We start from the raw sequence: 114448 nt of genomic DNA, 5'->3' as shown, positions 1-114448 counted from the left end.
TTCTCCCCCTCCCATCCCCTATCTTCATGCACTTTAGAACACCTGGGGGGGGTCAACCTTAATAAGTTTTTGCAGCAAGTTGTCAACGTGACATCCTTCCCCACTTCCATTTTTTTTTTTTAATGTGACGGACTCAGCAGAGGCTGTGGAGAGGAGGTCTGTATGCCCTCTCTGGCATCTACAGCTGGCTCTTTGTCTCTCTCGCAAGGCACTTTGGAATTTGAGGGACAAGAGGGAGCTCCTCATGCAAACCCAGTAAGTGGGAGAGCTTGACTGTCTTATTTTAGCTATCTGCACTCAAAACTTTAAATCCGGATTTTGTGGAGAAGGCTGGGCATGTTGGTGAACAAAATTAGTTTTGGAAAACACCCCAGTCAAACAGAACCAACATGGTTTGGCATGCCTAAGGAGGGATAATTCATGGATCATCTTACAGTCTTGCAGGGCATTTGGATTTCCCCCCTCTTTTTGAGCCTGAGTTATGCCCGTTTCCCCACAACTATACAGACCTATATGAGACTACCGTTTGTGGTGGGCTGTGCTTTAGAAATCAAGCCCTTAGTATGGCAACCACGTGCACTGGGGGAGAGATATTGTTTTACACTGGGGGAGAGGTAAAACCATGCACTTTATTAGTAAGGAACTTCTTCCTTCATGAAACATTGCACAAGGTGGGAAGGTCGCTGCCTGGTGTTGATTCATCGCATGCACTGTTCAGGGGAGGAAGAAACGGTATGCCAAAATGCACGTTCCATTTTATTGTGAAGTTTGAACCAGTTCTCCCCTCCCCTGACAAGAGAGAGAGGGGCCATGATCCGGCACCTTCCCTTCAGTGTTTCTGCAGTGCCTTACTTAGGCAATTGCCTAGGTCAGCTCTGCATTGGGGACTTTATATTTAGCTGCCACCCACCTTCAAGCTTTCTTTCTTTCTCCCCATCCCAAAACAGATATATTTTTTAAGAAACTGATGCTATCCAATGGTTTACCTCTGTGTTATGGGAGAGAAGAGTTTGGAATTGGATAGAGTTAATTAGCCTGGAGAATCCAAGAGGACAGTTCTACTGGTTAACAGTTCCATATTAGATATAATGGGCCCATGGACTCTTCGCTGGTGTTTATTTACAACTCTGGCTCAAGAGTTTCCCATGGCGCCTCGAAATACAAATGTGAGAAGGCTATAGCCTCATTTTGATGTATAAAGAGGATTTGTTAACGCAATTACAGGCTTCAGAAAACAAAGGCACATTTCTGAAGCCTTGCACTTTTAAATGCATTTTGTACATAGATATAAATATATATAAGCTAACGGCTGGTTGATCTGGCCAGGTTTGGTTTGACAGATACAGATTCTTCTAACGTATGTTGTCTATATCGTGGCATATTAACTATGTAAAAAAAAAAAAAACCACATGAAAAGAAAGGACAGAAATGAAAAGATTTTTAAAAAGCAGCAAAAGCCTTAGAATTGAATATTTAGTTTATTTTATATGATGTCAAAGTTAGATACATTTATAAATGTTCCTATTCATAAAAGTATTTTGTAAAATGGGCAGGGAGGGGGTGAGGAAGTGTCTTATGGGGGCATTTAAGAATTCTAGCCTGGAATACTCACGCTGTTGTGAAGGTCCATTGGCCAAGAATCAACATGTCTCCCATGTGCTTTAACAGATTTGTACATAGTATTTTGAAAGAAAAATAAAAATGTACTTTTATGAACTCTTACTGGGTGTCTACTCTTTTGTACTTGGTGAAATGCACAGAGTTTCCCCCATTCACGAGAACAGAGCAAGCCGGCTGACCGCTGAACAGAAGTCATCAAAAAAGACCAATTCAGGATTTCTAGCATATTACTATAGACAGATTATTTCTACCCCATTCTGCTTACATTCTCGTCAGTTTTCAGAGTTTGTTACTTGCGCTTAGCTCAGTGATGGTTGACCTGATTATCTTTTTGAGAGAGAGAGAGAGAGAAAGAGAGAGTTAAAAGCAGGTTTATTGGGGGACGGACGTGGTCGAGGCTGCCATGTCCAGGCAGCACCTCTGCGGAGAAGAAGAGATGAGTTAGGATTTGATATCCTGCTTTATCACTACCCGAAGGGGCCTCAAAGTGGCTAACATTCTCCTTTCCCTTCCTCCCCCACAACAAACACTCTGTGAGGTGAGTGGGGCTGAGAGACTTCAGAGAAGTGGGACTAGCCCAAGGTCACCCAGCAGCTGCATGTGGAGGAGCGGAGACGCGAACCCAGTTTAGCAGATTACAAGTCCACCGCTCTTAACCACTACACCATGCTGGCACCGACTGCTTCTCTGGCCTAGCGGTACTTGGAGGTCAGCACAACGCGTTGACGCCCGGACCATTGACGTCCATTGCCGCCAGGAGGTATTGGTTCGGCAGCCTGAGATTGACGGGGTCTGCAAGCAGGTTCTGGGCGGGCAGGGCGCTCAGAATGGCGCTGGCGATGTTGCTGGTGGGGCTGGCCGCAAACAGCCTGGGCACAGCCTGGACGCCAATGTCAGCAGAATGGGACAGGATCTCAGCCCAAACGGGCTGCAAGTGGCTCTGGTTGACTCAGCACCATCCTTGCAGTTCAACCTCTTCGGTGCTGTTGGAGTGCGGGCAGCCATTTTATCACCGTCCACCCTGGCCTCCCCATCCCCCCAAGTGGCCTCTCAGTGGCGTCTCTCTCGGGCTCTTCCTTCCATTAGCACTGCTGCCTCTCCCGTGTCCCAACCTCCCACGGCCTTGGCTGGGATCCGGGACCCCTGATTACCTTAACAGGGAGTAGTAAAGGGGGGGACACAACCTTGCCTCTGCTTCTTGACCTCTCTGTGGCTTCCAGTACCATTGACCATATCCTTTTTCCAGGACCAGATCTGTGGAATGGGAACTGGAGGCGCTGTGCTGCAAGTCCAGAGCAGCATTTTGAGTGTTGTTTCTGGACTCCAAATCCCATCAGCCCCAGATAACATGGCCAGTAGTCAGGGATTATGGGAGTTGTGGCCCAGGAACCTCTGTAGGGCACTAGGTTTTTTAAAAAATTAAAAGGCTTGTGGAAGGGAAGGGGGTGGGCCATCTTCCTTTTCTCTAACAACATCTGCCCCCTAACCACCACCCAGTCACCCAGTTCTCTCGCAGTCCCAGCACCTACTCCTTTACAATGCCTCCCTCCCCAAGAAAACACTATTGAAAATCCTACCATCAACATTTTAACCATGGACAGTCAGAGGCATATTGTGAGCCAGGTTTCCACCTGCCCTACTTCCATGAAATGATCGTTTATTCATCTCCTCTCATTAAAGATACAGTGAATTTGCTGTGTACAGAACATGGTCATCAAAATACAAAACGCCAGCACATAAACATATTTTATTTCCTTGGTAGCAAAAAGGATAAAATAATCCAGTTCCTCTGGAAAACATACCATATTCATCTTATTTAGAAATTTATTCTTAAAGACAATTACACGCGTATTTTTTTGTAAGCTTATTTCAATATCTCTCTCCATAAGTTGTTTGTTAGACAGACATTAAGATGAGGAACTTGGAAGAAGGCAGATAAATACATCTTTTTTGTTGTTGTTGTTCTCCCTAAGAAATTACAGCTGCATCTTTGGCAAACTGTATTATAAAAGTTGAAACTTGTGAGGCAACAGCATGGCTACACGCTACAGCAATGAACAATCATTGCAGTTGTTAGTGAAAATTTATCTCTGATCAGGTGACCTACAGTGAAGTCACCTGATACTACCCCCACCCTTTAGTGGAATCCCTGTGCAATCAGATCTTACTAAAAAGGCTCTCAGCCCACCAGATTTTTCTACCTGCGCAACAGGTAGAATCCCCCCACCCCAGAAAACTGCTGGAGTTTGCAATAGTGTGAGAAGTCTTTGCTTTGACAGGTACTTGCTCAGTAACCTGCTCTGAACAGTTAATGGCAGCTGATAATCTAACCCTCTATGCATCCCATCATCCCTAGTGTTATGTGCCAAATGACCTCATTATTTTGCAACTTAGCCACCATGGATCTAAAGCTTCATTGCTCTGTTCTACTGTTCCTCAGCTACAAATGTTCTATATTCAGCTGCATAGAATGCCTAGAGCACCTGTGTGTGATCGAGAAAGAGAGAGTGCATGCATGCATGCTCTGGTAACTGCAGAGGCGACTCTCAGGAAGATATTCAGATATTTGGATTGCAGCAAGTACCACCGGAAAAAACAACAACAGCATGGCACAAACATGAAACCGAGACCCAGTGGCCTTCCACCATCTAAGCACACTAAGAAATGGATAGTAGACTTTGATCAAAACTAGTGCCAAGGAATTCAATCCCTAGAGTAGGTTTAATAGAAAAGAAAAATGCTTTTCATGGAAGGTGTTGATCCCAATTTGCCCATTCAGAGCCCTAGGGATTGCTTTAAAGTTCTGTCTTAATAAACTTCTTTTTATGTTGTGAAGGAGAGACTACAGCAATCCCATCCAACACAAAGCCAAAATACTTGTTTTTTTACCAGAGTAAAGGGACTGGAGTCCCTATGTTAGAAACATCCTCTCCAATGCTAGGTGCATGAAACAGACTGTGGCAGTAGACTAGACTTCCTCACCCTGGCAACAGGGTGATATCATTTCTGCAAGTTCTCCCACTTTCTGTTTTTAGGAAAAAAGGAAAACCTGCAAGTAGAAAACTAATGCATCAGAGTGAAGCTTTTAAAAAATTTTTCCTGCTAAGCTTCACATTAATAAGGAGTCTTTCAAAAATGTCACTTCCTAGCTTGCATGCATAAAGCTGAAATAGATATGCATAGGTATAATGCTGCCTGCTAAACAACAGCTGTGAGGTCCTGTTTAATTCCCAGGTCAGGACTTCTGTTGCTTCCTGGAAAACATCGACTGAATGTTTCATTTCAGGCAGCCAAGTGGAAAACAACTGGATTTGGGTAAATAAGAGTTTCCTGTAGGAACTTAAAAATGGAGTATTTTGAAAGGGGTGTGGGGAGGAATCAGGCTGCATGGTTTGCCCATATTGAACTGAGCAACTCTTTGGAAAAATAAATCCAGAATAATATTAAGAAAACGGATCTTTCTGTTTTGTTCTCATCCCTGTGGATGAGAACTCAAGATTCCATCCTTAAAGAATGGGAAAGAGGTAAGGGGAAAAGACACGTAAGCGTGGAAAACAAGTTTGTAAAGAATCATCTGCTCCCAATATCCAAGCTGCATTCATTGGCAAGGTGTGTGGGTTGTGATCTAAAGACCCACCTCCCTGGGCAACAGAGACAAACAGAAATCAGTCGCTTTTAAAAGGCAACATACGCCTTCCACAGTGCTGGTGTATTTGCATAGAATTTAGACCGGCGGAAAACTTTGGACTTGTTTCAAAATATTCATAATTAAGATTAAGCCTTGTCAGGGATGCAGATGGAAAGGTCCAAAGAGGCTAAGACTAAGTGGACTGATTTCTCCTCCTCTGCCTTGCCAGTTGTTAAAGCTTTTTCCTTCAGAGCTGGAAAGCTCATTCTTCCTTGTCTTGAGCAAATATGCCCATTGCTAGCAAATATCTACTTTGCACATATCACCAGAGGCTGTTTGGTTAGATAAGAAGTCTGCACATTTCAAATGCTTTTTTAAAAAAAAAAGACCTGAGGGGAGACAGAAACACACAGAGAGAAAGAACTCCTAAACACAGTACCTCTGTCACTGGTAATCAAAATCTGATTAGTACCTATAATATGTATGCTGGTCATTCTGCATATAAAAGATTGTACCTACAAGGTTCTGGAAGATAATTTGCTTACAATTTGTAAACAGATCTATTGGATGACATGCTTTGAAAATAAAAAGAAATTGGTCCACCTGAGCCATGGAGAGTAATGGATTCGCGAGGCTTTCTCATCACTCAAACTGCACTAGGAACATAGTTCTGAATTGGAACTGCCCTTTCTTCTTCTAGCATCAGCTAGCTCCATTTGGCTGAGAAAAACCCTGCAGGGACACTGGAGATTATTTGGGAGGAAGGGGCTTGTTGAAATTTTAGTGCTTCCTATAACCATTATGACATCAGCAATGCCAACAAAAGAGAGACGAGTGAAGAAAGAGACCATAAGCCCCATGTGTGCGCACGCGCATGTGTGTTTCAATTTAACAGGTACTAGAAACTGGCTTAGTCCTAAAAGCCTACAGAGATATACAAGACACCAGCAGGGAACAGTTCTCCACAACAGTGTTCACCTTCACTTCACAATAATCCTTCAAGTATCATACAATCTGTATTACAAAGCTGCTTTGTGCTGGCCTTATTTCTACCTCAAAAAGGAAGCAGATGATTTTAAGGAAGGCTGCAGCCCCAGGGACCTGATGCAACCTCTGTCCCAAGCAATGCAACCCCCACTCCCCACGCCAAGACCACACCAGTTTGGGCAGTGGCAGCAAAAAGAAATACACACTGCAGACATGTTAGCCAGGGTGGGCAGAGACGTTTAAGCCCCTCCATACGGTCCAGCGCCCTGATGTGGACGCAAATCACCCAATTCTTGGTCATGAGATGCATCATTTGTTGAGTGGACAGTAACCCCCACCCCACCCTCCCACCCTCAACTGATCAACATGAAGGAGAGGCTGTGTGTGTGAACATTTTAGAGTGTGGGGTGCCTACACTTTGGGCTATGCAGAGGGATTTGGCCCCTGGAGCATTGTCCAAGGGTGAATGTAGCCCTGAGTAAAAAGATAAACTAAAATGTTAAACGCCCCCGATCTAAAGCCAAATCCACAGACTAGCGCTGCATCACAGGAGCACGTCTCCTTCATTCTTCCTGGGGGCACCTGAGTGGAGACACCAGGCTGCAGTTCATGTCTATTCTAGCGCCACCTTCACTAGATGATGTTGACATGGAAAGAAGCCATGTCATCTTCCCTTTACCAGAGTGGATTTGGGAAGGAAGCCGCCATCGCGATGTGGCCTCCATGCACTGTGAACTGGGCTAATCTAGGGTAAGCATGGTCAGGGAACCACAGGACCTCCCACAAGTAAAAGGGTCTAGGGCCAGAAATTAAAACAGTGGGGAGGTGAACTGGGTTTGGAAGCTCCCCAAGATTGTATCAACTTGCCACTTTTTTAAAAAACAACAACAACAGTAATGATCAAAAGCAGCACTTGGTCCCATTCACAGAAACAACACAGCTCCCCCCCCCCTTTTAAACAGCCATGCTCAACTGACCATCAAAAAATATCTCTCCCAAAGCAGGAAACAAATTCTACATTCAGAGCTTAAGAAGCAATTCTTTGGAAATCCAACCAACAGTTACAACAGAATAGGTAAAGGCCAACACCACTCTGCAGCAAAAGTGGCAGACATTACATTCAGCGTGAGAACTATTAACACGAAACGGTGGTTTGGGAAAACAACAACCACAAACCACCCCCAACTTTGCCCCTGACAGACCAGCTTGCTATTCCCTTCCAAGTTGGCTTGTGTTGGCTGTTGTGGTTTAAGTCTCCCAGGTGTACTAAAAATGCAAAATTTAGGTGCAAATTGTCCTTCAAGCTACGCTTATTTTAACTTTGCAAAAACACAAACAACCCTGCCTATGGCATAGAAGGGGATCAAGCTGAATCTTCAAACCCCCCAACTCCTGACTAAGTCAAGATGCTGAGCTCACAAATGGCCCTCCATCTTTCCAAGTGCCTCTGTGCGGAGTGTCAGGCAGGTGCTATACTCTGGCCTTCGCTTTCAACTGAGAAACTTTAGCATTTTCCAACTTGGCTGCGACATCTACTGGCTTCTCGAAAAATCTCACCAAAGCAGGTTCATTTAGTAAAGACGCCAGGAGCTGCTCAAAGGCAAACGACCATTCATCAGGTCTGCGTGGGCTCTGAGGTCCACCTCTTTCAATCTGTGGGGTAGGCTGAGCCTCTGGGGGCGTCCGGGCATCTTCTGCACCCAAGTTGGAGGTGGAAGGGGCCATGCTCTTGGCTGGCAAAGTGGGGCTCTGGAGTCTTCGGCCAACCTCCTCCATCTTCAGCAAGAGGCTGGTGACAGTGGCAATGGCGCGATAGAGCAGCTCCTCTTCTGGGTCTCCGTGAAACAAGTTATACAAAGTCTTTGAAAACTGGATAAACTGGGACTGGGGTGGGTGGAGAAGGGAGAAATAAGAAGGTATATTTTACAACCTCCTGTTTCTTTTTCTAAAAGCCTCTTAACATATTTACAAAGAGTGCTTCTAAGTGGGACATGCTAGCACGATCTGACAGGTTGGCAGGTACCAGAAGTGTAGCCAGCTAAGTTTGGCTGCCAAACAAGGCCTTAAGGACCACATGCAGCCCTCAAGCCAAGTGTTGGACCACGCTGGTCTAGATGTTTCAACCAGCTTTAAATTGCCGCTGGTTTTATATTTCACAGTTACTTTTTTCTTTTACCAGCTACTGATGCTTTTACTTGATTCGGAAGATTATGCTAATGCAGTTTTAGTTAACTGCGCGTCTCTGTGGGCGTTCGAGTGTCTCTATGTTTGTACATATTGCACAAACACTTAAACCATTTTTCATGTTTTTATTTTGCAAACTGCCTTGCAAAGATTTTTTTTGCCACAGCATAAAAAATACTTTTAAAATGGTGCTGTAAAATAAATAGAGTGCCAATAACTGAATGGCTTTCACAATGAGAAGGTGTTTTCTCTCCTGATCTAGAGCTAAAGTTGTAGGATGGTAGATTTCTGCAGAACATGAGGAGAGGCTTCCTGACAGTAGGGCAGTTTGACAATGAACTGATTACTTTAAAAGAGACAGTCATGCCTTGGTTGTCGAATGCATTGCGACTCGAGCGTTTTGGCTCCCAAACGCCACTAACCGGTAAGTGAGTGTTTCAGTTTGCAAACATTTTTTGGAAGTCGAACGCCCGACCATAGCTGTCAACTTTCCCCTTTTTTTTAAGGGAAATCCTATTCGGAATAAGGGAATTTCCCTTTTAAAAAAGAGAAACATTGACAGCTATGCGCCCGACGCAGCTTCCGCTTGAGTGCAAGAAGCTCCTGCAGCCATGCCGTGCCTTGGTTTTCGAACGTTTTCAGAAGTCGAAGGGACTTCCTGAACGGATTCCGTTTGAGAACCAAGGTACAACTGTACAATAGGATGGATTAAAAGAAGCAATACAAGTACAATTAAAGTACAATTAAAAATTGATATGGATATTTAAGGTGGACATGCTGTGGACTACATGAACAAAGCTCACAGACTACTGGTGGTCCATTTACCAGAGTCTTGGAACGCCTTGAGCTTGTTTGGAGGTTCTAGCAGGGGAGCGCAGCTATCGTATACCCTTGACCGAAGAACGGTACACTCCTTCTATCTGGGATGGTCGTCCTCTTCCACCGAGCGCGCAGCTTCGGGAGGGACGCACATGGAGCGGTGAGGGAGGAAGGGGACACCCGCCTAGCCAGCCAGATCAGCCGAATCAACCCTGGTGATCAATGGGGTGACAGATGTCGCAGCCAGATTGCCCTCACATCTTGGAATGCCTTGACTAGGACTAATTTGGGCAATAGTACAATATATGAAGATAAGGGTGTTTTCCCCTATTAGGAGGAAATACAGTGGTACCTCGGGTTACATACGCTTCAGGTTACATATGCTTCAGGTTACAGACTCTGCTAACCCAGAAATAGTACCTCGGGTTAAGAACTTTGCTTCAGGATGAGAACAGAAATGTGCTCTGGTGGCATGGCAGCAGCAGGAGGCCCCATTAGCTAAAGTGGTGCTTCAGGTTAAGAACAGTTTCAGGTTAAGAACGGACCTCTGGAACGAATTAAGTACTTAACCTGAGGTACCACTGTACAGATATATGAAAACAGGGAAATGGCCAAGCAGCACAATCCATGTTTATCCAGAAATATGCCCCAATGAATTCCACTACCCAGGTAAGTGAGTAGAGAATTGCGCCCAATCATATTCCAAGGATTCATGCCCAAGCCCCACCTACACACGTATGTACAAGCACATGCACAGATGGGCGTAGCCGGGAGGGGGAGAAGTACAACTGTACTGGGCTTTCCTGGACACCTTCGAGCAGTGGCTGGCCACAGCCGTCTGCCAGGGATGCCTGAACTCTGAATTTCCTGCATTAAGAAAGGAATTAGACTAGATGCCCCCACCTTCCTACTCTATAATTCCTTCTTTATTTTAATGACCTGTTACCCTGTTAGCATGTGTCAGGCTCAGGGGTCATTGTTTGCTCCTACCAACGAACCAAACCCCAGATAACACCCCCCTTGCAAGTTCTCCCATAGGTGAGTTTTACCTGGTCCATGCGGGGCAAATCCTTAATGCTTTCTTCTTTTTTTAGCAATTCATCCTGCCACTGCTTCAAATAGGCCTGGATGTCAACCTTTCCTTTACCTAATTGGAAGGCAACAAGACACAAATGAATAGTGAAATCCTCACTCTATCTACAGCAGTCTCTATGTTGCTCTTGCGGGATCACACTGGGGCTTTGCAGCAGGGATGAGGACTCCCAAAACCCTCATCAGGGATGGCGGGAGCTGCAGTTCAAAGATATCTGGAGGACATCATGTTGGCATGAACATAGTTCTCTGGGTGCCATCGTTTACATAGCCAAGGCAGCACCACTCAGAGGTTATCCAACAGCTTCGAGGGAGACCCAAGGTTTACAGAAGTGCAAAAATAAAATGTTTAGGTTTAAAATTCTGGGGTGGGAAAGAGACAAAAGCGTCCCAATGAAGACTGAGTATGGTCAGTGGCTATGAAATGCTGTTTTGCAACAGGCAAAAAGGTGAATAGGGGAATGGAACACAATGGAACTCAATGGAACATAGGAACCTGCCTTATCAAAGTCAGGTTATTGGTCCACCAAGCACAATACTGTCCACACCGACTGGTAGCCAGTCTCCAGGATTCAGGCAGGGGTGCTCCCAGCCCCACCTGGCGATAACAGGGATTGAACCTGGGACCCTCTGCATGCAGGTAAAATACCCTTCACTCCATGGAGTGCCTAGAATCCTCAGCATCTGGGTCCCCAGATGTTGCTGAACTACAACTCCCATCACCCCTAGCTAGCAAGGCCAAAGCTCAGGGATGATGGGAGTTGTAGTCCAACAACATATGGGGACCCACAGGTTGAGAACCACTGCCTGATTGCTGCTACTGTACAGACTTTGGTCTTCCAAAGTGAGATTTCTGTCTTTTTCCCCCCTGGGAGGAGCAGAACTTCCCCACCCTCACCGCCTTTGCCACCTGGAGAACTTGACCTTTGGTGGGCAGCATATGGACTGCCCCCATCCTACATGCTACCCTGAGATCTCCAGAAGACAGGCAGGACTCAGAGGAAGAAGGCTAGTTAGATCAATAAAACAACCCAATTTCTCTGCTCTCACACGCTTTCTATATTGTCAGCTGCAACATCTGGAAGAGGAATTTGGTGGTTCAGGAGGGCATTCAAATTTCACAACAGCATGCTGGTTGGAGGGCAATGGAAGCTGAGTTTCCAAAAACTGGAGTGCAGCATGTTAGCTGCTCCCAGGATCAAGGGTCTGGAAACCAAGTCTTATGAGGAACGGTTGAGAGAAGATTCTAACTCAATAGGAGGAAGAACGTTCTGTCAGTAAGGTAAAGGGACCCCTGACCATTAGGTCCAGTCGCGGACAACTCTGGGGTTGCAGCGCTCATCTCGCTTTATTGGCCGACGGAGCCGGCGTACAGCTTCCGGGTCATGTGGCCAGCAGGACTAAGCCGCTTCTGGCGAACCAGAGCAGCGCATGCAAACGCCATTTACCTTCCTGCCAGAGCGGTACCTATTTATCTACTTGGACTTTGATGTGCTTTCGAACTGCTAGGTTGGCAGGAGCAGGGACCGAGCAATGGGAGCTCACCCCGTCGCGGGGATTCGAACTGCCAACCTTCTGATCAGCAAGTCCTAGGCTCTGTGGTTTAACCCACAGTGCCGCCCGCGTCAGTAAGAGCTGACAAAACTCCCTTGGAAGGTGGCTGTGGACTCTCCTTCCTTGGAGGTTTAAAGCAGAGGTTGGATGGCCATTTCTAATGTGTGCACTAGGTGAGATTCCTGCATTGCAGAGGGGTTAGACTAGAGGATCCTTGGGACCCTTCCAACTTGAATATATATATTATCCTAACTTAAATATTACAGCATCTTCCCTGCATGATATGTATAGATTGACGCAAGTTCTCTGGATATTAATCAAGTTCACCAACCTTTTTCTGGGCTCCTGTTTAAAGCATCAGCACCTTCACGGTCCTCAGGAGAAGAAACTAGGATAGAAGAGGAAGATAAAAATGGACATTGGAAGCTGCCTCAAACCAGAGAGTTTATGGGTTGGTTTGGACAGAATGCTAAATCATACAAGAAAGAGCTGTAATGAACACTGGGCTCATAACTTTTCCACCCCTCCCTGCAACCTGGCCACTTTTGCTTCCATCTTTTAATTACAGTATTTTTTCATAAATATTTTATTTTTTGTTATTCAATTTTTTTCCTAACCTGATAATAAATCTGTTCTTAATTTTGACAATGGTTTGCTGAAACAGGCCAATATCAAACCATAGTTTAAGAAGCTGGCTTGTTTCAACAAACCACTTGGTTAAGACAGAGGTTTTCAACATTTTTGGGTCCACATCCCCCTTGACCAACTACATTCTTTCTTCGGCCCCCCTGTGGGGCTCAGGAGCCCAGTTATGTCACCCCTTGCCTGCAGAGCTTGCAGCCTCTCCCCCTCCCTTGTGGAGGGTTCTCCTCTCCCCCCTCCTTGGGAGTCCTCTGGGCAGCTGCTGCTGCCGCCCCTGGTCTCTGAGTTGCCCCCTCTACCCCAAACAGAGGTGCCTCTTCACACGGCCCCACAGGGGCCTAGGAAGCACCCCCTGGCCAGCCCCAGAGGCACCATTCACCTGGTGAGCTTGTAGCCAGGGCTGCTGCAACAAACGGTTGTGCAAGCCTTTCGGAGGCAGAGATGCGAGAGGCCATGGGAGGAAGGGAGGGAAGGAAAGAAGGAAGGCCAGTGTTGCCCATGGCACCCTGACCATCCCTCAAGGCACCCTCAAGGCTAAAGCACACTGGTTGAAAACCACTGGCTTAAGATGAACTACAGTTTAGAGTTCAGATGTTACACTTAACTTAAATTGAAGTGGAAGCTTCCAAGCTCCTTCTCAAGCCATGGTTTAGTGTTAAGTGTGAATAAGTTCTATTCATCCACCTAGCTCAGCACTGCCTGTGTTGACAGGGTTCTTCAAAGCCTCAGCCAGAGATATTTCACAGCAGGTGCTACTTAAATCTTTTTTAACAAGAGATGCCAGCATTTGAACCAGGGACCTACTGTGTGGAAAGCATACAGTCTGCCCAATGAACTTTGGCTGTAATGTCTGAATTTTTTACAATCTGAAATTTTTATAGAAAAGAGAAGCACAGGAAAACTACAGGGTCCCTCCCCCAGCTTTGATGCATCAAATGCCTTTAAGTTCTGAAAGGCAGCTAAAGAAAAAGGGTCTCAGTTACAGCCCACTCTATTTTTCTGGTGTCTGTTTCACAGCCTCAGCTGTCTATTGCTTAGAAAGATATGAGATGCACACTTTAAAAATTCTCATTTCCTCCCTCAATGGACAGGCAAATGGCTGCAAATAGTTTAGCTATTGCCAAATATGATTTGCTGCATTTTTAAAAAAACGTAAAGTTTATTAGTGGTTCTGAGCCACTTTTGCAAAAATGGAGCACCCTTGCCACTTTAAATTACCCCTTTCTCCCAATTCTGCTTAAAAGAACAGAGGGAGCGAGGAGAGAGAGAGAGAGAAGGATATAACAAGTCCGGTTAAAACAGAATAAATGGTATTGAAGCAGGATCGTATAAACCCACCCTGATATTGTCATGAACACAAATCATAATGAATGCATGATTTTAAAAAAGGACACCTGGAAGGTCCCAAAGTCTAAACACTATGTGAGCTTTGCACAAGTAAGGTAAAGGTAAAGGGACCCCTGACCATTAAGTCCAGTCGCGGACGACTCTGGGGTTGCGGCGCTCATCTGGCTTTACTGACTGAGGAAGCCAGCATTTGTCTGCAGACAGCTGGTCATGTGGCCAACATGACTAAGCCGCTTCTGGCGAACCAGAGCAGCGCAAGGAAATGCTGTTTACCTTCCCGCTGGAGCGGTACCTATTTATCTACTTGCACTGCGTGCTTTTGAACTGCTAGGTAGGCAGGAGCAGGCACCAAACAACAGGAGCTTACCCCGTTGAAGGGATTTGAACCGCCGACCTTCTGATCGGCAAGCCCAAGAGGCTCTGTGGTTTAGACCACAAGTAGAAGTAGATCATGACAAATGCTCATCAGGCAGTCTGGTGCAGCTCTAACAGTCTCACTTCAGTCAATTCTGGTTTCGGTATCTTTAAATGGCAGGGTGCAGTGTGGAGGGCTGCTTCTGTATGAAACTACAGACCTGAAAATCCTGCTTCTTTTGCCTCTCAGAAGTTGGAACCTAAAATTCATTTCTTGGCACTTCAAGTTGGAGTTCTACTGCCAGTCCTCTTCCCAGCGGAATGCGGGGGGGATTAATCTCCGCCTGGTTCTATAAACAGAGCATGCTTGAGGCTTACCATTTAATTGGCTAAAGTGGATCAACTCTTCTTTAGATAGCTGAGTCCCTTTGGAAGGGCTTAGGGATTCCACTTCAGTGAAAGCTGCAAAAAAGGAAGCAGAATTTTGAGGATAGCAGAGAACCACTCTTGCATTTGCAAAGGACGTTCCACACAAAAAACTTTTGTTTAGTTTATCCTTGCACCACATTATTCCCATTATACAGATGGAGAACTGAGCCTGAAAAAGATCATTCCTGCCTCAGGCCACCCCACCATATAGTAAGCAGCAAAATTGTTATCCTGTTCTTCCTCGGAAGATCTCAGGGATATATCTCCCCCCCCCCCGCCACTCTCATTTTCACAACAGCTCTGAGAGGTAATTTCTTAATGAAAGCAACCTACTTTTCTACACAAAACAGTCAAAGCAGCTAATAAGGTATAAACATAAAACAATAAAATAACTGAAATATTAAAACAGCATGATAGCCAGCAGTGATAGGCTAGGACCTAGATTCAGCCATGAAGCTGATCTTGGGCCTGTCACTGTCTCTCAGCCTACCTTGCAGGGTTGCTGAGTGGATAAAATGAGAGAGAAGGGGAACCCCGTATGCCACTCTGAGCTCCTTGAAGGAAAGCAATGACGCTAATAAAATTGCATTTAATAAACACAGAAAATGCAAGCGAGATCTTTCACAATCCCAGGCAGGCAATGGAACAACTAATACATGATGTCCCAAAAGTGACTCACCTGGGGGTATGTGCAATTTGAAAAGCAGCTTCAGCTTTTGGGTAAAGCTCCCATGGTACATGACATCTAACAAACAGAGAAGGATGATGGGGCGGGGGAAAGAGAAAGATTATTCATATTTAGAAGTCTCAGGTGTACAGGGGAGCGTCATCCCCAACTCTTGCTGCCTGGGTGCAATGAAACTGATGGTAAGCATCTGCTTTGCATGTAGAAGGTTCAATCCCCGCATCTCCAGGTAGCCCTGGGAACTGGCCACTGCCCAACACCCCGAAGAGCTGCTGCCAGTCAGTGCAGACAGTACTGAGGTACATGGGCTTATGAGTCTGGCTCAGGATAAGGCAGTTTCCCAGGTACTTAAGTGGACAATAATGGGAATTATGGACAAATAGTATAATCTGCCAAGATTATTAGCGTATATAGAAACAGCTCTCTAAAAACAAACAGTGAGTCACAAATATTTGGTTCCAAATCGAATAGAAATAAATTCAAATCATGTTACAAAAAATTATATACAAAGGAAAAAGGTGACCGATTCTGGGGTTGCAGCGCTCATCTCGCTTTATTGGCCGAGGGAGCCGGCGTACAGCTTCCGGGTCATGTGGCCAGCGTGACTAAGCCACTTCTGGTGAACCAGAGCAGCGTATGGAAACGCCATTTACCTTCCCGCCAGAGCAGTACCTATTTATCTACTTGCACTTTGACGTGCTTTCGAACTGCTAGGTTGGCAGGAGCAGGCACCGAGCAACGGGAGCTCACCCCGTCACGGGGATTCGAACCACTGACCTTCCAATCGGCAAGCCCAAGGCTCTGTGGTTTAACCCACACAGAAGAACAAAAACTGTCCTTAGTAGCACCAATAAAGCTGAAAGATATAACTAAAGCAATAAAGAAATTTAAGCTATGTAAAGGGCCAGGCATGGATGGTATACCTAGATATTTCTATAAAAAATGATCTGAGACGTTATTGCCCCATATGCAAAGATTGTTTAACAGCGTATTGGCTGGCAAGATAGTGCCTAAGTCATGTAAAGAGTCTACAACTGTTGTGATACTAAAACCAGGTAAAAATCCAGAATCATACAGGCCTAGCTCATTAAAATGCAAAAAAATTAAATCACTGGCATTTTAGTGGATTGAATGGCAAAAATGCTACCAAACATAACCTGTTGAGGCTGCTTCCACTGCCATTCTTGCCACCCCAAATGGACAGCGAGTCCATTGGCAAATATAACCAACCCAGCCCAAGACTGAGGAGCACATGACCCTATGGCATGCATTCAGCAGTGTACCCAGAGCAGAGGCAAATTCTTTGAAGTTTATAAGCCCATCTAGGTTCTCATCCAGCAACCGGAATGTCCACAGAGCAAGGGAGTCCCTGTTTGCACAATGCGCCCAAGGGCTCAGGAGATGGTAGAGGACACGGAACTGCTGGCAGTCGATGCGATACTGGTCCAGGTAGGGGAGGCTGGGGTCATGGTGCTTCAGGGCCGGGCTGTCCATGCTCCAGTAGCAGGAGAGAAAATGCTCCTTCTGCAAAATATGCACAAAAGCCCATGTGTTAAATAAGAGCAAAACCTGTGGGGGAGAAAGAACAAGGATAAGAACACATTGCTTCCGTGTTGTCGCTCAGAGGTAACATTTCCCATACTTACACCTTTTTGTTGATGTCTTTGCTGCATACAAAAACATGTAGCCATTCATATCCCCCCCCCCCAAGCAGAGAGATGGAAAGAAGACGCAGTCCCTACCAGAGAAGAATGGCAGATTGTACTGATTCTCGGTAGTGGCACCCGCCTTGTGGAACACCCTCACACCAGATGCCAAAGAGAAAAACAACTACCAGATTTTTAGAAGACATCTGAAGGCAGCCCTCTTTAGGGAAGCTTTTAATGTTTAATAGACTTTTGTATTTTAATATTCTGTTGGAAGCCACTCAGAGTGGCTGGGGAAACCCAGCCAGATGGGTGGGGTATAAATAAATTGCTATTATTATTATTATTATTATTATTAGGACTATGAAGAAATGGCAAAAAACGACCGGAAGAATTAGGAATCAGGAAGACCAAAATTTTAATAAGGAATGGGGGAAATATGTAATTTATGTTGAAAATCGTTGTAAGGAATTAAAATTATTAGTAGGACTTGAATGTTGGACTATGGTTGCAATGGAGATTTAAAAGAACTGGATCAACAGAGAAGATGCAGGAGGAAAAAAAAGTTAACATAAGGACCCACAAAGGGGAGGAAGGAAGTTCATGGGAATTTATGGAATTCATTTTTTATTGTTTTTTGGTTGCTTGATGATTGTTTGTAAATTTGAAAATTAAATATATCTTTTTTAAAAAAAATAAAGCAAAGAAAAAGAAAGAAAAGGAACACTGGAATGACTTTTTAAATTTATTTTTACAACTGAAAACCAGCATACAAAATTACAATCTTACTTCACTGAGTATCTGGTGGTATTTATTAACCATAACGAAGAATGAGAAGCTTGGGGAATATGGGGGTATCCTGCCCTGTTAATATAGTCAAAGGAGAAAAACAAAGATGCCCTGAAATTGTCAGACTGAGTCTCTCTCCAGCATCCATCTGTGTTCAGTTCAAGCACCCTGGCAAACTGATGTTCCAGACATTTGTGAACCATGTTAAACATAGTAAAGCATCAGAGATAACACTGAAAATGTCTGATGGTCAGTAGAAACACTAGCTGTGCATTCAACTAGTAGTGTTCTGCCTGAAATCACAGGTCGTAGTTTGTGGGGAGTGCATCTTTAAAATGATATTGCGCACACACACACACACACACACACACACACACACACACACTATCATTATAAAGATGCACTCCCCACAAACTCTGACCTGTGATTTCAGGTGGAATGCTACCAGCTGAATGCCTAGTGCCTAAACTGGGGGGGGGGGGGGGGAGGAGAGAGAGTACACCGCCTAGAAATTATAAAAATATGAAGTGACTTGATAAATGCTTTAAAATAAGTAGCACTGCCTATTGCTCAGGGACTGCAGAAGCAAAACGGGAGAAAGAACAAAAAGTTGTTGGTTGCTATCCAAGCAAACTGGAAATAAATGTGCATATTTACAGCTCCTCACTTTATTCCATCCTTGAAGCACTAATTGCACTTCTCTACTTCTTGTGTCCCTTGTCTTTTCAGTTTCCAAGCCCTTGGCAGGCCTGTATCATCTGCTCGCAGTGTCTTTACACAGTGGTACCTTGGTTCTTGAATTTAATCCGTTCCGGGAGTCTGTTTGATGGTTCGAAAACCAAGGCGCAGCTTCTGATTGGCTGTAGGAGCTTCCTGCACTCAATCAGAAGCCGCGGAAGCCGTGTCGGACGTTCAGCTTCCGAAAAATGTTCGCAAACCGGAACACTCACTTCCAGGTTTGCGGCGTCCGGGAGCCGATTTGTTTGGGAGCCAATCCGTTCAACTACCAAGGTACCACTGTATTGATATCAGCCCCTTTGGGAAACTATGGTTTGTGGTTTGTATCCAACATAGCACTACACCACCAAGCAGTCGATAGAAGGACTTGCACAACTGGACTTCTGTTGCCTCTCCTCCCTTCTGCACACACCCCAAACTTGTTCTAGGGTTTCCCAAACTGCCCAGAGATTTGGGGAGAACATGGAGTGCATGAGGGACCAGAAGAGTGTTTGTGTGTGTGGGGGGGGTGTCCTTCTGTACAAGCACAATTCTTTTCACTGAAAGATTGGTTACTTAGAACTGTATTGGATATAAACTAATAACTGCTTCGGGGGAAACACAGTACAAATAAATAAATGATATTTTTTATTATTATTATTTTAAAAAGAAGATCAATAAGAGCTAGCCAGTTTCTAGGAGTTAATCAATTCTCCTCTGTTCTGTCGGAGGTGTGTCACAGTAGGATACTCAAGGGGGAAACAAAGAAATTTTGGGAAACAAGCACATTAGGCAAAAACAGCTTCTCACCTTGAATAATTCATACAGCTCTTCCAGGTTGCTAGGACTTATTTTCACATCCTGGGAGATAACACGAAGCTACAGAGGACAGAATGAGAGCAACCAAGTTAGGAGGATGTAAATCTCATTTCCCCCTCAGTTCTTTGTGCTTTGACATTAGCTGATTTTCAGCTCGTAAAAGAAGAGGCTGATTTCATCCGGCACAGAAGCAAAAAGCTGAGAGCCTCTTGTGCACTTGGGTCGAAACACTTTTAACTTAACTCTTCCATGTCTCCTTCAACCGCTGAATGCAACCGCCTCAAATTTCTGAGCAAAGCCATTTTAGGGTGAAGACAAGGTGCATCTGTGTTCATTAGGAACCCCAAGTACCCATGCCTCTCTGTCTGGCCCTGTATATCACTACACCTGTCTTCAGGCGATGTCCCTCGCAGACCCTGCTTCACACTCTCTGTAGAAAAGGAAAATTCTCCTTTGTGGCCTGTAGCCCTTGGGAATGTGCCCCTCAATATGAAAAAGGTTCCCTGCTTCCTTAAGAACAGAAACAAACCAATAAAGCCACTTCCGAGCTCAAGAGGAGGTGGAGTTGCGGACCCACCCCCTCCCACACATGTGGGGGCTGGTTTTAGCCCCCGAGAGAATGAGGGAATCCCCGGGCGTGTCTGTGACCTGGCCCGCCAATCGGCAGGCTGGGGAGGCGTGGCCTACACCATTTAAGGCCGGCGCGCCCGGGGACCGCCCTCTTTGCCTCCATTCAAGCTGACAGGTTTTCCCGTCCCATCCTCCCTTTAGGTTTAGCTAGCTTTCACCTTGCTATGGACTTTGGTTGGTCTCCACAAGGGGCCTGGTAGGAATTTTTCCACTTGGCGCACTTCCAGCCATTTGGTTTTTTTGCCTACCTCGTAGCAAACATCACAACTTCCTCGGTATGGGCAGTTAGGCATTGGCAGGGGTAATTGTAATGCAAATGAAGGGTGAAGGAAGCGCCATCACCTTCCCCCAAGGAAAAGGGTAGTCCGGTAGAGGACTCCGGGGGGGCGTTGCTCTGTCTGAAACCTAGGGAGGTGAGGGCCTCCGGCACGCCCCCGAGCGGTGACACCCATGGGATCCTAGTTGGCGTACTTCAACAGGACTCCCACGGCTGGTGGATAACCCTTCCCAGTCCCCATGCTGGGTAGTCGATAGGAGCCAATGCCTAAGGCCAATACCTTCCAATTCCTGTAATCAATAAAGTTGTGGCCTTATATGCCCATTAACCTTAAATAATGTATCCAGTGTCTTCATTTCACCTGGGGGGAGGCGACTTGCCACACAACCTTCCACCACACACAGTTTAAAAGGCAATAGCTTAATCAGCCAAAGGCCTGGGAGAAGAGGAACGTTTTTGCCAGGTGCCTAAAGGTGTATAATGAAGGCGCCAGGCGAATCTCCCTGGGGAGAGCATTCCACAGACAGGGAGCCGCTGCAGAGAAGGCCCCGTTCTTGTGTTGCCACTTTGTGGACCTCATGTGGAAGAGGCACACAAAGAAGGGCCTCAGATGATGGTCTCAGAGTCTCAGGGTCTGGTTCGGTTCATATGAAGAGAGGCGGTCCTTGAGGTATTGCAGTCCTGAGTCATTTAAAGCAGTGTCAAGCCACTTTAAATAGCCACCCCAAAGAATAGGCTCCCCCAAAGAATCCTAGGGTGTTAAAGGTGCTGAGAGTTGTTAGGAGACCCCTGTTCCTCTCACAGAGCTGCAATTCCCAGAGTGGTTTCACAGTCAACCCCTCTTCCCAGGGAACTGTGGCTCTGTGAGGGAAACAGGGAGGTGTCCTAACAATTCTCTGCACCTTAACAAGCTACAGTTCCCAGCCTTCTTGTGTCCCAGGCCATGACTGTTTAAACTGGTACGATACTGCTTTAAATGTATAGTGCGGATGAGATTTAAGTCTAAGCATGTGCAGCTGAAATAACCACATAGTTGCCCTCTGCTTCCCTTATTGGATTTCCGACTGTAAGCGCCTTGAGGCAGAGATCCATCCGCTTGTACTCTTAAAATAAAAAAGCAAATTATTATAGCAATAATGCACAGCCAGCAAATAAAATGACGACAACTACGACGAACACATTGTGAAGTTACCATACAATGAACAGGATGGCTAATGTTCTTGTTTCCACACAGCTCAAGGTATCTGAGCATGTAGTTCACTCACCACATTTTGCTTCGTAGTGACCTCCAGGGTCTGAATGACATACAGCCTGTTACGGCGCCGCATGCTTTCTACTTCCTCAAATCGGATGTCACCATATTTCTAGGAGAAGAGCAGGAATCCATCAGGCTGCTTCCAGGGGCAGAGCTTACTGGATTGGGATGCTGTAAGATTCTGGCTACCTGAACAGCAGGATGCAAGACCCGCAATAGGACTGGTAAGCCTCTCCTACCAGGGAAGCATTGGAAGTGCAATAGCAGGGATCATTCTATTAGGAACTAAAGGGTTAATTCTGATATCTGTAAGAAGGCTAACCGGGGGCGCGCAGGGGGGTGTTGCTTAGCAACCAGACAAAGTGCCTTGACGTTTACTGAGGTAGGTGCCCTGAATGGCTGTGCAGTTCTGCAGGAGCTTTTCCTCTGTATGTTTAGTTAAATGTCTCCCAGCTTTGTACACTGCCTAATGTCAGAAAGACAAAACCACTCTGTTCCTTTCCCCTCAAATTATGTACAGGTTTTGTTCAGTTTTCCTCAGTAAAATGCTCTCAGAATTTCTTTTCTCTCTGGATTATGTCTGCGTTATTTACGCAACTGTACTATCAGGAAGCAGTTTCTAAGATGGGAGGGAACCCCCAGCTCTCATAAAGCCTGGTTTACTTTTGGGGCTAGGGTGTCCAACTAGGACTTGAGGGTAAAGGTAAAGGGACCCCTGACTATTAGGTCCAGTCGTGGCCGACTCTGGGGTTGCAGCACTCATCTCGCTTTATTGGCCGAGGGAGCCAGCGTACAGTTTCCGGGTCATGTGGCCAGCATGACTAAGCCGCTTCTGATGAACCAGAGCAGCGCACAGAAACACTGTTTACCTTCCCGCTGGAAGGTATTTATCTACTTGCACTTTGACGTGCTTTCGAACTGCTAGGTTGGCAGGAGCAGGGACCAAGCAACGGGAGCTCAACCCGTCACGGGGATTTGAACTGTCGACCTTCTGATCGGCAAGTTCTAGGCTCTGTGGTTTAACCCACAGCGCCACCCACGTCCCTAGGACTTGAGAGACCAGGGTTCAAATCCCTACTCAACTATGAAGCTCACTGGAACAGTCACCGCCTCTCAGCCTATCCTACCTCACAGGGTTGTTTTTTAATTGATTTATCATAAAACATATGTACAAACTGACACATAGCCATACAAACAATAACAGAGCCATATACATAGCATATTCAGCATAAAAAGCAAATTATTGAGATGCAGTTAAATATATTGCCAAGTTTTAAAGATGTGTCTATATAGCCCAACCACAATGAGAAGTCATGGGATGAGTACTTATTTGACTCTCCCTATTTATATAATCCAAAAATGGAGACCCTTTTGGCTTCACCCCAGACTACCCATCTACATCTGAACCAGCAGTTCTCAACTTGTGGGTCCCCAGATGTTGTTGGACTACAACTTCCATCATCCCTGAGCTCTGGCCTTGCTAGCTAGGGGTGATGGGAGTTGTAGTCCAACAACATCTGGGGACCCACAGGTTGAGAAAGGCTGATCTGAACAGATGTTCAGATAAAGCAAATGTTCCATACAGGTTTCTTGTGGGGATTAAATAAGGGGCAGGACCATGTGTTCCACCCTGAGCTTCTTGGAGAAAAAGTTGGGATATAAATGCAGTAAAATAAAATAGTCCTGAGGTTCTGCCCCAGGAGGTAGAAGGATCTTTCACTGGAGGTATTTAAGCAGAATCTGGAAGGCTATCCCATTAGGAATGCATCCTAGAGCCTGCGCTGAGCAGTGGAGCTAGATTACTTCTAAGGCCCCTGTTATGTACTGAGTTGAATAGGATCCAAAATGCAGCAGTCTGATTGGTCCTAGAACAATAGGATCCAAAATGCAGCAGTCTGATTTGTCCTAGAAAAAATAGGATCCAAAATGCCACAGTCTGATTGGTCCTAGAACAATAGGATCCAAAATGCAGCAGTCTCATTGGTCCTAGAACAATGCAGCAGTATGATTGGTCTGCAGGAGCCACCCAATCCAGCTCCAGATGGAAGTGAATCCACAACCTGATTGGCCTACAGGAGAATTCCGGAATTAGCCAATCACATGCAGCCCATTGTGTAAATAATGTATATAAAGCAGATACTTTGGGGGAGCTTTCATTCCTCGTCCCACTATGAGCTGAATAAAGAGCATGAAATCCACTCTTGACTCCGAGTATATTTCAGCCCCTTTCATTCTATTATTAGATACCTTGAAGGAGAAAACAATTTTACCCACAAGAGGTGGCTTGTTGAACAGGCAGTGGCAATGCAGGAAAGAGCAAAAAACACCACCCACTCCTCTGAAGCCAAATGACTTTACGAACCTCGTTTGACTCTAGAATCAAGTCCGTGATGTCCACTTTGGGGTGAGGGCTCTTGCCTTCATTCATACCCGAGGCCTGCTGCACTGCTGGAGGCAGAGGACTGTCCTTGTTGGTAACACTGTCAAAAAACCTTCATTTGAAATAAAAAGGAGTGGGGGGGGCATGTACAAAACATAGAGAATTAAAAGTGAGTAGAAATGAGTAATTAAAAAAAAAAAAAAGACCGCAAAGAAAAACCTTGTTGTGCATGAATAATAATAATAATAATAATATAAATGTGCCAACCTGCTATTTCATTTATTAGTGTTGAGTAGTGCAGCTGTGGATATTTTATAGTTTTTGTTGAGGAGGGGTTATCAGCACAGCGCCGGGGGTGGGCAAGCCAATATTGCCTATAGAGCCCATGAAATTCCTCAGTAAGCACCTCCTCAAAAATGGATAGTGCCTGAAAGACGGTTTGCTCTTCCTTCCCACAGTTCCTGTTTGCTAACTTTTCACTGGATGCCACGAGGGGAAACTCGCCCACGCTTTTGTTCAGAACAGAGGAGTAAAGAGTTTTTGCCCATAAGCGAGTGATTTTTGTCTCTTTATTCTGCATTTTTATGTTGTGAACCACCCTGTGATCTTTGGATGAAGGGTGGTACACAAATTTTAACAATGATAATTCTGATTGTAGGTGCCCTTCCCCCCAAGCCCCACCATAAAGCACATTTTGTAGTCCAATCTTTTAGATATGGCAGCCATTTTGTGTTACACCACACACACAAACACTGCAAGCACAACACATAATGTGTCTTGTGTCAGCCATTTTGTGATTGGTGCCCACAGCATTTTCTCAAAACTCCACTGCCTTGCTGCTGCTGGAGCTACATTTTTTTCACAATTTATTTCACCCAGTTTTTATTGTGTTTTGCTGCTTTCGACTGGAAGCTGCATTGTGCTGCTCTTCAATTAAAACAGAAAGCAAAAGGTTATTAGAAATTCTGGCGGGGTGTGGTTGGGGATCCTAGACAGAGGCCTAATCTGTAAAGGAGAAAAATATTCACATTACTCCAGTTGTATTCAAGTTACAATCCTATATCACTGGATTCCACTGCGGTGTCGTTTCTAAGGTGGCAGTGAATCACCCTGTGATCTTCAGATGAAGGGTGGCTTACAAATTTCAATAATAATAATAATAATAATAATAATAATAATAATAATAATAATAATACCAATTGTTGTTGTTTTGGGGATAAGAATGTTGGACTAGGACCTGGAAGTTAAGGGTTTGAATCCTCACTCAGCCACAAAGCTCACTGGATGACCTTGGGCCAGTCACCATCTCTCAGCCTAACTTAACCTCACAAAGATAAAATGGTGAGCAGGGAACCTCTATGCTACCCTGAACTCTTTGGAGGGAAGGTGGACTATGAATGTAATTGTAAATAAATTCAGCCCAGACACTGAGGTCCAGTTCCAAGGGTCTTCTGACAGTTACATCACTGAGAGAAGTGAGGCTACAGGGAACCAGGCAGAGGGCCTTCTCGGTAGTGGCGCCCACCCTGTGGAACACCCTCCCACCTGATGTCAAGGAAATAAACAACTATCTGACTTTTAGAAGACATCTGAAGGCAGGCCTGTACAGTGGTACCTTGGTTCCCGAATGGCTTAGTTGCCAAACAAATCGGCTCCCGAATGCCGCAAACCTTGAAGTACGTGTTCCAGTTTGCAAACATTTTTTAGAAGCTGAACATCTGATGAGGCTTCTGTGGCTTCCACTGGAGTGCAGGAAGCTCCTGCAGCCAATTGGAAGCCACGCCTTGGTTTTCAAACAGTTTCGGGATTCGAAAGGACTCCTGGAATGGATTAAGTTCGAGAACCAATGTACCACTGTATTGGGAAGTTTTTAATGTTTGATGTATTGTGTTTAATTTGTTGGAAGCAGAGTGGCTTGGGTAACCCAGTCAGATGGGCGGCATATAAATAAATTATTATTGGTAGTAGTAGTAGCAGCAACAAGTTGAACCAAACAGCACTTATTTCTGAGTCAATATGCACTGACAGGTCAAGCATCTTAGGTTTTTTTTTAAAAAAGGCTCCGTTACCTGTTGAGGACAGTCACAGCTTCTGCATCATCCTTACAAGTCAGCAGCCTGTCCATGTTGTAATCTAGCACAGCCAGGCCCAGCTGCAGAACGGCCTTGATCCCGTCGTAGAAGAAGCAGTCGACCACATTGACTGCGCTTTCGATGGGCAGCACGCTGATGAACAGAGTGAGGAACCAGGACAGGGAGACGGAGGAGAAGAACGTCATGTCTGTCATGTGCTCCGTCAGCTGTGGCAAATAGTTCCTGATCAGCTCCTCAAACACCGCTTGGTCTACCAAGGCACCTGCAAGATATGATAAAAAGGTAAATGGACCCCTGACCATAAGGTCCAGTCGCGGACAACTCTGGGGTTGAGGCGCTCATCTCGCTTTATTGGCCGAGGGAGCCGGCGTACAGCTTCCGGGTCATGTGGCCAGCATGACTAAGCTGCTTCTGGCGAACCAGAGCAGTGCACAGAAACGCCGTTTACCTTCCCGCCGGAGTGGCACCTATTTATCTACTTGCACTTTGATGTACTTTCAAACTGCTAGGTTGGCAGGAGCAGGGACTGAGCAACGGGAGCTCACCCCGTCGCGGGGATTCGAACTGCCAGCCTTCTGATCGGCAAACCCTAGGCTCTGTGGTTTAGCTAGCTAGCTATAAATCGGATGGTTGTGGGCAGAGTTTTGGAGAAGCTTGTGCACGGACTGATGGCCATGGGGCCGTGCAAACTGAGGCTACCTGAGGGATTCACTTTGCCGCTTCTTGAGGGCTTCCAAGTGGCAGATTGAAGTGCTTGCTTGGTACATATATAATGCTTGCTGTATAGAATAAAATCTTTAATCTTCTCACGCACTTGTGTTTTGTATGACTTCTGAATCTCATTTTAAAAGAACCACCTTGTACTGGGCAAGACACCTGCACAGGGCGCTGAGACAAGAGGGTGCCTTCCTGCCTCCTTCCCAAAGCCTAGTAAGTGCTTAGTTCAGAAAAGAGGTCCTAGAATCCTCCTGCCTCTTTGCCAAAGCCTAGTTAGCACTTGTCCAGCTTTAGGAAGGAGGTAGGACCCTGCCAGAGCCTCACACCTTCTTCCCAAAGCCTGGTGCCTCACTTAGCTGGCTTTGGGAAAGTGGTGTGAGGGCTGGATGGGTGGGGCATCGAATTTTGGTCTTGCACAGGGCACCATATTACGAAATTCCTCCCCTTCAATGGATTCAAATTAGAAGGAATGAGATTCCGACTAAACATCAGGAAGAACTTTCTGACAGCGAAAGCTGCTCAACAGCAAGTTCCTCAGAAGGTGGTCGACTCTCCTTCCTTGGAGGTTTTTGAGCAGAGGTTGGATGGACATCTGTCATGGATGTTTTAGCTGAGATTCCTGCATTGCAGGGGGTTGGACTAGATGACTCTCGGGGTCCCATCCAATTCTATGATTCTAAGAGAAGGGGAATGACTGGGTTGTGTTCGGGAAAGTGTATTTAAGCTGATTGAAATATCAACTTAATTTTTTTTTTGCAAATGCCCTACAATAAAATGATAGCCCTGCAAGAGAGGAAAGCAGAATCGACATCAGGGCCTGCTTCAGCTGATCTTTTCCCCTCACGCACACGGCCAACCTGCACAATCTTCCCTGTAAGAAGGAAGAAGCATGGGAGGCAGGCAGGTAAACTCAACAACAGAACCAGCTCCGGTTTGAATGTCCTCTTCCCCATCAAAACACAGGACCAACTGTACATTTTATTTATTTGTGAACTGCATGGGGTGCCTTTGAATTAAGGCATCACTATAAATGGAAGGAAAGAAGGGAGGGAGAAAGGAAGAAAGGGAGGGTAGGAAGGACTGGGACTGTCCAAATGCCCAGAGAGTCACTGCTACTCTATGGAAGCAGCACTTATCTGGATGGGGCCAGTGGCCTCAGCTCAAACATGAAGTTCTGGCTCCAGATGTTGAGAGGCCCCTTGGACAAGGAGCGCTCCATGGGTCCCCTTCCCTAAGCAGGCACCCCTGCTATATCTGCAACCTCTTCCATATGAACTGCCTGCAGCACCGCCCGTTCCAAGAGGAAGGCTCTATTGCCATTGGGACTTATGCACTGGGAATAAAATGCTGGCATCTATTCTTACTGCACAGCAGGTTCTCCTGCCTATTTCTTTCATGTGCGAAAGCGATCATTAAAGTGAAGCAGTACCAATGATTCGGCGGTTGAAATAATCGGGCAGCATCCTTTCGCACACAGCAACCAGGAGCCAGAAAGCTTCTTCCTCCTTGGCGTAAAGGAGCAGCACTGATGTCAGAATGTTCATTGCCTATCGAGCACAGTAAGCAGCGTTAGGAGGGAGAGAGATGTACGTCATTTCGTAAAAAGGACATCAAGGACTCGTTCTACTCCTTGCAAAGCCTGCTTAGCCCTGAGTGTGGCACTTCCCAAATGCACAACAACCACCTGATTCTTGAGCGTTTGGGAAGCACTGTAAAGGTAGGTAAAGAGACCCCTGGACAGTTAAGTCCAGTCAAAGGCGACTCTGGGGTTGTGGCGCTCATCTTGCTTTCAGGCCGAGGGAGCCGGCGTTTGTCCACAGACAGCTTTCCAGGTCATCTGGCCAGCATGACTAAGCAGCTTCTGGCACGATGGGACACCGTGACGAGTGCCAGAGTGCATGGGAATGCCGTTTACCTTCCCACCGCAGCGGTACCTATTTATCTACTTGTGTTGGTATGCTTTTGAACTGCTAGGTAGGCAGGAGCTGGAACAGAGCAACAGGAACTCACCCCGTCGCAGGGATTCAAACTGCTGACCTTACGATCTGCAAGCCCAAGAGGCTCAGTGGTTTAGACTACAGCGCCAACTGCCTCCCACTGTGCGCAGGGCTGAGCAGGTTATCTCCCAACAACCTACCACTGGCCAACTTTGACAGGTGTCTACATTCCGACATCACTGCGATGTCAGGTGATTGACAGGTGGGTGTGTCAAAAATCATTCTCCTTACGTGGCCAAAAGCAGTGAGAACCTAAGCACAATCCCTAACAGGATTAAGGGAACTCTAAGGTTTGCAAAAAATAAAAATAAAAAAGTGCTTTGTACCCCAAACAGCTTGGTGGGGACTGAGCATGCTTTTTTGGCACAGAATGCTAAGTAACTGGTTAAGAGAGGAGAACAGAAAACAAGGGGGAAGGAGGATGAAATGGAAAGGGGCATAGCATCCCTGGACAGGTGCAACCAGTGTGGAACTGGGACCATTACAAGCTCCACAAAATACTCCTCCTGCACTTGCAAGAGATTGACCTTTCCTTTGTGCGGTGGTGCCCACACTCTTTGATATCAGGCAGGTGTGCATTCTCTGTAGTCTTTTCTGCACCTACTTGAAACATTTTTGTTTAGGCAAGTCTACCCAGACATATAGAAGTTACATGTGTTTTATTTTTTAAGCTGATTTTAATAATCTTTAGAATGCTTCAAATACACCTTTCTACTGTTTCTGCCCTCCCCATCCCGGAATTTTAATCCTCTGTTTTATATTTTTGCAACCCCCTTAGAAGGTTTTTAAAAAACCCCACAATCAAATAGTATATACTTTTTTTGTTAAACAAAACAAAACCTCTGCTGCCAGCCTTTTTTCTCCAGGTCCCACTTGTACATATACTATGAACAAACAAAACAATTTAAAAAGAAGAAGAAGAAAAAGAAAAGTTAGCAGTTTGCAGACTATACAAGGATGGCCGGGGCCACAGGCAAGTCTCACCTGGCAATATCCAATCTTGGGGTTCCTGTAGGCGTACGCCGTGAGAACCCTCCTCAGGGCGGAAATGCCTGTGTCACTCTGGAAAGCTGGGTGCTCGGGCAAGGAGCGGCGCAGATCACGTTCGATTTCATCCGTTGCCAAAGTGCAGGTGCCAAAGGACCTCTCCACCATGTCGGTGTAATAGCCAGGGTTGGTAGCCATGTCATTTACAGCGCCTGCCAAGGTGTTTAGGTCACACTGTTACAGAACAACCAGGAAGAGGACATTTGCATTTCCCCTGCAACAAGCTGCGAGTGTGCTTATTCCAGCCACCATGTCGGAATAAGGGCTCAAGGCTGATTTGCACCCACAGATTTGCTCCCCACCTTTTGATGCAGCCTTTGCCTACCTGGTGCCTTCCAGGAGTTCCAAACTATAACTCCCATCAGCTCCAGCCAGCACTAGGTTGGCAAAAGCTCACCAGCAGGGATCATTTTAAACAGCCTTCTAGGAATAAACTCCCTAGGCAAGTGCTACTCAAACTGGGATCCTGACATGCAGTGCTCCTGCGTGGGTCACACAATTTTTCTTTCCCCATCGTTCCAACCCTCCACTTTAACTGGGCTAGCACCAAACTATTAACTGCTCTGCAGCCCCTTGAGTCACAGGCAGCGCCAGGGGGCTGGTGTACTTGGGGGGAGAAGCATCCCTCCAAAACAAGGGGCTCATCCTCTATTTGCACCCCCCCCCAATTCCTGGATTCCTATCATCAGCATATGCTGATATTTTTATTTCTCGCTCACCTAAAAATATACTTCGCCCGTTCTGTGCCCCCACCTTGATCCCCTCCACTGCCTTTAGAAGACAGCATCGTTCTCTCCCATGCAAAGCTTAAATTCTGTCTAAATACGTATTGCCTATATATATATATATATATATATATATATATATATATATATACACACACACACATACACCTTAATGTTTAGTATGTTACATGGTTTTTATCGGACAGTTTTACAGACAATTGTTGCAAACTGCAACTGGACAATTTTTAATTTTTTAAATTTATTTTGACTGTGTCAGACCAAAACAGGTACCTACCTGAATCTCACTGCATTGTGGGTTTTATTTTAAATGAATACTGTATGTAGATAAATAAACATAACTGAAAACCTTCCGAAAAGCAAGAAAAATCCATTACAGTAGTACCTTGGAAGTCGAACAGAATCTGTTCTGGAAGTCCGTTCGACTTCCAAAACGTTCAGAAACCAAAGCATGGCTTCCAATTGGCTGCAGGAAGCTCCTGCAGCCAATCAGAAGCCTTGGAAGCCCCGTCGGACGTTTGGGTGCCAAAGAACATTCGCAAACCGGAACACTCACTTTCAGGTTTGCGGCATTCGGGAGCCAAAACGTTCAAGTACCAAGGGATCCAGGATATTAAGAACACTTGATTCCTTAACTTTGGAGACAACCTTGTATGTTGTATTTTCAATACTATTTTGTATGTAAGCTGCCCAGGAAATATTTATTGATATCAATGTAGGTTCCCCATTTGTGGGATGCCCTCCCTGGCAAGCCGAGCCTGTATCACTCACTACTGGCTTTTGGGGAAAACTTAAAGGCAACCCCATAAACCCCCGGTTTTTGATGGGCCCATAGATGGCAACCTTGAAATTATGGTACAGGGTTGCTTTTAAAAGGTTTTAATTGCCTTGTTTTATTTTTAATTGCCTTGTTTTAACATTTTGATGTCTGCAGCCCTGGGCTCCTTTGGGAGGAAGGGTGGAATACGACCTGAATAAATAAAATAACACTGCAATATAGTAACAACAACAATGCATTGCCATGAGAACACAACCAATAGTACCTGAGAAAAGAAGCCAAAGGTCTCCTCGTAACACCTCGGGTATCCCTTTGACAATCAGGTCCCTCGTCCTCCTCGTCCGAAACATACTCACACCACGCCCACATTCTACGAAAAGGATGTTCCAGGACTGCTCCTTCATTTTTTCTTTCAACTAGAAAAGCAAAGTATCATGTACTAGCAGTACATGTGAAAAAGGTCTAGGGGTCTTACTGAACCACAAGGTTAACGTTGAGTCAACAGTGTGATGCAGCAGCAAAGAAATCTAATGCTATTGTAGGCTGCATCAACAGAAGTATAGCGTCCAGATCAAGGGAAGTAATAGTCCCACTTTATTCTGCCTTAGTCAGACCACACTTGGAATGCTGTGTCCAATTCTGGGCAACACAATTTAAGAAGGATGTTGACAAGCTGGAATGTGTGCAGAGGAAGGCAACCAAGATGATCAAGGGTCTGGAAGCAAAGCCTTATGAGGAACGCTTGAAGGAGCTGGGTATGTTTGGCCTGGAAAAGAGGAGACTGAGAGGCGATATGAGAGCAATCTTCAAATATCTTAAAGGCTGTCACATGGAGGAGGGAGAATGCTTGTTTTCTCCTGCTCTGAACCAATGGCTTCAAGTTGCAAGAAAGGAGATTCTGACTAAACATTCAGAAAAACTTTCCGATAGTCAGAGCTGTTTGGCAGTGGAACAGACTCCCAAGAGAGGTGATGGACTCTCCTTCCTTGGAGGTTTTTAAACAGAGGTTTGATGGCCATCGGTCCCGGAGCACGTTCTGTCATGAGCACATTCAGGGGGAACAGAACAGCTTGGGTGGGGAAAGGGATGGGAAACTGGGTGGGATGGAATGGAGTGTCCTAGAAGATGTTTCCTGGCTGCCTCCCTGAACAGGAACACACCACAACTGCAACATTTTGTTGCAGATCCCATTTTGGGGGAGGGGGTGGAACGTGCACAAGAACGATGAACTCTGGGTGCATAAAACAAAACCCAATGCGAAGCAAGCAAAGACAACAAGTTGGGGTGCAGGGGGATGGAACAGATGTATTTCCATCAACGGGAGCTGCTTTTCCTTCTTACCATTTTAGCGTCCAGATTCTCCGCATCCTGAGGGTGGAAGACGGTCATGAGGGCTTCGGTACTAACCATCTTGCTGTTGTCTTTGTGGCTTGCCATCGGCTGCCCCTCAAAATAGTCTGTGAGAGGCTCAGCATTCGAGCCAGCAGCAACCTGCAAAAAGCGCATTTACGACAGGAGCTGTGTTTTAAGAGAAGAAGAAAAAGCAGGCGCACCTTCGAGTGACCTCCTAAACCTTCTGAAAAGTCCCCCTGTTCTGGCGTTAGGTGGTATATGAACTAACAACAAGCTCCTTCAGTTTGCAAACATGTGCCTGGTCCCCAAAAGTTTGCTAAAGGTAAAGGGACCCCTGACCATTAGGTCCAGTCGTGGCCGACTCTGGGGTTGTGGCGCTCATCTCGCTTTATTGGCCGAGGGAGCCGGCGTACAGCTTCCGGGTCATGTGGCCAGCATGACTAAGCCGCTTCTGGCAAACCAGAGCAGCGCACGGAAACGCCGTTTACCTTCCCGCCGGAGCGGTACCTATTTATCTACTTGCACTTTGACGTGCTTATGAACTGCTAGGTTGGCAGGAGCAGGGACCGAGCAACGGGAGCTCACCCCGTCATGGGGATTCGAACCACCGACCTTCTGATCTCCCGACTCAAAGGAACTGCTGGATCAGTTGAATGGCCCAACTAGCCCAGAGTCTTCTTCTCACAGTGGCCAACCCAGGTGCCCATTTTTGGGAGGCCCACAAGCAGGGCCTGAGAAACTCTCCTCCCCTTCATTTTCCAGCAACTGTAGTTCAAAAGCATAGTGCCTCTAATGAACACAGCCATCATAAAAGACCGCCCTCCCCACCCCCAGAGTCCTGCAATGAATTAGACAAACAGAGCCTTTACCTCTGTGCTCATGCTATGCTGTTGGCTTGCTGTGGTATCACATTTCTTCTTCAGTGTCGCCACCAGTTGTTCAAAATCCCGCACTTCGGAGAAACGGAAGGCTCTCTTCCCTCTGGTAGCGATGCTAACAGCTTTGCTACCAGGATCAGACACCTCGACTGATACAACCTGCAAGTGTTTGCATGCACAAAGATGGCAGTAAGATTCCGCTCTTACAAGGCTCGTCCTCACTAAATTTGGTCAAGCGGTTAAGGCTTCAAAAGCCTCATTCACTCCGAGGACAGCTAGGGCCTACACTACAGCTGAGTCCAGGAGGTTCGCCCTCTTTTAATTTTGCTTTCAAAGCAGAATCATACCGCTTTAAACAACCATGGCTTCCCCCAATGAATCCTGGGAGATGTAGTTTGTTAAGTTGCTGTAGCTCTCTCTCTGTGGGGTGAACTACACTTCCCAGGAGTCTTTGCCAGGGGCGAGATATGCTTTAAATGTATAGAGTCTAAACCCACAACTCACGAGCACATTTGACTTGTGCACATTCAGCTTTACGTGCTTGGCAAAAATATTAAAATAAAATAAATAGGGAGCAGAAAGGAGACGGGGAAAAAGACTTTGGCAATCCCACCCGCCATTGAATCCAATGTTTTGATAATACGTGGATTTGGCTTTAGACACGATCCCCGGAACGTAAACCTCATGTAAGTTGCTGGCTTGCTGCTTGAACATAGCTCAGTCAGTAGAGCATGAGACTCTTAAACCCAAGGTTGTGGGTTCAAGCCCCACGTTGGGCAAAAGAGTCCTGCACTGTAAGGGGTTAGACTAGATGGCTCTTGTAGTCCCTTACAATTCTACTATTCTTTTGTCTTTTGGAGGGGCAGCAGGACGGGGCCATCTGGCACCCAGAGCCAGAAAGTACCAGTCTGATTTACTGAGTGCGTCTCCACCCTGCCCTGTCAACGATTTCAAGAGGACTGCAAAAGTGTTGTTCAGATCCTAGCATTAAAATAATAATACTATCACAACTTCTGGCAAAACAATAAGATGAAAAAAAGCAGTTAAACCCAGTAACAAGCCCCTCAGCTTGGATGTTCGCTAGACTGCAGTTGCTTTGATTCTAGAAGGGGAGGCAGACTTAACGACAGAGTGGCAGGTGGCGGCGGCTTAGCCTTGGCTCCCACCTGACTCACCTCTCTCAGAGGGATGATTACGCAGCACAGGCAACCATCCTGGCTGGCAAAGCAGACGTAGTTCTCCGAGATGCACATTTTCCCCAGAGTATTGTAGTGGCTGAAAGGAACCCATAAGAAACACTCGTGCACTTCCCGCAGACACTCCTCCTTCGGCAGCCTGAAGAAGGAATTAAACTGCTCACTGTGGGCTCTGCTTTCAAGCCCTCTGGAGAGGAGAAAAAACAAGGGGGGGTAAAGAAAGAAGTGTGGTGGGTTAATTATGTTTGTCTTGCAAAACAGAGGGAGGAAGAAACCACAGTTCTTTCCAAGTTACCTGTGTTTATTTTGCTTTTGTTTAGCGAGATTTATGCACCGTTCAATCAAAAATATAAACAAACTTATGAGCGGTTTGCATTTTAAAATGCTGTAAAATATTCATTTAAAAAAAGAAACACCAAAAACAGGCTATACAAAAACAATAGGCCTAATAAAATGATCAAAAAACAAGGGCAGGGGGCCAGGTTTTTAACAACTAACGTCCCTACATAATAAAATTACACATCTGGACAGAATTAAGTTAGGTGGGGAGGCTGAGCAGCCTAAACAAAGCCCCACTGAGCCTCTGGACTCTTCGGGCCTTCATTCGCCCTCAATGAAGTCCTCTTCTGAGCTCCAGGGAGGGTCTCCTTGTGAGCCACAAGGGCTCTCTAGCTCTCCTGCCATACCCTGGTATGATTCCATTTATTACCCCGTTACACATATATGTGGTTGCACTCGAATAGAACTCACGTCAGAGTGTGTGTGTGTGTGTGTGTGTGTGTGTGTGTGTGTGGAATGCCTGTAAATCTCTAGGTAGTGTACAAAAATAATATAAAATCACCATCATAGGAAGATCACAGGAAGCTGTTTTATAGAGTGTCAGACAGCTCAGTATTTCCCAAACTTGGGTCTGTTTTTTGGACTTCAATTCCCAACATCCTTGACCACTGGTGCTGTTAGATAGGGATGATGGGAGTTGTAGTCCAAAAACAGCTGGAGACCCAAGTTTGGGAAGCACTGATCTAGCGGATATGGTCTACACAGGCTGGCAGTGTAGGGTTTCAGGCAGGGCGTCTATCCCAGACCTACCTGGAGATGCTGAGGATTGAACCCAACACCTTCTGCTCACGAAGCAGATGCTCTACCAATGAGTGGCAACCCCTTACTAGAATATCATCCCCAGCTCAGCTTTAGAAGTGAGCAGAGGCAGAAGGTCTTTTTCATTATTATAATACACACACATTACCTCTTAGTGATTTGCAGGGGATCATGGAGGACGGGGTCATTATTGAACGTCTCCTTGTCAAAGAGTCTTCGAACGGCATATAGGGCCAGTTGCTCCATCAGAAGGAATGTTTCACTGATGTGCAGGAACATGGAAAAATAGTGATCCTCCCCCCGGGAGCAGACGTGGATGCTCTCTGTCAGGATGACGTTGGACGACTTTTCGAGCACTGAGATTTCATCCCAGGATATAACAAGTTTTACTGCAGGTGGGAACAAAAGAAATATGTTCATGCCTTCCAGCTTCACGGTGGACAGCTATTTTCCTTCAGCCCTAAAGGGAGCATCCCATGAAATATTTTGCGTTTCCACGGAAAGATACCACTGCTTCACATTAGTCTTAAAACATAACAGCATTAAATTTCCTTTTTTAAGCGCTACACGTCCAGCTTTAACAACCTGGTGTTTCTGGCCACATTCAGATCATACATTTGAAGGATGATGATGCCCCTTCGAACGGTCATAGTTTCTCCCAAAGAATTCTGGGAGCTGTAGTTTCTCAAGGGAGACTCTCCATTCCCTTCCCAGAGCTACAATTCACAGATCAATCCCTCTTCCTCAACAATGTTCATTCGGCATTCCAGTCTCACTGAAAATGCCCAATCCTCATTGGGCTGTTTTTAGGAGTTTGGGGGTGGACATACTGATTTCTCCAATCCAATTTTGATTTCTCCATTGTTTTCTATGGGCAGCATACACTCTCATCGTTGATGAGATTTTAAAATAGCTTCTAAGGTAAGTCCTTCAATGGCTGCGCTCGTTTCTCTCTGGCCGGGGACAGAGGGTGGCGCTTGGGGGGGAATTGTCATCGCGCCACTCCTTGGTGTGTGGAGTACCTCAGGGTGCGATACTCTCCCCGATGCTTTTCAACATCTTTATGCGCCCCCTCACCCAGCTTGTCCAGAGTTTGGGGCAGGGTTGCCATCAGTATGCTGATGACACCCAACTCTATCTGTTGATGGATGGCCATCTTGACTCGGCCCCAGACACACTGACCAGATGTTTGGAAGCTGTGGCTGGATGGTTACGTGGGAGCCGGTTGAAGCTAAATCCTTCGAAGACAGAGGTCCTGTGGCTGGGACGGGACGATATGGGATTGAGGCAACTCCCATCTCTTGCGGGGGCGCAATTAGTGCCAGCACCGTCCGGTAAGGGTTTGGGTGTAATCTTCGACACCTCCCTTTCCATGGAGGCGCAGATTGCAGCTATAACAAAGGCGGCATTTTTCCATCTCTGCCAAGCTAAGCAGTTGGCTCCTTACCTCTCTCGCCCTGACCTAGCCACTGTGATCCACGCGACGGTCACCTCCAGACTGGATTATTGTAACTCGCTCTATGTGGGGCTGCCCTTGAAACTGACCCAGAAACTCCAGCGGGTGCAGAATGCTGCAGCGAGACTCCTTACGGGGTCTTCGCTGCGAGATCACATTCACCCGGTGCTATACCAGCTGCACTGGCTCCCGGTGGAGTACAGGATCAGGTTTAAGGTGCTGGTTTTAACCTTTAAAGCCCTATATGGCCTAGGACCCTCGTACCTACGGGACCGCCTCTCCTGGTATGCCCCACAGAGAAACTTACGGTCTTCAAATAAAAACATCTTGAAGGTCCCAGGCCACAGAGAGGTTAGGCTGGCCTCAACTAGAGCCAGGGCTTTTTCGGCTGTGGCTCCGATCTGGTGGAACACTCTGTCACAAGAGACTAGGGCCCTGCGGGACTTGACATCTTTCCGCAGGGCCTGCAAGACAGAGCTGTTCCACCAGGCCTTTGGCCAGGGCACAGCCTGACTCCCTCCCTCGGCAATCTTCGCAGAGCTCTGGCCCAATGGCTGCCAGTGGCTTGATTTGAATTAATTTTATAATGAATGGTTTTAGAGTGTTGTTTGCGCTGTACTTTTGTACTGTTTTATTGTTGTTAGCCTCCCTGAGCCCAGCTTTGGCTGGGGAGGGCGGGATATAAATAAAATTTATTATTATTATTATTAAAGGTAAAGGGACCCCTGGCCATTAGGTCCAGTCGTGGCCGACTCTGGGGTTGCAGCGCTCATCTCGCTTTATTGGCCGAGGGAACCGGCGTACAGCTTCCGGGTCATGTGGCCAGCAGGACTAAGCCACTTCTGGCAAACCAGAGCAGCACACGGAAACGCAGTTTACCTTCCCGCCGGAGTGGTACCTATTTATCTATTTGCACTTTGATGGGCTTTCAAACTGCTAGGTTGGCAGGAGCAAGGACCGAGCAACAGGAGCTCACCCCGTTACGGGGATTCAAACTACTGACCTTCTGATCGGCAAGTCCTAGGCTCTGTGATTTAACCCACAGCGCCACCCGCGTCCCAAAAATAGCTTCTAGAAAACAGATTTAAGGACAGCACAAATATCCAGGACATGGATTCAGCAGCTGGAGAAGGTTGTCAGGACAAATATGTCTCTATATGTTTCCAGAAACTACAAGGAGTGGGGTACCTGTTGTATCTCAACAGGGAGGCTGTCCCACAAGACGGGGCAACCACAATGAAAAGCTCTGCTCCAAATGCAGAGACCTAATGGGCATATGGAAACAGCTTTGACTGGCTGGCTAACCCAGATGAGGGTATCCAATGGTCTCAAACCCTCGGCGAGTTACAATAGCAGGTCCAATGTCAAGAAGGCGGTTTCTGCATTCTTAAGAAAGCAGTTACAGTGGTAACTCGGTTTTCAAACAGCTTAGTTCCTGAACAACTCAGAACCCGAACACTGCAAATCCAGGTGTTCCAGTTTTCGAACTTTGTCCCGGAAGCCAAACGTGCTCCTGAGCTTCCGTTTTTACTGTTGCACAGCAAATTTGAGTCCCCCGCATAGAAATTAAGGCTTTTTTATTCCCATTTTACCCTTAAGCAGCAAATTTGAATGCCTCCCCCCTCATCGTAATTAAAGCATCCCATTTCTGATTGCAGTGTTCTGAGGTGATATTTGGTGCTTTTCTTTTTGCTATTTTTTGTGTTTTTGTTTGTGTGGCTTTTTCATTTTTGTGTCTGTTGGTTGTTCTTCATTTTATGATTGATTGATTGATTGTGTGACTGTGGAAATGGATAAAAGCCCCCCATCCAAACAATGACTATAATCAGAGCAGGTAAGAAAAAAATTAATTTTAATTTTTATCATCTACAATGCTGTCTTATTTATTTTATAGTACAGAACATTGATTATTGCTTTCATTTTATGGATCAGTGGTCTTGTTAGATAGTAAAATTCACGTTAAATTGCTGTTTTAGGGGTTGTTTTTAAAAGCCTGGAACAGATTAATCCGTTTTGCATTACTTTCCATGGGAAAGTGTGCCTTGGTTTTGGAACGCTTTGGTTTTGGAATGGACTTACGAAACGGATTAAGTTTGAGAACCAAGGTACCACTGTACTTCCCTTTATCTTTATGTTATGTTTTTTGATAGACAGTTGTCTTTTAAAGATAAATATTAATTAATCCACTGGTAGCTTCAGACATAAAGCTCATTTCGAAAGGGAATCACGGCGAACGGCAGGACTCCACTTACTTTCAGCTCCCAGTAGGAAGGAGTAAAAGCTCAGAAAGTTGGTGCTCAGATACAGCCATCCTTGGCAGGGCACCCGGCCTCTCCAGTAACTGCATGAGTAGTACGTCACCAGCTTCTCTTGTTCAGGTAGCCCAAAACACTTCCCGAACTTCAGGTGAGCCTCACGGAACTTCTCGGGATCTTCCTCTCTTATTAAGGACCCTTTTCCTTCTTCGGCAATCAAACCCTAGGAGAAAAAGGTGAATGAGGTGCTGAACGCCAGGTAATCTACCCAGGTCACCCCCGTGAAGCCAAGAGCCTCAGGCCACTGCTTTGGGGTGGGACCAGAGGCAACAGCAGGCAGAGCAACAAGTATGGGCAGTAGGCTTATTTCAGAACCCCCCTTGTATAGCTGCTCTATCCTCTACCCAGAAGTGTTGTCAGAGCAGAAAAGCTCAGGTCCTAGGGGTGCAGCCTAGGGAGGGTTTTGAGGGCCAGGTAGCAAGGCCTAGAGGTCCACATTCAGTCCCAGAGCCTTTCAACACCCTCCCCTCTGCAACTTTTCTGCATTCCACCATGGCCCCTGGATGCTGGGTAGACATCTGGTTTTCAACATCTTGATATATCACCAACAAAACATCGTGATCCACCAATATATTACAATGTCTAGAATAAGGAGGGAGCTATGTAGAGGCACTGTTTGGCTTCACTGTCCCCCGCTCCCATATTGTGATTTTTTCTGGTGCCACTGCCCCCTCCATGAGGCAGGGGAGAGCTAAGTCAGCAGAGTTAACAGGTGTTGCAGGAATCAAGAGAAGCATTGGCTGGCTTCATGGTTTTCCCCACACTGTGATTTTTGCATAGCACACATGCACACACATCATGATTTGAAATATATTGCCCGGTCAAAAATTATGAAACTGTTATCACGGTGCGGATTTTAAAGTCGTTTTGGACGATATATCACCCAGCCCTAATACTGGGTGCAAGAGTCCCAAAGTTGCTTCGAACCAGCTTCTAACGTACTCTGATCTTCCCATGCACAAAGCTGGTGATGTCCTCACTGGAATCGAACACAGAGAGAGTCGTCATCACATTCTGCTCTAGCCAGTCCCAGTGCGCTGTTATTTCTTCTCTGCTGGCTCCTGATAGGAAACATTAACTAGTATTAAATAAACTTCACTGGGTACACTAGAAACTCTTCCACCAGCTGGGTAAACAAGAGTTCACCCTTTTTTATCCCAGCGACCATCTCCTATCTTGTTGCAAAGTCAGAAAAAAGAGCACTGAGTATTCTGCTGATATTATTCTCTGTTAGCCCTTCTGTCTTTTTTAGTGCAGTTGCCCCAAGAAAAGGGACTTGGGGGAGAATCAGAAGTAATTGAAATTGAGTTGAAAATAAGCTTATGGTCACAGGGGGGCTGCCTTACAGCAAATCAAATATTTTGTTTGTCTTGCTGAGTATCATCGAGGGCCCCATCTGTACTATGCATTTAAAGCAGTATCATATAACTTTCAGCAGTCATGGCTTCCCTAAATTAATTCTGGGAGCTATAGTTTCCTAAGGGTGCTGAGAGTTTTTAGGAGACCACCTATACCCCTCACAGAGCGACAATTCCCAAAGTGGTTTCACAGTCATTCCCTCTTCCCAAGGAACTCTGGGGATTGGAACTCTGAGAAAAGAATTTTTTTGGGGGGGGTGTCTCTTAACACCTCTCAGCACTACAGTTCCCATAATTCTTTAGCAGAAGCCATGACTGCTCAAACTGGTATGATGCTGCTTTAAATGTATAGTGCAAGCGGGCCCTACATCAGGGATGGAGAACCTATTAAGAGGACTTGAGGATGAGCTTCAGAAAACAATTTCTCATTGGCTTTAGGGTGACACGTCCTTTGGTAAACAGCTCCCAGGTACTGCAGGAAGACAAACATGATTCTCGCTGTGCTTCTGAACAAAAAAACAATAAAATGGATTTCTCTCTCTCTCTCTCCTTTGTGTGTGCTTTCTTGGAGTCACTGAACAATTATCTGCATGAGGTTCCAGAGCACACAAGATTCAAGTGTCAGCAAGGCAAGCATTGCAGTTAATATAATAGCACCTGGTTTTCTCATGGAGGGGATACATTGGGGGGGGCATGGATGGCTTGGAGGACCCTATCCATAGCTTCACACTGAATCCAAGAGAAGCACATGCAAACAGTTGTAAAGGGAACATAGGAAGCTGCCTTTAGCCCTCATTTGCGCTACAGATTTAAAGCGCCATGCTACCGCTTCAAACGGTCATGCGTTCCACAAACAATCCATGCAGATGTAGTTTGTCCAGGGTGCTAAGAGTTGTGAGGAGATCCCCTATTCCTCTCACAGCATAGCTGTCAACTTTTCCCCTTTTTTAAAGGGAAATTCCCTTCTTCTGAATAGGATTCCTCGCAAGAAAAGGGAAACGTTGACAGCTATGCCTCACAGAGCTACAATTCCCAGAGCGGTTTAACAGCCAAGCCTTCTTCCCTGGGAACTGTAGCTCTGTGAGGTGAATCAGCCTACCTTAGCAAATTACAGTTCCCAGAATTCTTTGGGGGGATACTACGACTGTTTAAAAAGTGGTATTGTGGTGCTTTAAACATAATAGCACAAATAGAGCCTTAGATTATTTGGTCCATCTAGCTCCATACTGCCTGTTCTGGCTGGCAGTAGCTCTCCACAGTCTCAGGAAGAGGCCTTTCCACATCATTTGCCTCCTGACCCTATGAACTGGTGAGGCCAGGGACTGATCCTGGGTCCTTCTGCATGCAAAGCGTGTTCTCTACCACTGAACAACCCTCCTTCCCAAAGAACCGGGGGGAAGTGATGGGAACCCTGATCTGACCCAAAGGTTTGATGTCCCCCTACCTCCCCCCACCCCCCACACTAAACTAAGTGAAGTCTTTGTTCTGTATCAGGCAGCATTTCTTCCCCACGATGACAAGGCTCCCCAAGTTATCATTACCATCGTCCTGAGCTTGGCTCAGTTCTGAATTGTATGTACTCACCACATGCAATAGACCAGTAGACTTGAGAATCTGGTGTCTGGTGCAGGATGCGAAAAGGGGCAACTTTTGACGTAGAGTCCAAAACTGCATCCAGGGTCCCCACCAGGATGCCTGTGGGATATAGGACAAAGCTTGAGAACACAATATATACAGTCATACCTCATGTTATGTTTGCTTCATGTTATGTTTTTTCAGATTGTGTCCCGCAACGACCCAGAAGTACCAGAAAGGGTTACTTCCGGGTTTTGCCGCTCACGCATGCACACAAGCGCCAAATCGCACTGCGCACCTGCGCAGATACAGCGCTTCAAGTTGCGGGCTTTTCATGTTGCGAACGGGCCTCCGGAACAGATCCCGTTCGCAACCAGAGGTACCACTGTACAAGGTATAGTTTGCAGCGTCTGTTAGAGGCCGGGTTTTGCCTTCCATATGGTCCAGAGAATGATGTATACTCTGGAGCAAGGAAGATGGCAGCTGAGTGGGACATAGGGCCAGCTTTGGGACTGGGCTAGGGAACAATGGTACTGGAAGAAGGTTAAACAGCAAGGTAGGTATTATCTATAGATACATATACAGCTATAGCTAGGGAGGGTGGGAATCACAGGTGTCCTGACTGTATTTGCATTCCCTGGCTTTCAAGGACTGGAGTATAGAGTAGAACAGGGTTTCCACAACTTGGATCTCCAGCTGTTTGGGGACTACAATCCCCATCATCCTTGACCACTGGGTCCTGCTAGCTAGGGATGATGGGAGTTGTAGTCCCAAAACAGCTGGAGACCCAAGTTTCGGAAACACTGGACTAGACCGTTCTCCCCAATTTGAAGAAGGTAAAAACTTTTTTTTTACCAGAGGGGAAGGGAGAATAAGTTGCAAGTGGGCATTTCTAATGAAAAAAAAGTGTGCTGAATCCCAAAACATTGGGCTGCATTTTTTGTTCTTATTATCTTGGTGGCCAAGTTGGAACATGGCCACCAATTTTGGTTACTGCGTGCAATCACACTTATCTGCCATAGGTTGTCATATCACATTTTGTAGCCACCTTCACTAAGATTACTGAAGAGTTTACATTTTAAAAATTGGTCCATAAACAAAAAAGTTAATGGCATTCTGCCCCCCATGTTGCCATTTTTCCAACTTGTGAAATTCACGAAAACCCACTTGCAACCAACTCTCCCAAAATTCATTCAAGCTTTTTAAGAGGCCTTTTCAGGATTCTGAACCAGTATAATGGGCAGCATTGCATTGCATGATTCCATGTGTGTATTACCAATGGTGCTTTGTACACCTTCTGACAACTATTCCAGCCAAACACCTTGCTCTGCTTTCCTTTGGACCACATCAGTGTCAGGATGTCCATACACATTGCCCAGGCTTGCATCCCAGAGGCGTCATTTCGGTGCTGCAAATGCAGCAATTTGAATTCACCCCTCAGAGGCGCACTCCATTGTCTCTCTGGATACCAAGAGCAGTGTTGAATTACCACTGGCAGCTGGGGCCCATTAGGGCTTCTAGAGTGGAAAGCAGGGAGACCAACCATAGGTATAGCCAGGGCTAATGATGGGCAGACCCACCCCCTTACTGGTTGGATGTAAGAAGGCAGGCAAGTAAGTCTGGCTGAGAGCAGGCTGAGATTGGTGGGGCAGTACCCTATTAATGGACCAGCTTCCATGGTGTGTTACACAAGAGGAAATCCTAAAACCCCAAGTGTTCAACTTGACGACACCATGAGTCTGCTGAAATGCAAATCAGGAACTGACTGTTGCTTAACCAGCCAGCATGGATTGTTCCCTACATTTCGTTGCCACATAGTTGGCCTTCAAATTATAGATCACAGGAACAAGAAAAAACCGTCCTCCTGCGCTGGATCAAAGGTCTATTCAGTCCATGGTTCCTGTCCAACAGCTCCCAACCAGGTGCCTCTAGGAAGGCTATAAGCAACCAGCTTCTTGTACTCAGTCCTAGCCATCTGGTAAACAGAAGTTCACTGTCCGTCTCTGAAAAGGGAGGTTGCATGTAGTCAACATGACTAACAGATCTGGAGTGACCTGCTCTTGTGGCATTGAATTCTGCAGAATTCTGTGAAAGGAGCACTAACATTTTGCCTACCCTGAACTAACCAATGACCAGGTACACTGGATGAGCCCGAACTCGTAGTGCGAGGGGGTTATGGGTGAGAGCATCTTTTCTCAACCGATTCTCCCCAACCACTTCCTGCTGCTCATGCCAAGATGCACGCAGCACACAATGAAGCCCAAAACTGGCTTGCTAAGACGAGGGAGATGCAAAATGAACTCCCCACCCCCTCACCCCACAATGATGCACAGGAACCACAGATCAATTCCTTAACATTTTAGAATAGCCATTAGTTGCTAAAACAAATCTGCAGCTCTCTTAAACGTTTGATAAGGGATGAAACACCCACACAGAGGGATCAATAAGTTGAGTCAAGCAGACAGACCTCATCCGGGACGGCGTCAGAACTTCGTATCGTTGGACGGGGTTGCCAGGGCTCCAGCCAGCTGATCTCCAAATGACCTGACATAGCATCACCTCAGCACTGCTCAGAATGCTAGGTATTCATCAGCAGTCGGTGGTGGAGGAGCCATTGGAGGTTGCCCAGCAAAGCCAGGTGCCAACTCTGGCTCTAATGAAATCTACTAGCTTGGCTTGTTGCATTGCTCAAATCTGTCAGTGCCAGATAAACCTGAGGGGGCCCAGCAGCAGGTGAAGGGGCCCAGCATCAGAGGAACGCGCTCCTCAAACACAGAACCAGATTTGAATTTCATTTCAGGGAGGGAGAGAAATAACGCTTGCAGTCCGAAAACTAGAACTATTGCTTTTCCTGCATGTGTAATCTAATCTTCCCCTCCACTTCAGAGCCCTTAACCGCGACATTACGGATTACATCTAGATTCATTGGAAGAACGCTTCCTTGCTGAATTATTCATCTCGCCAGGCGCGTTTTGCAGCTGCCTCCATCTTCGCAGAGACTTCTTTTATCAGAACACCTTCTAATCTATTCCCGTTGCCCAGTTCCCATAATGATCATACTATAGGGCAATGGTACTAGTCCATGTTTCCCAGAATGCAGAACTCCCAAAGGCAGCTTCTTACGGCAACGTCTCTGGAAAAGGAAGTGTTCTTGAAACATCAAAACATGCTCCATATTAAATCAAGCGGGGCGACATTTCGTCAGCATGAAAAGGCGGCTTGCAAATTACCTCGCAAACTTACACACTGCCTCTTTCCCTCACACATGCCTGCTTCAGCAAGGGGAGGGAAAAAAATTAAAGTTGACAGAAACTTTCCTGTTTGCCTGGGCAACGAATGATTGAAAATGGCATGGTGGTGGGTTTGCCAGGCAAGCTGTTCATTGAGCAATCTATCCTGATTTGCTGGCGCAGAGGTCAGACTTGTCCACATCAATCAATAGTTTATGCTGTACTCTTTAGTTTATCCCAGAGGCTCCCAAACTTATTTGGTCTACCGCCCCTTTTTCAGAAAGAAAGAAAGAAATTACTCAGTGCCCTCCTGGAAATCTACCTTCCTTAAGTAAACAAAAAGAAAGATGCAGCGTTCTTTTTATGTACCGATATTTCTACCTATGTCCTAGTAGAGAAAGATGTTGTAAATACGACACCTTGAAACTTGAAATTATACATTTTTTAAAAAATTAAAATCTAATCATAGTAACATTTGCATTGCACACAGAAAATTAAGGTAACGAAGGATAATATTAAAATAAAAATCCCCGCGACGGGGTGAGCTCCCGTTGCTCGGTCCCTGGCTCCTGCCAACCTAGCAGTTCGAAAGCACATCAAAGTGCAAGTAGATAAATAGGTACCACTCTGGCGGGAAGGTAAATGGCATTTCCGTGCGCTGCTCTGGTTCGCCAGAAGCGGCTTAGTCATGCTGGCCACATGACCCAGAAGCTGTACGTCGGCTCCCTCGGCCAGTAAAGCGAGATGAGCGCCGCAACCCCAGAATTGGCCACGACTGGACCTAACGGTCAGGGGTCGCTTTACCTTTTAAAATTTCTGGAATCTGACTGGATCCCTCTCAGAAAATTATTCATGGAGGAGAATGGTTACCAGTCACAATGTCTCTGTTCTGCCTCCACTGTCAGAGGTATAGATGTTTCTGAACACCAACTGCTTGGAAATGGCAGGAGGGGAAAGTGCTCTTGCGCTCATGTCCTGCTTGCTGGCCTCCCACAGTGGTAGTCCATGTTTGCTTTTAACCTATGGTTTGTAAAAGTAATCATCAGGTTGTCCTCTAAGATGTTGTTGGGACTACAACTCCCATCATTCCTGACCAATTGCCATCAGAAGACAGTACATTCTGCTAGCTCATCGCTTTGTGTGTGTGGGCAAGTCAACTAATCATAAGACTTTCGCTCAACCAACCAATAGTTTGATTAAAACTGCATGTGCGGGGGAAAAGGGGTGGGGGTGGGGAAAGCATATTTTGCACACATGCGAATGCAGAAGACATAATTTTGGAAAAAGGTAATTCTATTTCCCCTCACATCTTCCTTTAAATTTTTTTTAATAGATTAGATCTGATTTGGGGAACCTTTTAAAAATCAATTGCAGAATGTTTTCAATAGATCAATCCATTGAGTAAGTAGAGGATATAACCCTAAGTCAGTGTTTCTCAAATTTGGGTCGCTAGCGCTTGTTGGGACTACAGTGCCCATCACCCCGATGACCTGCCCTCCTTCACTGCCCTAAGTGAAATTGAAATAACTTCTGTGGGTGCCAAATGAAGACTACTCAACTTTTGCCTGAATCAGAGGTGGGGGAAAATGTGAGCCTCCAGATTTTGGATCCCAACTCCCATCAGCCCCCAGACAGCAAGCTCAGGAATAATGGGATTCCAACGGTATCCCCCACAACCTCAGGCCTATACACTGACTCTGTCTCACACAACATACTTATCAATGAAAAAATTGTGCAGAGGAAATAATTAAAAGATGTGATGTTATTTTCTTTAAGTCCCAGAACTGAAGATCCTATATTAATATAGAGGGTATGAATTTTGGCAGAAAGCATTTGCACTGATTACCGGATTACCGCCTTTCACCAGATAAAAACACAGTTTCTAACTGCAATATTAGTCATAAAGCAAGGGGGGGGGGAATCTCCGTGACTCAAAGCTAGCTACAGTGCTTCCAGCTAAATTATTCTTTCTACATCCCCTTTGGCACTGTTCAATATAAAACAAACTGCAAACTCCAAGATCCTGGCCTCACACCAACAGGCAAGCTCATTAAAGTTTCAAAAGCGCGGAGTAAAATATCATAGCTAGGTATCCCCCAAAGCCAAAAAGCGACGCTAGCGAGTGTGTCTGTACGTGTGCATATGTAAGTGTATAATGCATTTGTGATCATTATGTTACCTGAGATAAACGGTTACTTTATTAAGGTTCATGTTCTGGGTGAGTCTCATCAGCCTTGAAGATGCCCACTTGCCTGGCAGCCTATGGTGGGTACCAATCACTTCCAGGCATAGAAGAGAGTTTGTCCATTAGAAAAGGACAGGTTCCTACCCCTCGCCAACCCACGCCCTATTACAGGCCATCAATCTGCTACAAATGACTAACGCAAGCGTAGGTGGCTGTGCCGATGGGCTGGTGACGCCTTTGGATGGATCCGCATAGCAGGCATAACCCTATGCACGTGGCGATTGCAAGGACAAAAACGGGGCAACACTCTCCACTGCTTATAGGAAGCACAGCACACAAGCAAGATGCATGTGGCCCAGTTCAACAGCCTCCTGGGGGTTGCATCAGCAGCAGAAGAAAGCCATTTTTTTTCTGACAAAGCACGCTGCTGCTGCTGCCTCACTCAAACAACCACCTGCTTTGAGAGCAGGTGTTGTGCAGTAGATTAAGGTTGAAAGCCAGGAAGAACTGGGCCATTAGTTGCAAACTCTGTGACAGCTTCAGGGCGCACCCCCCCCCTCCAACAAACAGAGAAGGCAATATTGGCTTACTGGAAACTGCCTCAGACCAGGTAAGGCTCTTTGTGCAGGTAGCTCAGGTTGTACCCCGAGATTGGCAGTAGCTCTCCAGGACTGCAGGCAGAGGGTGGTTTTCCACATCACATGCAACCTGATCTTTTCTTTTAAAACAAGTTGATTTTTTTTTTTAGATGTACAGATAAAGGTAAAGGTAAAGAGACCCCTGACCATTAGGTCCACTCGTAGCTGACTCTGGGGTTGCGGCACTCATCTCGCTTTACTGGCTGAGGGAGCCGGCGTACAGCTTCTGGGTCATGTGGCCAGCATGACTAAGCCACTTCTGGTGAACCAGAGCAGCGCGCGGAAACACAGTTTCTCTTCCCGCCAGAGCGGTACCTATTTATCTACTTGCAGTTTGACGTGCTGCTTTCGAACTGCTAGGTTGGCAGGAGCAGGGACCGAGCAACGGGAGCTCAACCCGTCGCGGGGATTCAAACCACTGACCTTCTGAACGGCAAGCCCAAGGCTCAGTGGTTTAGACTACAGCGCCACCCGCGTCCAATGTACAGATAGTTAGCCCTAACATAGAGCAGCTTTCTCTTTAACCTATGACTAATGGTTCTTTGGGTTTGAACCAGAAGCTGTAGCTGGAGAAGAACAATGGCGACTGGAAAAATTGGTCATAAGCATGTTGCTTAAAACATTGCACAGGCTGCCAATTTGCTAACATGCCAAGTTCCAATAATGTTGAAGGTAAACGAATTCCCGTAACAACCTTGGACCACATTGTCTGGGGGAATCCCTTCCCCAGTATAGATGTTTGGTTCACTACAATTGTTAGATCAGGGCTTCTAACTGTCCTGCAGCCTGTGCAGATCCATCTGGAGACAACTAGGAGAAAGGTCCCCCCCCCCATGTTGGCACCCACCTTTTGGAATAAAGTCCCAAGGCGACCTTGCTTGGGCTTTGACTCAGGATGGGGAACATGTGCCTCTCCAGACTCCAAGTCCCATCATTCCCAACTACTGGCCAGGCAGGCTGGGACTGATGGGAGTTGGAGTTCAACAGCATCCAGAGTACTGCAGGTTCCCCATCTGTGGTTTAGATGCTCATTCAATACTTATTTACTCAAGTATTTGATGCCACTGTTCATCTACTGCGGATAATTTGCATTTTCTGGTTTTACTGTACTGGCCTTAAGGAGATAAGTTTGCACACTTGCCTGGGATGTAAGGCAGTGGTATAAAAATGAATTATGAATAAATAAATAAATGAATAAACCTTTGCAATGTACTGAATGGGGCTGGCATTTCTTCTGAACAAGCATGTTTAGCAAGTGTGTGCTGGGGTGCACGCGATGTAACTTACTTTTAGCACCACAGTCAGGCCTTCCTGAGTCTATATGCTGCTTTTGCTTCTCAACATGCTGTTTCTGTTGCAGATGCAATCCCTAGGAGGCAACTGAACCGGGGTATTTAGGTAGTTATCTCACCTGCAAGCTTTTCAGTGGGGAGGGCTATACCCCAAACATAGGTAACATACTGCCTTATGCTGAGTAAAGACCATTGGGCCAACCTAGCTGAGCATCACCTACACTGACCGGCAGCTGATCACCAGGGTTTCAGGAGGGAGTCTCTCTCAGCCTTACCTGCAAACTGAACCTGGGATCCTCTGCATGCTGCGTTTGAGCCCTGCCCGGGGGTGTGGGGCCTACAGCTCAGCACAGAAGCAGAGGCATTTCCGCAGAGGAAGCTCCAAGTTCATTCTCCTCCATGCGTGATGAGCCGCTGCAGCTGCTGACCCTACTGGTCCATGCAACAAAACTAATGGGTGGTAGGCAAGCAGCCAAGCAGATTGACAAAAGAAACACATTTCCCCCACACACAATGCATAATCAGCTCATGGAATTTCACCAGCACCAACTTAGATGGCCAGTAACTCTTTTGTGTGTGCAGGGCTGTGCTTTTTTTAGGCGTTTATCAAACTGAAGGGGGCGCGGGGATTCAATTATTAAAGGCTCTTTGCTTTGTTAGCTTAATTGAACCTTTGCATTCAGTGGCCATGTATCTCTGAACTCACCAGGTGCTGGGGAAGAACATGGACAGTCATCAAGATCATGTCCAGAACACGGGAACAGAACACTGAATTAGATGCGGGCGGGGTTTTTTTAATCAGGGCAGGGAATGTGAAGCCTGGGGGCTGGTGGAGCCTCTCCATCCTTCTCCATTTGTATCCTTAGATCAATCTCAAGACCCTGACTGGTCCGGCTTCACACCACAAGTGCTTTTTTGCCTGGCTGGAATCACAGAATCGAAGAGACCATGAGAGTCATCGAATCTAACCCTGTGCAATGCAGAAAGAACTTTTGCCCAACGTGGGGCTAAGATTAAGAGTCTCAGCTATTTGCTTCCCGGGATGGATGATGGAGTGCGTGAAAAAACTAGCCTACCATGCAAAGTTAAAATGCACTCAACTTCTCCACACCTGCATGTGGCCCTTGAAGGATGTTTCAGAAGGGTATGTTTCCTGCAGGCTGGACAAGGATTCTCTGCCCTTGGTTTTTGTTATTCTTCAGTCCCTGTTCCACGCTGTAACTAATCCTCAGTACACACAACTGAAAAAAAGATGCAACTGGAAAATTGCTTTCCCTGCCTCCATTTGACTCTCCTTTCTCTGTGGTTTGTCCTACAGCAAACGTTCAGATTGTAAATGCCTTGGGGCAGGGGCCTGCCCTCTTGTGCTTTGTGAAACTGCCATGCAGATTGAAGACACACTTATGAGTGGTTATAACAGGAGTTTTAAATGTTGCCTTGAGCTCATTTGGAAAAGCGAGGGAAGCGTAATGACAGGAACAGCAACAATCAAACAGAACGAACAACAATTAAGAAGAATTTCGCCTGACCAAGAGAAGCAATTTATTCTACACAGCTATTATGAAAAATTGTCTCACCCCTTATATACTCAATCAACCACCATGTTCTGTAGATGAGGGCCTCCTGCAGACACCAGGTCTTATCAGGGGATACATTCCACAAAATGTAGGAGCAGGGTCTTTAGTGTAGTGGCTCCTACTTGGTCGGTAGAGAAGACGACTTAATTTCATGGCCATGGGTTCGAGCCCCATGTTGGGTGAAAGATTCCTGAATTGCAGGGGGCTGAACTAGATGACCCTTATGGTCCCTTTCAACTCAACAATTCTATGAATTTTCTTCGCTTGACTATTCAGCGGACACTGTCTTTTTGGCACCTGCTGAAGACCTTCCAACAAGCCTTTTAATAGCAGAGTTCCCTCCCCAGACTGCATCTGTATTGGAACGGCTTTTAGATGTTTCTACTGTTTTATCGCTTGTTTGTTTACCACCCTGGGCTCCTTGGGGAGAAAGAGTGGGGTATATATTTAATAAATGAATGAATAAAAGCATAGGAACCCTTGTCCTCACTTAGAATCAGGGGTTACCAGGTTTTCTTTTATTTTGTTCATTTGTTTGCTTTGCTTCCTAGGTGTTTTAAGAGCTGCCATGCTATGGAAAACGCCAGCAACAGAATCTATTCTTGACCCGGAGATGCAGAAATGGGGGAAACTTCGGCTGCCCACTGCGACCTTTCACACATCTCTGCAAGAAACCAGTTGCCTGCCCATTATTATTATTATTGCTATTATTAAGAAGGTGGTGACACCCCGTGGTCATCTTAGCAAGCTAGAACTTTTAAGCACACCAGAACACAGCCAGTTAAAAATGACGGCAGCAGCAACACCATACCAAGCTGAGAACTAGAAAGTGTTTTCTTTTGCAAAGGTTTGCTAATCTGCTCCCTCCTGTGTTCTTAAATGCACCTGCTTCTCCAGACATTAGCAGGTAAGCAAGCTTTTATCCCACAGTCCAAAAGCTTCATCTGCTGGTCTCTTCACTTCAAGGGCAAAAAGGTGGTACCAGGCTCAGAGTGGACAAGAGGCAGAATAAAACACTGCTTCACACCAAGCTAGTTAAAACCTATGGAACTGACTGCCACAAAACACTGCAAATAGCCAATAAATTATACTGTTCCCCCCCACGTTGTTTTTTTTTAAGAAAGTAGATTAATTCAGAGGTGGTCTCCACCTTCGCCAGCAGTACAGTGGTACCTCAGGTTACATACGCTTCAGGTTACATACGCTTCAGGTTACAGACTCCGCTAACCCAGAAATAGTGCTTCAGGTTAAGAACTTTGCTTCAGGGTGAGAACAGAAATCGTGCTCCAGCGGCCCGGCAGCAGCGGGAGGCCCCATTAGCTAAAGTGGTGCTTCAGGTTAAGTACGGACCTCCGGAATGAATTAAGTACTTAACCTGAGGTACCACTGTATACCTCTTGAACAGCAAGTGCTTGAGACATACTATATAGAAAACCATTAGGCACAACAGTTGCATAGAGCTTCCCCGTTCAGGAGCAGTCAGTAACCCCTCGCAACTACCAGATGATGGCTTTGAACCCTGTTTCTGGGCTTTTCCTAAAAATATCTGATTGGCTACTGCTGGAAACAATATGCAGGCCATGTGTAGGGGAACCTTTGGTCTTCCAGATGTTGATGAACTACAGCTGCCACCATTCCTGGCTGCTGCCCTTATTTGCTGGGGCTGGTGTAAGTTGAAGTTCAGCAACATCTGGAAGATGAAAGAACCCCCCCACCCCCACCCCGCATATGCCCTAGACTGGTCCCATAGGTGGGACTGTTTTTGCCTTTCTGGACAGCTGACCACCTCACCTGCACTCAGAACCCCACCACAGCCAGGGTGCAAAAACAACTGGTGCAGTGAAGCGGACTAGGGCACCTCAGGGCCAAGAAGGGGGGCACGGGTTCGAATCCCCCCTGCATGTCCAAGTATCTTTCAGCATTAATCTACCTGCCTCGCCAAGGTGCTTGTTGGAATCAAATCAGGTGTGGAGGGAAAGACCCATACCAGGATCTCACCCTAGAGTTCAACCTGGTGTGTGGCCTTAGCTCTCAGCCTAACCTACCTCTCAGGGCTGTTGTGATGACACAGCGCGCGTGGGGAGGGGGAAAGGGAAAGGGAGGGAGAAGACCCAAGTTGAAATTCCAGCTTGCCCTTGCAGGCGCAAAGCAATAACTCTCAGTCTAGCCCGGGCTCCCTCGCAGGGTTGTTGTGAGAATGCAAGGGAGGAATCTAACCGGGAGGGGCGGAAAAGAGGGAGAGGGAGGGAGCCGCTGCCTTACCGGTGAGCCCTCCTCCGCCTTCCTCCCCACAGCCTCTCCTCCTCTGCAGGACGAAGTACCGGTTGGAGCGCTCCAAGACCCACAGCTTCAGCGCGTTCTTTAGCAGCACCTCCTCGGGAGTCAGCCACATTATTGCTGCTTGCAGAGGCAGCTCCGCTCAGCCTTCCATGCCCGCCTCCCGCGCTGCGCGCTGCTCCTCCCGGGCTCCCACGTACGCAGACAGCCGGCCAGAGGCTCCCCGGGAGAGGCAGAGGGAGGGGGCGGGCAGGCGCGCGCGAGCTGCCCGCTGGGGACTGTAGTTCCAAAGGCTGCTCCTCTCCACGCCGTGCGCCTCCGTGGCGCACTACAAGCCCCGGCAAGCCTTGCGCAGGCAGCTTCCCCCCCCCCCCGGGCTGCTGCCTCTCCTCTAAGGGGCTGGCCGCCTTTGCCTTGACAGCTGGAGAGTTGGGGAGGGAAGGTTCCCCCCGCCACCGCACCCCAGCTCCCTCCCTGCGGCTTCTGTTTGTTTTCAAAAAGTGTCCGACTTCTGCGGTTTGTTTCTTGGCTGAAGCCCTCCGGGGAGTGTTGGACAACTCCGTTGAGGTGGTTAAGTTTGCCCCCCGCCATGCACGTCCCACGACATTGGCAGGGCTGGATCGTGTGCAGAGGAGGGCGCCCAAGATGGTCAAGGGTGTGGATACCAAGCCTGATGAGGAATGGTTGAAGGAGCTGGGTGTGTTTAGCCTGGATAAGAGGAGACTTGAGAGGAGATAATGACAGCCACCTTGAAATATCTTAAGGGCTGTCACATGCAGGAGGGAGCATGCTTGTTTTCTCCTCTTCTGGAGGGTAGGACTCGAACCAATGGCTTCAGGCTGCAAGAAAGGAGATTCCGACGAATAGGAATAACTTTCTGACAGTAAGAGCTGTTCCGCAGTGGAACAGACTCCCATGACAGGCGGTGAGCTCTCCTTCCTTGGAGGTTTGTAAGCAGAGGTTGGATGGCCACCTGTCTTGTTCTCTTTTTTGTTATTACTTGTAAGATGGAAAATGTGGTATTGTTCACTTGCAAAAATCCAATAATTATACAGTGGTACCTCTGGATGCGAACGGGATCCATTTCGGAGCCCCATTCGCATCCTGAAGCGAACGTAAGGCGCGACTATGCGTGCGTGGGTTGCGTTTTGCCACTTCCGTGCATGCGCGTGACATCATTTTGAGCATCTGCATATGTGCGAGCGGAGAAACCCAGAAGTAATGTGCTCCATTACTTCCGGGTCGCCGCGGAGTGCAACCCAAAAATATTTAAGCTGAAGCGTATTCATCCCAAGGTATGACTGTATTAAAAATTAGCCCACACTTTTATATCTTTATTATTATTATTGCCTTTATATCCCACCTTTACTCCAAGGAGCTCAAGGTGACATATTCCCCCCCTCCCCATTTTGTCCCTCCCAACCAGGGGTGCATGACGCAGTGCAGTGCATGCACACAATTTGAATGGCAATGCCCATCAACTTTTGGGGGGGCAGCTGAAGACCCCTTGGCCCCTAGGAGTTGGCTCCTATGCTCACAACAGCATGTAAGGTAGGCCACACATTCTAGTCATAAGGAATCTAGTCCAACCCACACCATTGAAGGATGTCTGCTGCCAGTGATAATAACCCTGTTGACTTAAGAGCAAAGGCCCACCTCATTTAGCACCCCCCCCAAACAGTGCTTTCCCTGCTTGTGGCTGTCCTCCATGATATTTCATTGAAGGGCCATATTTTCTCACGGATAATCTTCTGAGGGGGCGACACAGCAATTATGGGCGGTGCCAGCAAATGCAACCTCTGCCCATTGGTCTTATAACTGGTGATTCTGGATCTGCTATTCAGTATTCCAGATTGCCATTCAATATACAGTAAAATATCAACAAATGGGTTCCCAAGTGCATATTTAAAAGTGGGTACAGTGGTACCTCAGGTTACAGACGCTTCAGGTTAGTCTCCGCTAAGCCAGAAATAGTACCTTGGGTTAAGAACTTTGCTTCAGGATGAGAACAGAAATCGTGCTCCGGCGGCGTGGTGGCAGGAGGCTCCATTAGCTAAAGTGGTGCTTCAGGTTAAGAACAGTTTCAGGTTAAGAACGGACCTCCAGAACGAATTCTTAACCCGAGGTACCACTGTACTGGGTCTGAGAAGGTTGAAGATACCTGCATTTAGACTACCCTCCAGCCAGAGACCCATGCAGGCATGCAAGCCACCAGGTTTAGCCACAGCACTTGCGAGCATGGAGCATGCCCACTGAAGGTTGCATCCTGGGGAGAGTCTCAAGGGCCAGAGAGGCCCATATTAGTGGGGCAGGAGAGCTGAAAATAATGCCAATATATTTCAATCAATCAATCAATCAATCTTTATTACGGTCCAGAGACCCAACAAATCAATATATTTCACTTCTGGCAACCAATGTACCCCGTTTGGTTTCAGATAGTACGTGGGTAAGCAGAGTCTAAAAAGCCCAGGACACAAATTTTCAAGGCCCTCTAGTGGCTATGGTGGCTCATTTACCAGAATTAATGTATTTAGTGTTAATTCTGGAAGTATATACTCAATTCTGACCAAACTAAGCCTCCTAGAGCAAAATATACATGGGGGGGGGTTTAGTTTGGTCAGAATCAAGTATACACGCTAAATACAGTGGTACCTCAGGTTACATATGCTTCAGGTTACATACGCTTCAGGTTACAGACTCCGCTAACCCAGAAATAGTACCTCAGGTTAAGAACTTTGCTTCAGGATGAGAACAGAAATTGTGCTCCGGCGGTGCAGCAGCAGCGGGAGGCCCCATTAGCTAAAGTGGTGCTTCAGGTTAAGAACAGTTTCAGGTTAAGAACTGACCTTTGGAATGAATTAAGTACGTAACCAGAGGTACCACTGTACACCATTTCTGGTAAATGAGCCACCATAGCCGCTAGAGGGCAGTGAAAATGTGTGTCTCAGCTTTTTAGACCCCTCTACCCATGCACTATCTGAAACCAAAAGGGCACATTGGTTGCCAGGTGTGAATTGTTCTTTCCAGCTCTCCTACCCCAGTATATTGCCATATTTGGCTCCCAGATGTGATGTTCCCCCACCCCTAGGCTAGAACTCTGGATTAGGCCTAGGAGACCAGAGTTCAAGTCCTGACTCGGACAAAATGCTCACTGCATGATGTTGGGGCCAGTCGCTGTTCCACAGCTTAACCTACCTAGATGAGGGTGGAGACAACCATGTACAACTCCTTGTCGTAAAAGTGGGACACAAATGTATTAGTAAGTAAATAATCCCTTTTAAACACCATCTAAGGAGGCAACAGCCATGGGTGGCAACAAATTCCAGAGCCTTTGTGTGCGTGCGAAGGCCTCCCTTGTGTCCTGAAGCTTCTTGCTTAGTTATTTTAAAGCAGAGGCATCCTGCCAGAAAACAACTTGGGCACCTTATTTCCTTTGGGGGAAGAAAAGGCCATAGCACATTGGGAAAGTGTGGACAGAGGAGTTCAAAACCTTGTTCAACCACCCAAAGGCACAGTGGGGTTTAGCATCAGGCCTTGGCCATGCCGCTCTCTCTCAACTTAACCCACCTCAGAGGAAATCTTTCTAGGACAGGGTTTATTCCACTTTATCCCAAGCCTAATGGAAGAAGGATATTAGAAAAGCAGCTGAGTGTTCCTGCAAGGCTAAAGGGAGAGGTTTTGTAGAATAGCTAATTGTCCATAGTTGTAAGGGAGAACTAATGCAGAAAAGCCAGAACCTAGATACAGGTAGAATTGAAACCTGCACAATATATATGCTGACATATATAATGGTACCTCGGTTTTTGAGTGTCTTGGAAGCCGAACGTTTCAGTTTTCGAACACCGAAAACCTAGAATTGCTTCCGTTTTTGAACACGCCTCGGAAGTCGAACGGCTTCTGTTGAGTGTTTTTGAGTTTTTCCAACTGAACTTGCAGCCAGCCCTTTGCGCCTCGGTTGTCAAACGTTTCGGAAATTGAACTGCCTTCCAGAACGGATTGAGAACCGAGGTACCACTGTACACACTTAATCATATTAAATATTGACGCAGTGCAAAATTCTGTACTTTAAAAAAATGAAACCTAAGAGCTTGTGAGTTGTCTAAATACTTTTAGGGTCACTGGCAGAAACACTGGAAGGTAGAACAGCTTACCTAGGCAACTAAGAACAACATACATTTTCCTCCCCTCACACCCCAAAGGAAGAGTCTTTTAAAATAAGAACAGTGAAAACTTAACATGCAAGGTAAATGTCCTGGGATATATCTGACCATTAAAACAGCACCACCACACCCACCAAAGCAAGAAACCACCAACACCAATGCCTCAAAACAAGTTTTTGCATCAAGGTGCTGCTGAGCAGGTCTCTAAACCTTGGCATGGTTTATTTGGAAGGTAATTTAATACCTGCTTTCACAATCTACTGGGAAGTCCCATTTCACTAATCCTTCTTTTGAAACATACCAGCTACTTCCTCTTTCATCCATGCTTGTGGCATCCTAAGTGCAATAAGAGGAGCCCCGTGGTTGGTTTTTTTTTAAAGCGAAAGCAGTATCAGTGATCTTATGGCAACAGCAAGTCAGACATGCCCTCCTTTTGCAAGTGAAGCTAGCAATTTTGCAACAAGCTGCATCTCCCCCCCCCCCCAAAGCAACCATTTAGCAACTCTCTTTACTAGCAGAGTTAGATTTCTCCAACCTTTTAAACTAATGGACCATTAGGCCTGGATGTTGCTGTGGATTTTCCCACGTGAACCGTTATGTTAGCTAAACTTTGTCCTTGACACTATATAGTGTTTCAAGGCCCAGTAATTACAGAGAAAGTTAATCAGTTTGCAGCAACATGATTTACAAAAAGAGCAATTCCAATTCAAGCACCAAAATTAGTAATTTGTTAGATTTACAGCCTACACCATCCTAAAGATGCATAACACAGGGATATAATCTCCGGCAAACCAAGTTAATGTCCATCATATGAAGTAATCTCTTTACATCTGTCTTTGGACTGATTTTCAGGGGCTACTACATAAGGGGCTGCATCTCCCAGGTGGAATTTCCCTAATAACTCTCGCATGTTAGCATGGGGTACAGACATTTCTGTCCCAAAGGGGCCAGAGGTGGTGGACCAGAACTGGAAAAAGGCACTGCTGGCCACAAAGCCTACCCAGGCCAGCAGTGGGTGTTGAATCTAGGAGTATCTCAAGCTGCCAAGTTGCTCCTTCCAAGGGAACGCAACCCTGTCCAAACGAGGCTATCTCCTGGATGCAACAACTCAGGTCCATAACAGCTGTCCCTTCAGGATCAAGTAGAAGTGGTTAGGCAACTGAGCCTTCTCCCATCCAATATCATTAAAATATATATATTCACCCTTAATATAGTCCTCATAACAGTAGCATCTTGCTATCTGTTATCTCCCTGTTGCAGCTGTGCCAGTTAGTCTCTCTCCATTGCTGAAGGCACACAAGTCTTATATACTTGAGATTATTACACATTAAGTTAACAAGATGGAGGTTATTTAACACTCTTAACCGTCTGAGGTTCCCCATGATGATGATGGTGGTGGTGATGCTGATGTCATTCAAAGAGAGTTAGACTCTGAGACAAACCTGCTTATAACACAACTGCTTTTATTTATCAAAAATAAGGGAACATCCTAAATGGGCATTAGAACAGCGTCATTTACATTTTGTATCCAACGCGGTGTTCTTGTTTTTAATAGAAATCAAATATTTACAGCTTTATTCAACATGATGCAAAAATGAGCAGGGGAAATGTACTGTTTTCTCCTGTTAAAAATCAAAACATTAAAAAAACACAAACGAGAAAAAAAACACAAAAAAGGCCACTTCTGCTAGTGCTAGGCATTAGAAACAGAACCACAGGAGATGCAAAATAAACAATAAAGTGCATTATTCACTTTAGCGGATGAGTGGATGAAGTTCCACGCTCCATCCTAAGGCACCCTGAGTACCCCCCCCCACTTAGCTTCATATCCAAATTGCTGTCTCACAAATCAGAAAAAAATAATAACAAAAAGTTCACCCATTCAGTAATTGCCATCTTAGCCATGTTCTCACCCGACCAACACCATTTGGGAACATTCATTTAACTGTTCCTGCAGAACAATGGCAACAAAAATTCCCTCTGAGTTAGAAATCTTCAGCCTTCATAAAGGCTAAAAGCAGCAATATCCAAAGTGGACAGATTTCTGGGCTACGCCCGTGTGTTTGCACCAGTTAATTGTAGTCCACAGTAACCTTTGGTGAAGTGTACGACTGTATGTAGCTATTTTTTTTCTGTATAACTTGCAGATTAAAGGCATCTTAACTTTTTAGTCAAGGACAGCTCAAGCATTTTTGCAAATTTTAACCCTCAAATCCCATAGAGTAGGTGCAGAAAATTCCTGATATATTTTATAGGTACATCTGACTGGTCCCAGTAGGGGAGATGCTGCACTGACTATAAGGCCACTCTTGTGGTTTTATATATAAAAAATACTTAACCTAGGCTCATTAAAATGAAAAGAACACGCCCTACTAGTTAACTAAAAACATACGTTCATAAGAAAGCTAACTATGAGACTTAAAACAAGCTAATTCAAAACCAAAATGAAACAAATGAAATTCTACTGTATCAAAAGTAGCTGAGCTCAAATGGCTTTGTGTTAAGATTCTGTCTTCCTTGTTTGCACTAAAAAAAAAACTCCTCACAAATCTGTACTCGAGAGTACTAAAACTAATCCCACAAGAAAATAAGGAAATGGTCAGGTCACTCAATTTAATTGCAACCTTAAAATTTATCTCAATATCAAAGCAAAATTGCTGCTACAACAGTCTTATCGGTTCTGTCATTGTTTGATGCTGGTTATGTCAAGTAGATAGCAGGTGGTGCAAGAGCTGCTTAGGCTTTCTCTTCACGTACTTCTCCTTCGTCAGCCTCAAAAGCTGGATTGTCCAAGTGTGGAAGGACATCTACAGGTGGAGGTGCAGTTGCGTTGTTCACAAGTTGCAGATTATCACCTTTTACAAAGAAAGGGAGGGGGAAATAAGTTTAGGGGAAAAAATCCCACCCAATCACAACTTATCAAGTTTATATTTTTGTGACATTTCTATGCCTTTGGAAAGTCGGTTCCAAGAAGTTATGCTAAATTGGCTCTTTTCTGAAGCTTTCAATTTGGGCTCTGTTTTGGCAACATGTCACTTTTCCACCCCACAAGTTACAAGCCCGCTAGTAGAGCACAAGTGTCACAGAGAAGGAGCAGCAAGCACTATTGAAATTTCACCAGAGGGGCCTGAGGCAAGCCAATTAACAACGGATATACAGTGGTACCTTGGGTTATATATGCTTCAGGTTACAGACTCTGCTAACCCAGAAATAGTGCTTCAGGTTAAGAACTTTGCTTCAGGATGAGAACAGAAATCGTGTTCTGGCGGCGCAGCGGCAGCAGGAGGCCCCATTAGCTAAAGTGGTGCTTCAGGTTAAGAACAGTTTCAGGTTAAGAACGGACCTCCGGAAAAAATTAAGTACTTAACCTGAGGTACCACTGTATCGAGTACAAGTTTTTGTTTTTTTTAAAAAAGAATACTTAGCTATGTGAAGCTTTAAAGCAATACAAAAACTAAATTGAAGCCAATATTAGAATTGTTGCCTCTAGAGACAATGGAATGTGCCCCTGGGGGTGAAGTCAAACTGCAGCACCAAAGTGATCTCTCCGGGGTGCAAGTCTGGGCAGTATGTCTGGAGGTCCTGGGCTGCCCAGCCAACAATACCCCTGTCTTGGCCTCGCTGGTGTGGTCCAAAGGAAAGCAGAGCAATACGCTTGGCACCAGCTTGGAAACCCTATGAGATATTTCACATGTAGCATCTGTGTCCATTGAGTCCATGAGTATGACAAAGTTAACTAACAATAGAAGAAACTTGACACCTGACTGTTTTTATGTACAGTGGTACCTCGTGTTACAAACACTTCGAGTTACAGACTCCGCTAACCCAGAAGTAGTACCTCAGGTTAAGAACTTTGCTTCAGGATGAGAACAGAAATCATGCGCTGGTGGTGCGGTGGCAGTGGGAGGCCCCATTAGCTAAAATGGTACCTCAGGTTAAGAACGGTTTCAGGTTAAGAACGGACCTCCGGAACGAATTAAGTTCGTAATTAGAGGTACCACTGTACTTGCGATGTAGAATCAGTATTTAATCATTTTCCCAGATGCATATATAACCAGGCAACTTTTTGAGTAGTACCACCATTAGCTGTAACCCTGCCACCTTAATGCAGTATTTTTGTCAGCAATGAAGTATTTTAAGTGGGCACAATCTGCTAAAAAAGGGAAGAGCTCCAAGGCTCATGTTGGGAGGACTGAAGAGAATACACTGGAGTTTACTGGATGTGAACCTCCAGAAGGTGGCAGCAAACACTAGTATTTCTTCATCATTTTTAACGCATGCCTGCAAAAGCTTAGGGTTCACACTCCAGTGCAGATAATTTAAAAATAAATAAATAAATCATGTCCTTTATGATTGGAACAGTGAAGTATGCAATTACTAGTGATATGAAGTGCACAATCGCTCTGCATTGCATTGTACTTTGTACTGTTGTTTAATGTTACCATAAAAACATAAGACTCAGAAGTGCTACTGCACAGCCATTAAAATACTTACTTTCTGAAGAGGCCACTTCCTCTTGAACCGGCTCGTCATTCCCCTGGACAGAAGCATATCCAGATGATCCTGTCTCACTAGGATTCTCCTCATCGGTGTGCGAAGGCATGTTAGAGGGTTCGTTGGAGACAGTGGCTGGGAGAGACTCCACTCTCTCCTCTTCATCCACCTGCATCACACAGACTTAATGTCAGGGAGCCTCTACTGTAAAGATGCCACTATTTCTAACTGCCAGCTATCCTCCCACCCTTTTCATGTATCGCTGCTGTTAAGCGCTTTGCAAAAGTTGGGATGTTTTAATGCCCCACAATGTAGCTGCAAATGTATTAATTATATATAGATTTTATGGCTGTAAATGACTTAGAAACTATTTTGGGCAGTATATAAAGAAATAACACAAAGTTGCTCAGCGCTGACAAGCCAGCCTGGAACACAATGAGGAGATGCATATGAAATATGCATATTTTGTTTAGTAAATTGGTGGTGGAGGAATTTGTCTCACTGCACCTTTCATTGGGCCCAAATGCCTTCACAAACTTACTACAGCAGCCAAATGTTCAGTTAAGCTGCCGCCTCCTGTCTAGAAGCAGCAGCAAACCACATGATTCTTAAGCAGGAACTGCAGAGGTACCTCAATTCCCAGTGCCTTGAGTATGTCACATTTACACATGGGGCATGTCCTGTGCTCCAGCAGCCAAGGATCAATGCAGATCTTGTGGAAGAGATGACTGGAAAGGAAAACAAATATTTGTAATGTGACTCAGCAGGTTACAGTAAAACAGTGCTTGCTGAAAAAGAAGAAGTTTGAAGCGAATGACATTGTTCAGGAGTGGCCCAGAACCTCAGGTAAATACCCTAAGCCACACAAACACTAAACCATGAAGTGTTTGCCTTTTAGTGATACAGCAGCATCTTATTGGGAGAAAAGAAACTGCACAAGCTTTGTGGAATTTTGGGGAAGTGGGGAAACACGCGTAGCTAGGATGCAAACTTGTTGATACAGAACCTTGATGGGAAACTTTGGCTCCGAGTAGGGAAAGGGCTCTGTGTGCTCACATGGAGGGTGTTTTGAGTGTCTGCATGTCTGTATGACAAGACCTAGAACAAGTATAAGGGACCTCTGACCCTCCAAATGATGCTGAACTTCAACTCCCATTCTCCCTGGCCACGCACCATGCTTGCTACGGCTGATGGGAGCTGTAGTTCAGCAGCACTTGGGAGAGCCACTCCTCACCCAGAGACAGCAGAGACAAAGATGTAGGGCAGCCCACCACTAGGGAACTACAGAGGACTACTTCTACATTCTGCTTCCCTATTCAGCTTCCCACCCTTGTAGACTCTCAGCTGATACCACAGAGCTACAGAATACAACTGCAGGCTCCTCTTCTCTGGTTCCTCTTTATGGCATTCCATGCGCCTGAAGAAAATGGTTTTGCTTTTGAAAATTAGCCCTGTGTGCGCACGCGGGAGTGTTCATGAGTTTGCAGGTTTCCATTTCAGTTTTGATATTAATCTGTCTGCCATTTAAGGTGGTTAATCTGTCTTTAGTCCCCACTTTCGGAGCAGGACTAAAATAGCACATGCAGAATGCTAGGAGAAAATGGACTTCAGTAATATGCAAACGGGCTGACTTGCATCAGAGCATCTGAACAATTTCTCCACCCGTCAGAGGCTTCCACCGAGCTATCCACATGCTGTTAAGATGTGAAGCCATGGTCATTTTCTAAGCACTGAAAAAGTGTAATGCAGCCTTAATGTATAGCTACTTTTTTTACAAATACTACGCATGAACTGCTAATCTGTTAAAAACATTGTCTCTTTCAGATTTTGTTTATGTGCATGCACCTGATTAAGGGGAGTGCAGAAGTCATTCAAGACATGTGCAACAAGTCATACACATTGCCACAGGGTATGGTTTTGCTGACATGGTTCGTCTCAGTGAGTAACATGGTACTCCTGAACTTTTGATAGCAGAGGCACACTAACACCCAAAAACTTTTACTTGTGGAATGTGCAAGAGAAAGAACAAGTTCAGTCCTTCTGTGTCTGCATTACTCATTTTCTAGGCATGCCTCCTTCTCATGGTGGGCAATACTGCCACATCACTGCACAGGGAGTGACAGAATGATTGAGTGGCATCCAATGCAGACACACAGTAGAATTACCTTAGCTGACTGGAAGGAAGAGAATGCTACAACACTCTTGTGGCAGGTAGTGTGCTCAACAGAGTGTGGAAGTTACTGAGTTGGCCAGTAGCTACAGGGGCAGGTTTACAAATTCTAGGAAACAAATAATATCTGTCACTATTTAAAAGCTCTCTTTTCTACATATGGTAATTTTGTTAGTGAAAATTTTACTTAATTAAAAATTACCAAACAATTGAAGCAAGTTTTCTTTTATGAATTTGCAGCTAAAATATTTACCATTCTTGAGTGCGCGCAAGGTTTTTTGATTCTTGTTTTGGTATAACCATCAATCTGCTGCCTTAATTCTCACCCCCATCAATGTCACATCTGCCAGTTCTTTTAAACATACTCAACCAAGGCCTTGTGCCCTATCGCTGCATCAAATTGTTGCTGCGATACACCAGAGATGCAACATCATTGCTCAAAGCCAACTGCTTTTAAAAGCTTAAAGCCTTAATCCTTTGAAAACATTCAAGGTCTTGGAATTAAAGCATGATAGTAAATCAGGCAGCTGTAAACCAAGTCAGAAAGTAGCTAGAGCAAAGCTAGCAGGTAAATTGTCAAGTTCGCTAAATCAGGTTTCATCTGTAAAGTGCAGTAAAAGTTGTTGTGTTTGTTGTTTATTCAGTTTATATACCACCCTTTATCTGAAGATCCCAGGTAATAATTTACATAGCATAATAATAATTTTTAAAAATCATAGAAAAAAATTTAGCAGTCCTTTTTAAAAGACCATAGATTGTTTAACAGCCGAAGGCCTGGGTAAAGGGCAATGTTTTCATCTGGTGTCTAAAGTTATGAAGTCATCACCACCACCATCATGGTTTTCCTTCCCTACTCACAAACTGCCAGCAGCAAATGGGGAAAAGAAGATTAACAGGGGTTCAGGTGAACTTTTACTACTTTTTCCACAATGTGCATCCCTGAGTCAGCAACCCTGTGCTACTCATAAAATGAAGGTATGCCTTGAGCTACGGACAAGCTGCTATGTAGTATAAATGCCTCTGGCAGCAAATCTATCTGGCTTGCCTGAAAGATTATTTGGGCTGGAAATTTTCATCATTGTGTTTTAGAAGCTAGGTTTCAACAGGAGATACAATAAAGGAAGTTCCTGAACTGCCATAAACATCACACCTATAAGAATCCTCCTTTGGGAAGACGCCCAATGATGCCAGCAAATAACTGGACGCCTGTGCAAACCCAACTTGAGAGCTGTAGAAATATGAAATAAAAAGCCCTCACAATCCTACCCTTTTGCATTTACTTCCTGGCTCTCCTGGCAGAAGAACATGATTGAGAGCAGGGGAGGCCCATGCGATGCTTTCCAGATGTTGTGGGTTCTAACTATGTTCACTGAAGAGTAAGAGTTGTAGTCCACAACATCTAGAGAACAACATGTTGGCAGCACCCACTGATCTACAGCTTTGGAAAGTTAACACTAACCCTGCTCATCTGAAGAGTGGAATAAAATAAATAAAAGCCTTTACAACTTCAGTGTATATAAAGAGGGATGAAGACAGACATGACAAAATGGTCAGAATGTTTTAGCTTGAGAACGTAACTGGGGTGTGGGGAATTAACCTACTTGCACGTTAAAATTCGCACAACATCATTTGGCTTGTACACTTCAATGCACACAGCACAGGTATCAGCATCAGCACCGGTTTCCTAAAGAAATGAAAAAAAAACATCCTTGTTAGAGACCTTTGTTTTAAACAAGCATGATAGCATTTAGCAAGTGTGGTAGTCACAAAACAGGGAGTGGAACACTAGACTTGCAGTATTCCAAAATACTATTCTACAGTTGTGGTGAGTTTTAAGAATACATTTTTGCTTTTTATCTCCAGAGCGTTAAGTGTAACAATATCTACAAGACAATCTACAAGACAACAATATCTACAATATCTTTAGCAAAAAAGAAGACCAAAATATATGTAATGGAATCTATTCCATCAAAGCTATTTTACTTTTGCAGTCTTGTAGAATTCAGTCTAATATAAAAATACTGCAAAAAGCCAAAGTTGAAGCATGGCTGTTCAGTGTTCCTCCTCCAAACAAACTATAAATGTTGTCTATCATTTCCACCCAACCTTTAAGTAAGGACTATTCAACGGCGTTTAAAAATGTGCAAAGCAGTTTTAACAGGCTCTTATCCTTTTATACCTATTTGGGAAATTCATGGCTACAAAAACATCCCTTTGCTGCGGATAAAGAGGGGTCACAAACTGACCTAGTGTAATATTAATCTTTCTGTATTATAAAGCAAACAATTTCTGCATGATTATATTAGGAATGTCATTCGGATTAATAAAATATTTTAAGACCAAGGGGAGTTCTAAGTAAGCAGTTTTATACCTATGGGGCACTCAGAGGAGCTTCACAGAATAATAAAAGTAGAACAAAAATTATTTTTTTAAAAACCCCAAGAGATTTAAAATGTTACCATAACTAAAAAGCAGCAACCTAAAATGCAAATGTGGCAACAGGAGAATATTAAACATTAGCTACTTGCTGAAGTTTCCAAATTACTGTGAAGGTAGATCAGAGAACGTGCATGGATTTTCAGCAGGATATTCTAGAGCATGTTCAGGCTTGAGTCTCCAGATGTTGAACTACAACTCCCAACATCCCCAGTTTAGTCAATGGGTGAGTGATGATTAGTTTTAGCCCAGCAACATCTGGCTATCCTAGGTTGAAGAGCACTGTGGCATCACCACTGACAGTTTTTGTATTTCATGTTCTCCCAACAGACATCCTAATATGATGGGACAGGGAGAAAGAAACTCAAAGTTGATCTTAAGATCTGGTACATAGGGAACCTTTGGCTCTCCAGATGTTGCGCCATTAACAATGCTTGCTGGGGCTGATGGGAGGAACTGTAGTGCAGTAACATTTGGAGGGACCAAAGGTTCCCTACACCTTGCCTAGCAAGTCTGCATGGGAGCAGAGGGTCCTTAAGATAGCTAGGCCCTAATAAGTTAGGAGTGCCTGGCGTGCTCTGGTCCATGGGGTCACGAAGAGTCGGACACGACTAAACGACTAAACGACAACAACAATAAGACAATTTAGGGGCTTTAAAGGCCAAGACAAGCACTTTAAATTGAGCTCAGAAACAGGAAACCTTCAAACAATATGGGACTGGAACTATATAATCCAATTGATGGTGCCAGACACAACTCACGTCTTTGTATGTGGACTGAAGATTAAGGTATAATTTTGATAGAGGGCTATATACATATAATTTTGTGTATTATTATTATTATTATTATTATTATTATTATTATTACTACTACTACTACTATCATTACTGGTGTTGTCTATGTTTCTTATCTCTCTGTTCTGTCCGCCCCCCTTTTCTTTTTCTGTTCTCTTTCTCCTTTCTTTCTTGTCTTTTTGATTCTATTTGTTCCAGATACAGTGAACACTCGGGTTGCAAACGTGATCCGTGCAGGAAGCACATTCGCAACCCACAGCACCATGTCTGCGCATGTGCAGGTTGCAATTCAGCGCTTCTGCGCATGAGCAAAACACTTCTGCGCATGCGCCGAAACCAGGAAGTAACCTGTTCCAGTACTTCCAGGTTCGGCACGGTGCGCAACCCAAAATCGCACAACCCGAAGTGTCTATAAACCGAGGTATGACTGTACTATTTTATTGTATTGTGAAAACTTTAATAAAAATCTTGGTTGGGCGGGGAGAGAGACACAAGTCTGGCTGCTATATTTTGGAGTAGCTGAAGGTTGGGCTGTTTTTAAAGGTTGCCTTATGGGGAAAGCATTGAAGTTGTCTGTTCTGGAAGAAACTAAAGTGTGGTTAACGGAGGTAAGTTAGTCTTTGGAGAGGCCAAAAGCAGAATAGCAGTACAGAGTTGGTAGAAGGGTCTACAGGCCACTGCCAACAGCCGAGCACTCAAAGAAGGTGATAGGCCTGAGAACCCGCCAAATTGTTCCATCATTAGAAGCGCAACCCCACCCAGAGCACCATGAACCACTTTCTCTCAGTTACATTACCTTGTCTCCCTGCTTCAGTGTACGTAACTGAAGCTGTCCAATGGCTTTTTTGGCATCTGCTTTCAGCCGTCTCTGTAACAGACAAGCACTAGGTCAACACGAAACTTGCTCTCCCATAAAAATCTATAAACACCAACTGCTAGACAATTCATTAACGTTGAATGAGGTGTTTCCATAGGCAGATGGATAACTCTTGCCTAACAGTGGCAACCGGAAGATAATTATGAGCCAAGATATGCATGGATGTTTAACTGAAGTGTTTATTTAGCATTCCTAAAGAACACTGGAGTTTATTTAGCAGGCAATGCTTGCTTGCCTCTAAAGACTAAATGACATCAAAGTTCTCAAACACAATTCCAATGTTTTCAGAAAGTACTTCTCATTAAAGTATTAAAAAGTCCTGCGGAGACTGAACACCCCCCCACTTGTTTCAGAATCTCTAATACAGTGGTACCCCGCAAGACGAAATTAATTCGTTCCGCGAGTTTTTTCTTCTTGCGAGTTTTTTGTCTTGCGAAGCACGGTTTCCCATAGGAATGCATTGAAAATCAATTAATGCGTTCCTATGGAAACCGCTTGCCAGGCTGGCGGTGCGGAGAAGGGCTTTTCTCCCCACTGCAAGCCTTCAGGACAGGTCCGGGAACAGAGGGGAAGGCGCGCTGCGCTTCTCCTCTGTTCCCGGAGCTTGCGGTGAGGAGAAGGGCTTTCCTCCCCACCGCCAACATTCAGAACAGCATTCTGAATGTTGGCGGTGGGAAGGAAAACCCTCCTCCCACCGCAAGTCTTCAGGACAGGTCCGGGAACAGAGGGGAAGGCGCGTTGTGCTTCTCCTCTGTCCCCGGACCTGTTCTGAAGGCTGGCGGTCCACCGCCAGCCTTCAGAACAGCCATCCGAAGGCTGGCGGGGGGAGGAGGTCTCTCCGCCCCACCGCCAGCCTTCGGAACAGCCTTCCAAAGGCTGGCGGTGGGAGGAGGTCTCTCCGCCCCACCGCCAGCCTTCGGAGGAGCCTTCCGAAGCCTGGCGGGGGGAGGAGGTCTCTCCGCCCCACCGCCAGCCTTCGGAAGGCTGCTCCGAAGCCTGGCGGGGGAAGGAGGTCTCTCCGCCCCACTGCCAGCCTTCGGAGCAGCCTTCCGAAGGCTGGCGGGGGGAGAAGGTCCCTCCGCCCCACCGCCAGCCTTCGGAGGAGGTCCGAGGACAGTGGGGAAGACGCGCTGCGCTTCCCCGCTGTCCCCGGAGATTTCCCTATGGGCTTTCGTCTTGCGAAGGAAGCCCATAGGGAAATTCGTCTGGCGAAGCACCTCAAAAAACGGAAAACTCTTTCTTCTTGCGAGTTTTCCGTCTTGCGAGGTACCACCGTATTCCTTGCATTGACCTCATGTTGGCTATACACAAAACAGATGCAAACAGGATCTTTTTGTTCCAGTCATTTGCTTGCAATCACACTCTTGCAAGTCTCTACTGTGTGTTGAACTAAGCCTGTATATCAGTTAAACAAAGTCACCCACCGCCCTTAGCTTGTTTGAAGCAATTTCTAATTGGAAAGGGAAAACGTGTGCATTTGATCTAATCTGGAAAGCTGCATGATACTCAAGTATCATGGAGTCTGGTTTGAAATGCACGAATGCATCCTAGCCACCAATCAACTGGAATATTGTGACTCTCTTCCATTTAGCTGATAAGGAAATTGTTACTAAATTTATCGCCCCACCCTTCACCAGCAGGTACAGTAGTAGGGTGTTTACAACAATGTAAAAATTTAAAACAGTTAAAGCAGATTACACTCAGAGGAATAGGCTGGGTCACAGTTGCCACAATGTCAGAAATGAAACTGGATAGGTGGCATTCTCCTCCTCAGCCAACAGAGACTGGCAGATGAGCACAGGCAAGCTAATCAAGTAACTCCTATTGTCCTCAATTTTTGTTTCAGTAGGCCAGCTCCAATCAAAGCTCTCCTTAATTGCCAGGAATGCTACAGCCTTACAGCCTAACTCACCAGTCTTTTATCAAAGCTGACACAAACCACTCCCAGATCTGCTCTGATCGGACACAAGCCATAGAACAGGAAAAGATGCTAAAAGAACAAGGAAGTTGTTCTCAAGCCTCATTAATCTGATGCTCAAAAAACTTCAAGGAAATAGTAAGCAATATTTGAAAGAGCATCATATTAGAAGCTTTCGGAAGCCTACAAGATCTGCTGGCAACAGGTTTCCAAAACATGCAGGCGCTGAGGTGTTCAGCATATTTGCAAAATAAATTCCTATATGCATGCTGATGCAGTCTTCTCCGCAAGTTGCTTCTTGGTTTCTAGCACCTCTCCTAAAACCGAAAGCCAACAAGCAAACACAAAGGCAACAAATCACCTATGGGTTCACTGCTTAAATTTGCCACTAACATTAACTGAATATACAAGATGAGGTCCTTCCCTGATACAAGAGTCTTTCAGTGGCATGTGGCAGAATGGAAATTGTCTCTCATTTACTTAGAGATTAATTGTCATAATAAGGCCTAAAGATTCACATCCTTTTAGGAGGCTATAAATACTGATGAGCCACAATGAATACATTTTTGCACAAATACGACTCACTTATCATCACAACTCGTAATTTCAGCTAGGTTGGTAAGAAGCAAGGGAAAGGCTGTAATTATGCACTAGAAGAACCTGAATGGTAGCTAGATGCCTGCAGTCAGTCACACTGCTGTCTCTCAAAGAGGAGTCAAACCCATTTAGGATGGGGAGGGCACTACAAATTGGACACTTGGCCTTGGCTCCTATCATTGGAAAGATGTGGTACCAGGAACAGTTGCTCCTACTCCTGCAGTAACTCAAAAGATACTGTTTGAGCATTTCCTGGCAAAAACACATCAAAGAACACCAGGCATTCATTAACAGTCCTTGAAGAGTAGGTGACTGCTTGGTACCTACATATATAAAAAAAGAACATAAGTTAGAAGGTAATTGATTTTCAAGAGAGGAGCTTATTACAACAAGGTTATTTTCAGCCAGACCAAACTGATCAGTTAAAAAAATTATCACAAGGCAAATACCCTTCTCTGTCTAAAAATCAGGAAGCCTGAACAGTGTAAATTTCATCTGCCAAGCAAGCACTCTAGTCCCTGTTGTGGTTTCTATTTCCCACATTAGATATTGCATGAACAGAATGCTTGAGAGGGGAACTTAATTACCAACACAGAATACACAAAGCTGACTAGCCAGGAAATACTAAAGAAACACAAAATAAGTGGGAATATTTTATCCCTTTCAGCCTCTCATCATGCTAATGCTAATGCTAATGCTAATAATAATAATAATAATAATAAATTTTATTTATACCCCGCCCTCTCCAGCCGAAGCCGGGCTCAGGGCGGCTAACAACAATAAAACAGTACAAAAGTACAACACAAACAACACTCTAAAATCATTCATTATAAAATTAATTAAATTCAAGCCACTAGGCATACAAAAGAAACTGTTATGCAGTTGTAGCAGTGAAATCTACCATAAGCATTCAGATTTCAGTAGAATAGAGGTGTGGAGATGCAGAAAGAAAAGCCAAATGGAACCACTAGTACATTTCCTATACTGGTGCCTTTATAGGCAAAGGAGTCCAAAAATTAGTAGGAGGGAGTCTAAGTACTTCACATCCCTATCACCTCTCAGTGATCAAGCCAACCTTCCTTGTCCAAGATAAACGACTGGGCTTGTCAACTTTTGGGGGCCTGTGGGTACCTCTGGATTAGGATTGATGTCCTAATCAATTTTCCTTCCCCTATCTTCCCTGGAACTTTTTGCATATAAATTAAAGTGTATTGCAATAATTGCTAGTCTTTATTGATGCACCCAAATAAACTTTCCCTATGTTCCCATGCCCAGTGGCAGTCCTTACTTGCTATGGTCAAGTAGCTATAAGACTACAATAGGCATTCCCGGTTGTCACATCCTACCCCTTGTAGCGGGATGCGGGTGGAGCTGTGGTCTAAACCACTGAGCCTAGGGCTTGCCAATCAGAAGGTCGGTGGTTCGAATCCCCGCGATGGGGTGAGCTCCCGTTGTTCAGTCCCAGCTCCTGCCAACCTAGCAGTTTGAAAGCACATCAAAGTGCAAGTAGATAAATAGGTGGGAAGGTAAACAGCATTTCCATGTGCTGCTCTGGTTTGCCAGAAGCGGGTTAGTCACGCTGGCCACACGACCTGAAAGCTGTAGGCCGACTCCCTCGGCCAGTAAAGCGAGATGAACGCCGCAACCCCAGAGTCGTCTGCGACTGGACTTAACTGTCAGGGGTCCCTTTACTCTTTACCCCTTGGAGCACCCAGAATCACATTACATGAAGAATTCACTTTTCATATAAGGAACTTCAAACAAGTATTTAAACCATCTATTTATTAGAAGCACAGCTGATTGGGAAACTGGGAGACACTGCTTACTGGGCTCTGCATGGGTGATAAAGAGCTCTAGAGAGACTACTAGACTAATTAGCAATTCCCTGCATAGACTTTGAAAATCCAAGACAACACTCTCAATGTGTAAACATCACAGAACAGAGCTAACTTGTTTAGTTAATGAGATTCAAGCCTCCTTCTTAAGTTGCATATAAAGAGGTGAATCCACCATTTAAGACTCATGGAACCATGATTAATCTTAACACAGATTTTATGTAGCATGCTGGCAGAAGTGAGTTGTGATAAACAGCAGCAACTGACCCCCTGAATCCAGCATTTTCTACACACCTGAGAAAAGTAAGCTTTAGCAAATGTCTTCACATGTCTTGAGGAGTAGGGGTGTACATTTCGCCATAAACATGAGGCTGTGAGAGAACCAGTGTCTACTAACAAGCAGAGGCAAGTTAGAGCAAAAATACTGGGACAATAAAGCCCAGAAAATGCCCTGTTGGGTCAAATGAAAGGCCCATCTAGTCTAGAATGCTGTTCTCAGTATTGAACCAAAGGCCGACTACATGTGTGCATCAGAGATTCCCAGCAAGTGGAATTCAGAGGCATCCTTCTGCCATCCTGCGAGGGACTATTACTGAGGCATCCGTAAGTCCAGAACATTGCCTGTAGGGCCTCAGCTGCTAAAGCAAGATCAACTATAGCATGCTGGAGCACTTAGCATATGTTATGTCAGTGTTACATCAGAAGGCCAGTGTTGATTTTGCTATGTAAATTGGTACATCCAGACTCTCTAGTGAAGAATGCATATGAGAAACTCACCTGTCTCCTGTTCTGAGCCCTTGCAAGTCTAAGCCTCCTTGCAGAATAAAATATAAAATACCCGACAGTGGCTGCTGTGACGATGAAGAAAGACACAGAAACAAAGAAGATGGAGTAGTTATTCATCCATGATCCGTGTTTTTTCCCCACTTCAATAACCATGGTCACTTGGTAGCCTTGTTCCAGCCTACGGAGGATTTCAATGCCTTTTGAATGGCTAATCATAATGGCCACAGTGTTTCCCGTACCTGTGAGAAAAAGACAGAGGTCTGAGAGTTAGATTTCCCTACCAAAGTCGAGTATTAACCTATAAAAGCCTATTTAGTATTCTATATCTTGTTCTCCTTTAATTTTAGGCAATATACGTAAGTCAGGACAGTTGCCTTGAATGAAAAACTGTGGCAGGCATGTCCAACTTTCAAGAGACTGCAATCTACTAAAAAAACTGGCAGTGGTATATCCATTAAATTGACCAAAGTTGTTGAGGTTTTTTTTGGGGGGTGGCAGGTCCAACAACTGACCACGATCAACCCCAGACCCCCCCAATCAGATTGTGATTGACCTGTTGGACACCCCTGAACTATACCCTCCTACTCTGCCAAAAAAAAACACACCAAAAAACCTTAGGGCATTTTAATGGGATCTGCTCCTGGATTTGTTGGAGGGCGCACATGGTTTTTGGGGGGTGGGGGGTTGGTTGTCAAAAGCCAAGGTGGCATGTTACTGACTCTTGGCATATTTTTGCACTGAGACTATTGATTGGAGGGCCAGGATGTCTGATAGTTTAGTCCAGGGTAGAAAAACCTTCCTTCTGTAAAGTACACCACAAGACTCAACATCTATTTTTGTGCAAGCTTGCTCACATTGGAAAAGAACATAGCAAAGCAGCAGTTCAAAACAATGGCCAACCAACAGTATCTGCTGGGGACCTTGGAGAGCTGCAGCCATGGATCTCTCTAAACAGAAGACAGTCTTGTCTACTCAACTGAGGAAAAGTGTGCTCTTTCTAATATATCACTTTTTAGTCTGTGCACAAGCAAGGTGCATGCTGATGCCTTTTATTTATTTACTCTGCCATGTCGGCGTGGGATTACTTCTTACACAGTGCTGAGTACTGTTTTACTTAAGAACATTATTACAATTGGAAAGGTCAGCTATTGTTATGAAAGTCAAGCCACAGACCTGAGGATGTAATGAAAGAGCGAGATGACTTTAAAAAAATAAAATCCCACTGTGGATCAACAGAAGCACAGACTGTCTGAAATAGTGACTGAATTGCAACGTATCTCTGGCTGCTTAGAACTAAGCTTAAACTCAACAGAATACAGAAAGGGGCTCTTCTCTGATACATACAGAGAAAATATACAATAGCAACATCTAACAAGGACAAACACTTCATGGGAGCATAATTTACTGCACAATTATGACAGAAAGTAAACCCAGCAGTGTCAGAATAGAACCACAAAACATTACAGTTCCTCTTACGACAGTCAAAGTCAAAGGCGTCAAAAGGGTTTCAATACAGTGGTATCTCGGGTTAAGTACTTAGATCGTTCCGGAGGTCTGTACTTAACCTGAAACTGTTCTTAACCTGAAGAACCACTTTAGCTAATGGGGCCTCCTGCTGCCGCCGCACCGCCGGAGCACGATTTCTGTTCTCATCCTGAAGCAAAGTTATTAACCTGAAGCACTATTTCTGGGTTAGCGGAGTCTGTAACCTGAAGTGTATGTAAACCGAGGTACCACTGTATATCTCTTTTCATATTGCATATTTGTTATATGCAATATGTTAGCTGCATATTTGTTAATAGAGACTGAATATGTATTACCAATTTGTGATAATTGAACCACCATTTTAAGTTCAAAGAAGTTCTTTAAAAGTGCAGCTGTGTTAATATAATCTTTGACCAATATTGTTTTATTAGATTATTAAGAGACTAGACCTAAGCAGCTCAAATTTATCTGCAAGTATAGAACAGCTATTCAGAATTAAACAAAAGAAAAGCCCCACAAAAGCAGCTAAGGTAACCGCTTCCATGAGAATGTAGGAAAGAAGGTTAGCCCAACATGACAATTTGATAAAACATTTCCTTGTATACCCCATTTAAACTCTATACACTAATCACCGATTAAATTATACAGCATGAGGGCTAAACTATTAGTTTTGGTATATGTTTTGAACAGAAACGCAATAAATTTGATTTAAGCATTCGTCAGCTGGGGACTGAAAAAAAGGACATTTAACATTTCCTGGGACTGCAAAGCTGTAGGGAAGCAAACTAAGGAACAACTCGGAGATCCACTCTTGCCTCCCAGTAATAAATGTCATTGCAAGGGGGAGACCTGCCGGGCCTCATTCAGAAGCAGCAGCAGCTGACTGGTACTGGCTTCCCCTGTCTTTGCCCACAAGAATACTTGGCTCCCAAATGTTGCTTGCACTGAGATACAGAGCGCAACAGAAGCTTACTCTACCACTATCAGCCAAAGAACAAACAGCTATCATGAGGGGCTACACATCGCTTCTCCCAGGAAGAACGCTCTGTCACAAGAGACTAGGGCCCTGCGGGACTTGACATCTTTCTGCAGGGCCTGCAAGACAGAGCTGTTCCACCGGGCCTTTGGTCAGGGCGCAGCCTGACTCCCTCCTTTGGCAATCTCCACAGAACTTTAGCTTAATGGTTGCCATCAATTTGATTTTAATTAATTTTTATAATGAAATGTTTTTAGAATGTTGTACTATTTTATTGTTGTTAGCTGTCCTGAGCCCGGCTTCGGCTGGGGAGGGCAGGATATACCGTATTTTTTGCTCTATAAGACTCACTTTTTCCCTCCTAAAAAGTAAGGGGAAATGTGTGTGCGTCTTATGGAGCGAATGCAGGCTGCGCGGCTATCCCAGAAGCCAGAACAGCAAGGGGGATCGCTGCTTTTGCTGCGCAGCAATCCCTCTTGTTCTGGCTTCTGAGATTCAGAATATTTTTTTTCTTGTTTTCCTCCTCCAATAACTAGGTGCGTCTTATGGTCTGGTGCGTCTTATAGAGCGAAAAATACGGTAAATAAAATTTATTATTAACATAGTAGCATGATAAAAGACCAGACAAGTTCAATGTTTGGGACAAACTTTCTGTGCTTCTTTCTTTCTTCCATCCTAAAAATGTCAGGCCCTTTAAAAGTATTATTTCAGGAGTATTATTAAGTATAATTCAGAATACAGCAAAGGTGCCTGCTTAAAACATTTTTGTTCAGGCAAGTCTATCCAGACATGGAGAAGCACCTACATGTATTTTCTCTCTTTTTAGCTACTGGTTGACTTTAAAAATCTTTTGACTGTTTTAAAATATCAATTTCTAACCGTTTTTCACTGATAATTTATCTGTAAACTTAAGAGCTTTTTTTATGGCTATAAGAAAGCAATATAGTGGTACCTCGGGTTACATACGCTTCAGGTTACAGACTCCACTAACCCAGAAATATTACCTCGGGTTAAGAACTTTGCTTCAGGATGAGAACAGAAATCGTGCTCCGGTGGCACGGCAGCAGCGGGAGGCACCATTAGCTAAAGTGGTGCTTCAGGTTAAGAACAGTTTCAGGTTAAGTACGGACCTCCAGAACGAATTATGCACTTAACCCGAGGTACCACTGTATATACATTTTGTAAATGAAATAAACACTATTGTCTCAGATTGAGAGGGACAGCAGGCAACAGCCGACCGGGAAGCTCTCTTCCCTCTGTTGATTACCACCACCAGTTGAGCTGAGCTGCCCTGCACTGTCTACCTATCAACATTTTCTTGTTTCAAACTGGAGTACCAGTTCCTTCATGCACAAAGTCCAAGCCTCAACCTGCCGCCAAGCTCTAATGAGAACTGCAATTATGGCAGCAAAGAGTGGCTGGGAGGGGCTGCTGATGCGCTGCAACCAAGTTAAGGCTATGTGAAAGGACATTATCTCCCACACAAACTTGCCTGGGCTCTGACATCTTTGGGAGAGGCCCTTCTCTCAATCCCACCCGCCTCACAGGCACACTCAGTGAGGATGCAGGAGAGGGCCTTTTTGGTGGCTGCTCCCATACTCTGGAACTCCCTCCCTAGAGAAGCTAGACTTCTTCCCTCAGGTTCTCTTTCTGCCAGCAGGTGAAGACCTTGTTATTCCAACAAGTCTTTAGGAACTGACTGTACCTAAAGAAAGGGATGGTGCTGTGATGTTTTTATTGTTGGGATAGCTCAGTCAATAGAGCAACCTGAGGGTTGAAGATTTGGTCCTTTCTATGGGGCAAAGGATTCCTGCATTTCAGAGGGTTGGACTAAATGATCCTCCAAGTCCCTTCTGACTGTATAACTCCACGATTCTATGTATTTTTAATGGCTCTGTTTTTATATTGTTTTAATCCTTTTAGGTTTGGGCTTTTCCATTTTATCTGTGTCTTCTATTTTTATTTGTAAGCAAGTCCTGGTTCAGGAGAAAGGCAGGATATTAAATAAATCAATTAATCAATCTGCAATCAGCATTCTACTCATGCAAAAGAACACTCAAATGAAATATTAAATGGTATGTTTGATACAAAACTTTGAGACTGCTGGATATTCCCGAACACCTGTTCAACCACAAAACAAAAACAACCCTAGGAATATCAATTAAATATTGGACTATAAGAATGCACAAGTATTGCCACCACTGATGCTTGAACACTTCTACCAACAAGAAATATATAACCTTGAATCTCATTCTCCAACTCTCAACGAGAAAATGTGGCCAGACTGGCAGGCATACAGCCGACCTGGATAAAAACAAAGCAATCTCTCCAAGCGTATGTGAGACAGCACCTGTAATTATGTACAACAGCATCCGCTTTTGTATTCAGCCCAGATATAGAACAAAGGGCAAAGGCAGCAAAGCAGGGCCATGCAGTCTTGTGCCTGTAATAATCAGTGTGGAGGAGGAATCAGGAAAGCCTGCTACATTATCGCTACCTTCCCACAGCACTAGCCATAACTTGCCATCTTGCAGAGCACGTTATCTCTCCAGCAGATGTGCACCGGGTCAAATCCTAACTAATTGGGGTATACAATAAATCATGACTCAATAGCAAAAGGGAGCCTCCCTGGCAACTGTCCATCTCATAAAAGGCAGAACAGCCTCAAACTCCTACCTTTAGGGCATCTTCCTGTGGGAGGTTTGCCTGGCACCTGCACTGGTATCTTTCAGGCACTAGGAAATTGGTTTTTTATTTTAGTTTTTTTTTATCTTAGGCATTTTACTTAGTAATTACATTTATATCTTTCCTTCCTTCCTAAGGAGGAAAGTCCTTTTAATGTTATCATGATTCATGATGATGAATCTGTACCTAGCTTTCTGCAAAATCAACACAGTGCACAAAATCAACACGGTACAAAATAAAAAATACAACTGGAATGGAATTTATGGTTGCTGTTGAGCAGTTTCAGTTATTTTGCTCTTATTGTAATTACAACTGCACTGTTTAGAATGCATTGTTGTAATTCTATAGCATGCCACCCTGAGAAACAGAATATAAAATTATAAAGGTATTGGCTTTCTCACTTCCTTCTTCGTGGAGAAATGTAGGTGAATTGTTCTATAAAGATTTTATATTAATCAAAGATGCACCGTCATGTGCTATGGGACAGAGTGCAGCTACTGGCAATTTCCAGCAATGGATGATCTAAACAATACACCAGCAAAGTAGTTTGTTCAATCCCACAAGTGCACAGAAACCACTTGGCTGACTCAGGTTTCCCATTACTTTCCAGGATCAGATCAAATTACAAACCAATGCATTTACAAATGACCCAGAGCCCAATTGAGGCCCAATAGTCAACATATTGTGTGTGTGCACATGCCACAGTAAACTCATGCCAATATATCATTAGGAGGCTCCAGTACCCTCAAACTGGCAATATTAACTCATAGGTCCATTTCTAGCCACGAACTCTCTTTTAAAAGGAGAAAGAAGAATTACTGTACACTTTTGGAAACATTGCTCTAGGACAGTTTTATGTTCTAAGGCCTTTAACACTCAAGTGCAAAGCAAGCAGCCAGGAAGCTGCCAATACTTTCAAACAAGGTGTTACTGTTCTCAAGTATTACTTTTTCCTGCTTTGACTACCACCATCTCTTTTGTGAGATTATATATTCATCTTTGTCAGGCATGGTTCCCTTAAGCATTGCCATGGCTACGAACATTTAATTCTGACATAAAAGTCTGCCCCAATCTCTTCGGCAAGCAGAATTGTCTGTAACATCACCTCTGATCAGTTTCTTATTAAGGAAAAGAGTTGTTTCTTATTAAAGAAAAAAAGGGCTTTTTTGAATCATTCTTTCAAATCCAGTTTTGTAGTGTTAGCATAATAAACCTCTAACATCTGCTGCTGTATTTTTCTAAGGAAAAATATGATTTATAAAAATGCATTGTTTCATAAAAAACTAGTAACAGAGTGAATACCAGTCAAATACGCAAGTTTTAACCTTTTCTTTCCACATGGAAGTCTACAAGCATGGTATAATTTACTACACAATATAAATGCATATTTTCTGGGGAAAGCTAAGCTTAATATATTAAAATTCAGCATTTTTCCCTCTCTAATTTTAACAATGTAAGACATACGCTACTGAAAGTTGAGTTGCTGTGTTTTAAAATACTTACTAACCCAGTAAAACTTTGCATTTGTTTAAACGTAACATTTAAACCGCATCAAGAATGGTGGCCTTTGCTTATAAGCAATAAAGTCTGCCTGGCTTGATTTTTATCTTAAAACCTTATAGCACGTTTTTTTGGGGTGGGGGTGGGGTGGGGGTTGGCTATTGGGGGAAAAACCCAGAATAAATGTAAAATAGGTTGGGGAGGGTTAGTTTTGTTTACTGAACTTAATCAAATCCCAGTCATTTAAGGTATCAGATAACTTTCTGTAATTCCTAGAATTGTAGCTTTGGGAGAAGTCTAATAATGTTTGGCTGACATCTGAAGGGTGGATATGCCCAGGCTTTACTGACGGTGAATATTTTAGAGCACTTCATACATTAGAAGATAATACATGAAAGATAGCTCAAGAAGGGGCACAAAATCTAGACTCACCCTTATTTCCAGTTCCAATGCTAAGTACGCTATATGGGATGATGCCCAATAGTAGTCATACTTTGAGCAGACGCATTGAAAGCAATGGACCTACCGTATTTTTCGCTCTATAAGAGGCACCTTTCCTCTCCTAAAAAGTAAGAGGAAATGTGTGGGCGTCTTATGGAGCGAATGCAGGCAGAAGGCTCTGCTCAGCGCTCCCTTTAAAGAGCAGCCCTTCTCCCTCCTCGGGGAAAAGCCCCCAAGAGCCGAACACACGCTCCACGCGGCTCTTTAAAGGGAGTGCGGCTCTTGGGGAAGCCTTAGCCGCACGCAGACTCTCCCAGGCAGGGGAAGAATTCATGCCACTGACCGAGAGAGGCTGCGCACGGCTATCCCAGAAGCCAGGACAGCAAGCAGGTTCGTGAAGCTGCGATCCCGCTTGCTGTCCTGGCTTCTGGGATTCAGAATATTTTTTTCTTGTTTTCCTCCTCCAAAAACTAGGTGCGTCTTATGGTCTGGTGCGTCTTGTAGAGCAAAAAATAAGGTGCTCCAAGTTGTACTTAGACAATCACCTATTATTCAATTAACAATTTGCACAAGGCGAACAAACCTGGAGGCATCAAGTCTACTCTAATAGAAAGTTCTTTGGGGGGAAACTTGCCACTTAGGGTTCCTGAACACTTCACAGCAGAATGTATCTGGGAAGCAATTCCAAAAACTCATTTTCTCACTGAACAGCTGTAAAGCAGTAGGGAGGAAATAATTTGCAGCAGAAGAGCAACCATTCCCCCTTGCAAGCCCCTTCTTTTAGCCATTTCCAACTGCTTTGCAGCAAAAATGTTTGAAATTGGCAGCAGGGGAGAGGTACACAGAAAGAGTCAGGATAAGCACCCTTTCCCACCTAGGCACTTCAGCGCTCTAGGGCAGGGGTCAGCAAACCTTTTCAGCAGGGGGCCAGTCCACTGTCCCTCAGACCTTTGGGGGGACAGACTATATTTTCGGGAGGGGGAAATGATGCAAGAGCACCACAAGCCCCGGTGGCTGCTTACCTGTGTCTTGCGAGCATCAGGGGCTGGCGGCGGCGGCGGGACGATGAGCAGAGCACGAAACGGCTCCAGAGAGGGGCTGCTTAAAATGGCGGCCGCTCAAGCACTTGCTGCTGCTGGCAACAACAAAGCCCAGCCCCCTCCATCCTCTATGCAGGGCAGGGAGAAGCCAGGAGGATGGAGGGAGGAGGTGCCGCCGCCACCATGTGAGGCAGAGGGAAAGAACGCATGCACTGGCGATCCACACAGTGATTCCCGCACCGTCTGCGGGCTGGATCCAGAAGGTAATTGGGCCTGATCTGGCCGATGGGCCTTTGTTTGCCTACCGATGCTCTAGTCCAGGGGGCATACAAGACTGCCAATCAGCACTTGCTCAACCAAGAAATTCAGTAAAATTTCAAGGCAAGCTCCTAGACTCATCTCCATATCTTTCAGCCCATAGATTCAAGAGCCAACACCAAGAAGTTCAAGAGTCTTCCTTGAGACTTTCCTCCTTTTGAACCTTTGCCCCCCTGACACAAGCTCTGTACTGTGTTGTGGCAAGTAAGCAGCTACACCAGCACAGTTCTTAAACAATGTTGAGAGGCATCATGCAAAGACACCTTTGTAAAATGCCCTGTTATCCTTGGATGAATAGTGGTGCTGTATAGAATTTTTTTAAGTAAAATAAAGTATAATATATGATGCCTTACCTAGGTGTATTCACTTAATTTTTAGAAGGGGCCATGCTACCACTACAAAATGTGCGTTTCACACTTATAACCTCCTAAACTTCCAAGTAAATACTAATTTTTGTAGCACTGCATTGTACTTCCAGTTTAAATGGTATCGTTATTATCTGATGTAAATACAGTCATACGTTGGAAGTCGAATGGAATCCATTCCGGAAGTCCGTTTGACTTCCAAAAAGTTTACAAACCAACGAGCGGCTTCTGATTGGCTGCAGGTTTTTGATTGTTCGGGAGCTGAAATGTGTGAGTTCCAAGGCGTTCAGCAACCAAGGTACGACTTTATTGCATTCAGTATACCTAAGAAGAGCTTGGGACTAAAAGTGATACCTTGCACAACTCACTTTGGATTCAATGAGTCTGCATTGCTATGAAAGTGTCTTAAAACTATCCAGCTGAACCACAAATTATTCCTTTAACCCCATGATTTTCAACCAGTGTTTCCTGGCACACTGGGGTAGCTTGAATAATGATCGGGGTGCCATGGGCAACACTGGCCTCTGTCCCTCTTTCCTTCCTTCTCTTCCTCCTCTGATGCCCTCTCGCATCCCTGCCTCCCAAAGGCTTGTGTGGATGTTGCAGCAGCCCTGACTACAAACTCCCCAGGCTGGCCAAGGGGAGCAAGCAAGCAGGTGAGGGAACCCAGCCAGCCAGTCCTTGCTGTTGGGAATGGATAGACAAGTCCCAGGCCCTTGTGGGGCAGTGTGAGGAGGCACCTCTCTTTGGGGTGGGGTGGGGGCAGGAAGCTCAGAGATCAGGGCAGCAGTGGTGGCTGCCCGGAGGACTCCCAAGGAGAGGGGAGAGGAGGCTGGAGGAACTCTACAAGGGAGGGTGAGAGGCTGCCAGTTCTGCAAACATAACTGGGCTCCTGAGCCCCACAGGGGTGCCGCAGAAAGAATGTAGCTGGTAAAGGGGGCTGTGGACTCAAAAAGGTTGAAAACCTCTACTTTAACCACCTTGAAGTAAAAACTGAAAGGTTGCTCCATATGCACAACAATATAACTGGCTCCCATCACCATCACATATTTATTGAACGACTACCAGCAGCTCTGACTTCACAGGTCTCTATTCTAACAGCACTCAGTGCCTCTTCTTAGACATTGTTGAAACTAGATTAAACAGCTGATCATTAAGCCTAAATATTCCTAGTAATTAAGCCATTGAACAGTTTTTTTCATAGCCTCAGCAAACATTTATCACCCACCACTCAAAACCAATCACCCACCCCATACCACAGAATAATCTAACCTAACCTCTCTGGTAAATTCTCTCAAGAAGTTAGAGGAGAATCAAACCTCATCATTTTTTATTACAGCTACTGTACATATCTGAGAAATGTAGAGTAGCCAGTCTCTGCTGAATACTGCAGAGGTAAACTTATGTTTAGGCTTTGCTACTTCAGATGGCAGATGATGCTCACACACTATCGCACATATAAAGCCCGATGTCATGCAAATGAGCCTGCTCCAAAATGTTAGCTTTCTAATTGAAGGTTTTTGGGGTGTTTTTTAAACCAAGGAGCATTCAGACATGCAAACCCCCAGCAGCAGTGTGAAGTTGTTCAACAGAGATATCTGGCCAAAACCAAATTATAAAAATGGTTCATTTAACCATTAAGTAAGTAAACTGTGTTTCTGTGCGCTGCTCTGGTTCGCCAGAAGCAGCTTAGTAATGCTGGCCACATGACCCAGAAGCTGTCTGCGGATAAGTGCCGGCTCCCTCAGCCTATAGAGCGAGATGAGCGCCACAACCCCAGAGTCGTCCGCGACTGGACCTAACAGTCAGCGGTACCTTTACCTTTTACGCCTAATGCCAGTTGCCCTATCAATGTAGTAGCACAAACATGCCATCACAGCTGCTTTGAAATTAAGGAAAAGGAGGTGATGTCATGTCTGCTTTGGCCCTGATCATAAGACCCAAGTGACTGCTTTAGTCAGTAAAAATAAAATGCCACAACCTGAGAATTCTATGTGTCGAAATGGTGATTACTGGCAATATGGCCAAGCAGCCCTATAATCCCCCAATGGCAACTCTACTCTTGGTTTTTATAGGTCGGATGAAGATGAGCAGGATGCATCGTCTCCAGCGCAAAAGAAGCGCAAGAGAAGTATGTGTCTTATTCCTTGAAACCTATCTGAGTGCTGGCCTTTTACATTAAAATAAGCAGCACCGGCAGCCTTAACAAACTTAATATGCCTTCCTAACTGTTTATAGTAACGTTATATGTTGTTTAGTTAGTAAAATTCTAGCTAAAGTGTTGGTTTTTAATCCTGGCTTAGTTCCCTAATGCCAAACGGAGATGATGGAGGAGAGATAACGTTGCTGCTTCAACCAAACCTTTCATTTTAATTTCAGTGAATCTTCCTTCCGGAGGCCCATATGCTACAAGTTCTTATGTTACAAGGTCTTACCCTGTTATTGTGAATAGCAAGGTGATTTCAGTTACTGTAGCTAAATTGCATACGTGAATTATCTAGCTTGGATCTTCTACATTTCCTGCTGGCCAGTGCTGCTGCCCCATTATGGAACCCTAGATTTTAATTCTAGAGTACAAGGCAGCTGCTTTTAAAAAACAACAACCCTGCCAGAAAGAAGGAAGATTAATTTATAGAGCTCTGCTGAGCAACAGCAATTTTAATCAAGTAACTGATGTTTACCACATCGTTGCTAAGCTGAAACAACTATTTTGGTTTTCTGATTTTAAAGGTAAACTTTTGCCTCCTAATTCAAAATTAAGTGAATTAGAGTAAAGGGCCAATCCCGGAAGTTTATCAGAAATAAATCTTGCTTTAATGGGGCCCTTGCTTGGGGTGAACAGTGGTTTAGAAATATATCTATAAATAATTTAATGTCAAATACAGAACATAATTGTATTGATTTATTTGGATTTTTAGCCTAATCTTGGTGAGCCCCAGTATACATAAAAAGATAACAGGAATAGTTACATAGCATAGATGTCTGCTGTCAGGATAATAGCACCACTCAAATTAAAATCCTGGTTTCTTAGCTCTAGTATTTAAATCAGATTATCACAGAGGAATATCTAAACTGTTAGTCTGGACACTCATAAGTTCTGTAACAAAGTTGAACATTAGAATTATCACATAGTAAAGGTAAAGGTACCCCTGCCCGTACGGGCCAGTCGTGTCTGACTCTAGGGTTGTGCGCCCATCTCACTTAAGAGGCCGGGGGCCAGCGCTGTCCGGAGACACTTCCGGGTCACGTGGCCAGCGTGACGAAGCTGCTCTGGCGAGCCAGCACCAGAGCAGCACACGGAACGCCGTTTACCTTCCCGCTATAAAGCGGTACCTATTTATCTACTTGCACTTAGGGGTGCTTTCGAACTGCTAGGTGGGCAGGAGCTGGGACCGAAGACGGGAGCTCACCCCGCCGCGGGGATTCGAACCGCCGACCATACGATCGGCAGGTCCTAGGCACTGAGGTTTTACCCACAGCGCCACCCGCATCCCAGAATTATCACATATGGGCAAGCTAAAAATCCATTTATCCCAGTCTCCAGCTGTAGTCAGCCATCTGCTTTGTGGATACTCATGCAAAGGAAAGTTAAAACACTTGAAAGTCAACTGGGCTTACAGAGCATCCTTCGATAGTGAATTTGGTTTATCCTGAACTCACAAGGAAAATTTTCTGGTACACTGAAAATGCATATTCTGTGCTGTATTTCAGTATGGAAGGAACATAGGAAGCAGACTTATTCCAGGTTAGACATCATGCCCATAGTGTCCACTTTCGTAGTAGCTTTCCAGGGACTCTGGAAAAATCTTTCCTGCCTCACCACTACAATGAGTCCTCACAACCATTTATTTAATTAATTGCTAAAAACCAAGCTATAAGTTTCCAGAAATACTCAACTCTTAAAGATAGACAGGCTTTCTTTGAAGAGAAGACAAGAACAGAGAGCAATTAGGCATGATGGGGGGGAATGTTCACCTCATAATTTTGTAGCTCAAAGTAATTTTGGTTATACCCATTTCAACTGTGCCACCACTATTATCCCCCTTCTCCTCATCTTAATTTATTACCGCCCTTCACCCTAAGATCCCAGGATGGGTTACAACAATTTCAAAATACAACTTGAAGCATATCCTACTGCATTGTGGGCAATATGAGCAAGCAAGGGATCAACTGATCAAACTCTTACTGGCAAATTTGCCCGGAAAATTCGAAGCCTCCCATATTAAATATCTTTTGGAAGACTGGTCAAATGGTATTACACTGGCCATGGCGAAGTTTCTTTCTGAGGTTATAAGAAACAAAGATCATTATGCCCTAGATAAAACAAAATGACTGCCTTGGTTTCTTCCATCTGTCTGTCTGGTCGTTTTAACTGTGTCTAGTTTTGAAATTGTTTTGTGGGTCTTTGGACCGCAATAAAGATTTGAATTTGAATATAACTTCAAAAACAGTTTTAAAACCAATTATACTTCATTAGACAAAGTAGATGCCATGTCGGGAATATGAGTGGACTACCTGTGGCCTGCATGCATGACCCCCATCCCCTTCTTTCCCCAATCCAAGTCTAGAAAGAAACTGCTCTCAAGCAAAGTTTTAGAGCAATGTGGGAAATTTGCACACAGCTTTTTGCAAACCAACCAATTTGTTCTCTCTCACACCAATATGGCATCACTTCCGGGGTTAAAATGAGTAATCATTTACTGCTCATTATAATCAAAATGCTCATGTCTTGTACAATAATCCATATTTGAGGAACGCAATATAGCTAATGGGGAAAGTGCCTTAGAAAAAAACACACTTTGTTCTGTGGGACTGTTTTTAATCCTTACCAATACAACAGCTTGCTTCTGAAGGTCAATACAGATTACACAAGAAGGGCAATTATCATAGTTACGGTATATACTTGGAGACCTGCCGTAGAAAGGTACCATCTTCCCTCAGTAAGCAGGTGATAAGATTCTGCCCTTACAAGTTCACAAAGCAAATATTTATTCTGAATTTGTTAAATCCTGGGCATCTTGCCCTGAAAAAAAATGTATTATCATTATCAGCCAACATTTAATAGCATTTTTTTTTTTATGTTAGAGATTTTAAGTATCAGGCTGGACAAGTTATGCTGCTTCCAGACACTCGACTCAAAACAAACTGTAGTAATCATCTAACTATTGTAGTAGGCTAGCAAGCCAAGTTACTATCCTAAGACAAAGGTTCACATTATTATGACTTCATTTGGCCTGAAATGAGCAACATTCCTTCTGAAATGGGTGCTGCATGTAGCTATATCCACTTACCAACTTGCTTGGGGTGAGGGCCCCTGCTGAGCATGACACAAGAAATCTCCCAGAACTCTAGAGATACTGACCTGGGCTTTGAAGCAGGAAGAAGCAGTGAGAAAGATTCATGCTTTTTCTGCTTGCTCCGAAACCCCATTGTAGCAAAGCTCTCTTTGGCATATAAAGAAGGGTTTGGAAGAAGGAAAAAAGGAAATGCTAAATTACAGCAGGCTGCTGATGCTCCACTATAAACAAATTTATGTATTATAAACCCCTCAATTTACTGGCACAATTTCACCCATACATGGTTGAAATTGCACAACTCAAATCCCAAACAAGGCAGAGAACTTAAAAGTTCTTTTTCTTCTGGGTTCACTTGGGTTTAGCTCTTTAGCTCTGGAAGGCTTAGGGTTGCTATGTCTCCCTCCCCCCACCCACTCCCTAGCTATGGGGTGGCTCCAAGGGTTTGAATATATGTTATTTTCATGTATATATGGAACCCTTAGAACAGTGTTAGAAACTCAGATATATAATCCAGGCACCAAATGGCTCCTTAAACCAAGGGTTACAGTTGCCAAAACGGAATGTCTAGTTGCCGTTTTTGGCTCTAAAGTCTTATTTATCAAATGATGAATTGACTATGATTGATTATCAGTTAAACATCTGACTAGTTCATATGACAACCCTGAGCTAGGTTAAGAACTTTGAGAACTTAAAGAAAAGTCACTTGATCCAGTGACAGTCCACATAAAGGTAAAGGTACCCCTGCCCGTACGGGCCAGTCTTGACAGACTCTGGGGTTGTGCGCCCATCTCACTTAAGAGGCTGGGGGCCAGCGCTGTCCGGAGACACTTCCGGGTCACGTGGCCAGCGTGACAAAGCTGCATCTGGCGAGCCAGCGCAGCACACGGAAACGCCGTTTACCTTCCCGCCAGTAAGCGGTCCCTATTTATCTACTTGCACCCGGGGGTGCTTTCAAACTGCTAGGTTGGCAGGCGCTGGGACCGAGCAGCGGGAGCGCACCCCGCCGCGGGGATTCGAACCGCCGACCTTTCGATCGGCAAGCCCTAGGCGCTGAGGCTTTTACCCACTGGCTTTTTCCGACCTCCTTTTCTTAAAAGTGACTGTTCCTGCTGCACAGAAAAAGCATTTTGGTTCCAGAAATTCATTCTAATTGTGCAGATAAACTATAACTGATAGAATTCTACAGAATGGGGTACTAGTGTGTGAAAACAGTCCATATCCAATGATCACCAGGCATGCACCTCCCGATGATGGAGGTGTGAGGCACCATCCTGGCGCTCAGGCATTTTCACCTGATCCAAACTGGTCCAAAGCCAGGTGCAAAAAAGCCACCTGACTAATTTTGAACACTGCCTTAGAACAAAACTGCTGTGTAAGGTGAGGGACTACTGTCCTTCAATTTAGAAGATGGTGATTTTCTAACTGTGGACTGATAGTCTATTCTGTGAATAGATTGTTGATTCAAATGTCAACACCTCCTGATATCAAAACCATAATAAATACAGTGGTACCTCGGGTTAAGACGTTAATTCATTCTGGAGGTCCGTTCTTAACCTGAAACTGTTCTTAACCTGACGTACCACTTTAGCTAATGGGGCCTCCCGCTGCAGCCGCCGTGCGATTTCTGTTCTCATCCTGAAGCAAAGTTCTTAACCTGAGGTACTATTTCTGGGTTAGCAGAGTCTAACCTGAAGTGTCTATAACCTGAGGTACCACTGTATTATCCAACTGTTTAAGTGAGGGGTGGGGAACCTAATTAGACCAACCAGTCCTCCCCATTTGCCCCATGAGACCATTTTGATCAGGCCACACCCACCTGATCTAAATCAGACATCATGTACGACATCAGATGTAGGGAAGGTAACTGCAGGGCTTGTTTAAAACAGTGTTTGCAGCTGATCAATAGTGTTTGCAAATCATAGGGCAATATATCACTTTGAGGGGAGCTTGATCCTCAGAAGTCCAGTTCAAAGTGATGCAGAAAGATAGTCCGGTGTCATTATAATGTCAGGTGACTGACAAGTGAGCAGCTCCACCCATCATACATGGCCCATCAGGGTAGGGGAAGAGAAAAGCCTAGCCTACCAGGCTACTAAGGAAATGCCGTGTTCCCTCTTCCGCATCTTACCTTGACAAATGCACCCATTGCTCCTCAAAGCAACAAGAAGCTAGTTAGTTTCCTTCCCTGGCCCTGAAAAATGAAAGTTAATGGAACTTGGACAAAAATGAATTTTTGTATTCCTAAAGGAAAGCAGTTGCTTTGGTTTCTACCTTACCTTCTAAGAACATCCAGTTTTTCACCATTTAGCCCAGTAGCAAGTGCTGCAAACAGTTGCTCTTGAGAGTCGCATAGGATTTTATAAACTCTATAAACTCTGCCTTGTGCTTTGACAACAACCTGCTTAACACAAATCCTAGACTCAAAAGAGGTTTATAGTGTAGCTGCCACCTTAAAGGGGGACCCGATCGTCAAGTTTCTGTTGACACAGCAAGACTATGTACATTAGCTGAGAAACAAGTTCCGCCCCCACATGAGAATGCCTTTAGGCTATCCATACACTAGCCTCCTGATCTTTGAGCCACCAACAGCTGGCTCAGCCAGTGCTAGCCTCTTCCTCCACCCCCAATGCAAATAGGAACCTGTGTAATTTTCCCACAGTCATTAGACATCTGACATGCAATGAAAACACAGTTGCCCACCAGGCACCAGCAACATTGGCACATAAGCTTGCTGAAAAGTCTGCAGAATTCAGAGGTTTGCATTGTGACCTAGGCAAATGAAACACATTTCTCCTTAATTTCATTTTCGTCTTATGGTTGATTTTGTTTGCTCAATGTGGTTTATAATTTGAGAGGCACTAGAAGTTACCTGCTGAGTTTTGCAGCACAAGCAACTCCTCTCCTGACGTGGGAGGAGCAGCAGTATGCAACACCTCCCGGGCAGCAGTATGCAACACCATTAACAAGGAGTCTGCATGTTACCTCCCCATCTGGAACCTACTGTATTTTTCACTCCATAGGGCACACCTGACCATAGGGCGCACCCAGTTTTCAGAGGGGGAAATCAAGGGGGGAAATATGATTCCCCCCCCCAGCTCTGGGAGCAGCGGACTGGCTGCGCTTCTCCCAGACCTTCTCCCTGCTTTTGCAGGAGGTGGGGGAATTCCCCCATCTCCCGCAGAAGCCCACAGGAGCCACGGCTCCTGCGGGCTTTTCTATGAGGGAGAAGGGACTGACACGGCCAGTCAGTCCCTTGTCCCCCCTCGGGGAAAAGCCCCCAAGAGCGGCGCGCTCTTTAAAGGGTGTGCGGTTCCTGCCGGCTTTTCTACGAGGTGGGGGAATTCCCCCACCTTGTAGAAAAGCCAGGAGAAGCCACGCACCCTTTAAAGAGAGTGCGGCTTTTGCGGGAGTTGGGGGAATTCCCCCATCTCCCGCAAAAGCCCACAGGAGCCGCGCACCCTTTAAGGAGCTCTTGCGGGCTTTTCGACCGGGAGAGAGAAGGGACTGACATGGCCAGTCAGTCCCTTCTCCCTCCTTGGGGAAAAGCCTCAAAGAGGTTGGGGAGCAGCGCAAAGGCAGTGCGCCGCCTTCCTGCTGCCCCCCAGCTTTTGGGGCTGGCGGTGGGGGGAAGCGCTGCTTTCCCCCACCTCCAGCCTCAAAGATCCCTGAAGCCTTTGGAGCACAGCGGGACCTCACGTTGCGCTCCAAAGGCTTTGGGTTCCTTTCGCTGACCCAAAGCCTTTGGAGCGCAGTGCGAGTTCCTGCTGCGCTCCCAAGGCTTGAGGCTTCTGGGACAGCCTTTGTAGCCTCCAGAGGGCAGCGGGGTGAAGGCACCCCGGTGCTCTGAGGAGGCTTTGCGAAGCCATCCCCAAGCTAGAGCAGCGAAACGGAGCGCTCAGTCTTGCTGTTCTGGCTTCGGGGACAGCCTTTCTAGCCTCAGAAGGGCAGCGGGGTGAAGGCACCCCACTGCCCTGCAGAGGCTTTGCACAGCTAACTCCAAGCTAGAAGAGCAAGACGGAACGTTCCGCAGCGCTCCGTCTCCCTGTTCTGGCTTTGGGCTTAGCTGCGCAGCCTGCATTTGCTCTATAGGACTCACACACATTTCCCCTTAATTTTTGGAGGGGAAAAAGTGCGCCCTATAGAGCGAAAAATACGGTAGTTTGGTTTATAATACAGTGGTACCTCTGGATACTAACGGGATCTGTTCTGGAGCCCCGTTCGCATCCAGAAGCAAACATAACTAGTGATGGCACGTCTGCGCGCGCATGCAATGCTTTTCGCCGCTTCTGCGAATGACGTCATAGGGAAACTTCACTCCATAGGGAAATTAAAATTATAGAACTCCAGTATTTAATTTACAGCGGTACCTCTAGATGCGAATGGGATCCGTTCCGGAGCCCCGTTCGCATCTAGAAGCAAATGTAACCTGTGTGCGCGCGTCTACGCGTGTCACGTTTCGACGCTTCCGCACATGCGCGTGATGTCATTTTGAGCATCTGCGCATGTGGCGAAACCCAGAAGTAATGCGCTCCGTTACTTCCGGGTTGCCGCGGAGCGCAACTCAAACATGCTCAACCCAAAGCGCATTCAGCCCGAGGTATAACTGTATAGCAAGTACCCAACTGCTAGCACCCCAATGCTGTTCTTTTAAAAGCCTGTCCCTCTGAAACATCCAGTCAATCAGAACAGCCACACCAATACGATTTGTAAGTTTTTTTCAAAACACAAGTGTTATTTCCTACTCACCATGCTTCAGCTCTCCAACTAAAGTGGGCCAAACAAACCCTCAAACATACATGTGCATCTGCTACCTCCTTCAGCAAATGTATGCATGGTTGTCTTAAAAAAAATGTTCAGTTCTGGATATGCTAACACTTGGTAAACATGTGGTCACATTTACCTACCTTTCAGATTTCCCCATCTACCCCTGACACTCATAGCCTATGTATGCCTCCTGGGCTCAGTGGACTTCCAAGGTCTCTTGCTTCCTGCTAAACACGCAAAGCTCCAGTCTGGAGTCCACAAATGTTGGTTTGGCTCTCTGGGTATCCTTTCCTTGCTTTTGCCACCACCAGCAACAATTCATTTGCACAATTGGGGAAGGGGGCTAGGTGTTGTTAATTTTGCATAAAGGGAGTGGGCCGACTCTCCTTCTGCTTCTTCCATACCAGCATGCAGCCTCTCACCTGTCCCAAAGTTCTCTGAAATTTATAGGGAGGAGGGATTTAAGTCTGAGATAGTTCATTTGGTAGAGTACAAGACTCTCAATTTCAGCGTCATGGGTTCAAGTCCCATGTTAAGATTCCTGCATTGCATGGGTGACCGTCATCTGCCCCTCCAACTCTACAATGCTATGATCTGGCAGGGTCTGTGGGACCCTGCTTTGGTCCTCCTTTTCTTCAGCTCAATAACTACAAACAATCTCTCAACACTGCTTTTCAGGCTCCTGCTTCCTTAGCCCCATTCCTTTACTCACTTGCCCCTTGACCAGGTTTCTTAGCACTCCTTTGCCCCTCCTCCCCATAATAGCATACAGCCATTCCTGACCTTAAGAATGATGCATGATTCCCTGCTGCTTCACTTTTCCATGCCTCCATCATTAGCCTCAATTCTTCCCTTCTGGCTATCCCCCCTTAGTTCATTGACTACTCTCACAAGGCTAGAAGACTGGCCTTTCCCAAAGTTCAAGATTCCATTTCAACTGTGTAGCATCGTTTTATAGGAGAGGATGCAAATGTTTCCTCAGAGTTGTTATGATGGTACCACACTAATAGCCATTCTAAATAGCCCAAGTCCTGCATGCTTCAGAAAGTTCTCTGCCATAGTCCCCACTCCTCCTCATCAACTCTAAGATACAGTGGATTGATATTTGATGCTTATCTTGGTTTAATTGCATGCCAAAGTACATTTGATAAGATAAGAAAAAAGCATTTGGCTTTGCCCTAGAGTGGCCCTTTCAAGGAAGGCTGCCTGCCACTACTGATCTTTTCAGGGAGAAATGCTTCAAATGAACCCCATAAACCTCCAGAACTTAATCTGAAATCTCAGTGGCTTTATAGATCAATTCTATGTATGTTTTATTCAGAAGTGCCCCTGTTGTATTCAGTGGAGCTTACTCCCACAAGTGGATAGGGTTGGGGCCTGCACCCATACACATGGATCAGAGTCTAGGATAGATGAAAGCAGTGTAAGTACCGTAACATTAATACACAATACAATCAATTACGTTCTCCTTTCAAGGCAATTTAACCGTTCTGCTCTACGCTGACTTTTTGTCTCAGCCAAAGCCAATCAATTTATTTAGCATCTGTACAGCCAATCAATTTCTTGTACTATGTAGGCCCTCTAAATGATGTCAAGGGAAACTGATTTTCTGACTAGCTATTCATTAGCTGAAGCACTTGTACTACATTAGGGGATCTGGTTTATTCAGTTCGCAAGGAGGCGGCAGCGGGCGGGGGAGATGCAGAGACGTCAAAGGCATGCAGCAGCAAACGCAAAACATTTTTTTTTAGTCCACTAAAAGCCACATCAATTACCCACATTTGTAAGCTCCACCCACATTCAAGGTTCATGTTAACTAGAGTACAATAATCCCATGGCACATATGTTTTAATGCCCCTCCGCAATGATAACATGGAAACACTAAATAAATAAATAAATAAATCAGTGCATGTTTAATAACTCCCAGAAGATAATAGGCATCTTTTCAGTATTGTTTCATAGCCGTGAGGGACATGCTACAGAGGGAAGTGAGGCCAAGTGTGTTGCTTTCTTTTCTCAAAGGAAAACATTACTACGCAAGACTATTGGTGTCCCTGGAATTATTAAGTGGAAATTGTTCGTATATTGCTTTTATGCATATCCCCGTCACTGCAACAAATAGCAGCACAGTAAGCATGTAACTAAGACAACTAACTCATTCAGAGAAAAACGTGAGGCAACAGCATGGCATTAGCACACTAGCATAGCAAACTCAGAAGGAAGGATGCTCAGAATGTTCATACTTCTGTGATTCCTAATCATTCCTACCAATATACAAAGTAATCCAAAGAACTAGAAAATTAGAATTATTTTCCTTGTACAAACAAGTGATGAAATCCTTCCAGAGCTTGTCAGTGAAAATCTATGAAGAGCACTGCATATAATTAAAATGCACTGCATAAATGCAAATTACTGTAATCCATATTTGTAATGTTAACATACAAATGAGATAAGCCATTGCAACTTGATTAAAACAGAGTACTAAAGGTTGAGCTGCCTTGTAGACGTGGTGCAGGTGATACCAGGGTCATGCCCAAGTTACTACCATCTCTCACACGCTTCACATGCAAACATGGGCTAGAATCATGATTTACTACTACATTAATATTGCATATGACACATGAGCAACAAGGGTTACCACATATTTTCTGGAAGGGCTCTTATGCTTTAGGTAGAAGCACATTGTGTAGAATTTCAATCACAGCCAATGTGAACCTATTTTACTTACAAGAACTCTCACCTTGGATTGAATGCTCTTGAACATGTGCAGAGCACCTTTCAGGCTTTAAATTTTCTTCACCTGGCAAGCAGTTAAGATACTAAAACAGAATCATTAGTGGCCAGTACAATCATCAGAATGTACAGTGGTGTCCAAACTTTTTTCAAAGAGGGCCAGATTTGATGAAGTGAAGGGCCCTGAGGGCCAACCAAAGAACCAAAGGGCCGACCAAACTTGTTAACCTTTTTTTAGAATTGAAGATGTTGAGCTTTTTTTATTATTATTTTACCCCAAAGTTGTTGAGATTTTTTTAAGATTGAAGTTGTTGAGGGTTTTTTTTTTAGGATTTAACTCCAGGAAATAAACTGCCACAGGGGCCGGATTAAACCGACGGGCAGGCCAGATTAGGCCCCCCAAATGGACTTTACACATGCCTGGTTTCAGAGGATATCTTATCCAATTTTTATCTGTGCAGCTCCAAAATGACGATTTAAATTTCTACTATCTTTTTTGTATTTGTTAATATATTTTTAAAATGTCACAAACTGTTTGCAGATTTCACCAACATATGATGCAGTATATAAATTGCCTAAACAAATAAATGATACAGAAGCTTCTTAGATGGCTTTTACTCACTGCAAGCAATAAAGAAAGGAATTGTGTGCTGCCCTTTTGCAACTACTTTGGAGTACTTTCAACTTGTATATAGTGGCAAGACAATTGCTTTATTCAGGATGGTGAGTTGAGTTCAGTAGGAACCAAAACTTGGGAGAGTATCTCCAGTTAAGATACCTGCATTTTGGATCTATATGCTATGCAGAAGATAATTTTGTGCTAGCTGAAGTGAAGTAGTGTTGACAATGGAGGAACAGCATTAATGCTTTTGAAGATACAGTGGTGCCTCGCAAGACGAAATTAATTCGTTCCGCAAGTTTTTTCTTCTTGCGAGTTTTTCGTCTTGCGAAGCACGGTTTCCCATAGGAATGCATTGAAAATCAATCAATGCGTTCCTATGGAAACCGCCTTCAGACCAGGTCCGGGGACAGTCTGTCCCCCGACCTCTTCTGAAGGCTGGCGGGGGGGGGGGGACAAGGGCTTTTCTTCCCACCGCCAGCCTTCAGAATGCTGTTCTGAAGGCTGGCGGTGGGAAGAAAAGCCCTTCTCCCACCCCGCAAGCTCCGGGGACAGGAGGGCTTTGCTGCCGACTGCCAGCATTTTAAAAGCCCCCGGGACAGCGGAGACTTCCCTGCTATCCCGGACCGCTTTTAAAATGCTGGCGGTGGGGAGCAAAGCCTTTCGACCCCCGCCGGCCTTCCTGGACCTCTTCTGAAGGCCGGAGGGGGGCGAAAGGCTTTGCTCCCCACCGCCAGCATTTAAAAGAGGTCCCCGGAGATTTCCCTATGGGCTTTCTTCTTGCGAAGCAAGCCCATAGGGAAATTCGTCTTGCGGAACGACTCAAAAACGGAAAACTCTTTCGTCTTGCGAGTTTTTCGTTTTGCGAGGCGTTCGTCTTGCGAGGCACCACTGTAGCGTGTGCTCTAGGTTTTTTCCAGGGATTATAACCTCAGGAGCTGCCCAAATTGTTCTTAGGATCTTCTGCCTACTAGAAGTACCAAAGAACATAAGAAGAGCCTGCTAGATCAGGCCACTAGTCCACCAAGTCCATCATCCTATTCTCACAATGGCCAACCTCTTTTAAAGCCATTCAAGTTAGAAGCCATCACTACTTTTTGAGGGAGCGAGTTCCAGGATTAAAAGGATTTCCTTTTGTCTGCCCTGAATCTTCCAACATTTAGTTAGTTACTTGCAAAGTGTATTTATGACTGGAGTCTAACACTAGATGCTACGTGGTGTGCTCCACGCAACTTACTGGGACACTTCTGTGTATGCATGTGATCGCAGTGAGAACCTGGTGGTGCTTCCCACACCAGGGGGAGGAAGGAGTAAGCGGAGTGATTCACAACAGTAATATAGCAACAGCCATGGTCAAGAGAAGCCTTTGCAGTAGACAGTCTGATCTTGTGGACTAGCATCTTTAATAGTCAAGCAACTCCTGGTGCTGTTTTACAGCAACTTCTGCCTCTGGAGGAGAAAGCCTAGAAACTATCCACTTCTTAAGATAGCACACCCATTGCACACTTAAAACCCACGACTTTGCCCAAAGAGTCCTGGTAACTGCAGCTTTTTTACGGGTGCTAGGAATGTATTAGGGGGAAGCTACAGTTCCCTGGATTTTGGGGGGAAAGTCATGTGGTTCAAGTGTGTGGTGTACGTCTGCCCTCAATTTTCAATAGCCAAGGACAAAGTCTCTGAAGCCAAATTGAAATACTTCTGTGGGTTGCCATCTTCAACATCAGTAGTCCCTTTAACCCTCTTGCTGTACCTTTCTCTAGAGACTTGGACTAACTATGATGTCACCAACAGCCATGGTCCACAAGAATACAATACCCCCTTCTCTGCCTTTTCCCTCATATCACACCTTCCAACAGATTTTAACTAAAAGCAGCCCTGAGAGCTAATCTTGGCTAAAAAGCAAGATATAAATTTCATATACAACAGCAGAAAGGTATTGAGGGGGCAATCGTATGTATCCTAAGATGGAAGCAATACATACAATACAATACAATACCCACAGATATATGCAAGGCCCAAATAAGACACACTTTACAAAGCAACCACACATCAGACAAGTGCTTGTACACCAAGCGCAAAAATAAGCAATTTTCTTATCTGATTATTGCAACTGAAAACAGCCAACGCCACAAAGAGGTTGTAGAATACTTAAGCAAAAAGAAGAGAAGCTAGGAAATGCTTCTTTCTACTTGGTTGTTCAAACACAGAAAAAGAAGATGGATCATATCTTCTGAGTCAAGCAGAGCAGGAGACTCTTCATATGAAAGATTCCTGCACTGCAAGGGGTTGGGCTAGATGACCCTCGGGGTCCCTTCTGACACCCTCTGAAGCTCACTCTGGGCCAGTTCCCATCTCTTAGCCCAGGGTTGTCATTAAGGATGAAACGGGGAGGAGGAGAGCCATGTTCCCCCCCACCTCCCCCGGCCCTCCCTCGTAATATAAAGGTGTTATATAAATGCATTAAACAAGCTGCATATCTACACACAAACACACAATCATATCTATATCTCCCAGGGTAGCTCTGTTGGTTAGAGCACGGTGCTGACGAATGCCAAGGTGGCACTTTCCATCCCCTTATGGGGGCAGCGGGCTTATTCTTGCGGGCTGGACTAGATGACCCTTGGGGTTCCCTCTCCCCAAACTCCACCAATTCTGTGCTATACGATACAATGCATTTTTATTTTTTAAAAAGCCAGGTTTTCAACCTCGACTCAGAGGGACCCGATGCCCAAGCGAGGGGCGCGTCCTGGAAACTGTCCGGCTCCCTCCCTCCCTCCGCCACCCACCTCCCCCGACCCTCCCTAGGAATATAAAGGTGTTATATAAATGCATTAAACAAGCTGCATATCTACACACAAACACGCAATCATATCTATATCTCCCCGGGTAGCTCTGTTGGTTAGAGCGCGGTGCTGACGGACGCCAAGGTGGCACTTTCCATCCCCTTATGGGGGCAGCGGGCTTATTCTTGCGGGCTGGACTAGATGACCCTCGGGGGTCCCTCTCCCACAACTCTGTGCAATACAATACAATGCATTAAAAAAAAAAGCCAGGTTTTCAACCTCGACTCAGAGGGACCCGATGCCCGAGCGAGGGGCGCATCCCGGAAACTGTCCGGCTCCCTCCCTCCGCCCCCCGTTTTCCTCACCCGGGTGTGTCATGGGGTGGACGTCGTTCCCGGACCCCCCAGCGTAGTTGTAGATGACGGCGGCGGAGGCCTCCCTGGCGGCGGCCACGGCAATCTTCTCGGCGAAGGTGCAGCCGCCTCCGCGCTGGATGAGGGCGACCCACGGGGTGGGCGGCGGCGGGCTGCTGAAGTTGGTGAGCGGGCTGCAGGCGTTGGCCGCCCCGGGCCCTTCGGGGGCCACCACCAGCCCCGCCGCCCGGCGCAGGGGGGAGTCCTGCCCGTAGATGCCGCTCTCGCCCACGTTCCAGTAGCTCTCGTTGCTGCCGGGCATCCTCCACGACACGTTCAGCCACGCCGTCCACACCGACTGGGCAGAAGCCCCGTGGCGGAGGCTGCCGGGGCCGCCGCCGCCGCCACCGGCCAGGAGCAGCGCGAAGAAGGCCCACGAGGAATGCCGCCACATCGCCTCAGAGGAGACCCGCCGCACCACGGAGAAAGAGACGACGCGGGGGGAACAACAACGCTCCCGCCGCCGTTTGCCTCAGGCGAGCGACTGGCCCGACTGCCGCGCTCTTTACCTGAGCCCATTCCCCGCCCATTTCTGGAGGGCGGGGATTCGAGGGGAGGGGCGGGGCACGGTGGACGGGAGGGGGAGAGGCAGACACGCCCCTCCACACTCCTCCTCCTCCGCGGCTGGCCCAGGGAGGCCCACGTGCGCGCAGGCGCGCCGCCGCCGCCGCGTTCCGAACCTTTGTCCCGGGATCGAAGCGCGTGGTTGGTATCAGTAGAACTCAATAAAAATGCCTAAGTAACTGAAGTTCCGCACACCCACCCACCCAGAAGTTATCTTGCAGGAGCCTACTAGTAAAAGCTGTCACAGTGTCCGTTCCAAAACCAAAGCGTTCCAAAACCAAGGTGCGCTTTCCCGTAGAAAGTAATGCAAAACGGATTAATGCATTCCAGACTTTTAAAAACAACCCCTAAAACAGCAATTTAACATGAATTTTACTATCTAAAAAGAGGGTTGATCCATAAAATGAAAGCAATAAACATTGTACAGTGGTACCTCAGGTTAAGTACTTAATTCGTTCCGGAGGTCTGTTCTTAACCACTTTAGCTAATGGGGCCTCCCGCTGCTGCTGCCTGTTTCTCATCCTGTACTGTTCTCATCCTGAAGCAAAGTTCTTAACCTAAAGCACTATTTCTGGGTTAGCGGAGTCTGTAACCTGAAGCGTATGTAACCTGAAGCGTATGTAACGTGAGGTACCAATTAAGGAATTTACAATAACACAAAATATTACAATAAACTGTGTGCTCTTAAGATTGTCATCTGTTGTTCCTATGGCGAGTCGGGGAGGGGGGGGAACGACATGCTTCAGCATGAGGGTGGGGGTCATAGCTGACAACTTTTCCTTTTTCTCGCAAGGAATCCTATTCGGAATAAGGGAATTTCCCTTTAAAAAAGGGAAACGTTGACAGCTATGGTGGAGGTAGGGGCTAGGATTGCAGTCTTAGCCCCCCAAGTTTTAGCAATTTACTCAAGAGTAAGCCCATTGATTTATGTTAGATGTACCGTAGGTTGCCTTGCAGTGCTTTGCTCGCCTGGTTTGGGAGTTAGCCCCACTTACCCATGTAAGGGGGAGGGGAATAGAATTGCATTGTCACTGTTTCATGTTATTGCTTGTTTGTTTCTTTATTCATTTGTCTGGCCAAAGCCATTACAAAATTGTGCGTGTGTGTAAAATATACACAAAAACAAAATACACCACACAGTTAAAATAAGGCATTCTGTCATATACAGTCATATCTCGGCTTGAATGTGCTTCGGGATGAGCACGTTCGAGTTGTGCTCCGCGGCAACCTGAAAGTAACGGAGCGGGTTACTTCCGGGTTTCGCCACTTGCGCATGTGCAGACACTCAAAATGATGTCACGTGCATGCACAGAAGTGCCGAAACGTGACCCGTGCACGCACAGATGCGTGGACACGGGTTACATTTGCTTCTAGATGCGAACGGGGCTCCGGAACGGATCCCGTTCGCATCTAGAGGTACTGCTGTAATAGTTTGCTACCCTGAAGAATTTAACCTATCATCCCCACAAACGTTCATCCTTAAAATTGATACTCTCAAATTGCTAAACAGGCCACTTTTTCAGAAGTGTAGGGGGACCTGTCGCCTAATGAAAAATTAATTAGATACCCAATCAATCTCTCAACTGGAGGTTTACACCTGTGAACAAAGCCGCTCTTAAGTTCTTGTAAATACGGAGTGGAGTAAGTATGGGGGTTAGTCCTACTTACTCGCAGGTAAGGGGAAAAATACATAGAACTGCATTGTAGCCATGCCAACATCTCAAGTGTGTACTCAGAAGGAATCTCCAATGATTTACTAATCTTGAATGTACCTACTTGTTCTGTGAAATCAGTTGGTGAAACTAATCATAGCTTTAGTTCCACTTATTTTTAAGGGAATGAAAGTGCAACTAACTTCCTTATTATTGAGGCTTTTTGCAGCTGATTAGTGTGTATCATCTGAGAGATTTCCTTCCCCGCCCCTTTATCAAATGATTGACTTGGTAAGAGACAATTTGTATCCCCATCAGCTATAAACCTCTCTGTCTGCTCCAGTGCTGTGTCTACCTTGAATACATTTTGGTTTTGCTACCACTGCCAAAATCAGTGAGTTCTTTTTTGTGAGGGGGGACAGAGAAGAAAAAATTGCTTGAGAGGCCACACCAGGCTCCTTGGGCTAGGGGTTGACCACATCTCGTCTAGATCAGCTTCCCCAAACTTGGGTCTCCAGCTGTTTTGGGGCTACAGTTTCCATCACCCCATCATCCATGACCACTTGTCCTGCTAGCTAGGGATGATGGGATTTGTAGTCCAAAAAAAGATGGCTACCAAGTTTGGGGAAACCCTGATCTAGATATTTTATTGAAGAATTTCTGTACAAGTTTAGCCCAGCAAACATTTGTGATGGTTTACACAAAACAGCACACCTAGCATCCTGTTACTGTCTCGGGCCACAAGCACTGAGACAATTCATGAAAGCAAGTGTGGTGTAGTGATTCAGCAGCCTTTCTCAAACTTGGGTCGCCAGATGTTGTTGGATTACAATGACCATCATCCCTGTCCACTGGTCCTGCTAACTAGGGATGATGGTAGTTGTAGTCCAACAACATCCAGGGACCCAAATTTAAGAAATGCTGGATCAGAGTGTCCTGGGCGTGTCAGTGCCTCCCAGACTAACCTTCTTCAAGGGTTGCAGGCATTAAATGAAGAGGATGAGAACCATGTATACTACACTGAGCTCCTTAGAGAGGTGGGCTGTAAATGCAAGATGTACATTACTGGCTGAAGCTGGTGCAAAGTTACCATTCAACTGTCTACTCTGTGCCCAGATGATGTGGCTCACTATTGCACCACACATGGCACAGGGTCAGTTTATACATGCATTGGCATCATTTACTCACCAACCATTTTGGACCCAAGTGCACACTTGCAAACTGGAGAAAGTGTTGTTGTGGAAGCAGCATGCACTACAGCCTGATCTGCTATGATGGCTCGCTCACACACGTGCCAGTCACTTCTCGATACTGTGGTCCTTGAAATATGATGATACTTATATGATCCAGTCAATGCTAAGCTGGCAAAGAGCTCAAGAAATATGGCAGCTGCTCACTTGTGCTCACTGTCAGTGCGGTAGCAAACTTCACGATGCATTAAAACGTTTGTTCTCCTACATCTGTCTCAGTCTCATTGACTTTAGAAACTGTGCTCTACGGTAAATGGGTTGTAGATTACATTTTGAGAGAACCGCAGTGGCGTGGCTGTCTATTTAAAATGAAGCACTGTTGAAAGTTCAACAGAAAACAAAATATGTGCATAACATTAAAAAGTAATAATTTCTAGTAGGGTAGTTGTATTTGTATGCCAGTTGTCTTTGTCCATGGAGTTTTCTTGGCAGGGATACTGGAGTGGCTTGCCGGTTCCTGCTCCAGGTGGATCACATTTGGTCAAAACTCTCCACTATGACCTGTCCATCTTGGGTGGCCCTGCATGGCATAGCTCATAGCTTCTCTGAGTTATTCAAGCCCCTTCGCCACAACAAGGCAGTGATCCATGAAAGGGAACAAAGGTCCGCATAGTTAAAACTATGGTTTTCCCAGTAGTGATGTATGGAAGTGAGAGCTGGACCATCAAGAAGGCTGATCGCCGAAGAACTGATGCTTTTGAATTATGGTGCTGGAGGAAACTCTTGAGAGTCCCATGGACTGCAAGAAGATCAAGAAGATTCTGAAGGAGATCAGCCCTGAGTGCTCACTGGAAGGACAGATTCTGAAGCTGAGGCTCCAATACTTCGACCACCTCATGAGAAGAGAAGACTCCCTGGAAAAGACGCTGATGTTGGGAAAGATTGAGGGCACAAGGAGAAGGGGACGACAGAGGACGAGATGGTTGGACAGTGTTCTCGAAGCTACCAGCATGCGTCTGACCAAACTGCAGGAGGCAGTGGAAGACAGGAGTGCCTGGCATGCTCTGGTCCATGGGGTCACGAAGAGTCGGACATGACTAAACGACTATACAACAACAACAACAGTTGTGTTTGTATTGCAGGAAAACCAACAAAGAGTCATCTGGTAGCTTAAAGACTAATACGTATGTTGTTTGGGATAGGCATTTGTGGACTATGCTACACTTCATAGTCATCCTATCCATGTTTTGGTGACATCTAGAATTGATTGATGCCATGTATATGTCAAAGACTGCTCAGAAACTGCAGTTAGTTCAAAGTACTAGGCTATTGACTGGCGCCAATTAGTGGGATGTATATTATGGCCATTGAATGACCTTCACTGCCTTCCAGTCCATTTCTGAGCACAATTCCAAGTGCTTAGGAGGACTCAAGAACCTAGGGGAATATCTACTACCATACCAACCTCACAGGATGTTAATATAATATTTGGAGGCTCTCCTCCAGGATAGTGACCAGAGAGAGAGAGAGCCTTCTCAGTGGTGGTTCCCTCTTTGTGGAATTCCTGCAATTCCCCAAGGAGGCTTGCTTGGCACTGATATTGCTATCCCTTTAATAATCCCAGTCCTTTTAATATATCCGGGTGCTTTTAAAACCTTGCTGTGATTTATTGCACAGCTTGGATGTTTTCTTTCTTTCTTGTTTTTATAAACCACACTGGAAACTCTATAACCTTTTAAATCAGCCAGATAAATAAAATACAATATCAGGAACAACCAACAACTCCAGTATCAGAATATAAATGCTGTCTACCCTACCATACTACAGATCAAGACTGCCACATGCTATAAAGACTTTATGGTGACAAACAGATATCCCACAAATGTTTAAGTCATGGAGACGTGTGGCTGAAATCTCACTGCCTTCAAAAGAAAAACTGTTGGAAAGTTTGCTCTGATTGTTTGGTAAAGTCAAAGATGAGCTGCATTAATGGTGCTGGAAAAATGGGGCAGGGAAATTCCAACCGATAACATTCATTCCAGCATGAAATTATATTTGCTGGCAGATAACTTATGTTGCTCCAGGCTCTATTTGACAACAGTTCTAACTCCCAGTGACCTAGTCCAAAACCCCCACGCAATCATGAATAGATCTTCTTCCTTATGTTACACTTAAGTAAACCAATTGCTATTGAAACTGCCTGCCTGTTGCAATAAAATGAATGAGAACCGAGAACCTCTGAGCATGGAAGGAAAACTGATTGACGTGACCTGTTTCTTGCACAGAGATGTGGGCAAGGCTTGTGCAATGGAAGAATTGTCAGCTCACTTCCTCGTGTGTCCAGCTATTCATGAAAACATATTTACTAAGCAGGTCACAAGCAGGACAGGGAGCTTGGTGCTCGAGGAAGCAAGCAGATGGGGACTTTGCCACCCACCAGTAATCAATAATTTCTGTAGCAGTTGCACAGGCAGTATGCATTTTACTACAACTATTTACACATCAGCCTAGGGCACAAATTATATGCAGGACAAAAGTCGGGAGCAGCCTTAATAAAATCAACAATCCCTGAACCCCAACTCCTTTCAAATTTTCCTCAAAGGATGTACACATCCAGGGCCATCTTTACCTGGGGGTGCAAGGGGTGCAGGGCACCCGGGTGTTGATTTCTGGGGGGCATGGGGCACCCGCTGCCCGCCACTGAAGCCGCCTAAGCTCTTAACTATCTACCTGTTATGAAATAATAAATTTTTTTGATCAGGCTAGAAAAACAAAATACATATATACCTAGGTATTACCGAAATGTATACCTACTGTTTCACTGAAGGACTTTCGACTTTGTGTGCTCATTTACCAAAGACGCGCCACACCAGCAACAGCGCTTGTCATTCCCAACGGCGGCGCTTGACTCAACGACGGCACTTGTCATTCACAAAGCGGCACTTGTCAGACTCAACAACGGCGCTCACAACTAAATTTGGGGGCGCTGGGCGGATCTTTGCACCCCAGCAGTGCATATGCTAAAGACTTGCCTGCACACACTTTGCTTTTGCTAAGCAAGGCTGAGTCGGGTTGGTGCCTAGATGAGAGAATGCCAAAAATCCCTGTAAAACCAACTTGTCTGCCACAATAGAAGAAAAGCAGGATATAAATCTGCTAAATAAAAGCACCCCTTTCCTAGCCTTAAAAAAACAACAGCAGCTAAGGAGACTGTCCCCATAGGGAATGAGATCAAGCCCGCCTCTCAAACAGGGCTGTACCCAACTAAGTTCTAACAGTAGGCCCATTGAAGTTATTGGGTCTAAGACAGTCGTGCCCATTAATTTAAATGGGTCTACTCTGCATGTGACTAATGCTGAATACAACCCCTGGTGATTCAAGCACCGTATCAAGTCTTAGGGGCATGTTAGGCTGAAATACAGTGACTTGACGTATAGGATAGCCAGTATATTGGGGGGGGAGGGCTGGATTTGAAACTGGGCTTCCCACCCACAGCACCAAACTGAGCACTCCCATTTCAATGCAAGTTTCTTCACTCGTAAGGCTCAACATTGTTCTGGCAGAGGCAGATTTTGGGGCACATGACTGGTTGGGTTGCAATGGGCACCACAACTATGATGCAGAATGGAAGGCAAGAGGCAGGGAGCACACCAAATTTGGGCACTGCACTGCTACTGAAATGTGAAACCTCAGGGTCCATCACTGGTCCTGGGAATGCACATGGGATTGTGGGGAGGAAAAGCCTGGTGATTCTTTTGACCATTTTAATGGCAAAATTGCTGCCTAAGAATAATGGGTTGGATCCAAACTAAGGTGGCGGGGGGGGGGAGGAGAGGAGCAGGAGGCAGCAAGCAGCACACTCTTGGGGGGGTCCAGATCTGCCCCCTCTTCCAAATGTCCCCAGCCAGCTGCCTGAGCTCACTGACCCTAATGGATGGGGTGGCAGAACCTCCAAGTGTCCCTATTTTCCAGGGATGTCCCTGGTTTAGAGAAGCCGTCCCGGTTTCTGATTTGATCCCGGAATGTCTCACTTTTCCTTAGGCTGTCCCCATTTTCATTGTAGAAATGTTGGAGGGGATGGAGTTATCTGACCCTTGAGCCATCTAATGGAAATCCTGTCTAGGGAAGTTTTTAAACAAACATTTAATGTTTTATTATGTTTTTATAAATGTTGGAAGCTGACCAGAGTGGCTGGGGGAACCCAGTCAGATGTGTGGGGTATAAATAGTAAAATTATCATTACGGAATGAGGTGTCCCTATTTTCATCGGAGAAACATTGGAGGGTATGGGCTGGCATTGACTTAGAGCTGGTTTGGGCTAAGAATCTATTTGGAAGAAGCCTTTGGCTCAAGCTATTATCAAGTCAAATTAATGCTTCTAGAAAACAATTAGCTGTGTTCCTTGCTAATGTGTCTCCTTTTCGCTGTTTCTGAACTCATGGCAGTTAATTTCCAGCTTTTATCTGTTAATTTAGGTGCTGTGCATCAAACAGCAATGAATGACCTTGGCTGGTTTATACAATCCGCTTCCACAAGGTAATTTACTGTCCTTGTAAAGCTGGTCTAATTGTATTTCCAGGTACATTTAGTAATAATGGCTTTACTGAGAATTTTGATTTGAAAGCCCAAGAAATGTTTGTGAGCAAGGCACTGTAGATGAGCATGTCACAAGTTAATTAAAACAGGGTTGAAAAAATAACAGCAGGATTTTTTTCACCATGGAGACAAAGACATATCCACTGCAAACCAGTTGAGTGGTGGCTAACCTCTTAAGGAGGCATGCTATGGAAGAGTTTGCTCTCAATTTGTTTGACATTTCAAGAGGTTATATAAATGAAATTGATTTGTGTAGTTTTCCTTTGGGCAAAGGAGGGAGTAAAAGTGCCATAAATTACTATTTGTAGGTAACCCAACAGTGTCTTTAGAGTTAATTATACAGGAACCCATTCCTCACTGAATAAAAAAAAAATCTCAGACAGTTTTCAGTCAGCTTCAAAGAGCAAAGTTGTTAGCATTGAGGAAAAGATCGTGGGAAGAGATTGTTCACTTTTGAACATTAATTAGCTGCTAGTCTTTTTCCCTTTCTCTTCAAATTAGACCTGATAGTCCACACCTGCACATAAGAGGAGGAACTTTAATCTTTCCCATTTGTAACAGCTGGCCCTTCCTTGCAGCTTCTATGTTGCCAATTAAGTCCTGACAAGACATGTGGGCAGAGACCTGTGCACCCCTTGTTTTTAAAAAAGAATTCTGCAAAAGCACCCAGCCAGGGAACTGCAAATTCTCAGCAAGTTTTTAGGCAAATCTGATGAATCAAAAGAATCTCCTCCATTCATGCAGACACCTCCTGAATTTAGGAGCAAATCTAGAAAAAGAAATGAAAGCAATTGCAAATGATCAGAATGCAGTTTCCAGATTGCTGCCAATGTTTGGCGTAGGAATTTTTTTAATGTGGTTTGCTCATGCAATTCCCTGGTTTTTGTGCAAAACTATGGGATCAAAAGAGGAAGCAATAGCCACTTTTGCTCAGGAGCACACTGGAAATACTTACAAACACAGCTGGTAAAGAAATGAAAGCACTAAGGAATAAGTGAGTGGAAAGGGGAGTAGCAGAAAGTGAGGGATGATCTACCCATTCAAAAAGAACTGTAACTATTAGTCTGTGATCCGGAGTGGTGATATTTGGACCCCAATCTTTCCCATTTTATTAGATTATCCCTGTGCTGGATAAGGAGGTTAAATTGGTTTCAACTAGGGCCAGGGCCTTTTCAGCACTGGCCCCGACATGGTGGAAGGCTCTGTCACAAGAGACTAGGGCCCTGCGGGATTTGACATATTTCTGCAGGGCCTGCAAGACAGAGTTGTTCTGCCTGGCCTTCAGCTTAGACCCACTCTGGAAGTGGCAAGCATCTGCAAACACACAGTAAACTCTGGTGTGGACAAGCCCTACATTATGATTAATGGTTTGACACTCTCTCTCTCTCTCTCTCTCTCTCTCTCTCTCTCTCTCTCTCACACACACACACACACACACTTTAAGAATTAGGAAGCATAGTCCAACCCTTTTCAAGTAGAAATAGAACAGAACAGAACAGCGAGTGCCCCGATAGTCCCATCCTCTGAGCTAAGTTAGCCTGGCAAAATGGTGCACCCTGCACATGATGCACAAACAATTCTATGCCCCATGGTTGTAGCCCCAAAATACAGCACTGTGACCTGCACAGTGGCTGGACAGGAGTTTCAAGGCAATTTGCAAGGACATGTCCTGTGAAAAGTATAGCCATGCATATCATTTTAAGGTGTGGAGGTGGACAGAGGCACACAGCTCAAATTTTGTATAGGAAAAGGTGCAGCCACTGCAGCTGTATGTTAAAGGAACCACTTCCTCTTCTCCTTTAGCCTGGCACCAATCAAAAGCTCCCTGATCGACTTATATAGCAAATGGCCTCTTCCCACCCCCGCACTCTCAGTTGTGCAGATGTAGTGCAGTACCCAGTGGTAAATTTGCTGACTCATTACAATACTTACTTGTCACAGACTGGCTGGGTGCAGAGGTGGGAGTCATCAGCTGGGGAACCCCCCTGAGGGAACCCCCTGGGTAGAAGGCTCAGAGCCAAAGGATTGGTGGTGCGATGATGATGTGCGGTTAGAGGAAGCAGACTTTGCAACACACAACTATAACATGAAGCTGTTGCTGATCCCCACAATATTTACCAGTAGTGGGTCCAATGGTCAAGAAGATGGTTTCCGCAGATGGGGCAGGCGGGGCTCGTCAACCTGAGAAAGTAGCCTGTCTAGGAGAAGGAAAACTCTGATCCTAAACCTCTGCTGCCTTGCAGGATATCTTCTAGAGAAGAAAAGGGGTAAACCCTGCACAATCCAGAGGGGAGTCACTAAGATGACTGGATGGTGCCTTGTATGCCTCCTTCCAGCAACTCCTGCGATATGTCAAACATATTGCTCTGCTTTCCTTTGGACCACAGCAGTCAGGCCAAGAGTGGGGGCAGCCCAGGACCCCCAGACGCACTGCCCAGGCTTGCACCCCAGGGAGGTCACTGAGAGGCTGCTAACACAGCAGTTTGACTGTGCACTCCATTGTCTCTCAAGACAGACAGATGCCAACAACAACATGTGCCATGGCTGTTAGGATATGTCCACATTACCTCTTACTACACATCGAAATTGAAACTGTTTTGAGAGGAAAAACCATCCAACAGAAGCTACAGGATTGATTTGGATTGTGGCTATCATTGTGAATGCAGTTTCAAAAATTAGCAGTGGGAGCCCACTGGATGGGGAGTAAATGGCAATGTGACCATGCTCAATTGGTTTTCCACTCACCCCTCATTATCATTGCTTTTAAATTCCCTTTCCTCTCCCCAGTGTCAAAGTTTGGGGCGGCGATGGGAGTTTATTTTGCTTAGGTTGCAAGGAACTGTGTACATCTATAACACTATATTAAAATGCAATGTTCAAGAATAAGAGGAATTTCTGCAGAGAGATGAGATATTTATGATTTACTACCAGAGGATATGTGTCCAAACATGTTTGGATGGAAAGACTGGATGTGTTGATTCATCAGGGTCTTTCACTCAAGTCTGGTAGAGTTTCCGTTCGCTGGGGCTGAATCAGAAAGTCTTGTTTCCCTCCCCTCTTCCCCCTTTGGGGAGCCGATTACACAAGAGTGGAGCTCTAGGTCTCCCACATGATCAAAGAAATGACACAGTAGACTGGACAGCTCAGAAGCATGAAGTAACTGAAAGTTTGCAAATGGGAGGGGGGCATGTCTGGACATGTCAATATGGGGCTATATATAATATGCACACACACACACACAATCTGCAATACAATTGACTAAATACAGGCATGTGATACGAAGGCAATCCACACTGGGGAGGAAATCACCCAAATTCCAGGGATGCACTTTAGATATATATTCACCATTTTGTAATATTTGCATGCAACATTCTGGGTCTGCAATGTCGGGTTTCCCCATCTCCCTTTATTCCCTAAAGTACGAAGGGGTCAACACAAGGTTTGAAGTTTAGAAGATACTAGGTCCTTCTGGTGGTTCCCTCACTGTGAGAAGCGAAGTTTCAGGGAACCAGACAGAGGGCCTTCTTGGTAGTGGCGCCTGCCCTGTGAAAATGCCCTCCTGTCAGATGTCAAGGAGATAAAAGAAAAAACCTACATAACTTTTAGAAGACACCTAAAGGCAACCCTAGAAGGGACGCGGGTGGCGCTGTGGGTAAAACCTCAGCGCCTAGGACTTGCCGATCGTATGGTGGTTCGAATCCCCACGGCGGGGTGCGCTCCCATCGTTCGGTCCCAGTGCCTGCCAACCTAGCAGTTCGAAAGCACCCCCGGGTGCAAGTAGATAAATAGGGACCGCTTACCAGCGGGAAGGTAAACGGCATTCTGTGTGCTGCGCTGGCTCGCCAGATGCAGCTTGTCACGCTTGCCACGTGACCCGGAAGTGTCTGCGGACAGCGCTGGCTCCCGGCCTCTAGAGTGAGATGAGCGCACAACCCTAGAGTCTGGCAAGACTGGCCCGTATGGGCAGGGGTACCTTTAAAGGCAACCCTGTATTGGGAAGCTTTTAATGTCTGGTGTATTTGTGTGTGTGTGAATACTTTATTGTAAGCTGCCCAGAGTGGCTGGGCAACACAGTCAGGTGGGTGGGTTACAAGTAATAAATTGTTGTTTTTGCAATATCTGAAGAAATGGATGAGGGGAGAGGGTATAAAATACTGTATTTTTTGCTCTATAAAACTCACCTTTTCCCTCCTAAAAAGTCAGGGGAAATGTGTGTGCGTCTTATGGAGCGAATGCAGGCTACACAGCTATCCCAAAAGCCAGAACAGCAAGAGGGATTGCTGCTTTCGCTGTGCAGTGATCCCTCTTACTGTTCTGGCTTCTGGGATTCAGAATAATTTTTTTCTTGTTTTCCTCCTTCAAAAACTAGGTGCGTCTTGTGGTCTGGTGCATCTTATAGGGCAAAAAATACAGGAAATGGGGGCTTGAGAATTCTACTCTGTGATACCTCATGTTCTTACCTAGTGCAGCTCCACTCAGAAATCCTTGATTTTAAAAGTACTGTATTTTCATTAAGCTGATGGGGGTAAAGTAAGTAGAAAACAGGAGAGCAAGCGCAGAAAGAGGGGCGCATGCTTTCCCTTGAGCACTCTTCACAATAAGGTCTTAACAGCTGGTGACTTGCAGTACCACGCATGCTTTGTAAAGAGGAAAGAGCACTTGTGTTTTGAGAGCAGAACCAACTGGTTCCAAGCTGAGTACAATCTGATAAGAGAGCTTTAAACAAAAGTAAGTGACAAGCTGCAAAGCAGTTCAGTGTGTTGCCTGGGTGGGGGTGGGGAATTACTGAGAAGCATAACCTTTCCCTACCCCAAAGTCATTTAGAGCTGATTATATTAGACAGGACCAATCCTGAGTTTGGATGATGCACTAAGCCACAAACTGGTGGTTTATTTACTGTATTTGTATCGGCCACTGAATAATATACGCCTGTTCTCTGAGTGACTTGGAAGAGTACTTAGTGCAAGAGTTTATTTTTTAATTCAGTCCACAGTGAGCAGATTTCCTGTCCCTGGAAGAAGCTTGTATGAGTGGAACAATGGACCTGGCTTCAGCTGAGAGATAAGAGATGAGACACTCCCTGCCTTTTTGTTCCTTCTCACAAATGTCTTTGCCATTGGCCAATCTACCAGGATGCATTCAAGGGAGAAATGAGACAGCAAAATTATTCCAACAGCTGGGACTCGCTGCCCTTTGGTTCTTATTAATGCTTACCCCTATGACATTATGAAATCCAGGGCAACCGAGTATGTGTTCAGGATCATAACCAGATGCACAGATATAAGATGGGGGACACCTGGCTTACCAGTATGACATGTGAAAAGGACCCAGAGGTCTTAGCAGATAGATAGATAGATTTGAAAAGTGTTGATGATCAACTCTAAATTTATTGTTTTTCCATATGTGAAGGCGTTGGCTCTGAAATGATACCAGGGTTCAAGAAAAAAATATATCAGTCTGCTGCAAGTCCACTGTGTGATTGTATTGGCTCAGCTTTAAAGTTCTTTTTTTCCACACAGGATCAAACTGCACTTTGAAAAACAGAGCACAGGACATTGGTATTTATTATGGTGCAATATCAGACTAAGCAGTTGAGATTGCTGAGGAAGATGAGGTCAGAATACGCAACCCAGGAAATAACAGCAGCCATAAATATATCTGATAATCTGGAAGATTTTTTTTTTAAAAAATGGAATATAAAATAATTAGAAACAGAACTTCTCTGGACAACAGAGCAAAGTTTGCCATCTGTCTTCAAAACAAAAGATAACGTCAAAGACGAGCGGTGCACAAATGCAGCCTGTGCACCGTTGTAGCAAACTAATAAGGGCCTATCTCGAAAAAGGTTGAGATAAGGCAGAAGGCCTGAAGCACAATTTAAAGATTCAGTACCAGTTCTCCCTTGTAACTAATGGATGCACTGTACTGAGTTTTTACTCCCCAGTTTTTGCAGGATTTTTCCTTTTTTTAAAACTCAGAAGTGTGTTAGTGGCTGATGTCCCTGCAGCAATGCGTTCTGCAATGCAGATGTAGCATTCCGTGTGTGGCTCTGCTCCTATGGAGTTATAACAAGTTACAGTGGTGCCTTGGGTTAAGAACTTAATTCGTTCTGGAGGTCCTTTCTTAACTTGAAACTGTTCTTAACCTGAAGCATCACTTTAGCTAATGGGGCCTCCCACTGCCGCTGCGCCGCTGCCGCACGATTTCTGTTCTCATCCTGAAGCAAAGTTCTTAACCCGAGGTACTATTTCTGGGTAAGTGGAGTCTGTAACCTGAAGCATCTGTAACCTGAAGCGTCTGTAACCCAAGGTACCACTGTATATTGCAAAGGGGAACTCCTATTTCAAGCAGCTTATACCCTAAGGTTTGGGGCTCAGCTATAGTGGGGTCCAAAACCAAGGGATTGTCAGGCAGGTAGTCAGTCTGTTCCACTCAGTTACAAGGCAACCAGATACCCTATCAGCCCCTTGAACCAATGAGCCAAACTTCATGACTCTAAGCAAGTAGGGGCAGAACTATGCATGTATTTTATAACATTAAGGAAGGGTTAAGAAACGGTTACCACAACGTATTTGGACATACAGTGGTACCCAGGAAGTTGAACGGAATCTGTTCTGGAAGTCCATTCGACTTCCAAAACACTTGGAAACCAAGGCGTGGCTTCCGATTGGCTGCAGAAAGCTCATGCAGCCAATTGGAAGCTGCAGAAGCCGTGTCGGACGTTCGAGTTCCAAAGAACGTTCGCAAACTGGAACACTCACTTCCGGGTTTGCGACATTCAGGGGCCAAAACATTTGACTCACGAGGCATTTGCAAACCAAGGTACGACTGTATTACATTTTGCTTGTAACGTTAATAACACGTTATTAAAATGTGATGCCAGAGAGCGCTGCAGAGCAACCAGGAACCAGCAGTAAGGGAACCTGCACTGTTGCAGAGGAAACAGGTAAGGAACATTTTTATTTACCAGTATGCCCTGTGACGTTTTAGACATATCGTTCTAATGGCATTAAAAGGGTCAGTGTAGATCCAGCTGGGGTTTCTGTTTGCCACTCCCTCTATCTCGGGCTACCTTCAATGGCACACTAGGCTGGCCTGGCAACCTGGAATGGTAGGTTCCTTTTACCCTATGCATCAGATCTGTTCAAAGCAAAGTTCTGCTTGTAATTCACTGGATCAGCATAAGTCTTACAACACCCAAGTTGTTGTTGGCATCCATCTGTCTCGAGAGACAATGGAGTGCACCTCTCCAAAAAGCTGCGCCAGCAGCCCCAAAGTAGCCTCCCCAGGGCGCAAGGCTGGG

The 114448-nt window shown here is 45.3% G+C and overlaps 2 protein-coding genes across 5 annotated transcripts; both read right to left on the bottom strand.

The window, feature by feature from the left end:
* Positions 1–7235: 7235 nt before the first annotated feature.
* Positions 7236–53910, bottom strand: TBC1D8B (TBC1 domain family member 8B). Of its 4 annotated transcripts, XM_053374690.1 has the most exons (21): positions 53643–53908; positions 42468–42578; positions 40468–40586; positions 39463–39688; positions 35903–36143; positions 34636–34843; positions 33452–33619; positions 32571–32720; positions 31495–31645; positions 29646–29860; positions 28094–28211; positions 25924–26209; positions 23837–23966; positions 21485–21583; positions 19304–19372; positions 16625–16865; positions 15336–15401; positions 14606–14689; positions 12216–12272; positions 10288–10385; positions 7236–8119 (listed from the first exon to the last, which is right to left on the bottom strand). In XM_053374690.1, exons 1-21 carry the CDS (start codon positions 53770–53772, stop codon positions 7706–7708), a joined length of 3381 nt encoding a protein of 1126 aa, XP_053230665.1. In that variant the 5' UTR covers positions 53773–53908; the 3' UTR covers positions 7236–7705. The 4 variants fall into 4 exon arrangements, 3 of the variants coding, with proteins under 3 accessions (XP_053230665.1, XP_053230667.1, XP_053230668.1); XM_053374692.1 differs by lacking the exon at positions 40468–40586 and having other exon boundaries at positions 53643–53749; XM_053374693.1 differs by lacking the exons at positions 40468–40586; positions 53643–53908 and adding an exon at positions 49799–49873.
* Positions 53911–60103: 6193 nt separating this feature from the next.
* Positions 60104–99603, bottom strand: RNF128 (ring finger protein 128). The gene is made up of 7 exons (XM_053374695.1): positions 99096–99603; positions 73716–73963; positions 68508–68579; positions 66083–66165; positions 62943–63039; positions 62312–62480; positions 60104–60672 (listed from the first exon to the last, which is right to left on the bottom strand). Exons 1-7 carry the CDS (start codon positions 99535–99537, stop codon positions 60554–60556), a joined length of 1230 nt encoding a protein of 409 aa, XP_053230670.1. The 5' UTR covers positions 99538–99603; the 3' UTR covers positions 60104–60553.
* Between the last annotated feature and the right edge of the window lie 14845 nt (positions 99604–114448).

Source organism: Podarcis raffonei, chromosome Z (genome assembly GCF_027172205.1).
Source record: "Podarcis raffonei isolate rPodRaf1 chromosome Z, rPodRaf1.pri, whole genome shotgun sequence".
In the NCBI taxonomy this organism is placed as follows: Eukaryota; Metazoa; Chordata; class Lepidosauria; order Squamata; family Lacertidae; genus Podarcis; species Podarcis raffonei.
This window is presented reverse-complemented; position numbering and strand designations above follow the sequence as displayed.

Bases quoted from the DNA above. Each gene is read 5' to 3' on its own strand.
- TBC1D8B (XM_053374690.1), bottom strand. From the start codon at position 53,772: ATGTGGCTGACTCCCGAGGAGGTGCTGCTAAAGAACGCGCTGAAGCTG. The intron at 36,144-39,462 runs GTAAGTGGAGTC...TCCCACCTGCAG, and splicing joins CTTCCTACTGGGAGCTGAAA to TAAAACTTGTTATATCCTGG. The intron at 23,967-25,923 runs GTAACGGAGCCT...TTTCAAATGAAG, and splicing joins GCTGTGACTGTCCTCAACAG to GTTTTTTGACAGTGTTACCA.
- RNF128 (XM_053374695.1), bottom strand. From the start codon at position 99,537: ATGTGGCGGCATTCCTCGTGGGCCTTCTTCGCGCTGCTCCTGGCCGGT. The intron at 73,964-99,095 runs GTGAGGAAAACG...TTTTTCTCACAG, and splicing joins CCACCCCATGACACACCCGG to GTACGGGAAACACTGTGGCC. The intron at 68,580-73,715 runs GTGAGTTTCTCA...TGTCTGTTACAG, and splicing joins GGGCTCAGAACAGGAGACAG to AGACGGCTGAAAGCAGATGC.